The following is a 124344-nucleotide window of genomic DNA, read 5'->3' on the forward strand; positions in this document are numbered from 1 at the left end:
ATAATACGAATTAATACATGTATACTGGCGCTGTACAGGCTAGAGTTTTGACCTACAACTATTAAATTTCGAATATATATATCCGTGAGGATGAAAATGTATACCTCGGAGCAACCTTTTTGACATTTTAATTAGTTGGAAAATTAAGCTGAATTATGCAGTTTTCCCATTACTGAAAATATTACTGCACAAATTATATACTGATGAATTATATACTGAAATATTACTGATAAATTTCACACCGTCTAAAAAAATATAAAAAATATTCTTTTTAATGATGTTAATTTAATAATCGTTAGAAATTTTTACAGATTTTTTGACAGTTTTTTAAATCATTTTTTTTCTTGATTTCTAACATTAGATTACATTTTTACCCTGAATTTCAAACTGTCTTCAATGTTTCTTCAAATATTTAATTGCATGACTTTCTTCCCCTGATGAAAACTAAAAAAGGAGGACTATTTGAAGTCTGTGCAATTTACAAGACAAATAAAAAAGTGAAATTATAATATCTCGAAATTTAGAAGTTAGGTTAGCACAATTACGTTTTCAATAGCGATTTGATGTTACAGGACTGTCTACATTACAAGTACTAAGTACAATAAATAGAAATTAACTGAGGCATTTAAAATAACACGATGTCAGATAATTTAGCAGAATCATTGACATGAAATTATATTTAAACGATTTATCTGAAAATAAATATAACCAAAATTCCTGACATTTAGGGTAGACTGCTCGATTTTAAATATAATGCAACACCGCTTTTCTCAATTTATGCATTATTTCTATAAAATGGGCGGACATTTTATGAACAAAATGACATGAATTGGGAAAATAAAATAATCCACAATGAAAGTATTTACATCACTAAAATTGAAACATCTAAAAAAAGAATTATGTATGAAAAGTTCAGCAGAAGTTTTTGGCTAGAAACAAAAAACAACATATGTTCTAATCAAATCCACTGAGTTTAAATGGCATTCTATGCATGTGATGATTTGTTCGATTGTTTGACTTTAGTGTTCCGGAACATATGCATATGAATCATAAAACTATCAATCAATATTCATTAGACATGCGATTGCGTCACTGAGCATAAGTTTTGAAGAGTCTGTATCGTTTGGCGAAATTTGAACTGCTTTTAAGTAAACTTTGAATAATATCTACGTTAGAGAAAAATTCTTGTACAATGAATTTAGATAAAAATATTTAAAGAATATCTATGAATAACGATGAATTTAAATAAAAAATATATAAAGAATATTTATCAGAAAACGATGAATTTAGATAAAAATATTTAAAGAATATCTATGAATAACGATGAATTTAAATAAAAATATATAAAGAATATTTATCAGAAAACGATGAATTTAGATAAAAATATATAAAGAATATCTATAAGAAACAATGAATTTCGATTTTTAAAAATATAAAAAACATCTATGAGAAACGATGAATTTGGATAAAAATATACAAAGAATATTTATGAGGAACAATCAATTTAGATAAAAAAAATATATATATATATAAAGAATATCTATGAGTAACGATGAATTTTGGTAAAAATATATGAAGAATATCTATGAGAAACCATATTTCTTCTCAAATTAATAACCTCCACAGAATTAATGGTTTCTAAAAAGTCAGTTAAAAATTTTTAGTAATTTTGTCTTAATGGCTTCAATAGAGAAATATTTTTAAATTTCAAATTTTAATAGACAAATAATTTATATTATGCCGTTCTGTTTATTATGGAATGTATTTCACTAATTTTCTGTTTATGTCTTTATACATCCAGCTATATCATAGAAAAGAACTGCAGCATTAAAAAAAAATCTCTCGACAAGCTGGATGGCAAATGTAGATTCCTTTTACATCTAAGTTAATATCCGGCAACATAAATTGTTGATGTTAGAAACAGACAAAATTAAGGCTTGAAAATCCCATTTTAGTCCCTAACTTCTAAGATATTGTAGTTATCTAAAAATTTCATATATAGAAGTTGTTCGCCTTAATGAGACGCTAACTTATCTAGCTGAATTCATTTCTCTATCTTCAGTATTAAGAAAATTATAGAGAAATGAAAATTTCCATCCCCACCATTTCCACCCCCTTTGAACTAAATGGGCTAAACTTTGAACTAAAAATTTACGAACTTAACCGGGATTTTTACATTTCTAACAACATATTCCAAGCCAGTTAAAATTCAAATAAAATTACTCTATTGATCTGTTTGCAAGATAATATTGACAAAGCGTTACGAGTATATATATATATATATATATATATATATATATATATATATATATATATATATATATATATATATATATATATATATATATATATATATATATATATATTAAACTCTTAATTTAAACCAAATTAATTTCCAAAGCTTTCTCTTAATTTAGCCCATACTAATTTCATTCTCTTATTTCCTGATCCAATTCCACTTTCTGTTTAATTAATTCAACTGAAGCTTTGTAAAAATAATGCGCCATCAGTTCCACATACCAAATGAAAACGATCCCTCCGTCGCCCTTGTCAAAGGTCAAAACGTGCATTCAATCGAAACGTGGCCGGAAATCTCATGTTATATAAGACTAGTGATCATTTGTTTCGTCCCTTCCTTACTTCTGCATTTGAGCCGCGCTGTGGTGGACGTGCCTTGTCCGCCTCTGTGCTTGTAAATAATTATGCTTTCCCGGAAACGAAGGGTGGTTTTGGGTTCTAGGGACCATGATCGGTAAAGAAATGAAGACATTTTTCCGAAGTCTTATTATAAGGACCATTGTAATAGGTAGTTTTCCTATAGGAATCTCCTAAAAATAGGCGCACTTAAAGCATTTTTCGTTATTGCTTGATTTTTAAGTTGTTTTCATTTCAGGCACAGAAAAATTTAGCCTTTTATTAAAAGTATGCTTTATACTGAAACATTTACGTTGTATGTTTTTAATACCAGAACAAATATTCTGTTTATTTTGCATATGAACATTACTAATGGAGTCGAGTTCAATGATAACATAATTCCTTTAAAAACAGAACCCTCCGGGAAAATTATCTTCTAATTGCACGTTCTCTTTTGTGGTTTGTAACTTCATCCTCTGATGATTTCTGATTCTCGTTTGTCTGTAAACTGTTTAGATAAAAAAAAAAAGAACTGTATCTTTAACTTTCAGTAATAAAAGATAGAAGGCATTAAATGTTTGATGAAATAATAAAAAAACTTATTGAATTATATTGGGATAATGAGATATATTATAGAAAATTAGACGACATAATTGTATAGAAAAAAAATTACAATTAACTTAATATAGTTAAAAATTAATTGCTTAAATTTCAAAACGGATTAAAAAAGCATTTTTTTGCAACAAATATTTTTGGCAATTATCAACAAAAATACTAAAATATCGCTTATTTTTATTAATTAAATTTTTAAAAAAATCGTTTGTAAAAACGATTGCAATCGTTTTCAAAACGGATTATAAAACATTTGAAAACAATTTTATAATTGTTTTCAAAACGGATTAAAAAAGCATTTTTTTGCAACAAATATTTTTGGCAATTATCAACAAAAATACTAAAATATCGCTTATTTTTATTAATTAAATTTTTTTAAAAATCGTTTGTAAAAACGATTGCAATCGTTTTCAAAACGGATTATAAAACATTTACAATGGATTATAAAACATTTGAAAACGATTTTATAATTGTTTTCAAAACGGATTATAAAAGTATTTTTTTGCAATAAATATTTTTGGCAATTATCAGAAATAATGCCAAAATATCGCTTATATTTATTATTGAGATTTTTTTAAAAAATCGTTCTGAATTGCCTATTTCCTATCTTCAAAGTATTTTAGTATCAAATATAAAAGTTCTACGTCTGAAAACTGTAATTTACAAAGCGTCAAGACATATACACACGTTTTCCTTTATAGTTATCAAAAATATATCAGCAAGTTTTATACATAATATGGAAAAGCGACTATAATTCCGCTGATTTATTCGTATGCTGATAGGAAACAGAGATTTTTACTTTCTCGCAGACGAAGTACAAAGGAAGTGTATTATAATCATCAAGAAATTTGAACTCGAGATTTTGAAGGATCTTCACGCTTCAGGCTACTTCAATCAGTAAAACCTAACCAATCTATCTTAATGTGAACACGATAACTCAAACTCATTTTGAACTAGACGGCTAAAATTTGGTACATGGAATTACGGCCAAATCTGTAGTTTTCTATTAAATTTTGAATGAAATTCACCTACAGAAAGTCTGTCTATAGGTGTTTAAGTACAAGTGAACACTATAACTATAAAACTCAAAGAGGTAGGTAAATTAAATTTGATACACAGGTTTAGCATTAAAATATAGCTTCCTTTCTTTCAAATTTTGAACTACATTTGTCAAACGGTTGACTGTGACCGTCTCTAAAACGGTAAAAGGGCTTGACTGTCTGTAGCTCTGTCAAACGGTTGACTGTGACCGTCTCTAAAACGGTAAAAGGGCTTGACTGTCTGTAGCTCTGTAATTTAGCATACATGCAAATGTCATAACATAAACGGGGTGACTTAAATCAATGAAATTTGGTATGTTATCTTGTAATTTCAGCTGTAGTTTCGTGTCGAATTTTGGCCTCTATCTGCTGCCAAAAATTCGCCAAAATACATACAGTCTGACAGACAGACAGAACTTGAATGTTCATATTTTGATACAAATTTGGTTTTAAAGATCACATACCAAAATACACCCGTCTAGCTCAAAGTTTTTATGAATTATTGTGTTTTCATATAGGTAGACATCATTTCAAATATGTGTCTGGAAGATTTGAAAATGGAGACTCGTCAACATTAGAAGATTGAATTTTTTAATAATTACAATATTCTTTCTATGTATACTTCGTTCAGGAGGAAATAACCAATGGGAGTGGTCTCTCTAAAACTTTCTCGCATACTGTCTAATAAAGGTTTTTCCCAAAAAAATGCCTTGCATTACAATGGCGTACAACAAGTACGAAATATTAACCTTCGCACGAATTTAGCTTTTTTTTAATTGAATCTATCGTATGATCCTTGTCGAATGTTTCATTGTGTTTTTGAGTTATCGCGTTTCATGCTTCTGAAAATAAAGATCGACAGACGGTCAACCTGTTGTTGAATTTGGCTGAAACTTTGATACGTGTCTCCGCTATAAACATTAAGTCTTCGTACCGAATTTTATCCATCAAGCTCTCTTCATTTTGAAGTTATTCTCTTAACTTATATTCAAACAACCAAATAAACAAATTTCCTCTGAACGAAAATTGCTAGAAATTTTTAAAAAAATCTACAAATTTGATGTTAAAACCGTTTACCAAATTTCATCCGTCTACTCAATGAGTTTCTGAGTTATCGTTGTCACAGACAGACAGACATTTTTCGATCTGTTTTTCGATATCAAGGACGTTTAAAACGTAGAAATTTGTCAAAATCTCGAGTTCGAATGTTTTTTTTTTTTTTTTTTTTTTTTTTTTTTTTTTTTTTTTTTTACGATTGCAATACTTTCTCTATATTTCGTATACTGGAAGGCAAAAAATAGAATACCAAAAAGAAAGTTGAATTGTTTATAACATTCATAGTCCATCAAAAACTCCGGAAAATGTAATCTTTTAAACCTATCGATCAACCTTAATCACCGATTAAGCTAATTATAATTGCTTAAACTAAACGATTATAATCAAATCCAATAGCAAAATCAATTATTAATTATTGGTTTAATTATTGGAAAATTAACGTTTAATAATCAATTATTGTACAATTAAATGCAGAAGGTTAAAAGCTGCTAAAACAAGCCTTAAAATCATTGCTTTGGTGAAGGCATTCCTCGGAATAGATTATGTGAAGAATAATGCTTTGAATTAATGGAATTCCATATGAACGAATGTATTACTGGATTAGACAAGAAAATAAACATTTTTGATTTGAAATGTTGGTTTTACATACATGATTGTTAAATATACTTATTGACATTCATTATAATGTTCCAGGCAATTGTAACTGTTTATAATTGAACGTTGCTCCTAAATTTTAAAGTCCACTTAATGTTAGTGGCTCGTACTAAGAGTTACTAATGAAAAAAATCCCTTCCTCAAAACTGAACAATATTTTAAAACCTACTTTCAAAAAATGGCAATCAGACGTTTTCCCAAGAATTGTATTGATTGTATTTAGTTTCGAAAAAAATTGATAATGTTCATAATTCCCTCAATAAAGCATTCTTTAGCATCATATTGTGATATACATTAAAAATAATTGTATATCCTTTGTTATAATTGTATATCCTTTGTTATAATTGCATATCCTTTGTTATAATTGCATATCCTTTGTTATAATTGTATTAATTGTATATCCTTTGTTATAATTGTATATCCTTCGTTATAATTGTATATCCTTTGTTATAATTGCATTAATTGTATATCATTTGTTATAATTGTATATCCTTCGTTATAATTGTATATCCTTTGTTATAATTGCATATCCTTGTTATAATTGTATTAATTGTATATCCTTTGTTATAATTGTATATCCTTCGTTATAATTGTATATCCTTTGTTATAATTGTATATCCTTCGTTATAATTGTATATCCTTTGTTATAATTGTATATCCTTCGTTATAATTGTATATCCTTTGTTATAATTGTATATCCTTATCTGTAATTGTTATAGCCTTTTCATATTTTGTATTTCATCATTATCTTTCATCTTTGCGCTGAGATGAATCAAAAGCCAACAAGCGGTCAGAACTTTGACGGATCTGGTTGCAAATTTGAACGAATCTATTTACCAGATGATTATTCTGTGAATCAAATCTTATCTTTTTAACTTTATAGAAATTTACTAATCTTGTGCAAAACAAATTCTTCCCTCTAGATTAAAGCATTTTGAACTATCGCGTTCACTGAAAAACAGAAAAAGCGTCGACAGACTGACAGACATAATTTTAAAAAAAGCCATATATATATCGTACTCGCAGTGTTGTGAAACAAGTAGATTCTTCAGTTCGAATTTTTTATTATATGAGAACATTATGATGTTCTTGGTTAGTGGGTTTTGAAGCTCGAAATCGTGTAGGAAATCAATATTGAAGCTCAAAATCGCGTAGGCAATGAATAAAGTATAAATGGTCATTTTCATCATCATCTTTTAATGGCATATTTTTTTTTACCTGCTTTTATCAATATTGTATTAATATTATGTATGCTTCTTTGGAAGCAAATGCGTTTTTAAAAGAGTGATCTGCTTTTACCAGTATTGCATTATTATTATTATGTATGCTTCTTTGAAAGCAGATGCGTTTTGAAAAGGTTGACGTAGAACTATGACATCATAGCTGTTATTTCATTTCAAAATCGGTCGAGCTGCAAAACTTTGTTTGCGAGCTAGAAAAATTGAAAATGAAAGTTTAAAAAAATTATCATCATATATATATATATATATATATATATATATATATATATATATACAGAGAGAGAGAGAGAGAGAGAGGGATAGAGAAGTCTTGTGATTGCTTCAAACCAGTTTAAACTGGTTAATGACTTAAATTAATTAAGACAAATAATGACTTAAAAATAATTATGTTCTCACATCATAACTTGAAATTTGCGATCATAAATTCCATTAAAATTTTTTTTCTCCCCTCTATTAACGATACTTTCTCTATGTATACTTCGTACACTAGAAAGTAAAAGAAGGCGTAAATCAATGCAGGAGCCAAAAGAGTTTGCTTGGCGATCATCTTCTGTCGCCAAGCGGTTCTCTCTAGGAGCGGCCGGGCAATGGTGTTGCTGAGAAGGTTAGCAGGGTCCAGCCGCGATGACATCGGAAATTGTGAGGCGTATGACATGGGACGACGTGCCGCAGGTGGTCGCGATATGGAAGGACACGGGGCTCGCCGAGGGCACTCACACGGTGCACACCTTCTTCCGATTTGACCCAGAGGGATTCTATGTGGTGGCCACGGATACAGGTCAGTTTAAAACTCACTCTTTGTGGCAATTCCTGAACTACAGAATAAGCAATTTGTTAAATTAAAAAAGATTTTACAGTAGTTTTAATAATTTATAATGCAAAAAAAAAAAAAAATCGGAAAATTTTATGTTTTTTTATTAGTTAAACCCGAATATTTAAAAGAATTTGACAGAAAATTATTAATTGGATAGAAAAGTTGTTTATATCTTCGTATATTTTCTATATCAATTAGCCGTTTTTGGCTACCAGCTGTTTTGCCTGAAACATTGTTTATGTTATTTCCGATTAAATCTCTTATGCATAGTTTAATGTAGATGATTTATCTAAGCAAATATTTTTAAAAACAAATTGCGACAGACATCAAAGTTGGGTTATGTAAATAGCTTTATATATATTATTTTCATTGTGCATGAGGCAGGACTCAAAGCATCACACTGCTATTAAGAATGCAATTGTCAGAATAATCTTTCTAAGTCTCTCGTATTGAAACTTCACTTTCTTATTTCTTAATAGTCTCCTTGGGTGACTAGCTGCTGCACTGAAAATATTTGTTATATTTGATTTCAGATAAATCATTTAGATACAATTGCATGTCCATAATTCCTCCAAATTGTTAAATATTAAAACTGTGTTATTTTATATGTCTTACTCTGTTTATTGTGTACATGAACTGCTTGTTTTATGTGTATTTTATGTAATACAAATTATATTGCATGAGATATACTCGCTGTATTTTAATTACACTTTTTTTTATTTGTCTCTTAAACGACGCAGAGATGAAACAAAATTCTTCTTTTTTAACTTTCAACAACAGTACAAAAATCACACATTCACATAGTTGAAGAAGCAATGGAAATGGTTTGAACTTCAAGACAATAATGTAATCCCTTGTAAGAAATCAGGCAAGAAAAAAATTAATGTAATCCCTTGTAAGAAATCAGGCAAGAAAAAAATTAATGTAATCCATTGTAAGAAATCAGGCAAGAAAAAAATTAATGTAATCCATTGTAAGAAATCAGGCAAGAAAAAAATTAATGTAATCCCTTGTAAGAAATCAGGCAAGAAAAAAATTAATGTAATCCCTTGTAAGAAATCAGGCAAGAAAAAAATTAATGTAATCCATTGTAAGAAATCAGGCAAGAAAAAAATTAATGTAATCCCTTGTAAGAAATCAGGCAAGAAAAAAATTAATGTAATCCATTGTAAGAAATCAGGCAAGAAAAAAATTAATGTAATCCATTGTAAGAAATCAGGCAAGAAAAAAATTAATGTAATCCTTTGTAAGAAATCAGGCAAGAAAAAAATTAATGTAATCCATTGTAAGAAATCAGGCAAGAAAAAAATTAATGTAATCCCTTGTAAGAAATCAGGCAAGAAAAAAATTAATGTAATCCCTTGTAAGAAATCAGGCAAGAAAAAAATTAATGTAATCCATTGTAAGAAATCAGGCAAGAAAAAAATTAATGTAATCCCTTGTAAGAAATCAGGCAAGAAAAAAATTAATGTAATCCATTGTAAGAAATCAGTCAAGAAAAAAATTAATGTAATCCATTGTAAGAAATCAGGCAAGAAAAAAAATAATTTACCACAAAACTGCAAACATTTGCAAGACAATTTGATTAGTATCATTAAAAAGACAATTTTTAAAATTTTGAAACGTTTCAAAATTTATTTTCTTGCGATAATATTAAATAATAATGATTAAAATGAATCTGTTTGAATTTAAAGACAACAATGCAATTATTAGAAATTGAGAAAAAAATTTTAAGCAATCAAAATTAGTAAAAATTTGTCCAAGTATTAAAATGATATCTTTAAAAACTTTTAATTTTAATTATGTTAAATAAATTTTGTGCAATAATATCACTGGGAAATGCTAAAATATTACCTAATTTTTAATTAATTAAACTTCGGAAAAACAGTTCGGAGATGCACATTTTCATCCTCCAAAGTATATCTGTGCCAAATTTGGTATCTCTGCATCAAATGATCTATGTTATAGAGCTTTAACACAACGCACAAGTTATGCTTTATTATTAATTGGGATAGCGCTAAATTAATGTGAATGTATTCCTTACGAGTCTTAATTCTCATAAGGAAAACTCTCCTCTCATCTCCCTTATGACAATTTTTTTTAACGCAGTAAACATGAAAATTAAAAGCATTATACTGCTTGCTAAATTTCATATCTTTTGCATGCAATGATTGTCTAATATGATGCGAAAAACCTCTATGCATTTGCATCGTACGAAACAAATATGGGAAAGTCTATAACGAAGCGTCCTGATTGAAGAATGACATACTAGTTTGTGGTTCTACGCATAGTATGCTTACTGTATGTACTTCAACTTCGCTAACAATGTGTGATGCATTTTTAAGTTCTCGTATGCATAGTATAAAATATAGTAATCGTCAAAAAATTCATACTCACAAGGTTTTAATGAATTTCCACGTTTTAGACTTCCCTTAGATCGTAAAACAATTTTTAGAAAATGTTTGTCTGTCCGTATGACAAAGATAACTGGACAATGTATTGAGCAAGATGGATGAAATTTGGTATGCAGACTTAAAACCAAATTTTCATATTTCTATTAAATTTTAAGCAAACTCCTTTTATAGGAAGTCTGTCCGGTTGTTCGAATGTAAGTTAGCACAATAACTGTTAAACAGAGAGCTAGATAGGTAAACTGCGGTGCACAGATTTGACATGTTTAATATAGACGTCTGTGTTCAAAATCCAATCAGAGATTGAACGTCTGTCGGTCTGTGCTTTCAGAAATATATAAACGGAAATATGTATCAAATTTGATATGTAATTTTGTTACTACAAGTGTAGGTTTCTTTATTTTATTCGATTGGGGAAAACCTTTCTAGAACACACATTCGATTTTCGGATACCAATAATGGCATGCCATCGCATAAGGCCAAGGACGACATGATAGACTCAATAAAAATGCTAAAGTCATGTCAAAGGCTAACATTTAGCAACTGTTTTACGCTAATACTATGCAAAACACTCTTTGGGATAACGCTTTCATTAGAGAATATGCGAAAAAGTTTGGGGGTGATCACCGCTGTTGGGTTTTATTTTAATTTGAAGAACACCAATTGAAATAATTATGTCATATGTTGCTTTTCTGAAAATAAGGGAAATGTTTTAAATAATTTAGTGTTAATTATTTAATTATAAAATATTATAATAATTATTGTTTTAAAATATTATTAATTATAAAAAAGCAAATAAGGGAAATAGCGATTTAAATATTACGTTACATGTTATTTACAATATACATAACTGCAAATTTTGAGCAGAAAAAAAAATTGACTACATAAATCATTTTTCAAACTTTTATCTTTAAATAAAGAGTACATAATATTTCATTATCTAAAAAAAGTTTAAAAAATTAAAATATTTCCTAGGAATAATAAAAAAAATTATATTATTTATATTTCATAACTGAATTGCATTGCAAGGAATTTCGAACTAAAACCCAATTTTTAAATTATATTCAAAGTAAATATTATTTTATACTCTAAAGTAAGAGATATCAGAAATTTCCTGAAAATAGAACATTATGTACATTAAATATTTTACATTTATGTTATATAAAACGATTGCAAGATTCATATCGTATCTTAAATATTTCCCTCGACATATATCCCAATTTTATGCAGACATTTTTGTGCCAATTAGAAGTTGAATTTAGAGTTAATCATATTTTACTTTTTACTTTTCTGTTTATTTTGTAGAAGAAAAGAAATAAGAATTGCCGATACATGTATTTGCCGTTATATCGTTTCGACAAAAAAATTGAATACAAAAAGTCGAAAACTGAACTCAAACTTGCACAGAAAGCGCAGCTGGAAAAAAACTTGTATCAAGTATCGAGAGAAGAACTATTGCGCAGTTGTTGATGAGTCAGATTTGTTTTAATGCTAGCGGCATTAGGAGATCGACTGATTCATAGGGATTTACGGTTAGAAAGTAAAAATAGAGATAAGAAAAATGATCACTAAATAATTTCAGAACCAGTAATATTCAAAACTAATTCTCTCTTTATCAAAAATAATAAAAAAAGAGATTGAAAAGAATAAAATAAATCAGAACTATATGTCATGAATAAATTGCAAAAATGATTCGCCCCGAGGGTGATAAATCGCCAGAATCTTACGCTCCGAGCTCCGAGACAACGGACCAAACTCTTATTATTTTTTTTTTTTTTTTTTCCCCCTGGAAGGTCAGATTTCGATTAGCGTTTTCTTGCTTGGCAGAGAGATTAGCTATATGAAACTAAGCAATTTTTTATCACAAAGAATATCGAATGTTGTTGTTTGAAACAAAATCTTTGCTAAAATGCGTTAGTTACTTCCGGGATTCAGCAGAATCACTTCAGAGATATTGCATCTGGGGAAATGATACATATTTTACCTTTTACAATACTGTCAAATTAATATGAAGTATAGATGCAATTTCAGCACGCTCAGTGGCAGATGTCCGAATAGGCAACAGTCTATGACCGCCGTATTGAATTACATAATAAGTAGGTAAAATGAACCATGTTATTATTAACCTAGTTGTAAAAAAAATAAATTTGTAGGAAAAACAAATTTGTTAAACCCTTTCTAGTATGCTTCCCACCAAATTTATCAATCTTTGTATGAAATTATGTAGGTTGGCATCAGTTCTGACAAATTTTTTAAGAAAGACAGAAACTTAAATGCTTCAGTTGTTTATCTCACACAAAATGATGTGTCTTGATTTGTTACTTAATTATTAATTAACCAAATTAATTAATGAATCAAATTAAATTAATCTATTAAGCTAAATGAATTCCTTTTCTTATTCTGATTTCAAGCCTAAAAATTTTTAAACATAAAATGACTAAAAAAAAATGGCCCTTTAAAGTGTTAAGTCATTGCATCTCTGAGTTATCACATTTACATGTATATGAAAGCAAAGACCGACAGACGGTCAATCATCTGTTGGTTTTGGCTCAAAATTTGATAAATGTGTACTCTATAGGTGTTAAAGATGTGTACCGAATTTCATTCATTTAGCTCTGTTCGTTTTGTAGTAATTGTGTTAACTTATGTTCGAACAACCTAACAGACAAACTTTGGTTAATTATTAATTAACCAAATTAATTAATTAATCAAATTAAATTTATCTAATAAGCTAAATGAATCCTTTTTCTTATTCTAACTTCAAGCCTAAAAATATTTTAACATAATATGACTAGAAAAAAAATGGGCCTTTAAAGGGTTAAATTTCAAATGCCAAATTTCGTCCGTCTAGCTCTAAGCATTTTTATGATATTGTATTCGCAAGCAGGTAGATATAATGTAAAAAATGCGTTTTTGAGACTCAGGATGCTCTGAAGAATGGTCAATCTCTTGAGTTCGAATGTTTTGACGTTTACAAAAGCGTTCAACAAAATGTTAAGCGAAATGTATTCACAGCAAATCTGTCATCTGTTCGAAAATATATTAGCAGATTTACACATATTTTAAGAGATGCGTAGCAGAGAAGAAGAAAGTTTTAAAATTTTAAAACTTTGATTTATTTCCCTATGGAAGACATAATTTAAATACAAAGAATAAGTGGTAAGAATTACATCGCGACATAAGAGCAGAAGAGACCAGCATTTTTCCCTTCAGTGATTTTCACTATGAGATTTTGGTATGGATTTCTTTGATACGTATAGACTTAGGAAAGGCAAATTTAGGTATCTGAAAGAGTGTTGTAAGCATTAGGGAATTTTATTCCTTCGCTCAGAGAGTGAGAACCTGCTGATTTAAGCATATTTACAAAGCTTCTGTAGCATTAATTAAATAAAAAAGTGGGAATTGGATCAGGAAATAAGAGAACATTTTAGAATGAAGTTAATATGGGTTAAATGAAGATAAAAATTAGGAAATTAAGATTTAAATTAGATTAAGAGGTATCATTAAATGCATATATATATATATATATATATATATATTAATACACACACACACGTGTACTCATAAAATTTTCTAATGAGAAATTTAGAATTTGATCTTGTTGCAAAATTTTTACTTCCGAATCAGATATATAAGGAAGCACAAAACACTCATGTGTGGGACTCTGAATGTATCTGTGTATTTTGGGGGTTAAGTGTTTTTATGAAGGTTCACGATTTTTATGCGAGGAGGGATAATACGTTTATTACCCCCCCCCAGTTTCAAACGCACATTTTTTTTTATTATACCTGTATGTGGACATGATATTTCAAAAACACTTTGAACTAAATGTGTGAAATTTGGTATATGGACTTTAGATCATATTTGTAGATTTATACCACAGTTTGAACGAAATTCTTTTGTTGAAAGTTTGTCTGCCTGTATGTTTGAATACAGTTTTAATTTAGTTCACAGATTTACCACCCATATTGTAGATTTGTGGCAAAATGGAAGCCAAATCTCTTATAGGATTGACCGTCTGCTAGTCTGTACTTTAATATACATGAAAATGCGGTAGTAAAAAATGCTATGATTGACATTTGTATGCAATTTGATTTGTGATCGTGTGACTAAAATTGTAGTTCCAAGTCAATTTTCAGTTTCAATCAGTTGGGAAAAACGCGTCTAAAACACGAATTCCATTTTCGTATACTTGTACATCAATCGTATCCTAGCGATTCTTTCGTAACTATTGTTCGCCATTTCCATGCAATTAATACACAGGTACCAGTATTCTTTACAACATTAAGAAGCACACAACTCTCATATGTGTGACCCTGAAAATAAAAATATGAGTACTTATGGTGTTCACGACCTTGCCCACGGGCCATAAATTTATTAAAAGAGGAGAACAGGACATCTTTATTAGAGAATATGCGAGAAAGTTTCCAGGAGAACACTTCCACTGGTTAGGAAATATGCGAGAAAGTTTCGAAGAGACTATTTTTAATAAGCAATTAACTTGGACATAACTTCTTTTGCCATTTCGTCAAGAATTTTAAAATATTCACGCAATAGTTCCTTTAGAACAAAAATATACCGAATTCATTGCACCGACTTTCTCTAAAAGATTTAACTAATTTAAAAATAAATAATAGAATATTCTTCTTGGATAATTCGAATGCATATGTCAATAAACTTGTTCCATGTTAAAAGTTGTTTCTCAGAGTTTCATGTTTACAGTTGTTTAGAGCGAATTGTGTGAACTCTGTATATGTACATTGCGAGAAAACTTGCATGTTCTTTCCATGCATCCCTTGAGAAAAACATCAAAGTCTGTCTCGAGCAGCTCATTTCATATTAATTTGGTTCAGTCGCTCTTGAAAAGGTTCTATCTGCCAGTTGCAATTTAAATTAGTTTCAGAGTGCAATAGTAATTAACAAAGTACGTTTATTTTGGCATAAGCTCTGTAGGAGAATGCTTCGTTCTTAACAAGTAAAGGAGGTCGATTACAAAGAAGGAGAAAGAAATGAAATAAAAATTGTACTTGTCCCTTACGAAACAAGCCTAATTTCTTAATCTGTTCATTCGCAAAAGATTGCAAAATGTAAAAAAACAAACAGACAAACAATAAACCGTTTTAAGTGGAAAACGAAAATAAATTCCATCTGTCCTAATACCATATTCTTTGCCATTTCCTGTGATAACTGCATTAGAATTGGAAGCGAATGAAAATGCTAACTTTGCAACGCCTGGTCACATATACAAATATCAATCGAATCTTTGATTTCATTTGATAAATTGGAGGATCAATCATTAATTGTACTTTCCAATCCACAATTTTTAAGCAATTGCAATTACCGATACAACTAGTAAGAATAGTCTCCCAAAATTTTTCTCGCATAATCTAATAAATTTGTCATGCCAGAGAACGCCTTACATGGCATTGACGTAAAATAGTTGCAAAATATTAATCTTTGACGTGAATTTAGCATTTTTACGGAATCTATCGGATGATCCTTGGCGAGTTATTTGGCGACTAATTCCTGACATGTGGTCAATAGTATTCCGAAATCGAATTTGTACTTTAAACACGTATTTCTCAACCGACTGAAACAAAAATTTGACACAAAACTGCACTTGTAGTCACAAAATCCCGAACCAAATATGAGATGTTTGAGTCGTTGAGTTTCTGAATTATCGCGTTTCTGATAGTACAGACCGATAGACTGTCAACTCGTTTTTGGATTCGGCTCACAATTTGACAAGAGCCTACACTATAGATGTTGAATTTGTGTGCCGAATTTTATTTATCTGACTCTATTCGTTTTGTAATTATCGTGTTAACTTGTATTAGAAACAACTGGACAGACGGACTTCCTCTGAATAGATTTTACTCAAAATTTGATAGAATTCTGTAAATGTGGAATAAAGACCGTATACCAAACTTCAACTGTCTGGCTCTAAATGCTTTTGAGTTATCTTTGTCACAGACAGGCGGACATTTCCCAAAAATTGTGTTTTTCGAATTCAGGGTTCGAAAACATGGAAGATTTCGAAACACACACGAAATTTCGAAATTTCACGCGAAATTTCGAAAACATGGAGATTTGACAAAATCTCGAGTTCGAATTATTTCGACGATTACTGTACTTCCTCTGTACTACATATATGAGAAAATAAAAATCTGCTCGTTAATATGATGCAAACTCCTATCTCCAACGTATGAGGCACTGAAGTTTCATTTCCTTTATGCTGGATGCTCCATACATGAAGTCAATGGATATTTTCAATCTCACTAAAACATACCTCTAATCGATTCAAATCCAGAAACAATTCATTTATATATACATAATGAGGGAAAATTATTCTGACCATTTGATTCTTATGCGCAGATTACCGTAACTTCATGTTGTAGCCACTGGAGAGTCAGATAGCTATAAAAAGAGAACGCAGGACAAGTGAAGCATCAGTTGCACTGTGTTGCGTGCGAAGAAATGGGTGGAAAACAAGATTTACCAGATTTGAACGCAGGATGCTGTAAGCGCTCCAAGCGTCAAAATCAGTATCAGCAAAACTCCAACACTTATGAAGCGTTCGAGAGCAGCAATCATTTTGGTTTCAGAGCATCAATAGATATGCGCTTTGAAGCATGGGCAACTAAGAAGTTCACCCTTTCTAAGGCCGTGGGAAGTATGCTTCCCACCAAATTTATCAATCTTTGTATGAAATGATGTAGGTTGGCACCAGTTCTGACAATTTTTTTAGAAAGACAGAAACTTAGATGCTTCAGTTCTTTATCTCACACAAAATGATGTGACTTGGTTTGTCACTTAATTATTAATGAACCAAATTAATTAATTAATCAAATTAAATTTACTTAATAAGCTAAATGAATCCCTTTTCTTATTCTAATTTCAAGCCTACAAATATTTTAACATAATATGACTAGAAAAAAATGACCCTTTAAAGGGTTAAAATGAAGTTCGAATTCACTTGAGAAGAAAACAGGTATTTTAGTAGCCAGTTTGAGGCGAATGTCACGGTGTTCCTGAACTTAAGATTCTTAACCTCCGGACATAATCGGTGAATAGGCGTGACAATGAGATTATTTAGCAAGTAGATGGTGTGTTTTAAGAATACTGTTAAATCGAAATGAATACTATGTAAGTGTGTGTGTGTGTGTATGTTTATGTGTGTGTGGTACACTATAGGCTAGATCCTTGACTAAATTTCATACATATATACTTTGAAGGGTGGTGGTAGGTAACAAGAAGACATATCAAATTTTTCACCATATATTAACAAATATGTGGGCTGATAACCGGGCAACCCTTTGATGGATTTGATATAAGATTTTTTGAAAATCTAAGGATGAATCCATATTCTTAAATTTCATCTATCTAAATATTTCCGTTTTATTATTTATCTTGTTCACACAACCCCCGGGGGGAGGCACCTCGTAATGTGGATGAGATACTTCTGGCATGGTGGTTGGATCTCGCCACCCTGGAGGGTACACAAATAGGTGGGGGATCTGACTCCTCCCATCGATGACGGGACGTACTTCCTTCGGGGAGGGTTGTACCGTGGCCGATGATGGCCCTTAGAACTCAACCACAGTTCCCGCCAGTGTTGCTGTTGCGGCGGTCCGACCATTCAGTTTTATGGTTTAAATCCACGTGCCTTCGTAGAGTCAGATGGCTGACTTATCTTGTTCACACCGATATAAACGGACAAACAGACAGTCGAATCATGAATAGTATTTTATTCAAAATTTGGTAGAGATTTGGAAATTTACAAAAAGAACCACATACCAAATTTCATGCCTGTGTCTTATTGTATTTTTTATTGTATCCTTTCCCCAGATGAGTCCTGTCTTGTCGACAGGCAGACGCAATTCTGAAAATTTGATTGTCCAACTCAAGACTGTGAGAAACGAGGACAAAGTAAAGCCAGGACTTTTTCTTTGTTTAAGAGAAAGTAAAAAAAGAAAAAGAAAAGAAAGAAACGGAGCGAAAAGGGAACGGACTAGTATTTGTTCGGGCAAATAGGCTTGTCTGAGCTTTTGTTTTAAAGGTCATACAAGTGTTGCATAAAGGGACTAAATAAAAAAATTTGACATTTAAGGCAAATTGTATTTTTGTCATATACTATTTTATTAATAACTAGCCGCCTTTGGCGACCAGCCGGTTCGCCAATCTTAATGTTCGTTAAAATTTTAAAAATTAAATATTTTATGCAATTCCTACTTTAATAGCTTCTTCATCAAAATATTTTAAAACTTCAAATTTTGATAGTCATATAATTCACTCATAATATTATAAACGCCTTCAGTCATAACGTAATATGTATCTATCTAATTTTCTGTTAGTTCCCGTAGAACTTATACTTTAAATTAAAGTGGAAAGGATTAATCTGCAATTAATATAATAATATTTTTTACTGAAACAAAGTTTTTTTTTTTTTTTTTTTGGAATAGGATTACTGAAAACAGTCACTGAGCGTTTAAACTTTATGGGCACTAAAGAATATCTTTCTTGATTTATGTAATATTTCAAGAATTTGTCAACAAAATTTTCTCAGATTCCTCATGACCAGATCGATTCATTAACAATGTTTAATTTTAAATGCATCAAACACTAAGAAAATAAAACGAATCGTTTAAAATAATCGGTTGAAAACAGGTTAAAAAAAACTACTTAAAAAACAATGTACTTAAAACTATAAACATATACAAAAAATATATAACTAACATAAATACAATTTAATTACAAAAGCATGCAACTAATCTAAAAATAATTTAAATCATCCGTTGATAATGGTTGTCATGTCAACAATCAGAACACAATGCGCATGCATGAATTTTCAACGCCAGTTACGGTAACGCAAATGCGTGAGTTTTTCTACGCCAGTTGGGGTAACGCTATGCAGATGAGACATTTTTAATTTCCTTTATTCTGTTTTATTTTAATTCAAAAGTACTTCAGGATGAATCTGAAAGATCGATTCATTAACAATGTTTCATTTTAAATGCATCAAACATTAAGAAAATAAACAGAATCGTTTGAAATAATCAGCCGAAAATCTTAAGCCTAGCCTCATTACTGTTGGGGAAAAAAACTGAAACCTTACTCATTTGGCGGTGGAGAAAATGAAGACTTTTTTCGCGGGAAAGTTAGTTTTTAATTAATAATTAAAATTCTAATTAAAAATTAAAAAAGGGACCCCAGGTGCCCATTCCCGATCTCCAAGGTATACATGTACCAAATTTGGTAGCTGTAAGTCAAACGGTCTAGCCAGCAGAGCGCCAACACACACACACACACAAACACACACACACACAAACACACACACACACAAACACACACACACACATTGAGCTTTATATAAGCATAGATAATGTAATTACAAAGTGTATGTTAAAACTCATTAATTATAGCACATAAAGGAATAATGTAATCTATAGAAAAAATTTATCTTGCAATAAGTGAAGTCATATCACTGACTCTCCGACCCTCCCGAAGGCCCACGGATAAAGAAAACTGAATGACCGGACCGCCGTACAACCTTTCATGAAGGAAGTACGTCCCATCATCGATGGGAAGAGCCAGATCCCCTACCTTTTTGTGTACCATCCAGGGTGGCGAGATCCAGCCACCATACCGGAAGCATCTCATCCTCATTTCGAGATGCCCCCGGGGGTCCTGAATAAGTGAAAAAGACTAGTCAGCATTCGCATTAAAAAATGAATAAATAAAAGCGGATTGAAAACAGCTTTCTCTATGTTTAGTAGTTTCATTTACAATTTTAAAAAATCTAGCGAATCCACAGAAATTTCATATATTAATTTCAAAATAATGGGGAAAAACATTGAACAAAGAAAAGTAGAGAATAAATGAAAATTTTTATAACAAAATTGTAACGAAAATTTTAGCGTTTAGATTGTATTTTGCATTAATTTTTCAATATTAGTGAAATTTAATCATGTGATAGGGAATAAAAAATCATGGAATTAAAATAGGCATGATTATTTGATATATATTTAAGTTGGGATACAAAAATCAAAGATAAATTTTTACATTGTTTTTAGTAGAAAGCCAGCGTTAACGGTCTGCCTAATAAAGGTGTTCCACTTTCCCCGCCTAAAATTTTGAACATTGTATAAGGAAGTGAAAACCTTGCATGGCATTGGCGAGGAATAATTGCAAAATATAAATCGTTGGCGTGAATTGGCATTTTTTTTCGAATCTGGCTTGCAATCTTTGGCAATTATTAACTAACACTCGGTTAATAGACAAATATCCAGAAATCGAATATGTGTTTTGGATGCTCTTTCATCAACTAATTGACAGCTAAATTTGTGATAAAAGTACAATATATGTATTTTAAGTACAGATAGATAAATGGTTAATCTTTTAGCAAATTTAGTTTTAAATTTGTTGTTGTGACTTACGGCACTTTATAAGCCTGCTGACAGTTACCTGTCAGCAATTTAAGCCGAGTGAGCTGCTCTTGTTTTTTCAGTAGCGCCAAACAGGGCCAAGAGTACGACTTAGCTACTTCATGCGTTACAACCCTTTTTACGGGGCGAACTTCAATCATGCCTTTCATTCATAGATCGTAATTTAGACCTGAATCAGAGAACGATCCACTCTGAATCTCTACGCCCATTAGTATTACTCTCGACATGGAGACAGATTTATACGTGCGGCAGCCACTACACACACGGAGAGTCTTCGGCCGGCGGGATTGGAACTCATAACCTAAGGGATGCGAGTCTAGCCTGTGTTTTGAATTTAATATGAAGCTAGACTTTAGAAGATAAAACTGAGAACCAAAGTTCATTTACTTAAGTTGTTATATTTTTATATTATCCAGTTTACATATGTATAGAAGTCGATAGATCGACAGACAGTCAACACCTTACCAGAGTTTGCTCAAAATTTGATATGAATATACATTTTAAATGATAAACCTTAGTGCTAAATTTTGCCTATCTAACTCTTTCTGTTTTATTGTTTCCAATTTATATCAAATCGGACAGTTGGACGGACATATTTTCTTTGAATGGATTTTGTTCAAAATCCTCTGATGTTAAGTCCATAAACCAAATTTCACCCACCTAGCTCGAGGCGCTTTAGAGTTATCGTGTTGCATAGTCAAGCATAATTTTGAAAAATATATTTCTCGGAATCAACGAGTTTTGAAATGTGGAGATTTGTCAAAATAATGAGTTCAAATTTTTTGACAATTACAGTACTTTTGCTCTATGTATGAAAAAAGGAAAAAAAACATGTAATTTTTTAAAAATTGGTGACATAAAGAAAGTAAAGTGAAATAAGGAAAGTTTTAATAGAGAACTTCTATTCACTACCCCTTAATACTTCGGCATTTTTTTTTTAATCGGGGGGGGGGCTATTTTCATCAGTGGCGTTTCCTTAGGACTTGTAGGTAATTTAATTTGACATTTGATATCTTAGCAATTATAGCTTTAAAAAAACTCCAGAAATGATTTTCAAGTTTTATTTTTCCTTGAAATGAATTGTTTAAATATTTATGAATAAAGTATACAACAAATCGAAGTCTCTTATGATGTATAATTAATTTTTTTCATTTCTAATATCCTCCGTTTTTTGTTAAAAAAATAGTAATAATATTATGTAAGTTTTATTATTTTTAGATTTTATTTTTATTGTTTATAATAGGTCACGTGTCTTTTCATTATATATTGTATACCTGGAAAAATAATTTCTTTTCATTTTCCCCATTGCTAATTTCTAAACATATGCTGTGTATTTGTTATGTTTTTTTTTTGAGTGGGGATTCTTGCATTGTTTTTTGTAATAGTTCTTTTTTTCTTTAATTAACATTTTCCAGTGCTATTGAAAATCAAATTGTTCGAAAATAATGAAGAAATTCAAAAGAACACCTGCTACTGTAACTATGTGAAAAGAGTGCGAAAAGTAACAGCGGATCTCATGTTCAACATGTTAAACATGAGGACTAAGATGTTAAATTATATGTCTGAGAGATAGTGAATTATATGAGCAGTAATACTCACTGCCATTAAAAAAAAGACTTATTTAGACGGACGAAGACTATAAAAAGAATGAGTAACAATTTTTACAAGGTTATTACAGTAACATTTTTGAAATGCTAAAAGATCTCTCATAACCATAATCAAATGAAAAAAATAATTTAAAAAAATAAAAATTCTTGATTAGAACGTTTTTAAATAACGTTGAATTAGTCTATGAGCAAGATTATAAAAAAGGACTCTAAAACTATTAATAATAATAAAATGATTTTAGCTCTTCAGTTTTGATTTCTCGTTTACGAAATATATTATACAAAAGAAAAGTGAAACGGAAAGACGAGGGAAAAAAGACTTGATATGCAGTTTTATAATCAAAACTGAGTATTTCTGTCAAGTTTTGGATGAGTAAATACACATGAAGTTTGTGTGTCCGCATTTATGTAAAAATAGTAAGCGTTTGAAGATTAAAAATAAATTATCGATGCGTTTCTTGATTGCACAATAATTCATTTGATAGTGAAGATTGTATCCTGGGTGAAATGACTTGAAGACACATGTTGTCTCTTATGTGGTTTATTGGTAATATTAACAACAAAAGGCACATGATTACGCCATAGTGTAGTAGGCCTAGAGAACTACACATAAAATTTCTCGGGACAGAGAGAGCCGAGATAACACTCCCCCTAGTACAGGATTCCAGTTCGCTTCTGGTAAAATATATATATATATATATATATATATATATATATATATATATATATATATATATATATATATATATATATATATACTAAACAACAACAGGGAGACCACGTGATACATGATTGGCAGCTAGCTCCGCCCAGGAAAATCACGTGGTTAATTGGATTCTTAACAAAGATAGTTATAGACACGTAAACACGATTGCACAAAACGCAATGACAAGTGATATGATCTTTGATATGCAGTCCTTTACTTCAAAATCCTCTATCTCTGTTTAATTTTAGACCATATTTATGAATGGAACGAAATATTCTATGAAGTTAAAATTATAAGATAAAATCTGCTTCTACCACACCTACACATTTACATTCACGAACATTTTGGTTACATTTTTATTTATTGCATTCATTGTAACGTATTTCCACTTTGTCGTATGAGAAAATATGAAATACATTAATGTGCGCCCACGTGATCAGAACTGTGACTAAAATCGAAGAAACGTAAATCAGAGGAAAATACAGCAAAAATAAATAAATAAATTATTATCACTGGATGCGTAGTTGCTTACGATTTAAAATGGATAAAATTGATTTTATAAATAATAATTTCTGGAGTTAAATATAAAAACATCAAAATAAAGAAATTTCATAGTAAAAGGGTCTAAACGTCAGCGAAGAAAATACAGTGTATATATTTTTAACTTCTATTTGTATTAATTTCACTCAAAAACACTCCGTTGTATAACATACATATGGGTATAAACATCTTTAGAGATGACTTTGGCTCTAATTAAGCTTAGCTAGCATATCTATTCAAGTTCATCATCCAAGGACTCAAGATAAATGGGAAGTGGGGTGCCTTCTGTTGATCAGAGCGGCCCTGGACCAATTAGACGCAACGAGCACGTTTGATTTTTGTGAGAAAGGTGAGCGCAAGTAAAGTACATTGATTGTAATTGGGTATTGAACACATGACATATCTAGCCACGCCCGTAAGTCAGAATAAAGTAAAGTGCGGCACTTGGATCTTGGATCACTTAAACTCGGTGTACACAGCCGATTTGTGCGGGGCGAGCAATTAACAAAACGTCAAAAAAAAAAAACAATCAGCGACGTAAAGAAATCAGTCAGATATAGCGCATAGACTTTCGATTATGCTCCAATTTCTGGATAATATATCGAGATTATGTTCTCAATCCAACTGATATCAATGCATTTGAAGCACATTATAAATGTGTGTGTGTGGGTGGGTAAGGGATGAAGCATTATATATATATATATATATATATATATATATATATATATATATATATATATATATATATATATATATATATATATATATATATATCATTATTTTGTTTGTAGCAGAAGGCAGGTTTGAAGACACAGAGGAGACGTTGTATTTTTTTTATTCCCTCTTTAATATCCATCTCGGGAAAACAATTTATTTACAAGCAGACGCATCGCGGCACAAAAGCAGAAGTAAGAAAGAAGGCAAAAAGGGCCGACCAAATGATCACTAGTCTTATATAAGATAGGACTTCCGGCCAAGCGCCAATTCAATACACCTGGTGACCTTTGACACCTTTTCACCGAAAGGATCACTTTCATTTGATACGTAGTACTGATGGCGCATTATTTTAACAAAGGAATTAATTAAACCGAAAGTGGAATTGGATCAAGAAATAAGAGAATATTTTTAGAATGAAGTTACTATGGGCTAAATTAAGATAAAGTCTTGGAAATTAATTAAATTGAAATTAGAATTAAAATATCATTACACACACACACACATACAGGGTGGTAAAAAAAAAACTTCCCCTATATATGAAACCCTAGCGGCCTATCCGCTCAACCAATCGAACCAAAATTTCGGACATGGTTGTTTGAAGTTATGCACTGGAGATTGTGATGATTCTAAACAACGCAGAGCTCACGGTCACGGTTACAGTGAGAGAATTTTCGAATGGCAACACCCACTTTTTCCTTGCACAAATTGACCAGCGTATTGAAAAACCACAAATGACGTTGGAACGATTAACGTGTGACGAAAATTGCCTACGTAAAGCATTTGCAAAGAAGAGCATTATAAAGGACTGATGACAATACAGAGAGGAAAGAAAAAAAAGCTTTTATTGGAATGGAAAGTTATAATTACAGGTTTTCAACGTGTTCGCCTTCGCAGGCGACAACGCATTGCATTCGGGAGATTGTGGACAACAATGCCAAACGTAACATGAAAGGAGGAATCTGCATAACTTCACACGTGTTATGACATCTTGCAATTCTGACACATCTCGTGGGCCAGGCGTGTACACCTTAAATTTCAGATAACCCCAGAAGCAGAAATCCATAGAAGTGTGGTCGGGGGATCGCGGTGGCCACGAAACTGCAAAGTTATGAAAGATGACTCTATCACCAAAGTGTTGTTGCAGCACTGATCGAACACATTGGGTGAAGTGTGGAGGAGCCCCATCTTGCATCCATACAATGTCAATGTCACTAATGACATTTCGTTGCTACTGTTTAACCCTGTGAATTATGCAAGGTGCGTCAAAGCTCCTCCTCTCTGTGTTGTCATTAGTCCTTTATAATTATCTTCTTTGTAAATGATTTACGCCGCTAATTTTCGTCACACGCTAATCGTTCCAACACCATTTGTGGTTTTTCAATACGCTGATCAATTTGCGCAAGGAAAAAGTGGGTGTTGCCATTCGAAAATTTCGAAATTCTCTCACTGTAACCGTAACCGTGAGTTCTGCACTGTTTAGAATCATCACAATCTCCAGCGCATACCTTCAAACAACCATGTCTGAAATTTTAGTTCGATTGGTTGAGTGGATAGGCCGCTAGGTTTTCATATTATAGGGGAAGTTTTTTTTGACCACCCTGTATATGTATGTATATATATATATATATATATATATATATATATAGATAGATAGAAAGATAGAGTGAGAGAGAGAAAGAGAGAATGTATGTGCGTGCATGTGAGTGTGTATGTGTGTGTGTGCGCGCGAGCCCATGTGTCTGTGAGGGGTTTTTTTTTTTGTTTGTTTGTTTAAGCTATGAACGCAGAACATCGAAACGAGTAGATAAGCAGAACTTCGAAATTTCATAGTTGTTTAAGAACTTCGAAATTTTATAGTTGTTTAAGAACTTCGAAATTTCATAGTTGTTTAAGAACTTCGAAATTTTATAGTTGTTTAAGAACTTCGAAATTTTATAGTTGTTTTTGAAGGAATATGCAAATCTCAGAGTTTTAATTTCCTAAGTAAATTAAAAACCCTCACAACACCGAAGTTAAAGTTACAGTGAAAACGAAATTCTAGAGATATGTATGGAAATAATTATGTATATAAAAATCTAACACCCTGATTGATCTAGTTCACTAGTTGGCTAAGTGTAAGAACTATAATAATATATATAGTGTGGAAATAAAATGCTTTTATACATGCTGCATTGATAAAAAAAAAAAATGAAATTTCGTTGGAAAAGTTTATAAATTGAATAAATACGTGATAAAAAATATTAATAAAGTAATATTTGCGTGTATACCAGAAATAATATTTCCCAGAATTCTGCATGAAATGTAACAAATAATAGTTTGAAAGAACAACATGTGAATACGGTACGTGTGGCAACACATTCCAGGGATGTGATTCAATATTTCTTTCACAAATCTGGCAACATGTGGGTGAGCATTGTCTTGTTGGAAAAGAACTTTGTCGTGCTTTTTGTCTCATTCTTTTCATTTCTTCTTCAATGCTTCTTTGAATTGACCTGGCCGCGCTGGCCTAATAGTAATGTCTCAGCTTCGGAACGGGAGGGTTTCAGATTCGAGACCTCATTACACCGAGGAACCGTCGTTTTAGCGGGTCTAGTGCACGATATATAAGTCGGGACCCAAAGTTCTCCCACTTGTATGGTGCGAAAGTTAGGAGAGGGGGTACAAACTCAGGTGTCGTCCTTGTCATCTGACCGTGGCTCAAAATGACGAGGTCTGTCCCAAAATAGCCTTAGTGTTGCTTTAAAACGGAACGTTAATATAATTGAATTGAAAAAACTTTCAAATTGATCGTTTGTCATTTGTATCTTTCAACATTGATGGTTCCATCAAGAATGATTTCCAAATCTACATCTTTGCTTTTTTTTTAATAATTTGTTATATCCTTTGTCATTCGCATTGAAAACATCAGTTTAAAAATCGTCGAAACCATTCAATACAAGCTGCAATCATTGATACATGTGTACTATAAATATCCAATGGCAACTGATGTATTTCTGCTACAGTTTTAATGCTTCTTGTTCGTTTAACACAAAACTTGACAAATTTTCTAATATAAAAATTTTTAATCTATACTTATAATAAAGCTCAATGTGTGTGTGTGTGTGTGTTGGCGCTCTACAGGCCAGGTCATTTGACATACAGCTATCAAATTTGGTACATGTATACCTTAGAGGTCGGGAATGTGCACCTGGGGTCCCTTTTTTCGAAATTTTAATTAGAATTTTAATTATTAATTAAAAACTAACTTTCCCGCCAAAAAAATCTTCCATTTTCCCCACCGCCAACTTTTCCGCCAAAAAAATCTTCCATTTTCGCCACCGCCAAATGAGCAAGGCTTTCGTTTTTTTTTCTCCCAACAGTAATGAGGCTAGGGTTAGTATTTTTCGGCTGATTATTTCAAACGATTCTGTTTATTTTCTTAATGTTTGATGCATTTAAAACGAAACATTGTTAATGAATCGATCTTTCAGATTCATTCTGAAGTACTTTTGAATTAAAATAAAACAGAATAAAGGAAATTAAAAATTTCTAATCCGCATAGCGTTACCCCAACTGGCGTAGAAAAAAAACCCCACGTATTTGCGTTACGTAACTGGCGTTGAAAATTCACGCATGCGCTTTGTGTTCTGAATTCCGCATTGTGTTGACGAATTATTATAACGGATGCGGACTGGATTTAAATTTTTTTTAGGTTCGTTGCATGTTTTTGTAATTAAAATGTATTTATGTTAGTTATATATTTTTTGTATATGCTTATAGTTTTAAGTGCATCGTTTTTTAAGTAGTTTTTTAAAACCTGTTTTAAACCGTCTATTTTAAACGATTCGTTTCATTTTCTTAGTGTTTGATGCATTTAAAAGTAAACATTGTTAATAAATCGATCTGCTCATGATGAATCTAAGAAAATTTTGTTGACAAATTCTTGAGATAATACGTAAATAGAAAAAGATATTCTTTAGTGCCCATAAAGTTTAAACGCTCAGTGACTCTACTTTCATTAATCAGATTATAAAAAAATTCTTTGTTTCAGTAAAAAATATTATTATATTAATTGCAGATTAATTCTTTCCACTTTAATTTAAAGCATAAATTCTACGGGTGTTAACAGAAAATTAGAGAGATACATATTACGTTATGACTGAAGGCCTTTATAGTATTATGAGTGAATTACAGGTCTATCAAAATTTTAAGTTTTAAAATATTTTGATGAAGAAGCTATTAAAGTAGGAATTGCATAAAATATTTAAATATAAAAATTTTAACGAACATTAAGATTGGCGAACCGGCTGGTCGACAAATTCTTGAGATATTACATAAATTAAGAAAGATATTTTTTAGTTCCCATAAGGTTTAAATGCTCAGTGACTCTGTTTTCGTTAATCATGTTATTAAAAAAATTAACATTTATTGACGAACACAAACACACTGATTTTCATCGTTACTCTGATTAGATGTTATAAAATCTGAATAGATAAACATAAACGTGTAAACATCTGTGAGCCGGTTTCTATGGCAACACAGCTGGAAAGGGAAAAGAAGTTTCCGAAGAAAATTCACGCATGCGCATTGTTCTGATTGTTGTCATGACAACCACTTTCAACAGATGATTTAAATTATTTTTAGGTTAGTTACATGCTTTTGTAAGTAAATTGTATTTATGCTAGCTATATATTTTTTGTATATGCTTATAGTTTTAAGTACATCGTTTTTTAAGTAGTTTTTTTAAACCTGTTTTTGACCGATTATTTTAAACGATTCATTTTATTTTCTTAGTGTTTAATGCATTTAAAATGAAACATTGTTCATTAATCGATCTGTTCATGATGAATCTGAGAAAATTTTGTTGACAAATTCTTGAGATATTACATAAATTAAGAAAGATATTCTTTAGTGCCCATAAAGTTTAAACGCTCAGTGACTCTATTATCAGTAATCATATTATTAAAAAAAATGCTTTGTTTCAGTAAAAAATATTATATTAATTGCAGATGAATCATTTACACTTTAATTTAAAGCATAAATTCTACGAGGGGTAACAGAAAATGAGAGAGATACATATCACGTTATGACTGAAGGCCTTTATAATATTATGAGTGAATTATATGACTATCAAAATTTGAAGTTTTAAAATATTTTGCTGAAAAATCTATTAAAGTTGGAATTGCATAAAATATTTAATTATTAAAATTTTAACGAATATTAAGATTGGCGAACCGGCTGGTCGCCAAAGGCGGCTAGTATTAACTAAGTTAATCTCAAAAATTGTTGTCAAGCCTTGCAAATACAACTTACCTGATTAATTTTCAAGAGAGCAGCGCTATTAACACCATCTATTAAACAGCGAGTGTTGTCTCCCAAAAACTTTCTCGCATATTCTCTAACAAACTTGCCTAGCCAGATAACGCCTTGAATGGCAATGGCGTACAGTAGTTAAAAAATATTAACTTTTGGCATGAATTTAGTATTTTTGCTGAATCTATCGTGTCATCCTTGGCGAGTTATTTGGCGATTAATTCCTAGCATGCGGTGAACGGCATCCAAAAACCAAATTTAGTCTTTAGGCACGTTTTTCTGAATCGATTTAAACAGATTTGACACAAAACTGCACTTGTAGTCACAAAATCCCAGACCTAATTTGATACATTTAAGTCATAGTATTTTTGAAATATCGCGTTTACAAGTTTCTAAAAATACAGACCGACAGGCAGTCAACTCTTCGTTGTCTAGAATTTGATAGGTGTCTATATTACAGATGTTAAATCTGTGCACCGAATCTTATCTATCTAGCTCTTTTTCTTTTTTTAGTTAACGTTTACTTTTTTACGAACAGCCGTACAAACAGACTTCCATTGTAAAGATTTTACTCAAAATTTGACAGAAATCTGCAAATTTAGTGTTAAGACCGTATTCCAAATTTCAAACATATAGCTCAAAACGTTTTTAAGTAGTCTTTGTCGCAAGCAGACAGATGGGCATTTTCCAAAAATGTGTTTTTCGGAGTCAGGAAGTTCTAAAACGTGGAGATTCGTCAAAATCTGGAGTACGAATTTTTTGACTATTACTACGCTTTTTCTATATTTCGTATACGAGAGAGTAAAAATGTGTGAAGTCATACAATTATTAATCCAAAATTATCTATCGGTAAAAGAACCCTGGTTGTGCGTAATTAAAATTCGTTAGAATAAATGAAGACTGCTTCAGGGTATTTTAGGGCTAAATAAAGCACATGTATGTTTCTCTTGAAGGGAAAATATTAGAAACCTTTTTAACCTTAAAGAGCAATTCCTTTCTCGAGCACAAAACAGTCCACTAGCTGATGATTACACCCGATGTTAAAAGTCTTCTTTTCCCCTCATTGTTGTTCCTTAATGGATAAATCAACTATAGGATGTTTTAATCCAATAAGCCACTGAGGGGCACGTCATAAGGACGATCTTTATGCTCTTCATAAGAATTATCCTTATTGACATCATAAGGATAAACTTATAAATGTTGAGGGACGAGGCTCTTTTTAACTTAAAAGTATAAAGTCATTATACTTTTAAGTTAAAAAGTCATTATAAATTAGATGAAAATAATCGATGAGTTTCTGGAACAGTTATTTAATTATTTTTCTAAGTTCCACATTTCACAAGACAAAACAAACACGAATACGAAAATACACGCCACTCACTTAGAATACAATCTAATAATGATCCCCAAGAAGGATCATGGGAAATATACCTTGATGTTAATACAGTAACGCCATCTGTTGTATCAAAAGAGAAGTTAGAGTTATTTAACAGCTACATCAGAACATACTAAATACAAAATCTACCAGAAACCCGATTGAGACTTCTGCAGATTTTTGAGCTTTTCGAAAGAATTAAATGGACATCCTTCTTAAGGAGATTTAATGACAAACTGATTCTCTGGAAAACACTTAAGTAGTAGATTTCACAATCTTTCTATCTAAAAAAAACAATTGCCCGTTCTAATTTCTCTGTAGCTTTTGTATCGCGGAACTGTAAAAAGTATTACTCAATTTGTTTCGATTTGGAGGAAATCCAATTTTCTTTAAATGAGATTAAATTCCCCAATGTGGACATCCTATTTAATTGAATCTTAAGCCGTATCAGCAAAAGAACAAAAATAATACACTCTCTCAGTATCTTCAATTCATTCGTTTTTACTGCTTTTTTTTTTTTGCACTTTTCTTTGAAAATAAAATTCAAAAGTGGAAATGTTTTTGGTATTAGATAGCAAAGTATGAATGAAATATTTCTATAAAATTTGAAATATCAATACGAATGAATCTAGATAAGGATTTCCAAATAATTGTCTGAAGTTCCTCCATTTCTTTAAATTTCAAAGAAACTTTGGAACTTTTTATGAATAGTTAATTTATAATTTAATGCATAAATACATTTTTTTTACCTTTCCTTTAGATTAAAAAAGTAAATAAATAAATTATCGTACAAAGATGCTTTGGCTTTTTAGGGGTTTGTCATGTGCGAGGATAGAACCTGGGCCCTTGTGGTTCGCAGTCCAGTAACATAACCAGTATACGAAAGCTCGTGCAGCGTAGTTGTTAACTGGCTTATATGCTATTCACCACAGACTCTCCCTCCAATGAGTCGGAGGTGAGACGAACGATATGACTGTTGAGTGGTGATATATTTAGCTGTTGTCTAATGGGCCTGTACCCAGTTGAATAGCGCCAAGCGTGTGTGGGTGAGTGGTTGCTGCGTCAAGTGAGTCTGACGGCTTTGGTTGCGGGTAGATGGCGCCACAACAGCTGTACGAAGGTTGAAGGTTCATCGTCCCAGGTCACCAATTTATGGGTTGGGATGCGCGAGGATAGAACCTGGCACCTTGTGGTTCACAGTCAAGTAACATAACCAGGATGCAAAAGCATATGCTCGTGTAGCTTAGTTGTTAACTGGTTTATATGCTATTCACCACATCTTTTCTTCTGGATTTCTTCAATGCTGGGAACGGAAGACACTGAATTAATGCATTTTACAATATTTAAACTGGTTTTGAAATATGGCTAGAAGATAAAGGAAATAATAACATATTATTTCTCACAAATTTAATTTGGGGTTAGGAATTTCGAAACGTATATGTCTATCGAAATCTCAAGATCGGAATTTCTGACGACGATTACAATATTTTGTCTTTTTGCTTTTAATAAAATATAATGCTTTTAATAAATTTTTTTTTACTTTCTTATTTTCCTTGTCTTTTTGCTGTTAGGATGAAAATAGTCATCCAGAAAAAAAAAAAATGGATTTTTAATGCATTTTAGAAAAAGACTAAGATAACAATAAACGATTTTTTCTTTCGAATATTAGTTGTTTTTAAAGACAATTTTGGTTGCTCTAACGAGAAGACTTAATCCACTATTTATAATGGTCTTCTAAAAACAATTATTTATTTTCAAGCAATAGATCATTTCCGTTTTAATGAAGTAAGTGGAAGATTCATAACTAACAAGCAATCACTGTGGCAACGAGGAAAAAATTTACAAAGAACTCCGCTATCTTTGAAGCAAATTTTTCAACTTAGATTTTTGCGAAACACTGACATGACGTAGAATCAACTCCTTAAACAGAAAAGAAATTGACTATAAATTTTTATTTCTCAATTATTAAATTCCCAGGAAAAAAATTATTTTTCTAAAAAGATAAATTACATCACCGAAAGTGAAAAACTTGAAAACTTATTTTGTTATTTTCTAAGTAAAAGAAAGAAAAAAATGAAAAAAAGAAAAATTCAATTGTTTCTTGAAATGTTCGAAATGCGACTATTTCACTAAAAAACTTCATTTAGTATCAATTAAATTTTTAATTAGTTAAAAATTACTAGAATTTTTAACAATATTCTTTCATAATTTCGAAAAACATCCTTGTACAAAAATCATTTTTACAACATTTAAAAATCAAGAATTAGAATTTAAGTAATATATCAGTTTCATTTTCTTGTAATTTTTTTTCTGTGAATTTAAGGAATTTTTTCAGAATTATTTCAGATTGCTTTAATAAAGTAATTTTAAGATTTCATAGATTTTTATCTAATATAAAGGAACAATTTCCTTATAATGCTTTTTGATTTCTTGCATACGAAGTATGCAAAGACAAAGTATTATAATTATCAAAAATTCGAACTCGAGTTTTGACGAGTCTGCGGTTCAGACCTTCTTAAATCCTAAAATTTTATTTTTTGGATATGTCTGCCTGTTTATGTGAGCTTTCAATGCATTGATCTAGATAACTGAAATTTGGCATGTAGTGTTTATACCAAATTATTTCTATTTAGTTGCAGGAATATGAACATGATAACTATAAAACAAAGAAAGCTTGTTGAATAAAATTTCGTTTGCAGATTTAACATCTAAAATGTAGATAAATATCAAATTTGGAATCAAATCCTTCTAGGGATTGACTGTCCGTTGCAAGCTAATAGGCGTTTTCGTAACTATTGTTCGCCATTTTCATACTATTAATAATACGCACATTTATTAGAGATTACGCGAGAAAGTTTCAGAGAGATGGTACTAGAATAATCTTGTTTTGCAAATTATCAAAGTAAACATTTTAATAATTCTCGCGCGACTAAACAAAACTAAATGCTTATTTTTGTCAGTTATTACTAATTTTTTTTTATATTATTATTTCTTTTAGCTTTCTTTTCATTAATTTCTTTCAGTTTCTGTCCATTTATTTCCACCCATTACTAAAAACAAAGCGGAAAAAATCATGCAATTATATATTTGTTGAAATAATGAAAACGATTTGAGCTGCATTGCAAGAATAAAAATTACTGTTCAAAGTTATGACAAATTTTTTTTTAATTTTTAAAATTCATAACCACATCCACAAACTGCTTACTTCGACCCGCCGGAAGGCACACGGAAAAACCGGAATATCCGAACCACCACAACAGCAACACTGGTGGGGAACGTGGTTGCGTTTGCGTCCTAACGGCCATCACCGGCCGCGGTACAACCCTTCCCTAAGGAAGCACGTCCCGTCATCGAGGGAGGAGCCAGACCCCCACCTGTTAGTGTACCCATAGGGGTGGCGAGAACCAACCACCATGATGGAAGCTTCTTATCCTCAATTACGAGTTGCCCCCCCCCACCGTAAAACTTCAAAATTCATTAAAAAAATTAATTATCATGTGATTTTTTTTTCAAAATTCATTAAAAAATCGTTTGGTAACTAAATTTACAATATATTTCATAGACGGGCTTATTATTTAAAAACATTATCAAAACACAAGAAAGAAGTTTTATTTTAATTTCGCCTCACTTAATAATGCTTAATTAACAGTAAATCATTATCAGTTATTGGTTACAAGTAGCGAATATTCTTTAATATTCTGTTTCATATAAACGCATTCACTTTGATGTAAACATTGAATATTCATTATTCTAAAATGTTAAATCGTTCACACCAAATTATATCAGTGAAAACTTATAATATATCGATATTATATACCAATCGCTTTTGACGACCAGCTGGTTTGCCGAGAATATTGTTTGTGCTTAGTTTCCGTTAAATCTCTTACGCAAATTTTGAGTTCTATGATTCCCACATACAATATATGGTCATCGATACAATATATTTTGGCTTCAAATTGTTGCAGACATTAAATTGTCTTATTTCAATAATCTTGCACATATTCAGTTTATTGAGCTCATGAACCTCCTTTAATAGATTCAAGTCCCATGACATCATACTGACATATTGCGGTTTGAATATCCTTGTAATAATGAAATCTGTTGTTTGAAAATAACACACATTTTTTTTAAAAAATTTCCAAAATTCAAAGAAAAAGAACAATATGCCTAAGTTAATAAATTAATTATTTTGTTTGATTGTAAAATTATATAAAATCACTTTTATGTAATAGTATTTTTGGGGGGTAATAGCGAACAAACGCTAAAATCCCCCTTAATTTTTATTTAATTAAAATTTCAAAAAAATTAGTCCAAGGTTTACATTTCTACCCTCCAAAACATACCATGCCAAATTTGGTAGCCAGAGGTTAAACTATCTCTCTTGTAAAGCGATAATACACACCTTCATTATTATTGGAGATATAATGCTCTGAAGATTCAAATTAATAATATAAGGCATCGAGAAACGAGGACAGATGGACAAATTAGCATATTATGAGTTATTCTATAGAAAATACCTATGAGATCTATTCACACAAATTTAATGGGAAGTGATTTACTCAGATTAGAGGATGTGTTGTCGAAGAGCATTTGACAGATAGCATATGAAGAGCATATGAATTATATTGCTAAAGAACATGTGCCTTATGGGCGTCCCAGGTTCGAGTTCTGGTTCGGTCAGGATTGTTCTTCTGTGTTCTCTCTGTGAGGTGTGTGAATGTTCCCCCCTGTAAAAAGGGGTTGTGCAAGCGAATGTGGCGAATGAAGTAGCTAAGTCGTACTCTTAGCCCTAGTTGGTGCTTCTGAAAAAACGAGAGACGCTCACTCGGCTTAATTCGCTGACAGATAATTGTCAGCGGGCTTGTAAATTGCCATAAGTCACAACAACAATTATAAGGCACATGTTGTGCCTTAATTATAAGGCACAACATGTGCCTTATAATTAAGAACTTGATTTCTGTATATAATTAAAATAGTATTTCTCAGTAGAAATAGAAGCGGAATGGGAACCCCCCTGATCATTAGGGTTGATTTTTTCTCTCCGATTAAGGGACACTGCCAAATTGCAATGTAAGGTTACTAATTTAGTTTAATCAAAGAAGTGACGGGCCGCAGTGGCTTTGTGGTAAGGTTTCGGTCTCGGAACTGTAGGGTTTTGGGTTCGAGACTCGATTCAACTGAAGAACCGTCGCGTGAGTGGGTCTGATGCACGCTAAATCCGTCGGGAATGAATGTCCTAGTGTGGTGCGGAATTTTTAAGAGGGACGTGCCAGTTCAGGTGTTGTCTTCGTCTTTTAACTGCGGCTCAAAATTACTGGGTCCATTCCAAAATAGCCCTAGTGTTGCTTTAAAACGTGATACTAATATAACTAAACTATACAAAGAAGATTTTTAACTGTGTATTCGTGATACAATCAAGATTATAGTTATATTCAAATTTTTTAGTACTGTATAATTTTTGTTTTTGAGATGCCTTCTTAGTTAGTTCTAATCATTATGCCATGAATTATTTTTGAGCATTAACAACAAAGAGAATCAAAAACACCACATTCATTATTTGTACGAAAATCGTGTTTCATGTGCCCTGTCGTTTCCAGATCCATTTCAGTTTTTTACGCACTGGAATTTCATATCAGACCAATGCATTTAATATGAAGAGAGAAAGAATCTCCACCAATCAACTACCTGTCTGTTTTTTTCCATTCCTCATTCGATATCTAATATGAAGTCTCCTCTGTCCGATCGATCGCCTAACCTTGTCCTAATGGCTCGAGTTCCTCGGAACTTGTCTCGCGCACCTTCCCCCCCCCCTCCCCTTTCTCTCCTCAGAGACCCCCCCCCAAGATATTTGCTCGAATGAACACACATCAAATACGTGAGCGGGAGCCCAAAACGATGCCAAATTGATCCCCTCTTCGAAATGGGTGTCAACAGATGCTTGCAGATCGTCTGCTTTTATGAAATAGTTCTTTCTCTGCTGTTCCTTTTATTATTATTTTTTCTTTGGTAGTTTGGGATATATAATTATGCGCTGTCGCTTAGAGGTCTCATGTTTCACATTTGGATTTTTGTAAAAGACATAACATAAATACAAAGTTGACAGGTGTTAAGGGAAATTATCATTTGAAGAGGGAAATATACAATTTAATATCTTAGGTTAGTGTTTTTGAAATTATGGTACTTGAAAAATGGCATATTTTTCTCCTTAAACCTCCAAAAACAGGTATTTATTATTAGTGTTATTTTAACTTTTATTTATTTATTGCATGAGTAGTTTTTAAATAACAAATATTTCTTCAAATTGGAAAAAAAACAATAACATATTTTTAATTATGGGTGAATCTCAAAAGAATTGATTTCAATATTCCACGCACAAACCAGCGGGGATGACCCGAAACTTTCTTGGACACTTTCCAATAAAGGTCACCCCCCCCCTCCCCCATAAATTTGTAAACCTTGGGTAAGATCGTATATGGCCATGATGGCTATAAGAGTGTGTGCTTTATAATATAATAAAGAAACCAGTATCATGCATTTTAAATGCCTTATTTTCGACAGTTTAAAATCAGTTACTACTTTAGTAACAAGATCATATACTAAATTTCATTTATCTAAGCAGTTGCATTTTTCAGTTACTGCATTTATGTGCAAGAAAATGTACAGACAGACCGACAGCTATCCCTTTGTTTGATGATTTAATAAATATCTACCTAATGATGCTGGAACTGAATATCAAATTTCATATATCCAAGTCATTGCATTTTGGGGTTGCCGGGTTTACGTGCATATGAAAGTACAAACCAATAAACGTTTAAAGGAATTAGAGGTAGGCGTTTTATGTTAGCATCTTCAAGATAGACAGTTATAACACCATGATGCAGCCATAACATGCTACTATAAAATTTTAATTATTTAAAAAAGGAAGTGCAGTTGGAAACACACAAAAAAATTAATCAAAACATAATTTAAGAAATAAAAAAGTTTTTGATATTATCTAGCTTTATGTGCTAAAAATATTATATCATAAAAATAATTTTTACACCATCTTAAAAATTTTATTATGATATGGATCTCTTTTCTATGCAATTGTTCCTCTCATTTTAAATTGGAGAAACAATTTTTACTTTTTCGAATATCAAATACAGAAAAAAATCAGCTGGATTTAGTTTAGTTTAGTTATATCAACGTCCCGTTGTAAAGCAACACTAGGGCTATTTTGGGACGGACCTCGTAATTTTAAATCGCGGTCAGATGACGACGACGACACCTGAGCTGACACCCCCCTCTCCACGCTACACCACACCAGCGGGAGGACGTTTGGCATGACGTATTTAACGTGCAACTGACCTCCTTACACGACGGTTCTTCGGTGGAATCGAGTCAAGAACCTGAAACCCTACGCCTCACAAGCCGAGACCTTACCACCAGGCCACCGCGGCCTAAAAATTAATTGGAGTAATCTCCCCAAAACTTTCTCTCTAATAAACGTGTCATGCCAAGGAACGCCTTACATCACATTGGTGTGCAATAGTTCGAAATATTAACTTTCGGTGTGAATCAAGAATTTTTATTGAATCTATCATATCTTGGCGAATTTTTTGGCGATTAATCCCTAGCATGCATCAGTAATACCCAAATTTGTATTTTAGGCATGTTTTCTCCCACCGATTCAAAGGGCCCGCGATGACCAAGTGGTAAGGTCTCGGCTTGTCAGCCGTAGGGTTTCAGGTTCGAGACCCGATTTCACCGAATAACCGCCGTGTAAGGAGGTCTGTTGCACGTTAAGTCCGTCAGACCAAACGTCCTCCCGCTGGTGTGGTGTGGTGTGGTGTGGAGAGGTGCCAGCTCAGGTTTCGTCCTCTTCCTGGTTCAAAATTACGAGGTCCATCCCAAAATATACCTAGTGTTGCTTCACAACGGGACGTTAATATGCTAAACCAAACTAAACCCACCGATTCAAACAAAAATTTAAGACAAAACTGTTCTTGTAGTTAAAAAATCCCATATCCAGTTTGATATATTTAAGCCACTGCTTTTAGAATTACCGTATTTACATATTTCTGACAGAAAGACCGACAGACAGTCAACCCTTCTTTGAATTGAGTTCAAAATTTGATAGGTGTCTACACTATAGATGTTAAATCTGTGTACTGAATCTTATTTATCTAGCTCTTTTCGGTTTGTACTTATTGTGTTAATTTATATTCGAAAAGCCGAACAAACAAACTTTCTCTGAACAGAATTTACTCAAAATTTGATAGAAATTTGCAAATGTGGTGTAAAGACCGTTTACCAAATTCCAACCGTCTAGCTTAAAGCACTTTTGAGTTATCTTTGTCACAAACATATATTATTTTAACCCTTTAAAGGGCCGTTTTTTTATGTTAAAAAATAGTCATATTATGTTAAAATATTTTTAGGCTTGAAATTAGAATAAGAAAAGGGATTCATTTAGCTTATTAGATAAATTTAATTTGATTAATTACTTAGTTTGGTTAATTAATAATTAATTATCAAATCAAGACACGTCATTTTGTGTAAGATAAAGAACTGAAGCATCTACGTTTCTGTCTTTCTAAAAAAATTGTCAGAACTGATGCCAACCTACATAATTTCATACAAAGATTGATAAATTTGGTGGGAAGCATACTTCCCACAGCCCTAGAAAGGGTTAAATGTGTTTTTCCAACTCAGGAAGCGTTGGGAATTCGTAAAAAAATTTGATTTCGGAATTTTTGGAGAATACTTTCTCTGTATTACGCATACGAGAAAGCAAAAAATATTGTGTTCGCCAAAAAATTCGAAAGCGGGATTTTGGCCAATTACCAGATTTCAGACCTTCTTCAGTCCGAAAAATAAGGTTTCGGAATTATGTTTGCTTGTCTTTGAACGCAGTAATTCAAAAAATTTTTGAGCTAGATAGATGAAATATTATACATCTCTTTACACTGAATTTATAGATTCCTGTCAAATTTTGAACGAACACCAGAAGTCTATCTGTGGCCGGCATCCCCGTGATCTGGGCGTCCCGGGTTCGAGTCCCGTTTTGGGCATGGTTGTTCTTCCGTTGTTCTATCTGTGAGATGTGTGAATGTGCCCTCCTGTAAAAAGGGGTTGTGCAAGCGAATGAGGAATGTGTGAGTAGCAAAGTCGTACTCTTGGCCCTAGTTGGCGCTACTATAAAAACAAGAGGCCCTCCCCCTCCGGCTCAAATCACTGTCTTCGTATCAGCGGGCTTGTCCGTGGCAAGTGCCATAAGAAACAACAATAGTCTGTCTGTCCGGCTACAAACGAACAAGATAACGAAAGGAGCTAGTATCATAAAATTTAGATGTTTTAATATCTAAAGTGGAGATTATTCATAAATTTTGGATAAATCTATGAAAGGGTTGACCGTCTGTCTATCTGTACTTTTGCATGTATATAAACACGATAACTCAAATATACAAAGATTTGGATGAATGAAATTTGATATGCGATCTTATTTAACAATTGTACTTCTGTTCTTAGCATAAATTGTTTGTTTGATTCTTTTATTAAAGGGTATGCCAGAAATTCACAGGGTGACACCTCTCGCTATTTTAACGTTTAATTTGAAACACAACCTGTAACAATCTTTTAACTTTCTTGTACACGTAGTTTAGAGAAAGTATAGTAATCTTCGAAAAATTCGAACTCAAGATTTTGACATACATCCACGTTTTAAACCCTCCTGAGTTCGAAAAATACATTTTTGGGAAATATCCGCCCGTCTGTGTGACATTAATTATATTCGAACAGATGGACAAGCAGACTTCCTCCGAATGGATTTTGCTCAAAATTAGACAAAAGTCTATAAATTTGGTATAAACACCGCATATCAAATTTCATCCATCTAGATCGGACAGACAGACAGACGAGCATTTTCCAAAAGTGTGTTTTTCGAACTCAGGAGGGTCTAAAACATGAAGATTCGTCAAATTCTTGAGTTCGAATTTTTTGACGATTACTATACTTTATATTACGTATACGATAAAATAATAAAAATGATCTTAAGAGGATGTTTGGTGAATTTCTTTTAATGTTAAGAGCGATTTTGGCGAGATTGGCAAAATGATGGCGCCATACACTTAAGTTTTAGACCAAAAACAACACGAAATGTTTAATAAAAATCTTTTTTATATTGAATTTTGAAATTAGGGTTTTGAGATGCATTGAATCACCATTACTACTAACTACGCGACAAATTACATGACTTTAAACGCGACAGATTTATCTGGACGTCATAAAGACACATGCAAAAACTTCTTTTATAAGTTTAGAGAAGAATTGAACTTTTAGAATACCATTTTAAATCTTAAACTAGCTGACTTTGGCTATCAGTTTGTTCACCTAGATTATTAATTTTTTGTACTGTTAAATTATTAATAAAGAATGTATTTATTTTTAAAAAAATATTTCACCTCATAATTTGGTACGACTAAAACACATAAATTCAATTAATACAATTTACTGCAATTTACAAAATAAAAGCGAATATAAAAATTCTCCTATGGATTTAATGATTTGCAAAAGCACATGCTTCAGTGTTTTGATGTAGGGTTTGAATTCTATTAAAGCATTTAAACACATTGTTTCAGATAGTGTATCAAATTGAATTAAAACTAATATTGAAGTTCAATGAAAAATTGCACGAAAATGAAATTTATGTCATTATAAAGGCCTCATTTTGTATCTTAAGACAATATATAAAGTTTTTATATGAGATAATTATTTTGAAAAATATGAGTATCAATTTTCATGGGCAAGTCATAACGATTACGGCTAGACTTAAGATTAATAAATTGCTCCAAAATTGAAACATTTTGGAGCGAATTATCGCCAAATATAATCGTGACCATTTTTTATTGCAACTTTAAAAATACGTTTGTTAACGTTTCGGGTATATATCCAGGACTGCAGACTTTTAGAGAGTTTTTGAACGATTAGCACAGTTTTGACGTCCTTGTCAAAGCTTTAATCTTAAGCCTTACTACGATTACTTATCTGGCAATATTAAGCCAATTGCGCTTGATTGTACTTTTTGTTTGAAGCCCATTTCTTGATTCCTTTTATATCTTCTTTCCTCTGACTGAATGGCGAAGTATACACTATCTGAATTTTAATATTTTGAAGTTTCATTAATTAGCTAATTGAGGCTTTTTATTCAGTACAACTGTAAAAATGTTCAATAAACGAAGCAGTCTCAGATTTGTATGATACTTTTTTTATATTTGACTGTTGCCATTCGACAGTTAGTAATAAGCTCAATTTCTGTGCCACGCGCGTTAACGTTTGATATACATAGACTTTAGCTTTTAATACTAAAACCACTTTTGGGCTCAGTAATCCTAATTAACGATTGTGAACCAAAAATAGCCGCATTCTTTAGAATAGCTATAGCAGAAAAAATTAAGTGTGGAACATAAACACCGTCCAGTAATTTTGTAATCAGCTTAGTCCGTGCAAGTGAGTGCAAAAAAGAAAAGAAACATCAAAAACAGATCGTTTTCTCTGCGGGATATAATGCTCTTATGTACTTAAGCGAAAGGAAATATTTGCGGTGGAGAAATTCTTTTAGGAAAACCTGAGCGTGACTAGGGTAGACAGAGAATTTTGTTTTTCTGAGTAATTCCAAAAAGACCATATTGAAGTCATAAAAGGATTAAACAGTTTTTCACTGTCATAAAACTGTTAAAAATTAGATACAATAGCATTCAACTAATTCAGAGTTATCAGAATAACAATAAGAATATGAATTAAGAAAAATTAGCATAGCGAAAGAAAAATCAAATTTTTAAGCTAAAAATGGCGGTAAAAATTTATTTTCAGTATATAGAATTATATCCGTTCTAGAATTCGAATTAAAAAAATTAGCATGTCGAAAGAAAATGACAATTTTTAGTTAAAATTGGCGGTAAAAATTTATTTTCAGTATTTAGCAACTTTAACAAGAATTCTATCCATTGTAGAAATCGATTTATGAAAAATTAGTGTATCGAAAGAAAATGACAATTTTTAAAATAAAAATGACAATAAAAATTAATTTTCAATATTTAACAACTTTAACAAGAATTCCACCCATCCTGGAATTCGAATTAAGAAAAAATACCATATCAAAAGAAAATGATAATTTTAAAGTTAAAAATGGAGGTAAAAATTTATTTTCAGTATTTAGTATTATTTTCAGTATTTTAAAAAGATTTCTATCCATCCTAGAATTTAAATTAAGAAAAATTAGTATATCGAAAGAAAATGGCAATTTTTAAATTAAAAATGGCGGAAAAAAATTATTATCACTATTTAACAATTTTAATAAATCATTAAATAAACATTAAATAATAATTTTAAAAACTGAATTATATTAATAAATAAAATAAAAATAATTAGAATTTAAAAATTTATAAATGTAAAAAATTAATAAACGGTTTGAGGAAAGGATGTGATAAAATTTCGACAATAATTCACATTTTATGCGCTCAAACTGTTTTAAAAAAGAGAAAAAAATTCCAGTGTTTTTTTAATGATGCATTATGCAACAATAAAATAATCAGGAGAAAAAAAAATATTTTTCACTGATAATCTTTATTTAAAAAAAAGTGAGTGAATGTATCTAATTAACAATAACGATTTAGAAACTTCAAAAAAAAATTTTAATTTATAGTTGTGAATTGACCAAAATAAATTCAAATTAAAAAGATTTTAGCATTCAATAAACAGGTAATTCAAGAGACAAAAAAAATTTCAAATAATTAATTAGCTTAAAAAAATAAAATTACTATAATTAAAATTAAAAAATTTATAACGTTATAAACAATAATTTCAATAAATTAAATAAATAATTATTAAATAAAGAATAGAAATCATTTTGAATGCAACAACTGCAATACAAGAATATTACAAAATAAACAAATTTGATAATAATCTAATAATCCAATGTACTCAAAGTTTTTAATTAAAAAGAAAAATATTATTGAATATATTTCAAAGCAAAAAAAGACCTAGCATGAATAAGAGGCTTTAAAAATTATTCATTAAAAAGTGTGATAAAATTAAAGCAATATTCAACTGCAGAAAACAGTACTGAAGCAAATGTATACAATTTTTGGTTTTAATTTTGAATAAACAATAAAAACCGACTTGTAGATAATATTTAATATTGCGTTAATAGATAATTCAAAAAAACAGAAAAAATTGTTGAAAATTTCGAGCGAAAATCTTTGGAATTCGCCAAATTCCATTCCAGTCTATTAACAGAACGCAATGTACAAATAAAGGATCACCAATAAAAGAGATTCAAAATGAAACTTGTGCAGATATCGTTTGCTATTAAATTTGCTCAATGTTTAAATTTATCTATTGCACCTGGTTCTTTTTCCAATAAAATTCTTTTTATACGTTAATTTTTCATATTTGTAAAAAAAAAAAAAAAAAAAAAAAACATTTTGTAAAAGTATTTGTAAGAACACACACACACACATTTTTTTTTATATATATTTGTAAAAAAAAAATCATTTTGTAAAGTATTTTTGCATTCACTATATTATATACAGTGACTCAAACAATTGAGAGTACACCTTTCTTTTACTTGATAAATCCAATTTTCAATATAAATAACACATTACCGAGAAGTACAAACATGTTTTAATTATTACACATAAAAAAATGGTTTAATTTAAGGTAAAAATAAAGAATAATAAACGAAAAATTCCTAAATTGGAAAGTTTCAGAAACATTTTAAATTAACAGATTTTTGCCTCAAAAAATTGAGAATACACCAATGAAATTTTTGTAATACCTCACATAGAAAGAAAAGTGCCAATATTTAGTTGCATGTCTTTTAACTTTTATTATGGCCTCTAAACGTAGTGGTACCGATTCAACTAATTTCTTGTTATATCTGAAGATATTTTACCTCATTCTTCTTGCAATACTTGTTTTAAATGGGTTTTGTTTCTAATTTGAACTTTTGAACAACTATTTCATGTGTGGTACAAAGATTTTCAATGACACTGATGTCAGGGGACTGTGGGGTTTTGTGTAATTGCTGTTTACAATGAAAAAGACACCACATTTTGACGTTACGTGCAATGTGTTTGGGGTCATCCTGCTGGAAAATGGAATTTCCATCTAAACCCAAATTTTTAGCATTTTTCTTCAGATTGCTTAGTAAACCATATGGTTCATCAAACTTGCAGCAGAAATTTCTCAAATCATAGGAAGAAGTGTAAGTGCTGAAACTGTGCACTGTGTGATTAGACAATCTGGTCGAGTTGTTAAAAAGAAACCGTTCATCAGCTCGCAGAATCAGAAAAAGTATTTGGAATTTGCAAAAACTCATCAATTGAAGACCTATAACTTTTGGAAGAAAGTTATGTTTAGAGATGAAAGTAAATTCAATATTTTTGGCAGTGAAAGCTATCGCACCACATACAGAAAGCTCAATACTGCTTTGGATCCAAAAAATGACTCCTTCATGGTTTGAGGTTGTATGGCTTCATCCGGGATTGGAAATTTATTTTTTATAAATGGCATTATAAGCCACAAGGTTTACTTGGATATACTTCGCAGCAATCTAAAGGGAGATGTTAAAAATGTGGTTTAGATGGAAATTTCATTTTTCAGCAGGACAACGACCCCAAACACATTGCACGTAACGACAAAATGTGGTGTCTTTTTCATTATAAACAGCAATTACACACACCACCATAGTCCCCCGACATCAGTGTCATTGAAAATCTGTGTGCCACACATGAAATAGCTGTCCAAAAACTCAAATTAGAAACAAAACCCATTTAAAACAAGTGTCGCAAGAACAATGAGGTAAAATATCTTCAGATATAACAAAAAAATTGGTAGAATCGGTACCACTGGTTTTAGAAGCCATAATAAAAGTTAAAAGACATGCAACTAAATATTGGCACTTTCTCTCTATGTGAGGTATCACAAAAATTTCTTTGGTGTATTCTCACTTTTTTGAGGCAAAAATCTGCAAATGTTAATTTAAAATGCTTCTGAAACTTTCCAATTTAGAAGTGTTTCGTTTATTATTCTTTATTTTTACTTTAAATTAAACTATGTGTCATGCGTAAAAATGAAAACATGTTTGCACTTTTTTGGTAAATTATTATTTATATTGAAAGTTGGATTTATCATGTAAAATTAAGGTGTATTCTCAATTGTTTGAGCCACTGTACTTGACTTATAAAATTTTGGACAGTTTTGTGTTTTAAATGACATTATAATATTTTAATATTTTCAGAACTTAATAATAAATTAATCGATTAATTTTAATCGAATTTTAACTACACGTGAATGGTACCAATTAGAAGTGAATTTGAAATAAAACCATTTATAGGACAGCGTTTTGTTGATAATAATAAAGTTGATATAAAATTTAAAAAGAAAATTTGAGTACGAAATTTTATTATTGTGTTAAAAGCACCGATTTGTTTATCTCAGGCTCCAATGGACCATGAAATAACAAAAATTTAGAACAAAATGAATATATGACCGAAACTTTATTACTTTTCTACTTAATCGTGGCGAATATTTGGTCACGATTGCTTCGTTACATGCTAATTGCTCTTGTTAGGGTTCTCTTTTACTTTATTTCTTGTATATCAGTTTAAATTTAACTAAATAAATGAAAAAATGCCAGTTATAAGTGTGTCAGAAATAGGGATTTGATTATAATACAGTTTCACTTATCTGAGCCTTTATTAATAAAGGTCCCTATTAGCGGAGCTGATGCCAAAAAATTGAATTATGTTTTTCATTTTTTAAATTTAAATTGATGAATTATTCAAAAAAGCGTGAAATTTGAGTTTGGAGATGATTTTTATGATTTAAAGGCTTATAAAATTTCGTCATCGGAAGGTGCTATTTTATAACTCAAAAATTTAATTAGAAAAAATATAAACTCAAGTCGAGTCATCATTTTTATAGCTACGTGAGAAAATTCCATGCATTCTTGTGTGGAAAAGAATTGCGTTGTGATGTTTCGCGTTGCTGAAAGAAGGAAAAATATTCTTTTCAGGACCATTTTAAAAACCCATTGTGAAAATACAAAGGAAACAGAGAAAAGTAGTAACATTTGCAAATCTTCTTATAAGGTGCTTAACCTTACTGCAATAAAACCCATATCTCCTCCTAAACAACTGAACCAAATTCAACCAAAGTTTGCACTTTTATTACTTAGACAGGAGAAAAAAAAATATTTCTGACTTTTCAAAGTACAAATATTTACCTAAAATTCAATTAATTAAAAATCAGCCAAATTTTGCAGCTTTCTGCAGTAAATTCAGAGCTGCTTGTTCCATAAGAAATATTTTTATATCATCTTAAAATTAAAAATTATATTCATTCAGTGATACTAATTTCATTTCCGTTTAATTTTTTCTTCTATTTTTATTATTTTTTTTAAATTTCATAAATAACTGAAGAGATGCATTAATTTTTTTTTCGATTTTCGAAAGAAAATTATAACCTCGAAACCTTTATTTTTTAATAACTTGTTTTATTCTATTTAAATATTTTTGGCAGCGTTTCTTAGTTTTAAAATAATTAATGCAAGGATCATTTACTAGAACACATCAGCAGAAATCAAGAATTAAATTAAAAGAGCAGGCGAATTAAGAAAATTTAAGAGCAGACGATTAATTAAATAAAATTTTAAGAGCAAGCGATTAAAAATTTATATCGAACTGTCTAATTGGTTTATTTTCATGTTTTTATTTGTAAAAAATTAAATTTTTAATTAATTGTGACCAAAAGTTCACACATTTTTTTTACTTTAGTATTTATGAACAAAATCTGAAATATTGATATAGGAGATATTGATAATGCTTTTACTGGCTTATGCTTCATGATAATATAGTTTTACCAGCGATCTTTTGAACTTATGTAAAAGATATATTTATTATCTGAGGTGAAAATAACTATCAACGATTTTTAAAAATCGTCTGATTCAATTAATATTCTCATTTTAGTTTTTAAAAAACGTTTCAGATGCTAAAAAGGTTTTATGTATCATAATATTTTGCGTTGTGCTAATTATGTTGTTGGGTATAAGTATTAGTTACCAGCAAATTAATAAAAGTGTTCATTAAAATTTTAATACCTGATATTACTTGCCGATATTTATATATATATATATAATTGCAAATATTATTATTGAGAACTTTGTTGAAAGAGAAGAAATCATGATTTAAAATTCAGATGCTATCAACCAAATTTTCGACTATCCTAAACGATTAAACCCCAACCAGCTCTCATAATCGAAATTCTGTTATGTATTATGGTCTATTTAAAAAGAGTTTATCATTTTTTAAAACATTTTAAAGCTTATGACACTATAAATTTTCATGTTAGTTTTTAATTTGTTAAATGGCAAGCCAACAAACGAAATTATTTTCGACAAAAGAAAAAGTAAAGTTATGAAGTACCGCCGTTACAATTATTCCAGTGGAAATGGAATGGAATGTACATGCATTATTCAAATATCAATTCAGATGTTGCATTCTATTCTTCTACAGCATCAGTCCTTGTCAATTGCGGATGTTATATCTTAGCAGCAATTATAATTGACGTCATAGGAAGTAAATAAAATATTAAAAAAAAGCTCGTTGAATATGTTACGTCAATCAGACCTTCCCAGTAAAATCATGCACCGGATTTTTATATACAAGCTGTAAATGAACTCTTTATCACCATCTATTTAAAGAGAAATTTTTAATTTGAAAAATAAAATTTAAATCGTAAATATCCAAACTGATTAGACAAATTTGTCGAATATTTTACATCATTCATTAATAGTCAAATTATTATTTATTTATTTATTTTGCATCTCGTTCCATCCAAGTATAAATAAACGAAGCGAAATAAATTTTATTCAGTTTAATGAAATTTGGAATTTTTAAAGGTCAATGAATCTGGTCATCCTTCCTCTCCCCACCCCCCAAAAAAAATCCTAAAAAAGATTCGAACCTCTAGTTCAAAACATCATAGTTCTATAATATTTCAGACTTAATTCATCTATTTTAATATAACTTTTTTAATTTACTTTTAATTATAGAAACAACTAGTCGCTGCATCTGCAGCAGAGACTAAAGACTACACACACACACACACACACTTTTTAAAGCAAAATCGTGACCGAAGGTAGAGAAGACACCTCTGAATTTTAAACTTCGCTTTTATTCCATCCCAGGAGGCATAATTTATGTACAAGCAGAAGCGACGAGTACATCAACACAGAACGACACAAGAGTGAAAAGAGGAAAAGCTAATGAAAGATTTATCCCTGTGATTATATACTGTGAGATTTTGATAGGGATTTCTTTACACGTGTCGATTTTAGTAAGGGAAGTATAGGGATCCGTTAAAGAGAATTCCCTTCGGTTGACAATTTTTTATCCCTTTACTCGAAGTATGGGAACTTGTCGACTTCAGCAATTTTAGAACTTGTGTTGAATTAATTAAATAAAAAAGGTGGAATTGTATCAGGAAATAAGATAGCATTTTAGAATGAAGTTAATATGGGCTAAATTAAGCTAAAAATTAGGAAATTAATTAAGTTTAAATTAGATTTTAAAATATCATTACATATACATATAGTGATGTCTCTTAATCTAATTTAAATCATTATTAATTTCCTAATTCTTATCTCCAATTAGAGAATATTTATTCATTATAAAATTTTTTCTTATTTCCTGATCCAAATACCACTTTTTCATTTAATTATTTTTAGCACACGCTCTAAAAATTACTGATTTGGTAATTCTCATGTTAAAAGTTAGGAATAAAATTCCCTGGTGCCTAAAATATTACTTCCAAAGATACTATTAGTCTATAATCAAGTTTAAGTGAATAGGATTTCTCAAAAATATAATAAAATAGATAAGAGAATTTTGGCATCATTTTTATAATCAGAATATAATTCTGTGTAAAACTAATGTAGATTTGTATCAATGGAAAGATGCCCAAAATTCAAGTTTGATTTTCATTACTTTACTACAAAATTAAATTCGATGAACGCCATGTTCAATACCAGAGAGGTGAAATGAAGAAATTTTTAAAAATACTTTTCTTATTCATATCATTTATAGTTTATAATAGAATAATATTTACTATTAAAATTTCCCCTTTTTTTTGAGCTTTCTCTCATTTTGATGAGAAAGACCAATTATTTTTTCCAATAGCAATTTGCAAAGCAATGTTTTTACGAAAGAAACAAGTACATTTTCTTTCATGCTATGAATCCTTAACTTCCTTAGGTAATATTATTAGGAACCTATTATATAGCTTTTCTGTCATATCAGTCTTATAGTTAGAAAAAGATATGCAGGAGCTTTTCATGGCTTGAGGAATGCTGTATGGAAGCAGGATCAATGCCTCCAGAGCTTTGTTATGAATGAATTTCGTGACAAAAATGAAAATCCTGGAAAATTCAAGAATTTCGACAGTATCACATTGGGGATTCAAAATTTAGGCATTCTTCTGTAGAATTCCTTGCCACATCGGAAAATCTATATAAACGTAGGGTCGAATTGATTCAGTTGATTCTGCCTTTGGATTGTTGATCTCTGGCCTAGCTTACGAATTGCATTATGGGCGCTATTGTAGTTTTATGTATGTTTGCGTTGTAAATTTATATTGTAAGTTTGATGTCCTTTTTGTACTTTGTTTCTACTTTTGTTACGTGCTTTCTTGTGGAATAAAGTGACTTTCCCTTTATCCACAAACCTTTCTCACCGTACATCCAATGGATCATTTCCGTAACAGTATTTATGTGGACGTATTTAATATATATATAAAAAAAACATTGAATTCGAAATGTCCTAACTATTAACAAAGAATTAATTATAAAAAGTAGCGAGTGTAACAGTTATTATTTGCCAAAATGTAATTGTAGTGATTAAAATTATTTGAAATTGTATTATTTTAAAATATAATGACCTGGAAATCAAAATGTGTGTGTATATATACATGATATTTTCAGAAAATCCCAAAGGAATTCAGCATCAAAGGCATTGATAAACTTAATTCGCTCTTGATGGTAAACAAGGCCGTTTTTTTTTTTTTTAATTTCATTTAAAGTCAATTTCAGAATCACTGCTAACCCCATGGCTTAACTAGGAGAGGAAAATAATTGTTTATTCTTTGGTTTTCTTTTCTCTTTAAATTTTTTCTTCTTTTGACTATGGAACTCTAGTTCAATGATTCTTTTTTGTACAAAATCCTAAACATTCTTTCGGGCGAATTGGTAGATCTTAGTTTAGCTAATCAGTAAACAAAATTTGCTTTTTTGTTTTTGTTTGTTTGTTTTCAAAAAGATATAGATAAACACTGATTCTGAAAAATGAGTCATTTTTAAGTTGACTATTTCAAAATTAAGACGCTGAAAGGTGATTCTAACCTATAGTTCGAGAGATTGTATTATGCTTTATTCATTTAAAAGTTCTATGCATTTATTTTATTTTTATTTTTAATACTTACTCTTTATTACATAACTAACCTTACTCCTGGCGACCAGCTGCTTCGCCAGGAGTAAGGCTCTCTAAAGTTTTTAAACAAATATTTATGTACTTTGTTCTCTTAATAAGTTCTCCAGCAAAATACATTTAAGCTTAAAATTTAGATACCCAAGTAAGTCATATTATTATAGAAACCTTACAGTAATTTGTTCACTGTACTATACACTCAAGAGCCAAAACATTATGACCACCCCTATATTTTGCAATGAATCCGCCTGGATGACGTGGAAGTCACGTGATCAGGTGGAAGTGGTATTTAACTGCTGCTGGAGAGTCTGAAGAAATTTTCATTGATTTCATTGATTAATTATTTTTGATTTTATTTCATTTTATTGAAGATTATGTGTTCGGATGGATAACACGCCGATCTCAGAGCGCCTTCTTATCCGAGTAAACTGCCCCGCTTGCGGGAAACTAATCGCAATCAACTTTAGTTTTGGATACTGCTATGCTTGCAAGACACCATTTCCAAAGAAATTACTAGAAGAAGTCGGATTTGATTTCTCTAAACTCCAAGAAACCCCAACACCTGAAATAAACATGGACACCCAAGACAACTGGGCAAATAGATCCACACCAACTACTCAGATCTCCAAATCCCTTGCACCCACCTCAACCAGCCACATCCCGACTGAAAATCCCATTTCTCCTCAAACTCCAAACCCTGATGTCTCAATGATTTCTCTATCATCCCAGGTACAAAAAATACCCCAAAACGACTTCCAGATTGTCCCGCCCAAAAAAGCAGCCAAAAAGCCCCGCACCGAAGATAACTTCAAATTAACCACGGAAAACTCCTACTCCCATCTACAGGAAGAAAGCGACAGGCCACCTAAATCAATAGCAACGATCAGCTTAGTCATCAAAGAAAATTACAACCTAATCCTTCAAGAGATTATGCGAAGATATCCCGAAACTGAAAACCACTTCCAAAGAGGGCATATCCAAATCAAACCTAAATCAGAAGAAACCAGACAAGAAATAATCACCCTACTTCAAAACAAAAAACAAGACTTCATCATCAACGAAGCTCCCGAAGAAAGACCCATCAAAGTCGTAATTAGAGGCCTCCCGATCCACACCACAATAGATGACATTAAAAAAGAACTCGAAGCAAACAATTATCAAATCCCAAGAATTAATCAAATGAAAAATTTCAGAGCAAAAACCCTCCTCCCACTATTTCTCGTTGAAGTCAGGAAGACCGGAAACTACAAAAACATCTTCAATCTAAATCACCTCTGCTTCCTGTCCGTGAAAATAGAGCCATACAGGTCAAAAAATACCGCTACCATTTGCTTTAACTGCTCCGGTTTCCACCACTCTGCCAGAAACTGCCGAATTCAACCCAGATGTATTAAATGCAACGGTAACCATCCCACCCGAGATTGCCAAATTAAAGAAAGAATAGAAAACCCTGTTTGTATCAACTGCAACGCAACCGGCCACCTAGCAGCCTGGAAAGGATGTCCGGCAATACCAAGAGCCCAAACCCAAACTGCAAACTACCCCAGAAGATCTTATGCCGAAATCATCAATAAAAGCAATAGCCATAACATCAATCCTACCCTCCCAAGTAGACAAGAAGTCACCTCCCAAAGACCAAATTACAGAAGACCACAGCCTCCCCAACCCACTTTAATTGAAGAAGTAAACGACATTAAAGAGCTGAAAAACCACCTCAACGACCTAAAAGAAATCAAAGAACTCCTGATCGAATTCCCCAACATTCTTAATGCCATTAAACTCAGCAAAAAAGCCAAAAGTAAACAAGAAAAACTTCTCATTTTCATAGACGCTCTCATCGCCGAAGAACCAACTCCTTGAAAACCACGCCCACCGCCGAGTCCAAGACGCCTGATTCGCCAATCCACCCCACCCCATCAATAGTACTTAAGACGATGTTCCTTGCCACCAGCCTCATTCAAGACCCTTTCCCACTCCTGTGCAAACCATCCATCGTTCTGCTGAAAGTTTTAGTCGATCGGAGATGGCGCCCTACGGGCGCCGGCGCTCCAAATTTTTCCTTGTGTCCTTGTGTCTGAAGAATCATTCTTTCACTTACTTCTGTGTGTGATGGGAAAGGCTGCGGATCTAAGCGACTTTGATAGAGGGCAGATTGTAATGACACGAAGGCTCGGAACAAATATTTCCGAAACTGCACGACTCGAGGGTTGTGCGCGATATACAGTTGTTAGTACTTATGCAAAGTGGATGAATTACGGTGAAAGCAGCAGTAGGCGACATGGTGTTGTACGTCCACACGCTATCAAAGAAAAAGGTCGTTGGAGACTGTCTCGCATGGTGCAGCAAAACCGGAGCCAGACAGTGGCTCAGCTGACAGCCCAATACAATGCAGGGCCAAGTAGAATAGTATCGGAGCACACTGTTCAGCTTACACTGTTGGATATGGGGCTACGCAGCAAACGCCCCACTCCTGTGCCTTTGCTGACCAAGCGGCATCGCCAACTGCGCCTGCGCTGGGCCCGGGAACATCGTGACTGGTCCATGAATCAGTGGGAGAGAGTTGCCTGGTCAGATGAATCACGGTTTGTCATGCATCACGCCGATGGCCGTGTCAGGATACGCCGTCTTCCAGGCGAACAGTTGCTCCCTCAATGTACAGTAGGTCATACACAGACCGGTGGTGGCGGTATTATGCTTTGGGGGACGTTCTCTTGGGCGTCTCTGGGACCCGTTGTTGTGGTAGAGCTTACCATGAATGCTACAGGGTATCTGAACATCATTGCGAACCAATTGCACCCTTACATGGCCTCTGTTTTTCCAGCTGGAAATGGAATGTTCCAACAGGACAACGCCCCGTGTCACAAGGCTAAAATTGTGTTGGAGTGGTTCCAGGAACATGATGCTGAATTCCAGTTAATGTCCTGGCCGCCTAACTGACCGGATCTCAATCCGATAGAACACCTTTGGGATGACATGGGACGCCAGTTCAGAGTTCAAAGACCACCAATTCGCAATATCTCGGATTTGCGTGATCGTTGCTTAAACATTTGGTACAATCTGTCTCCCATCTACCAAGGACTTGTGGCATCCATGCCAAGGCGGGTTGAAGCTGTGTTGCGCGCCAAAGGTGGGCCAACTCGTTATTGACAGGTGGTCATAATGTTTTGGCTCTTGAGTGTATATCTCACTAATTTGCAATCAGCTGTCGGGGAATCATGTGGGAAATATCACATTTCATATTTATTCCATGACACTGGACTTTCATTCAAACATGTGCTGAACATTACACCTTGCTCGGTATAATTTTCAATAAGAATTAATTTAATCATTCAGTTTGAGTTTTTGTCAACGTGATGGCAACGCAATGTTATACTTTGAACGTGCACTTGTAGATTAAAGTTTACTTCCATTTTGTGCGAAATAAATTTCTGAAAAGTGTAATTATAATATTTTTAAAAATCATTTAAAAAAAAGAAGCATCATTTTTATGTTAAAACATTGGTATCATTTAAAAAATTCATTTCTTGATCATTAAGATGATGATGATTTTTAGATCATTAAAATGACATCATTTAAGATGATATTAAGATAACAAGCTTTTTTTTTTTTTTATGAATGCATGTATGCGGTACATTTTCTCTACAATCTAACGTGTTTTACTATGGCGATCTGAATCGCTATTGTCCTTGATATGTGATCTCACCCATTTCAACTGGACGGCCAAATCGTTACTCATTTTTCAGTGAAAAATCATCAGAACGAAATTTGGCGAACCAGTTTTGATCCTGCCTTTCTGTCAAGGCTTCATTTCCACACGCGGCTCATAACCTCTTGTGTACTTGCGATGTGTTCTTGCCTTTTCGGAAATACATTACACTTCCGATCCAGCCTAATGAGACGGAAGGGATGGCCGGATAACAAAAAAGCTCCGGATAAGCCGGAATTCTAAGAGCTCATTTCTTTGCCCACTAATACCAGAAGACAAAATTTTTATACCAAAATTCACTATTATAACACGTATTATCTTACTTCTTATTAAGTAGTCAACTCTCCGCTTATCTCTAACCAAGTAGAATGAGAACGCAGCCGGTGAATCATAGAAGCAGTTGCCAGGTTTGCTGTTACGCCAGAGTCTAGTCGCTGTATAGAACGTAATTTCTCTTCCTAGTCACTGCAATTTTTTTTTTGGTTATCACTAATTTTGAAATCTTTACTTGGTACACTTAAAAAACACATTTAGCAAACCCAAGAACAATTTACGAATACTATACGTACTGTGCAGTTATAATCAGGAACAGTGGCAACAATGGAGGTCCGTTAAACACTAACGAAACAATGAACAATGAGAAGAACGCTGCTCTTTTCCTGTCACAACTCGTATTTTGCATAGCAGAAGCCCGCTTCCAATGCCTTGGCAATGTGCCCTGCCTTCCTCATTTAATTACGACAAAAGAAAAATTAGTCGGATAGTACGGAAGCCGGATAATCGCAAACCGAAGTGTACTGTGATACACTAAAATATGTCTGAAATGCTCGTCTTGTTCTTCTATTTTTAAATTGAGATAAAAACGAAATTAAATACTTAATCGATGCATTATTTTTTTTTTACTATATTAACCCTTTAAAGGGCCATTTTTTTCTAGTCATATTATGTTAAAATATTTTTAGGCTTGAAATTAGAATAAGAAAAGGGATTCATTTAGCTTATTAAATAAATTTAATTTAATTCATTAAATAATTTGGTTAATTAATAATTAAGTAACAAATCAAGACATGTCATTTTGTGTGAGATGAAGAACAGAAGCATCTAGGTTTCTGTCTTTCTAAAAAAATTTGTCAGAACTTATGCCAACCTATAAAATTTCCTACAGAGATAATTTCCTACAAGATTGATAAATTTGGTGGGAAGCATACTTCCCACGGCTCTAGAAAGGGTTAAAGGAAGAAGTCCAAACAAAAAAAAAAAACAATACAAATTAGGTGCTTTGAACATATTGGCAAAACAAAAGAATATGCTAAGACCATCTATTGACAAAATCCGCAATCACTTAATTGCCAACCCAATAAAACGTTTTTAATCAAAGATTAAAATATTTCAAACAATATTTATTACCCCGATAATCCCAACAACAACAATTCTTGAAATATAAATGGAAAGAGTAGCTGTGTATTGGCTGTAAAAAATTATTGCTCAGAAAGAATTTTTTTAAAATTTTATTTTTATCTGAAGCTTGACAATTGTTTTTTCAAAATTTTCAACAACATATCTCAGCATTCAAATGGTATTCGTATCATTGATATCATGATATCCTTCAAATGATATTCATGTCATGTTCATTGCTTTATCAAATATTTAATCGCATAGTTTCTTTCTTTTTTCGAAAACTAAAAAGAATATCCGTTTATTATCATTGTAGTTTATATCTCCATTTACAACAATGGTGAAAGTGAAAGTAGTAATCTTTGTGTGAGTTGGCGCTCGATAAACCAGATTGTTTGAATCTAAAACTATCAATTTGCTGTAAATATACTTTGGTTGATAAAAATATATAATCCTAAGTTTTTTTAAACTTTTTATTAGAATTATAATTAATTAAAAATTAAATCAGATTTGACGTTTTTCTGAGATAATTTCCAAAAATGACGTAATAATTTTTAAGCACAAAAAAAACTTACTACATTTTAAAATTAAAAATATATGTGAATTTTTCAAAGATAAAAATTTATTTTTCATGTAATTTTTTTCTGAATGTCGATAATTTTTTTAAAAAAATTATTTCTTGAATCATTGTTTAACAATCTATTTCATTGTTATTACACTGAGATTCAAATCATTTCCGTTGTTTCGTCAAATATTTCACAACACAAGTTTCTTCCACAGTTAAAAGAAAAGGAAGAAAGATTCTTTATAATATTTATTTAGTTTACATGAAAAATAAAAATGTAAAATTGCAGTACCTCGAAAATTAAATAATAGATCAATGGACAGTTCCATTTTGAATAGCACGGATTTCACAACGAAAATTCAATTAAATAAAAAACGGAACAAATATACGATTATTAAAATGAATGATTGAAGATAATTATTTAAAGGAATTCTGGACATCAAAGTTATATTTAAGAGATTTCATTAATACTAAACATATTCAAAATTTCTGTAAAGCCAAATAGTTGTCAAAGTCCGTGAGTAAATATATTATATAATGCATTAAAAAGTAGTAAATAATATTGTTACAAATCTGTAATTTTGCTACCCGTCACGAATAGTGTCATCCTGGGAAAAACCGTTAAAACCTTTGTAAGATCTGTCCTGTGCGTCAATGACCTGAGAGCTTGGCGGCCATTTGGCGACTAAATGGATCATACTGGAAAGTTCTAGAAGTTTCACGATCCATCCGGTAAGAACCGAGATACACCCAGATATGCTCTGACTGGTCTGGAAGATTCTAGCCCCGCCTCCCGAAACTATAAAAGACGGGCACTCTGAAGCTGCAGTGAAGTTGTGCGTATCGTCAGAAGTGGTGTGTGAGAGTAGTCGGAGTCACCGACACGTACAGAAACTGGAGGATTAGACATCAAGCAAGCTGCTGAACTATAGCGATTAAATGCTTTACGTTATTTAGAAGAAAAATATTTTGTAACAATATATATTAACAAACATTGTTAATTATCATATATTAATAACTACTTATCGCTTAAAAATATTGGTAAGGATTAATGTAACAATCGGTTCTGTTTCAAAGTGACCGATTTCGATATATCGGGTTTTATTTTCATAAATTTGCCATATTCAATTTTTGGAATCATTTTTAGCTAAAAAAAAACATACAAAAGAACACAAAGTACTAAATAAAAACTTTTTACATTAAAATTAAAATTCAGGCTTCAAAGACATTGAGTTTCTATGTACCAAATTTCATGGCTGTAACTGTGATAGATTTATCTTGATACTGTATATACATATATATACGCAAACACTTTCTTTTATGAATGTAGATAAATATATAATTACAATTGTATTGAATGAATATCAATATATTATTTTCACCGCAGAAATTATTTTTTTTCTTTATCCAATTAATTAAAACTAAGCAGTCAATGATAAACAACAAATATTTTATAAATTTTTATTTCTAATCAATACATAAACAAAAAAATATATTTACAGCACTCGTTAATTTAATTAATTATTAAATCATTCTCAGTTTCTGAATTTTGAATTCACAAATATCTTTCAAAATCGTTTAAATTATAAAAAAATTAAAGGATCATTTTATACAATAAAATGAAAATAATTTCAGTTCATAAATATGAATGTTAATAACAAAGTGTTCTAATGTTAATTAGTTGCCAACATATTTTAATAAGAAACTGAAAGTCCTATTAGAAAAAAAAATGTAAAATAGTAAAACATTAAAATATCGATTTTTTTTCATTTAAAGAGTTAAGTTAAAGTTAAAAAAAAAAAAAAAAAAAAAATTGCACAAAACTACAAAATAAATTAAAATCAGAGTTACCAAATTTGTTATCATTGTAATAGTATCGCAAAGTTTTCATTCGGTTCCAAAATGGTACAACAGCAGCATTCTGTAGATGCCACGATTTAAATTGCAATTAAATGCATAAAAAAATTATGATCATAATTTACTTCATGTGTATTAATTTGTACATATGTATTTTTACATTCAAGTAATACTCTGCAACTAAATCTAATAATTGAGTGACCATCAATTATTAGATGTTTATCTCAATATGACTTTTATACGATAAAAAGTTAATTGAACATTCGTTCCTCTATTCTAAAGTTTCGTAGCATTATATTGTTTTAGGCTTGATTCGTTCGTCTTTTATTTATTTTTAAACTTCCATTATATAAATATATATGCATGTATGTAATGATATCTCTTAATCTAATTTAAGTCCTCATTAATTTCTTAATTTTTAACTTAATTTATCTCATATTAATTTCATTCTAAAATGTTCTCTTATTCCCTGATCCAATTTCCTTTTTCTTTATTTAATCATTCTAACACGCGTTTTTAATAAAACTGCTGATATATACATATTCTCCCCCTCCGAGTGAAAGGATAAAAGTCCCTAATGCTTACAACATTCTTTTACAGATACATAAGATTCTTTTTCCTAAATCGTCACGTGTAAAAGAAATCCCTGTCAAAATCTTGTAGTAAAATCACTGAAAGAGAAAATGTCTGTCTATTTTGCTCTTGTTTCGTGATGCAGACTGACGCATTGCTTATTGCATGAAAATTATGCCTCCCGTGGTGAAATAAATCAAAGTTAAAAATTTTAAAAGTTTCTTCTTCTATAATAAAAGTTCTTTCTTCTTTAATAAAGTTCTATAAAAGTTCTTTCTCATATAAATATATACCAATAATGACATGTTCACAAAAAATGCATTAAATGTCAACTTGACATGCTCTCTTGACTCCTCGCTCTTTCTGTTATCTCTACCTACCCTTAATCATAGCAATAAAAAGTATTGTGCCGGCGTCCTGGCATAGGGGTAGCGCGTCTTCCCCGTGACCTGGGCGCCCTGGGTCCCGGTTCGGGCATGGTTGTTCTTTCTGTTCTATCTGTGAGATGTGTGAATATGCCCCCCTGCAAAAAGGGGTTGTGCAAGCGAATGTGATGCGTGAGTAGCTAAGACCGACTCTTGGCCCTAGTTGGCGCTATTAAAAACAAGAGACGCTCCCTTGGCTTAAAATCACTGACTTCGTCAGCGATCTTGTCCATGGCAAGTGCCATTATAAACAACAACAACAAAATAAAAAGTATTGTAGTAAAATATACTTAAAAATATTTTTAAAAAAATATTAAAATCAGAAATGCAAATAAAACTACATGCAAATAAAATTAATACGACCGTAAAGCTTATTTTTTTTTAATTTTAAAGAGATATAAAACTGATTGTCTTGCAATAATATGAACCGAAGTGGATAAAGAAAAACTTTGATTAATTTTTATTTAAAATTTTAATTAGTATTTTGAAAAAAAAAATTTAAGACAATTTACAAATAATATGCCAACTTATAGACATTATCAAGTTAACGTAATTGACAAACACAAATAGTATTATAGAAATAATTCCTAAAAACTTATTCGCGCTGATTCATAATAATAAAAAACAATCCTCATTTTCACTAAGAATATTCCAGATATTTATATGAATATTGTTATTATTTTATAGTAATACTGGAAATCATTTCGAGCAAAATACAAAGACTTGGCAAAAAAAAAAATATGGGAAACAAAAAATATTTAAAGAAAATAAAACAAGAAAAATTCATGAATACAGAAAAAAAAATTAATTTTTAAAAATACCTAAAAAATATTTGAAATTCATTTCTGGCAAAACGTTTAAAATTAATATCGAGAACTCAATTTTATAAATGACATCTCAGTTCAATTATTCAATGGCAATCATATTTTATACATTTCCACAATTAGGTTTGGACATAGGTTCACAATCAGGCTATTCCCTTATGTTTTTAGGAAAGGGGTAACTATTTCACACCTACTTTTTGAACTTCAGAAACATCGTCTCTGCAGCTAAGCGAGGATTCTTTTCCATCATCACTTTCCATTCATCAGAATTGATAATGTGTGCATCATGTTTTAGGATGAACTTTTGAACAACTGATTTCAAGTCTTTGTCCTGATACAAGTCAGCTAAAACCAAGACGTCGCATGCATTGGTCAGACTGAGATTTGTCTTCAAGAAAGTGGTACACTCAGCCTTTAGTGCTAGAATTTGGTACTTGTCTGACGCAGTGTACAGAGCGCAAGCAGTCTCCCACTGGAGGTCTTCCACGGAGTCGGTGTACATGTACAAGAGCATACGGCGTACAGTGTCCGGTTTTAAATCCTCGATGTCGATTCGATCCCTCGCCCTTTCCTTCATATCACTTTTGTGCATGGCTCTGAAGACCGGAGACCTGGCGCATAAAATAAACCAATGGGCGGAGAAAGTTTCAGTTTCAACACAAAGTTTTACATCACATTGGATATTTTCTCTTAACATGCTATTGATATCATCTTTTAAACTTGGAATTTTTGTATCGGACACTTCTGGAGACATTGGAGGATTTGCAGTTATCTTTTTGACATCAGGGATAACACCTTTTTGAGGTAATAAATCGTCTTTAACTGGGACCGAATTAGATATTTCAACCCCGATTCCGCAGCTGATACTTTCGACTCCTTGCGATACAATATCAGAAGCATATGTACAATCACAAAGTAGCGTCAAAACGTCATTTGGTATGTATTTCTGAAAATCAGACATTAAAAAATATTTTGTGAGAGATAAAGTTACTGTGCGATTTTCTCTGAATTTTTCATGAAAAATTCTGTATTGACCGCAATCTACAGCATTTCCTTTAACATCTAAAAGTGAAGCTTTAAATGTTAAAAATATTGGAATTTGTGTTTCAGAAGGAAAAGAGATAGTTATCCTCACATTCCTCAAATGAATGGACGGAATTAAATGCATTATTGGCATGTTATTCGATATCGAACTTATCACATAAGTTCTATTATCTGTATTTTTACATCCACTGAAATTTTCCATTTTCCATAAGAAGTGTCTATGCTCGAACGCAAAACAAGTACTGGCGATGCACTGTCCATCCACCTGAGCATTCCATATTCTACAGCGAACCGTCAATGTTTCTTCAGGTTGAAATGTTGACCGATTTTTATAGTGTACAATTTTACTAGACAGAAATGGTGATTCTTTCTTAGATTTGTCTTTAATGAAGCGTTGTCTTTCAATGTCCGATGACTCAAGAATCGAGCCATCTTCTGCTAGAAATGCTATGTCATAGTCTATTTCTATATTCTCTTGCCCATGAATGTACGACTGTCTACTCAAGTAAAAATAAATCATGCTTCTGTGTATCTTAAACATAGCGCATCCTGTGTATCCTGTACGCATGATCAAACTCCATTTCGAGCCTTCCGTTGTATCGACAATAAAAGTAGGACTTACAGTGCTCTCTTGTTGAAGATATGCAATGTTTTTCAGTTTCCAAATGAAGCTAAAGCATTTTCCTCTATCCATGTCGCTTCGAGAAAAAAAGACTGTAGGAATAAGTCACTGCTGGCAAAATAGCTTTATACGTATCAGACCGAGGAATGCTATTAATAAGAATTGATCGAATTCAAAACAAGATACGTGCATCCGTTTTGAAAGTAAAAGCTAATCGGTTCTTACCTGTTGCTGAAAGAGCAGCTCGAAATAATCGTCTGTTGCTTTTCTTTTTTCGCTCTTATCTGCCCCCCCCCTTCCCTTTCTCACGGTGTTTTTTTTTATCGCCGAGCTTCATGATATCGCACCGTTTAAAAGACGACTTCGAGACCATTTTAATCATTTAGTTGTAATCAAATCGCTACCAGCAAGCGAACGTTAGATATTTTTTCACAAAAAAACTTATCAGCCGTCGGGTGATGTTGCCATCTATCTATATGAAAATTTATGCAGGTGTCTATTTGGGTATAGCTAATTCTAAATCAATTCGGAAAAGGCTATAAATGACATAAATAATTAAATTTTATGTCGTTTGAGTTTGAGTTGATTTGAAAAAGCTGAGAATTCTAAATTCTTATGCAATTCTTTGTTATGTTTTATAAAATATTCTAAGGCATACTAACTTAAGATACTTAACTTACTTTGATTTTTACTTGTCCTAAACTATCAGCTGTCAAATGGGATTTTTTTTTCAACTGGGTTGCCAACATTTTACTGCACGGATAGTGGCAAATTCAAATCTTACTTTTATTTTGGGACACCCTTTATATATATATGTTAGCAGTTAACTCAAAAAAGTTAGAATGAAATTATATGAAATTTGGTAAATGGCCCCGATATTAAACTTTTAAGTCTATGTCAAATTGCGAACCCAATCGGTTGAAGAAAAGAGATGCAAAATGCAGAATCGAATTCCTTCACGATATGACAAAACAGCAGTCTCCCTTTAAAGGAGCCCAAATCTTCGACAAACAATAATATTGGCATTATTCTATTATAAACTTAATAAGCATCACTATAAATGATATGGTTAAAATTTGGCGAATTATGGGTCTTTGGTGATTATGCCATAGAATTTAGCGGATTTCGCTTGAGTTTGCACTAAGCGGTAAATATTGTAGGAATATATGAGAAAATCGACGAGAGAATGTGTTCGCTGGGTTTTTTATAAATATTTTTTGTTGAAAACTCGGCAAAATCTGATTACCTTTCAGAACCTTCACTCTTTGCGCTTTATTTGTTTTTTTTTTGTGTGTGTTTTTGTGTTGTTGTTTTTTGATTTTTTTTTGTTGTTGTTGTTGTTGTATGTTTGTTTAGTTTGGCTTGATTTGTTTTAGTTTAATAGCATTCATATCCCATTTCGAAATAATACAAGGATTATTGGAGAGAATCGTAGGTTTGAACCATGATCAGATGACGAGAACGACACCTGAAGTGACACTGTCGTCGCCAAATCGGATGGGCATTTGGCTTCAAAAATGTACCAGATATACTTACACCGTATGCATCCATAAAGACATTCCAAACAGGAATGGTTCATTGGTGGCTAATTGGAAACTTTCGGCCCCAAAACCAAGACTTACCACCAGGAAGGCCACTAGGGTCCGCTTTATTTGTCTCATACTTTACCCTAAACTAGACTACAGACTTCTTAATAGTATCTTTTTTATTTCAGGGGAAGTTCTTGGAACCTGTGCTGCAGTGATCCTCCATTCCAAACTAGCCTTCGTCGGTCTCTATGCGGTCAAGAAATCCCACAGGGGAAAGGGTCTTGGAGTCCGAATATGGAAAAAAGCCATGGAACATATAGGAGAAAGGAACGCTGGTCTGAATTCAGTACCTGAACACCTCAGGACGTACAGGGACCTTGCTGGTTTCAGCAACGTAGCACCTTGGTGTACTCTAATATGCGAGGGAGTTCCGGATTTTGGAATTCGAAATACCGAACCGGAAGGCATTCAGGTACGTTGATGTTCAGTATTATCAGAATGAACTCATAAAATTTCATTTGTTGCTTATAAAGTTATAAAACATTAATATTTTTTTTCAATAAATTTAATATCACATAAAGAAGTCCAAGTTTCAGCTATTTCTTAAAACACTACCATTTTTACTTTTCTCGAATACGAAATATAGAGAGAGTTTTTAATCGTCAAATAACTGGAACGCGAGATTTTGGCAGATCTGCACTTTCTAGACCTCCCTAAATTCGGAAAACATTTTTGGGAGATGTTTATCTGTGACAAAGATAACTCAAAAACACTTTCAGCTAGAAACATGAAATTTAGTATATGGTCTTTACATCTAATTTGCAAGTTTCTATCAAATTTTGAATAAAATCTATTCAGAAAAAGTCTATCCGTCCTGCTGTTCGAATATAAATTAACACGAATTTAATATATTTAAGAGATAAATTATATAAATTAACACGAATTTAATAGAAATTAAGAGATTTCAGTACTTAAAATTTGGTACACAGATTTAACATCTGTAATGTAGGCGCCTATCAAATTTTGAGCCAGATTCAACAAGAGATTGGCCGTCTGTCGGTCGGTCCTTTCAGAAACATAAAACGCGATAATGCAAAAACGATATGACTTAAATATATCAAATTTGGTATGGGAATTTGTGACTACAAGAGTAGTTTTTTTTTTGTCGAATTTTTATTTCAATTGCTGAAGAAAAATGCGTCTGAAACACAAATTCGATCAGGATTAATACTATTTACCCATGTCAGGGATTAATCGACTATGGACTCGCCAACGATCATGCGCTAGATTCAGCAAAAATGATAAAATCCCGCCAAGGTTTAATATTTCGTAATTATTGTGCGCCAACGACATGCAAGGCGTCCTCTGGCACAACACTTTGATTAGAGAGTGTAGGAGAAAACTATCACTCCCGCTGATTAGCTATTGTTTTTTATTATTATTATTAAAGGAATTCATTATTTATCGTATGGTATTTTTGCAACACCTCTTTTCTTTTTCGTATACGTAGTATAAACTACAGTAATCGACAAAAAATTCAAAATCGGGATTTTTGACGAATCTATACGTTTTGGACCTCTCCCCAGTTCAAAAATTTTTGGTAAATGTCTGTGTGTGACAGAGATAAATCAAAAATGTTTTGAGCTAGATAGTTGGAATTTGATATACGGTCTTCACACCAAATTTGCAGATATCTGTCAAATTTTGAATAAAATCTGTTCAGAGGAAATCCGTCTGTCCGGCTGTTTGAATACAAGTTAACATGATAATTACAAAACGTTGAGAGCTAGATATATAAAATCGGTACTGAAACGCCTATCAAATTTTGAGCCAAATCCAACAATGGGGTTAACTGTCTGTCGGTCTGTACTTTCAGAAATATAAAAAAGCAATAATTCAAAAACAAAATGGCCTTAAATATAATTTGGTATGTGATTTTAAGACTACAAGTGCAGTTTTGTGTTCAATTTTATATTCAAGTCAGTTGAGAAAAATGTGTTTAAAATATAAATCCGATTTTTGGATATTATTGACGCTTGCCAGGAATTAATAGCCAAATAACTCGCCACGAATGACACGATAGATTCAGTGCAAATGTTAAATTCACTCCAAAAATTAATATTTTGTAACTTTTGTACGCCAATTCCATGTAAGGCATTCTCTGGCAGGACAAGTTTATTAGAGAGAACGCGAAAAAGATTGGGAGACACGCCCCCTGCTTTTAGTGAATATGAGGTGTTGGAGTTAGATGCGGCCCAATCCAACCATATGAGAATTATCGATACTAACTATACCGGGCGTTTCAAAAATGACCGGCATATTTCAAAAATCAATAAAAACTAAACGGGCAGCAATAAAAATGCACCGTTTGTTACAATATGCTTGGGAGAACAGTAAATTTTCAGGCAGACAAACTTACTAAATTAGTTACAATTTTCAACAACAGATGGCGCTGCAGTCTGAAAAAATCTAAACTACGATATTTTCCAGATATCCACTATGCGCAGCAATAACATGGCGTAATCTCAGAATGAAATGAGCAGAAACCCGTGTAAACGTCTCAGGAGGGTGGTTTCACATGCAGAACAGACGTATTGCTTCAGTTGTTAAATTGTTTCTGAATTGTGGCGGTTCACCAGATCTTTCAAGTGTCCCCACAGAAAGAAGTCGCAGGGGTTCATGTCTCGCGATTTCAAAATTTTTCAAACAGATCCATTATTGTATAACTTTTCGGCTCTTTAGTTACATTAAACTTTCGTTGAAAACTTCGTCTTGTTGCAATAACACTGTGTTCTACGCGGTGGAATTCCAACACCAGAAAAATCCTTTGTTCTAAGGAATAAACCATTTTTTCACAACAAACTTGCAATCTGTGAACAGCACACGCTTAAAGCAGAAAGATGACTTACAGAATGGCGAACTCAGACTGCGTTTTCTTCTATATCTTTCAAATCGCCTGCAGCACCATCTGTTGTTGTAAATTGTAACTAATTTCGCAAGGTTTTTCTGCTTGAAAATTTACTGTTGTCCCAAGCATATTGCAACAAACGGTATATTTCTATCGCTGCCCATTTAGTTTTTATTGATTTTTGAAATATACCGGTCATTTTTGAAATACCCGGTAGCATATTTTGTATTTGCATTTACGATTATTGACTTTTCTTTTTTCAGATAGTTCAGATTCGAGCTTCAGTACTTCCTGCTGTTATCAACTACGACGCAACCATACAAGGCTACGACAGATCCAAAATCGTTACTTTGAGCACAGCAGAGGAAGATAGCTATGCTTTAGCTGCCGTGCGCAATGGAACCAGGAGAGTCTGCGGTTACGGCTGCATCAAAAATAATGTCCAGGATTCGCTGCTGGTCGGGCCACTGTACGCCGATCGAATCGACATCGCTGAAGAACTTTTGCGTCATCTCTTCACCGAATTCCCTGGAGATTCCAACGGCAAAATCACAATTGGCGTCATAAACTGCAATTCCGAAGCCATGAAGCTAGTGACGAAGTTGAATCTGGACATTGGCGAGGAAGTGCCTCGTTGCTACACGAAAGAGCAGGTTCACGCCAACTTTGAGAAAGTTTTTGGCCAACACGCTCTCAATTTTTGCCCGTTTTGAAATCGAATATATATGTATGACGTAATTGGTTTTAGTTTGGTGTGCATAATTATTACCAAACTGACTCTATATCTGTTTTTATTTCATGTGCATTTACTGTTAAATACGAAAGCTGACTCTATATATGTTTTTTATTTCATATGCAATTATTGTTAAATACGAAAACTGACTCTATGTCTGCTTTTATTTCATATGGAATTATTGTTAAATACGAAAGCTAACTCTATCTGTTTTCATTTCATATGCATTTATTATTGAATACGAAAGCTGACTCTATGTCTATTTTTATTTCATATGCATTTATTGTTAAATACGAAGGCTGAGTCTATGTCTGCTTTTATTTCATATGCATTTATTGTTAAATACGAAGACTGGCTCTGTATCTGTTTTCATTTCATATGCATTTATAGTTAAATAAGAAGGCTGAGTCTATATCTGTTTTCATTTCAAATGCATTTATTATTGAATACGAAAGCTGACTCTATATATGTTTTTTTATTTCATATGCATTTATTGTTAAATACGAAGGCTGACTCTATGTCTGCTTTTATTTCATATGGAATTATTGTTAAATACGAAAGCTAACTCTATCTGTTTTCATTTCATATGCATTTATTATTGAATACGAAAGCTGACTCTATGTCTATTTTTATTTCATATGCATTTATTGTTAAATACGAAGGCTGAGTCTATGTCTGCTTTTATTTCATATGCATTTATTGTTAAATACGAAGACTGGCTCTGTATCTGTTTTCATTTCATATGCATTTATAGTTAAATAAGAAGGCTGAGTCTATATCTGTTTTTTATTTCATATGCAATTATTGTTAAGTGAGAAAGCTGTTCGAAGTCAAAAGAGTGTTAAATATTGTTTATATGCTTTGTTATTCAGGACGTAGATAATATTTACTGGACATGCTTTTAATTAGATAGCCTAAACAAGAAACTTCGACAGATAATCTCTTCCGCGCAATAGCTTTTAACCACTTGCCAAATAAGGATGGAATCTTGCCCCGGGTCAAAGAAGGAACAAATTTTAATAGAGCTATGTGCAGCAAGCCCATCCATTGCCAGTTGATACATCCCATTTTGGCTCGTTCTTCTTTTTATACCCCCAAATGACAGAAAACTAAAACATTAAGCAATTCGATTTTCCATTAACATACTTACATCAAGACAGAAGGTCGGGTTATCACCTCTGAGCAAAATAAGATCAAATATTAGAAAGCATTATGAAGAAAACTCATCGATTGCCATGCGACTTACTCCCTTTAGGCACAACTTCATATTGTACCGTTGGCTGACAGGAAACAAAAACACTAAACCATTTAATTTTCTATTTACTTATTTATATTGAGACAGAAGGTCGGGTTCTCAACTACATAAAATACAAGAGAGTAAATATTCCCAAAGCCTTATGCAGAAAAATCCTTGCAAGTTACAATTTATCTTAAGGTAGATATCTTTTATTATTCCATTGTTTGACAAAAAGCCCAAGTACTAAGCACTTTGACATCTTATATGCAATTTTGAGATTGCTGAATTAAATTCAGTCTTCACATGTAGAAAGAAGTGGTGTAGCAAGGGTAAATGGCGTTGGGGGCATCATATTTTTCTCCGTTACGTCACCATATTTGACATCATAGGCTACTGCTTCGACGTGTCTTCTAGGGTATGCGACGGAGCAATTATATCTCCCCTCCCCAGTCCCACATGGAAACTTGACCCTTCAGCACACGCACCCATATTTTGAATATTAACACAAATACAACAATATAAGTTAACATAACTACAAAACGAAGAGAGCTAGATAGATAAAATTAGGCACACTCATTTAATATCTATAGTGTTGACACCTATCAAATTTTGAGTCAAATCCAGTGAGGGGTTGACCGTCTGTCGATCTGTACCTTCAGAAACATATAAACGCGATAACTCAAAAAATTAAATATATAAAATATGATTTGGGATTTTATGATTACAATTGCAGCTTTTTAACAATTTTTTATTTCAATCGATTGGTAAAAAACGCATCTAAAATACAGATTCGATTTTCGGATGTTATTAACGCATCCTAAGGCTTAACCGCCAAATAACTCGCCATGAATGACACGATAGGTTAATTGAAAATGCTAAATTCACGCCAAAGGTTAATATTTCCAAACTGTTCTAACGCCAATGCCAAATAACTCGCCATGAATGACAGGATAGGTTAATTTAAAATGCTAAATTCACGCCAAAGGTTAATATTTCCATACTATTCTACGCAAATGCCAAATAACTCGCCATGAATGGCACGATAGGTTAATTTAACATGCTAAATTCACGCCAAAGGTTAATATTTCCAAACTGTTCTACGCCAATGCTAAATAACTCTCCATGAATGACACGATAGGTTAATTGAAAATGCTAAATTCACGCCAAAGATTAATATTTTTAAACTATTCTACGCCATTGTCAAATAACTCGCCATGAATGACACGATATATTAATTTAAAACGCTAAATTCACGCCAAAGGTTAATATTTCCAAACTATTCTATGCCAATGCTAAATAACTCTCCATGAATGACACGATAGGTTAATTTAAAATGCTAAATTCACGCCAAAGGTTAATATTTCCAAACTATTCTACGCCAATGCCATGCAAGATGTTCTCGAGTATAACACTTTTATGCAAATATGCGAGAAAGGTTTGAAGAGAATCGAGCGTTTTTGCTGTTGTAGAAATCATAAAATATGGGTAAAAACGTCAAATATAATATTAGACGAAACTTTGAACGTTTCGCATCTGAGACTAATGCATTTGACATATAATTTCCCTGCTGTCGTACTAAAGGGAAAATAAATCATTCCCTTTTCTTTCTCTTATACGTAGTATAGAGAAAGTATTGTAATCGTCAAGAAATTCGAACTCGAGATCTCTACTTTACTGACCTCTCCGAGTTCGAAAAACACATTTTTGGAAAATGTCCGTAAGAAAGACAACTGCCTGTGACAAAGATAACTCAAAAACGCTTTGAGCTAGACAGTTGAAATTTGGTATACGGTCTTTACATCAAATTTGTAAACCTCTATCAAATTTTGTGTAAAATCTGTTCAGAGCAAGTACGGCTGTTCGAATATAAGGTAAGACAATCATTATAAAACTAAGAGAGCCAAATCTATAAAATTCGGAACACAGATTTAACATGTATAGTGTAGAAATTTGTCAAATTTTGATCCAAATCCAATTGCGGATTGATTGCCTGTCGGTCTGTTCTTTCAGAAACATGTAAACGCGATAATCCAAAAACGCAAGGATTTAAATATATCAAATAAAGTATGGGATTTTGTGATTACAAGTACAGTTTTGTGTCAAATCTCTGCTCCAATCGATTGAGAAAAATGTGCCTAAGCACAAATTCGATTTCGAACACTGTTAACGGTATGTCAGGGATGAATCGCCAAAAATCTCGCCAAGGATGATACGATAGATTCCGTAAAAATGCCAAAACTTAATATTTCATAATTATTGAACACCATCCAAGGCGTTCTCTGGCATGACAAATTTATTAGAGAATATGCGAGAAAGTTTTCGGAAGACCACTCCCGCTGCTCTCAATACTTAACAGAATTGCATAAAACGATGATATGAATACAGAGTGAACTTTTGATATAAGTACGGAACGATCCTTTGATATGAGTACAGATGGGTCCTTCAATACGAATGCAGAGTGATTCTTTGATATGAATCAATATGATTTCACTGCCAAGAGGATGAACTTAATAACTTTTCTATGAGCAAAAATTTCTTCAAAGTTATAAAGCATGTCTAGTGTTAATTTGTATGTCTTGAAATTCTTTTGTGTTAGAATTCTGTAAGAAATTTTAATAATAATTAAAGTAACAGTTTTAGGTGTTGAATTTTTCTGTCCTGATTCAAAACTCTGTCTTTCTTTTCTTTTTCTTTTTTTTTATCTCACCATTTTTTTTTCCCTCATTTCAGATTCGAGGAATTTAATGAATCTCATGATTTGTACCATAAATAACATTAATTCAAATTCCACATAGATGTAAGCTGGGTAATCTTATGAATTTCGAATTATACTATTACGCCCAAAAAGTTCTAGAATTCATTTTATTACAGAAGAAGGAACACATATAGAATCTGTCTATTTCATGTTTCTTTGAAGGTAACTACTTATACAACCGAACATTGTTGCCATAGTTCATACAAAAATGTAAATACGAATTATAAACTTTCTTTTGTCTCTTTCTCTAGTGCTTTCGTTGATGCACTTCTTCGGAACTTGAGAATTGTTGAACTTAAAGGAAATTCTTCATCAGAGTAAAATTTCAAATGAAGTGATATGAGGAAAAAGATATACTCACTGAAAAACAGGAATGTGAAATTTTGATATGTATTAAAATTTAAAAAAAAAAAAAACTGCGAATCGCACCTTAGTAACAAATAGTTAAAGTAACACCAGTAAACAAATAGTTAAAGTTACAAAATAGTTAACAAGAGGGAGTACTAGTACCCATGATTTCATCTTTCTTGTCAAGGGAAATTTTGAATGCTTACAATTATAGGCTATGTGCATGCGCTGTATGTACCTGAATTGCATGAAAACCGTTTTCACTGGTTGGTTAATACTCTACTCTTGCTCTACGGAGGGTAGCATTTCACTGGTTGGTTATATAATATTCAAATCTTGCTTTACGGGAGATAGCATAAATTATTTCCATTTTGAAAATATTTAGAAAGCATTCTGGAAATTTTTGAAAAAATTCTAGCATGATAAAGGACTCTTCGAGATCATAATCTACAAGTCAAAGTTATTCACGTAACCTTAATAAGAATTTGTGCATCAACAAATAAGCAAAACGACCAGTAAAGTGAAGGACATAGAACAGTTAGACGATTGGGGAGATATTGTTGGACAGTCATCTATACTTATAATAAAGCTCAGTGTGTGTGTGTGTGTGTGTTGGCGCTCTACAGGCCAGACCGTTCTACTTACAGCTACCAAATTTGAGAAATGTATGCTTTGGAGGCTGGGATCAATTTTACAGCATAAAATCATATTGAAGTTATTTTACATCATATTAAAGTTCAAAAATTTAGATAAATTTTGAATGATACTAATGTTTTAACGAACAAATTAAATTTCAATTTTAATAAATAATTTAATCATATTTCTCAACAATTTATTTCGTGCAAAATAAAAATAAAATTTAAGCTGCACTTGCACGTTAATGAGAAGAAAAAAATCAACTTTTATCTAGCCGTTGCCATCATATTGACAAAAGCTCAAATTAAAAAATAAGTTAACTTATCTTTCCAAATTAAATATATGAAAATGTAATTTTCAGCGCGTGTCTGTATGAAACTAAATTTTGGAAAACTAAATGCAAGGAAGCGTTTTCTATGATATTTCACAATACCTATATTACTAATTCAATTAAACAGGTTTATTTAAGGCAAATATGGTTTAATATGCACAAGATATCTATTCTAATTGGAGTCAAACAGCTAATTTGTAAACCTTTAGTAACAGACATACATCTATTAACAAATGGTCTAAATGAAATAAATAATTATATTTTGAGTCAATAAATGCTGATGAATTACGAATTATAAATTTTTACATACAGTGGCTCCCAAAATTGAGTATACACTATACTCTTTCTTCTTTAATTTTATTCTTTTTGATCTTAGCATTTCTATTTATGGTTAATATTTATAAGAATGACAAAATATACATTAACAAAAGAATTAGGCTAAGAAGCAAAATGGAGGAATCAATAATATTTTTATTACAGTCATTTTTATGTCAAAGTTGAAAATTCCAAAGTCACAAAATTGAGTATACACTTTATAAAATATGCGACTTGACTAAAATTATTTATTTCCAAATGAATAAGTAACATAGTTATGTTACTCTAATACAGCAATCATTGATTTACAAGCGAAAACAAACGTTTTGGTTATCATAATGAGTTTCCAGAAATGAAACAAATGTTGAAATTCGGAAACTTGTTATTCGATTGTCTGAAGATGGTAAATCTATACGAGAAATTGCAAGGGAAATTCAACGCAGTACGGATACATTCACAAAATTATCCAGAAGTATAAAATGTATGGACAAATTGCTAATAAACCTGGAAGAAGCAGAAAAGAAATCCTCAGTGCCACGACCAAGATAAGAGTTATTCGAGAGATAGCAAACAATCCTAAGATGAGTACTACAAAAATTGCTACATCTACTTCAAGAACAATTGGAAAGTGTGTTTCTGCAGAAACAATTCAAAGAGTAATTCGAAAAGCAAATTATAATGGTCGCTTAGCCATAACAAAACCAGTCATTTCCACAGTAAATCGAGAGAAAAGAATTTCATTTACTAAAAGTCATATTTCAAAGCCTCCTGACTTCTGGAATCAAGTAATTTTCAGTGACGAAAGTAAGTTCAATGTTTTTGGTAGTGATGGTCGATGTTACGTTTGGAGAAAGCCCAATTCTGAACTTCTTCCTAAAAACACCAATCCTTCTGTCAAGCATGGAGGTGGTTCACTTCTTCTATGGGGCTGTATGTCTGCAATAGGAGTGGGAAATTAAGTTTTCATTCATGGAATCATCGACAAAATTAAATATTTGGATGTGTTGAAGAACAATTTAAAACAAAGTGCCCAGAATTTCGGTTTAGGGTCAAGTTTTCTGTTTCAACAAAATAATGACCCGAAACATACATCTAAAATAGTTAAGTTATAGTTGTTGTATAATTGTAAAATGCAATTACACACCCCTCCTCAATCTCTAGATCTCAATGTGATTGAAAATTCGTGGGCACAGTTAGGAAAATCAGTTCAAAAACACGATATTAGGGGCAAGGAACACTTAAAAAGAGTATTACAAGAAGAATGGGTGAAAATATCCGGCGAAACAACTCAAACTCTTGTCAACTCAATGCCACACCGTTTACAAGATGTTCTAAATGCAAAAGGATATGCAAAAAATTATTAATTTATCTTTTTCTCTTTTTGTTGACAGATTTTGCTAGATGTATACTCAATTTTGCGACTTTGGAATTTGCAACTTAGGCATAAAAATTACTGTAATAAAAATATTATTTATTCCTCCGTTTTGATTTTCAGCCTAATACTTTCGTTAATGTATATTTTATCGTTCTTATAAATATTAGCCATAAATAGGAATGTTAAGATCAAAAAGAATAAAATTAAAGAAGAAAGAGTATAGTGTATACTCAATTTGGGGAGCCACTGTATATCCTGTGCCCTGTGAGTCATATTTAACAAAACATTCTTAAGATACTAATATTTTAAATAAAAAGAGTTGTACTCCAATCAACTAAATCAATCACTAAAGCAGACCAATTTATGAAAATTTCAACAATCACTATTCTTAAAAAAAAAAAAAAAAAAAAAAAAAAAGAATGATTATAGATCATTTCATCGACCGGCTCAAAGAAGCCAATCATTTCCCAGTTTCTCAAGAGAGATTTGAACGTAGAAAATAGAAATGTTTATTTATTTAAAAGTTGAAGAGCCAAGAATATTTTATTCCTTGGGACAAAGGACTGTTTAAAATTTAAACTTAATAATTTTTAAAATATATTTATAAACCGAAAAAAAAAAAGTATAATTATAGACAACGTTTATATCCTTTTAAAAATAAAAATAAAAAAGTGAATTTTTCATTGAATCCGTAAAATTTTTGTTGAATTATTCTTTGAGATATAAATTATCAAAATTATTCTGAAGTGCACATAAGGCTTCAATGCCGAACGATTATGCTTTCAGTTCTCTCTCTCTTTTTTTTTTTTTAAGATATGCTTGGATTATCTAAAATACGTCTTTATATTAATTGTAATTTCATTATTTCGAATTTAAAATTGAATTTTACTGGCATTATAGAAAATTAGAGAGAGACGCATACTAGAACGGCTTAAGGCCTACATAATAGTACATATGACTATCAAAATTTAAGCTTAAAAATATTTTGCTGAAAAACCTATTATAAGAAAAAATTACATAAAATATTAATTGAACATTTTAGTGAGCATTAATACTGGCAAACCGGCTGGTTGCCATAGGCGGATAGTTGGAAATAAAAACAAATTACAGATTGAAAACGATAACATGTATTCATTTCATGTTCTTGTTTTCGATACTTTTCCCCAATTTTGAATACAAAATGTGGAAATGATCATTTTATTCTTTTATGAATCCGATGAGTGAAAAGAGAAATTATGCAGATTACCAGGAAACTGAGAATAAATACAAGGACTACATTACAAAAATAACAAGATTAGTACAAAAAAATATATAAGCTTATTACAAGAAACGAGATTATCTAAAAATGATACAGAATATGAGAGGCTGAAGCTTCAAAATATCTTTTTAGAGTGGAATTACTAGTAAAGAAACAGAAAAGTCCTTTCTCCCTTTTTCAAATCATTTGAAGATAAGGAATACAATCCCTTTTATTCAGATTGAAAGAGGTTATCAATTCTTATAAAACATTATTAGTTATAAATTGAAACATCATGTACTATAATTAGACAGAGAAACAAATCTATTTATGGAATGATCGGAGAATACACAGATCAAGTATATAAGTTGATTGAAATCTTAATGATTTGGATTTGATTTGATTTTTCTTGATTCTATTGGCACAAAAGCCATGATGTTGGCTATGCTGCGCGAAACTGTGATTTTCAGGATTAAAATATAAAATTTCAGATATAAAAACAATGTGAAAATTTTTGAGAAAGATGAAAAAAAAAAAAAAAAAACTTAAATATGTGGATAAAAACCAATTGATTTCAAAAATGCAAAAATTTGAACATGTGGTGCCTTACCATGTAAGAAGGATAATGGAGTGTTCGTATTTTGAAAGAAGTGCAAACGTTGAGCATTGAAATCTGGACATTCTGACAATATATGTTGGACAGACATTTGACAGTCACACTGGGAACATAGAGGTGGTTGTTCACCTAGTAACAAATGGAGATGGGTGAATCTCGTATGACCAATACGTAAACGGGTTAATACTGTGTCTGCTTTCCGATTAGGTAATGAAGACCACGGTTGTACATGAGGTTTAATAGCATGTAGTTTATTGTTAGTTTCAAGGTCCCACTGAGCTTGCCATTTGGAATAAAGAAGCCTTTTAGTGTGCTTATTTAAGTCGCTTACAGGAATAGATTTGACCGCTGGAATACTTGCCAATTTAGCAGCCTTGTCTGCCTCTTCATTACCCAGAATTCCTATATGAGATGGTACCCAACAGAATAAAATAATAAAATCTCGAGAAGTCAGTTTGTTAAAAATATCTAGAATTTTGATAACCAAAGGGTGATTATGACGATGAAGATGAAATGATTTTAGGGATTGTAACACACTTAAAGAGTCGGTATAAATAATAAACTTTTTTCCCGGTTTCTCAGAGATTTCTTCTAATGCATATAAAACCGCAGTTATTTCTACCATAAAAATTGAACAAAAGGAATGAAGTGTAAAAGAAATGACTGTATCTGGCCATGCTTTGGAAGGGTAGTATTTAAGTCACCATATTAAAAAAAAAACTTCTATTGGTACATCATCTGTTTAGTTAAATTTTGAAGCTACACTGGTGCTATTTAGGTAATGCAATTTTCAGGTCAGAGCAGCAGCTAAGTCAGCATTCAATTCTCCACCTTCCACTATATTCTAATGTAAGATTTTCCTAATTGTGATAGATTTAACAGGCACCACACAATCTACAACACAGATTTTCAATTTAATATGACTTCAAAATCATGATCTTCATACTCTATTAACAAGATTTTACCACTAGACCATTCTGTGTAGCACATAAAAAAATCAAACTAAAAAAATTGTAAAAAAAATGTAACAAAAATTTATTTTTCACATGACTTTGTAGGCACAATATGATTATCACATGATTGATTTCGAAAACATAAATAACAGATTCATAAATTACACTCAATAATTTCTGCAGTTGATATTCTATATTTAAAACTGTGCTGGTCTCTAATAAGTACAAAAGGTTTCAAATTAGCATCCAAACATCTTTTTAACATTGTGAGATATCCAATAGAAGTACAATGTCCAATTGCACACCCCTGTCCAAGAAAACTAGAAAAGCCACCTTCTGAAACATAACCAATCATCTTACGACTAGAATTCGAGATCAAACTTTTGATTTCAGGCCTATCTAATTCCTTAGGGGATTTCTTGCCTTTTTCCTTATTAGGATGATTAGGTTCTGTAGGCCCACAAAATGCTGGATCCTTTTTTAACTCCTTCATATCTTGTTCACTAAGAAGATATATTCCAGCATGGATTGAAGGCCTGCCTTTATTTAAACATCTTAATTTAACTAAAATTAGAGACTTACAAAATTGAATTTTGGGATTCAGAGACAACACAAAAGTTCTGAATGTTTCCAATAATTCATTTTGTTGTATATCTGAAAATCCAGTTCTTGGCATTCGTAAAAGCCGTCTGCATAAATTATTTAAGCGTCTGATTGCTGGATTTCGATATACGTAAAATTCTGGATGATTAAGAGCAGCAACTTCGTTAATTTCTAAAACACCTAAATTCGCAACACTAGGAAACAGACTGGCAATGTCATCGCTTTTCAACTCATTTATCCATTCACTAATGAGTGTTTTCCAACACATGAAAAATGGTGTAGTAATACCTAAAGTAGAGAAATTGGGTCGTTTGCTCTTTGGCCTTTTATAATGTTCTTTCAGATTTTTCATCCGCAATTTTTCTTCATATGCAGCACCAGCTGCTGTATCAGGAAAACTACATGGAAAGTTTGGAAGGCCATTTTCCATATTGACAAAATGCAAGTCTCGAAGACCAGCAGGTCTTCCACCTTTTTTTACAAATGACCTGAAGAACTCAGCACTCCATCCTCGAGGAGCAATTAGGTCCCATCCATATTCAAATCCTGCAAGAAATATACATATATAATAGACAAAAGAAAACATATTCAAATATTAATCTTATAATTTTAAATGAGCAATTCCTGTGTGTGTGTGTATATATATATATATATATATATATATATATATATATATATATATATATAAGCTTATTTTGGTTGAAGCAGAATGCAAGTTCGAAAATATTGAAGAGACATTTTACATTTTTAAATTAATTTTAATATCCATTCCAGGAAACCATAATTTTTTACAAGCAGAGACGTGGACAAGGCACGTCAGCCACAGCGCGAAACAAATGATCACTAGTCTTATATAAAATGGGATTTCCGGCCACGAGCGATTGAATACACTTGTTGTACTTTGACACCTTTGATAAGGGCGCAGTAACTTTTACACAGCTTCATACGTGGAATGGGACCAGGAAACAAGAGAATACTTTAGAATGACCCCGACATGGGCCGAATTAGACAAAAATTTTAGGAAATTAATTTGGATTAAATTAGATATTAAAATATCATTATATATACACACACACACACACACACACACACACACACAAGGGGTGTTCAAATGAAAAGGTACGAAACGACACTGTGGGTATAAATAAAGACTTTATTCAAAGTACACACCATAGGACGGAACACAACGATCCCATTGATTAACGAGCCGAAGGATTCCTTATCCTTCACAGTGTCCTTGAATTCGCCGTCCGAGTTGAAGCGCTTCCTTTTCAGATATTTTTCAGAATCATTAACTCCGATGTATACTGTGAGACACTCCGAAGATTACACAGGTCCATCAAAAAAAAAAAAAAAAAAAAAGACCGGGTCTACTCACGGAGAGTGTGATTCTACTCTAGGATAACGCGCGTCCACACACGTCTCCAGGGTCATACACGCGGAACTGGCCAAGTTCAAGTGGGAGCAGCTCGACCATCCACCCTACAGCCCGGACATGTTGTTCTGCGATTTTCATGTGTTTGATCCCCTAAAAAAACATCTGAAAGAGAAGCGCTTCAACTCGAAAGTGAACTCAAGCACGCTCTGAAGGACTGGATCTCGTCACGGCTACAGGAATTCTGGGAACAAGGAATCCTTCATCTCTTGAAAAAACGCGATTTTACACACACACACACAAAAAAAAATTGTAATAAGTGTTAGAACCTTTTTCTATCTTCTCTCATACCGACAATGTCTACAGCGCCATCTCGTAAATTTTTATAGTACTTCCATTGTTGCTGTAGGGGGACAACCAACATATACCTCGAATTTTGTAAGATGGCAACATATGATATTATCAGAATAGAACATGTTTTGCTCACATCCAATAGCAACAATGCATTTATTTTTTTAATGAATTCAAATAACATATTAAACTAAGTGCATTCATGGTTTTTTATTTAAATGGCTAGTTCATATGTAGATAAGATTGAAAAATATTCATATGTAATAAGTATGTGATTCGTATCTAAACATTTCCTCTGAAAACGCATAATTCTACAAAACATAAATAAATAAATAAGAAAATAAAATAAATAAATAAAAACCTGTTGAGGAAAGTTTGGTCTCCAGGTGCTGTAATTTTTATTGATATAATTTAAACGTTCTTTCCTCCAATTCATAATTTTGCAGAAATTTTAATATAGTAATCATTTTCCAAATAATAATAAAAAAGAAACAGTAACAGAAAAGCTGCATAAAAGTCACAATCTAAAGAAAGCAAATCAACATCTCTTTTTAAATAAGAACTTAATGGAACAAATGTTTGTGACTTAATGGTAATGACAATAAACTAGTGAAGATTCTCAGGTCAGAAGAATAATAATCCTCAAAAAAAATTATTCTGAATACTCATTAATATTACATTTAATGAAATTGGAAGGATGGAAATTTAAATAATAAAAGTAATATTTTGTGAGAAGATTTATCATAAACAAACTAATAAACATGTGTAAAGTTCTATAAACATACTACAAACAGCAAAAGTTTAATATTGTGGCTTAAAAACTAGTTTTGATTTTGTCAGCTGTTAAACAATAAAGAGCAATTAATTATTATTCCCTGAAAAATAAAAATAGGTTATTAAATATAATAATAATAAAATGTTTTAAAATATGTGCTGGAAAGCAGACTCTCAGTTTATTTTATTATTTATTTTATATTTTATTAATTTTAATTTATTTATTCTGTAAAATGCCAAAAAAGGGGGGAAATCAATTATATTATATCAACAATTAAAATGAGTGATGATAAATGAAAATGGATCACTTTCGGACTAATATATGAGTAAGTATTGTGGTGACTTTGGCTTGGCAACCAAATGCTGTTTGAGAAATAGGAGTTCTCGATAAAAAAATACGTGCAGAAGGTTTGATCTCTTAATTTTCCAGAATATAAAAGGCAAATGATTGCTCTGGAGTTTCAGAATCAACCAAGCTATTGAATGCAGTGAGTATTATGATATCTAAGATTCATGTTATTATATAATTATAATTGTGTTCTAATGTGATTGCATTTTTAGTTATCTAAGCATACTTCATCAGACATTCGAATTTGCAATTTTTTAATTATTATTTGTAAAAAATGCCTTTAAATTAAATTATTTCAATCCAAAGAATCTACATCACAATTTGTGTCACCTGTTCCTAATTGATACATGATGCAACAATGTATACAGATATATATTCTAAAACTAATTTTAGAAAAATCTTAAACTTATGAAAATTTATTATTATATTCAATAGCATTAAAATACTCACCATTTATACCGTTTTGATGAATGATAAGAATAGGGATTCTATTCTCTTTTTTCCCTAGATCTGAAAAAAAAAATTGTTAGAAAGGAAGAAAATATATAGCATATTTAAAAATATTACTTCAGAGATTTTAAACTACTGAAGAAAAAAATTCATTAGATCTACATATAGTGTTCAATTCAGGAATACCAAAAATTTCAATTTCACAATACATTTCCATTTTTTAAATAAAATAAAAAGTTTGAAATTTAAAACATGAATATAAATAGAATGGTAGAGAAGAGAATTTAATATCTATTTAATGATGCAAAATTAATTTTTTTTCTGGTTAATGCAAAAAGGGGAAAAAATATTATATTCTGAAATACACAATAAAAATATCTGAAAATCTTTTCTGAAATCTGCAAAATCCAAAAGTTTTAAAAATTACAAAAAAAAAAAAAAAAAAAAAAAAAAAAGTTTACATTTCGGTAGAATTAATGTCTGAAAATTTTTTTAAAAGCCTAAATCATTCAGTTTTAAAGATTTAATTTTTTTTTTAAAGAAATATTTATTTACTTGGGGTTAAGGGATATAACAGGGAACCAGGAAGAAAAAATAAAATTTTGAAGCAAACTGAAAAGGGCATTTAAACCAAAACAATGAAAAAAGTGAAATAATGTTATAAAATTATCATATTTAGGAGAAAAAATCATTAAAATAAAAAAAGCATATGCTATTATTCAAACAAAAAAGTTCAGTTTTATAGATTTAATTAAAGAAAAAAAATATTTATTTTCTTGAGGCAAGGGGATTTAACAGATAACAAGAAAGTCAAAGAGATAAAATTTTGAAGCAACCTGAAAATGGAATTTAAACTTTATAAAACAAAGGAAAAAGTGAAATAATGTTATAAAATTATCATATTTAGGAGAAAAAATCATTAAAATAAAAAAAGCATATGCTATTATTCAAACAAAAAAGTTCAGTTTTATAGATTTAATTAAAGAAAAAAAATATTTATTTTCTTGAGGCAAGGGGATTTAACAGATAACAAGAAAGTCAAAGAGATAAAATTTTGAAGCAACCTGAAAATGGAATTTAAACTTTATAAAACAAAGGAAAAAGTGAAATAATGTTATAAAATTATCATATTTAGGAGAAAAAAAAATTATTAAAATATAAAAAAAAGCATATGCTATTATTCAAACAAAAGTTTTATTTGCTGTATTTACAGATATATACCTTGCTCACCCACACGGAACACTAATAATAAATATATCATCATACACAAAACAACTCTTGACAACAAATCCTAACTATAGATAATTTCTATAAAGCAATTAACAGCAATAAATGCCAGATGATTGTAAAAAGCAAGCATTTTTATTCTAATGATAAATATTTCAACAGAGGTAGGCATTTATCAATTTTCCTCTCATTAAATCAACAAAAACCTAATCAACTTAAATCTAATTTTTCTTGACCAAAATAATCATGTTCACACAAACACACACACACGAAAAAAAAAATGCTGATTCAAAATTGCTAAAAACTGAACAACTGATTAAATGCAATCTTGATTCAAGTTCTCTATTAACAAATTGGTGAAATGAAGGAATTCTACAAAGGGATAAAGCTTTATAAAATTAATAAAGTATTTTTTATTGTAGGAAGATAATATTAAGGTGCCCAGAGTTTCTTTTCCATTAACTTTAAGTGGCTATGATTATATAAACATGCAGGCTTATTTATTAGTTGTCTATGGCATCAGTTTTAGTTGTCCCAGATCTATTTTAAAGTTATGTTTTATTGGTGGAGTACTATCTTTTAAAACTTTTTTTAAACCCATATGGGCAATGAAAGCATTTGCACCATATTATACTTCATTACTCTGAAAAAGACAAAGGTAGTTAGTTCAATGATTATTATGACTTCTGCAATTGATTGAAGAAATTTAGACCTGACATATTTTACTTGTAAAAAACGAAGATTGCAGCACCTGTTTTACATTAACAGATACCAACCTTATTGAGACCATGTTTGCTAAAAATCCAAGAAATAATATGCTTGAAATAGCAGGTGCTACTAACATTCCCAGAACAATAATATACAAAATCACTTCATCAGGATAGGAATATTATCCTATGTGAAGTTAGAGTGCCATACATATTGTAACAGAAATTCCTCCACAAATGCTGTTAATCCCACCGCTATCAACCATTATGGATAAACACAATTTCGCTAAAATCCGAAGACATTTATTTATACAGAGGCACAAATACTGAGTGGTAATCGTTAGCTAAAGTACAAAATAACCACAGTACAAAAAGCGGCCAGACAGAACTGAGCGGAGAACATAGCTTCTTTCTAGGGTCTCTACAAATGCCTGAAATTCTCCATTTTCTCCTTATTTTTGCTCTATCCAACTGCCGACTCACTAGTATATGACTGGCTACTCTATACACGACTCGATGCTGCTTCTAATAAACTCCAGGATTTGGCACTCATCACTCAGGATCCAGCTCAATTCACCAATCGCATGAGCATCATTCGATGCCTGCGCTTCACTGACTGACCCAACTAATTCGCTGTTGGCTCGCTATATGACTGTATACCACTCGACGACTGTCTTCGGCTTGGACTGCCAGCCTTTCATAGTTTCCGCAGTAGGGCAGAGAAGGTTCTAAAACAATCAAGCATATCTCAGCACCTAAGGGTCCCATCACTGAAATTCTTAAAGATTCTAGTACCATTCATTTTGTCGCTAAGCCTAGTGGTTACTAATCTGGCATCCGATCAGCATCCAACAAAGCTGATAGTAAATCGGTCTTTTCTACGATAGAACTAACTGTGCTGGGAAGCAACATTACAGATTCGTAACAATACTGACGAAGATACATCATTTTCCTTCTACATCTTATGCCTTGTTACGAGAGCTAAAAAGGGGCACAAATTATAATCAATCGGGAGAATTCTCTCTTTGGAGAGTTATCTCTAGCAAGTTCTCTCAGAGTTTTTTGTGCTGTTTGCAGTTGTCTAATAATGATTTGCTGCTTGTGTGTGTGTGCTGTTGATTTTTTTACAAATGCCTTCTTTATAATTGTTTTATGTAAAATAAAGCACCATTATCAGTGATCTAGCTAATTGGACTTTTTCACTATACACTCATTGGACGGATTCTTCATAACAATACTGGGCATTTTCACTTTAAAATAACGAAAATTTCCTTTCTCTTTTATAAAAAAGAATGAATTAACAAATACATAGTAAAACAAATAGAATCATAAACTCCTTCGATAAAAAGAATGTATTAAGAATATTATAGCACATTTCCTCTAACTAGGATAATGCAAAAGAAAACAAATTTAATTGAAAATAGTAAAAAAAAATACAAACCAGTTGCAATGATGCAATTAGATCTTGCATCGTTAATCTCTTTATCAGATAGCTTTGAAGCAGTTACTTCATTACGAATGTTTTCATCCCACAAGGCTGAATCTGCCATTTCTGAGGTGAAAGACTGTCCAAGGTCTTTAAAGAGCTCAAATCTCTCTACAAATATTATTTGTACATATTTTTAAAAAAACTAGTTCTTTAAATTAAAAAATAAATTTAAATTATTACAAATATTAATTGACAAAAAATGCACAGAAACCAAAAAATTTAAACAATCCAGAAAAAAGCTCATGTAGATAAGATTCAACACAGTAAACGAACATCTTGTAACAATAAAAACTAATTAATCATTAGCAAAGAAATATCACATAGTCAGTATGTCTAATAACTATTATATCAGTTAAAAGCAGTAAAACGGCAATTTACAATTAAATAATAATTTATTATTTTAAAAGATTTAATTTTTATTTATCACAGCATTTAAGCCTTTAATTCAGTATAGTGTATTACTGAATAATAAACAAATAGGTTACTTTTAAATGTTGTACCCATTTGCTACTCCCCAAACTTAAATAGGGCAAACTAATTTCTTTAAATATAATTATATAATATTAAGTGATTAATATGACAGAATTTCACTTTTGTTATTGCTTAAAAAACAACGATAGTGAATTTCTGATCATAATGCATACCCTCCAACATTGATTGTAATGCTTTTGCAACTTCAATGTGTGTTTTTTTATTCATGCTGGAACAAGATTCCATGTTTGTTTGTTTTTTTCTAAATATGATACAAATGTGTTCATCACCAGCTATGAGCGAAGATTCGTGAAGAGAATATTTTTGTCATTTTTTTTTTCTTTTTGTAATTTTCTGTAATTTTTCACTATATATCCATAACTCTGTAGATTTCACCGAAATTCTGTAGTACTATGGAAATTCTGTCGCTATTAAAGGGTATGCATAATGTATAGATGCAAATAAAAATAATTATTAGAATGTGCTATTTACTTATTTTTCATTAGATTCTGATTTACTTATTTTTCATTAGATTCTGATGTACTTATTTTTTTATTAGGTTCAATCAGAGAACACTCTTTAAAATGGTTATTATATGTATTAAGGAATTCATTTATGGAAGTATTCATTTTAGTGCTAAAATGGATTATCATATTAAGAATATTCCACTTTCCTATGACCAATTACCAAAGCTTAATATTTTATGTCATTCTTTGTGCTATGAAGCTTAGGATATTCAGAGACTTAAAAGTTAGCAGTGATGTATATGATCAAAAGCAAGAACATAATCCTACTAAAGATAATTACTGCATGCCAGCTGGAATTCAATGTAAATATACAGACTAGATGTAAGCTATGCATTTAATAATAACAAGCTGTTGTAAGATATGTGCCTTTCTGTATTCACTTAAGGACCACAGACTGAGAAAAATGAAAATTGCATTAGAACTCAGTCATTAGCACTAATTTTCTATCTCTGGTTCGATTGCACCGACACAGTTCAATACACTTAATGAACAAACAGGGTTAATTCAGTATATTTCAATAATTCTAATAATAAATTATAATTATAACTAAGGTCAAAGTTACAGTCACAATCTGCATTGCATTAAAGTTGATCATCTCAAATAAGCAGCATATTTTAAAATATTTTTTAGTTGCAATAGACATTTATGCCATCAAAAATAATTAGACTTTCATTACAAAAAAAAAAAAAAAAAAAATGCCCAAAACATACAAAAAAATTATAGACTTAATTTTTGCATGTTCTTTATCTGTTAGGAAATTTAAATTGATACTCACATAATAGTTTTTAACAGGCATTTTTGTGAACAAACATTATATACAGTACACTCCCAAGTATACAGTTCACAACTATCCGGCTTAGTTTTCTTTCATCATAATTAAATGAAGAAGGCAAGGCATCTGTTAAGTCATCTATTAAGGACTTTTTTAAAACCTAAAAACTAAATTTTGGCTCTTATCCCAGGGTTATCTTTTTATGTCTCTATAATCATTTATCGGTGAAAAATAAAATCAGTTTGAGCCAGTTTTCTTAAGAATTAGGCCTACGATTTAAATTAATGGTATGTTTATGTTTCCTGCATTTAAATTGGGCATTACAAAATTAATGTTAAAATGTGAGCAGTTTATATCCTTTAACTTTCTTTTTCTCTAATAAATTCTTGAAATGTGCAAAGCAGTATATAAACTACCAGTACAGAACCTTCTATTTTAAATAGACACATGATTCACCAGACTGTGGCTACATTCACCTTGAGATAAATGGAGGGCTTAGTACTCAATAAGAAGTGAGAAAATATGCATTATAACAGTGAGTTTTAGATAAAAACTTTGTCTTCTGGTATTGGTGGGCTAAGAAATGAATTCATAGAACTCCAACCTATCCGACTTTTTTGTTATCCGACCTGCCCTTCCACCACATTAAGCTGGATACTCGGGAGTATACTGCATTATTCTTTAAATTTATATATAAATATTTTATTTCTTATTTTAGGAACCTTATTTTTTAATGAATTATCAATAATATATTATGGGATAAGACTAGTATTTACCTTCTTCTAGTTCATTATCATCTTTTTTCCAAGATGGGGCTGTACGTGGATCTCTCACAGTAAGCCCAACAATGCTTTTTGGAATAACATAAGGCCCAGATTGAGAGTCACTCAAACATTCTAACAATTCCTCTTTTTCAATATGCAGTTCTTTCCTGCTTTTACTATCATAATACACTTCCCACCACAGGGGTTTAGAATTATTAACTTGGCCATCATCAAGCTTCAATCGCTTTGGGTTTTTACCATTTTCAGAAATTTCATTTTTTAGCAAATTATCATTAGAAATGTTAGTAATATCTGCTGATTTCAAGACTCGAAACAGCACATTCTGGGCCATTGGTCCAATCAAGCGATGACGCACAAGAGTATTTTTAAGGAGCATCATTTTCATAGCTGGGCCACTAAATATCTTTTCTTTACAAAAGTGTTGTTTAGACTTCATAAAATTTAATTTGCATGCAAAAGAAAATGATTCACTTATATCAGGCCTTTCTTCATTTTTCAAATCAAAAGTTTTTACAAAAACATCAATAAGTTCATCATGACATGATGGATGACACCAAATCCACAGCTTGCGTCTTGCATGAAGTGAATCATTTAATACTGACATTGGCTTCCAAAGAAAAGATACAGGGCCTATAGCTTTGAAAGGACAACATTCAGGATGGTGCAGCATGGTATGCCCTTCTCTAGTTCCATCAAGATACATTTTAGAGAAAAAGATATTTCCTGTAAATGAAAAAACTTACATCACACAGTTATCTTTCATTAACCAATATAAATTCAAAAATTAATTTAAAAAATTAACATTTGCTATCGAAACACATTCAGTTAAACTGTCCCTATTTACCAAAATTGATTAGTAAGGATAAAGATTAATGCGCATTTCCCATTAAGCATAGCAAAATCATGAGAACCATAAAAAAATCCTCAACAAAAGCTTGCCACCTTAAATGACTGCAAGAAATGGTTACAAATAGCTTTCAGGGTTGCACTAATAGTTGTCAAGATAACCACATGCGACAAAAAAAAATCGATCCAAGGATTTCACTTTGTCGAAAGGACAAAGTTAGAAAGACTGACTTTACAAGTTTCCGTTTTTAAATAAAATTTTATTAATTTATAATATATAGTTGTATAAAACATTTTGTTAGTAGCAAAATGTATATACATCAATATAACAAATTCTTAAATAACAAATAAACAAATTCTTCTTGCACACTTTGTATATGTAAAACCAAATATTATTCTCATTTGCTACATCATTAAATTGCATCTCATTTGCTACATCATCAATTCCAGTATGCCAAGATTATTATTTAGGATACGCTTATTACTCTCAAACAGCATACATTTGCAATATTTGTTTCTTGTAATATATGCAAGATGGTCATTGATGAGCTATCTCATAGGTTGCAAAGAAACTCAATTTGCCATTTACAAATATTCACATAAATCACTATATCAATTAATCATAATGTTTATATTATAATCATATATAATCAATATCATATTATTATATCATTATATTAAAATAGTTATATTATGATCTATTATATCAATTTCTTGATGATTCATATGGAAAGACATAAAAGATTTTTATTCTCTAATTATTATTTATATCTTTTAAAATAGTTTCCCTGATAGTGATTGAAGAATTTTGCAGATTATACATTAAAATAATTTTTATTATTTTTGGTTAATATATGCCATTACTATGATAAACAATAAAAAGTAAGGAAGCTATTTTTTATTATAATTATCAATCAAATTATTGACGTTAAATATATATCACTTAACAATCTGAATCTGAAATAATAATCCATTACCTGAGGCAATTTTACTTATCAAGATTTTATAAATATACAAATTTTGAGGAAATAACTAAAAATTCAACATAAAAGATAAAAAAAATTAATAAAAAATTTAAAGTCTTAAATATATATACATAAAAAAATAACGTGTAAGTTATTAAAGTTCTGTAATCATTTTTTTATAACATGCACACATTTTTAGTCATTCTTTTAGATCATCTACTTTTGAAAAATATATATATGAAAATAATTTTTTTTAATGATTTAAAATTATTCCCTCTACCCTTAGCCCCAAGTTTAATTTAAACAATTCATACTCTGATAGAGTTCGTTCAATCTTTAAGCAACTGCTTTTTCATAAATGATATATATATATCATTTTTATCTCAATCTTTATGACAGAAATAATAATAATTTTTCTTCAGCAACTCAGCAAGTATTTTTAAATCACAGCTGATGTTAAAACTGGTCAAATACCACATAAAAAGAATGAAAGATATTGAATCATGCATTGTTTGAGTCTTTTTAAATATAAGTAAATTTAATTAATATCCAGAATAGATCATCATGAGTCTCAAATAGAATTTATTCTCCTTTTTTTTTTCCATGAAATATAAATTACCTCATGAAAAAAAAATGTACAGTTTTCTATATATCAGTAATTTTCCTAGCTGAGCAAATATTTTTATCTTTGAAGTCATATGCAAGAAATGTCAAAGCTATACAGAATTTGAATACAAGATAGTATTGCTGTTATCAAAGAGGACATAGGAATCGTTCTCACTGAAAGGAATATTTTAAGAATTCCTCAAGAACTATCAAACAGAATAAGAATTTCTTTAAAAATATATTGCTTATATTAATTATACCAATACAATATAACAAATTGCTTAATATTGTATAAAAAACATAATTTATAGTCTGAATCTAGAAGCATAAAAAAAGTTCAAAACAAATTTTCTATCTTTTAATAAATTTATTTATATATGAAGAAGAAAAAGCAAGACATTATATTACCTGAGGAACAGTCAACTAATTTTTGAAGACCATTAGAAAATGCTGTTTCTGCTCCTTCTAATTCTATACAACAATAATATGACAGATCCTAAAAAATAATTAATGTAAACGTTATATAAATCTAATAATAAAATGAAATATATTAGATAAATTATAGACTTTCAAAACATAGTATCAATGTCTTACATACAATACATTGTCAAGTGTCACAAGATGCAATGTCAAAACATAGTATCAATGTCTAAATTAGATTTCATAAAGAAAATCCAAAATCAATGCAATGAATAGAGTTGATTTTTTTCTTTACAGATTAATATTCAATTCAAATGTAAAGCAATAAAAAAAAGCAATAATTAGACTTTTAATTGAGGATAAATAACTTCTCTCCTTTTCATTCAATATTACTTTCAAATTCTAAGTCATTATCATAATGCTTTCTAACTTAAAATTTTATATAAAAGAGGCAGAGAAATGTTCAGCGACACTTTCTTAATCTTAACTTTAGTTAGTAATCTACACATTAGTAATCTTTCCACTTCAAAATAGTTTATTTCCAATTTATAATACTTTTAATACAGCCTCTAGTGTTTCACTGTTTAGAAAGAAAAAAAAAAGCATATTTTAATTTCTAAAAAAAAAAAAAAAAGAGTAAAAAGTAAAACAGTTTCAAACATAATTTTAAAAAATACATCTTATACAAAATTCCTTTATTTTAATGCATTAAAATGCAGAATTCTTATAATTCAAAATCTTTTATCAACAATTTTGATAATAAATTTTTGACCAGCAATCCAATTCTTTTTTTTTTCAATTAAAATACTATATTATGACATATTTTAATGAAATTAATTATGCTTATTACAAAAGATTGTTATTTCAATTTATTAAATAAGGACTTATAGCATCTTTATAATAAAATGATACTTAAATCTTTAGAAGTAACATCAGATATTGTTCAGTATCTGAAAATTCACATATGTTCATAAAAGTGTTTAGCATTTTATAACTTTCCCTTACTTGATAATTAATTAGCAGCCCAAAAAAAATTATTTAAAAAATTTGTTGACATTTAATTAGTTAGTTTGATGGCCATTTCTACAATGAATGTTATCATCTTTTAGATATTTTTATACCTTTTCTTTCTGAAAGGAGCATTTATGACTTAAAAAAAATTATTTGCTCACACTTTCTCACTTTGTTTAATGTTTATCCTATCTACTGTAATTCATTTTAACAAAAGTTTTAGATGAAAGATTTTTGACTGATTAGAAAAGTTGATAAATATGAGTTTTAAATGTCGTCGTTCTCCCGTTCTTTGATATATTCAAAGCAGAAAGTTTTGAAGTCCATTAAGTTAAACAAAACAAAAAAAGGAGAACGAGTTATGTCTGTATTTTTTAGAGAGATGTTTGTGCTCTGAGTAATAGAGTGAGATGTTCAATAATGGTCTGTGAATGATATATTATGCGTTATCTGTTATTGAGCATATTGATATATAGTATATTGATATGAGTCCTAATCATCAGTAATCCTTATTTGACTATGTACTATATATATGTGTTTGTGTTATGTCCCATTAACTTGCCATTCTTGTCGTAATAAACTTTTCAGGACTAACCAAATGTATTTATTGTCTCCAACCACAATACAATAGAATGAAAAAAAGATCACAAGTGATTTTAATATAAATAATATGTGATTAACAAAAAAGAAACACCTAAGTTTTTAACTGGTATTTTGCTGGTGGAAAAATGGTTTATTCATTTTTTCCCCCCTGAAAAACAATTATTTTTAATATATGTAAGAAGTGTATTTCAAATCAAGACTAATTCATAGCAATTGAGATGCAAGATTCCAATGATGCCAAAGCTAATAGCAACAACAAGCACTGAGTTAAATACTAGATATACTATAATTCAATCAATATTCATATTCCCATTCAATAAATAAACAAATAAAAGTTACTTTCCTCCTTAATGCATTTTATTTAATTTTAGGGGAGACTTTCATGAATGAAGCAATACATTTTGTTAAACTGTGTTGCTGTTGTCTTAATATTTAAATTTCTTATCTTTTTTTTTATTCATAAAAACTTAAATTATTTTTTATTATTTTTTAACATTTTTTTTTCATTTTATACATTTATTTATAATTTCAATTATGTTAAATGATGCTCCAATAATTAACATATTATTTAGCATCTACTATACAAAAACTAATTTTAATTTTTTTTTACTGCCAATTGGTTCCATTAAGGTCAGGATTATGGCAGAAAAGGAATAGAAGTGGAGGGAATAGGAAAATATTTTCAGGCTATTTTAAATTGCTCAAAGAATATTTTTCTTAATGAATAATGAATATTTTTAATGAATGAACTGAAAATACGAAAGTATATCAATAACAGCCTAATATATTTCAAAATATTCTTAAGTTTGGTCAGAGTAATTTTTAACACTAATATTCATTATTTTATGGAATAAAACAATAACAAAAAATTCTTTAATTTTTGGAAAATCATTCAATTTTACAATTTTCATCACATAAAACAGAAGTATATAATGCTATTATGATTCAGACAATCATAGCTTTTTTTGGACTATTATACTGAGTCATCACTGACTATAGAAAATATTTGTAATACCTGTAACATAGCATGATTAGCAACCGAATCATGAGACGATCCAATTTTCTTATCATTGGGATGAATTGGAATATGATATCCCCACAAAATATCCATTTTAAATCTTTTAGCAAACCAAATGTGATTTTCAAGCCAAGTACTGTCAGGCTTGCTTCTACTGGCATATTCCTCCTGTAAATCTTTTGGTTTCTTCTTGTGAACTTTTTTCTTGGGTTTTGCTTTTGTTTCTAGGTTCTAGAGAGAAATATATATATTTTTCAGCATTTCCTTTTACACAAATAAAAGAGAATCCACAAGTCTTATTTTTAACCTTTTTTTTTAAAGTAAAATATATCAAAAGGTACTCTTATTTAAGGATATTAACTAGCATGAATTTGCTTGTTGTAGATCATTTTTTAGAACTTTACAAAATTAAAGCAATTCAGAGACATATGCATTTAGTGTGCTTTTTCATTTACATTCTTTTGAGTTTTTTTATTGTAAACAAAATTCATGTGAAAATACAATGATTAAATAGCAGTTTTAAAACAAAACAAAAAAATAATTTCCTCTCCCCTGTGAATATTGTTTACAATTAAAAAAAAGGAAGAAATAATATTAAGTAAGATACAATCATCCACATTTTCTCCTCCCATTTTTCTTTTGTTTTAAGAGCTAATATATAAGAAATGAATAAAATATAAAACACTTTTTTAGTATTTCAGTAGCACATATGAAATGCAGAGATTATGAGAATGTTGTAAATGGTTTTATAAAAAAATATTTTGAAATATATTAATGCAAGGAAATGAAAATGATTTGAAATAAATGATTTATTACAAGTATACTTATTTATGATTCAAAATAGAATTTTTAGAAAGTTTAAATGCAACTGGCATTGTAACTGCATTTACAATGCCATATATCTTCAACAATAACAGTATTTGAAGGTCAAATACTATTGGAGTGCCAGCCAACCAGCACCAATTTACATTAACCTTCATCAAATAATCAACTTACTTGATTTGGTGTTCTTAATTTTCTAGGCACTCTTTTAGGATTTTGACTAGCACCTCGTCTGCGCATATGATTCGGCAATTTTTGGAAAAAACTCTTCTTTCTCTTGTTTTCTGAAGCAGTTATTTCTTGCATTAAAGTAGCAATTTCTGTAGCTCGAGCTTCAGCAAATCTCAATGCATTTGCAGCTGCAAAAATCCATTTCCAATTAAAAAATATGATTATTAGATAAATATTTTTAGACAGCTTTTTTCTGTAGTTATTGATATGCTAATGATAAAATGTATACTTACAGTGATCCATTTTTGTCTTGAAAACAATAAATCAATGAAACCTAAAATACAAATTATTTTTTATTCACATAAAAAATTAAAACAGAAATAGCAATGAATAATTGCATTATAGTAAGCAGATACAAAAAAAGAAAAGCAATCATGTATTTTTTAGAATATTCATAATGATTTAAAATGCAAAGTAAAAAGCAAAGAGAAGAAACATAGAACAAAGCACTCAAGACCGTAAAAATGTAAGAATTAAAATTACCATTTAAAAAAAAAAGTTCAGTTTGTTTAACAATGGGAATAATTTTTTGGCCCTTTAAAATATTTGACAAAATGCAGACATAACATCCATTTAAAAATTTGAGAGTGAAATAAAATTCTGGATTGATATTTGAAATGTTTTAAAACCTCTAAAAAAAGATATTATCTTTTAACTGAATAAGAACAACTTGAATTCAAGAGAATTTTCAAGATTAGTAAAAGAATTCTTCACAAAATATGATTTTATAGAAATAAATTATATCATAAAATTGTGAAATATTTCTGGGAAAAAAATCAAAAAGTTGAAAATTATTTATTTATTTATTTAAAATATGGATGCTACAGAGATGACTCTATTTACAGAATGAATGAGACAAAAGCTTGCAAAGAACACAAACAACAATGCAAATTAAAATATATAAAAAAAATAACAGCAAAGTATCAGAATAACAAAGTTTAAAACAATATATAAATAAAATGCAAAAATCTATCAAGACTCAAAAAGCAAAACACGCATAAGCACAATACCAATACAGAAGCATGAACAAACATAAACATCTCAAGTAAAAAAAATAATAATGAGTAGTGAAGCATTAAAAAATAATATAGTTAAGTCAATAAAAAAAGAAGTAAGACCATGTAGATAAAATTTGAAAATAAGTTGCTTTAAAAACACCAGGAGTCATATGATGAATGTTTAGCAATATATGATGCACGAGGATAGAATAAGGGACCTTGTGGTTCGCAGTCCAGTAATGTAACCAGGATACAAAAGCAAATGCTCATGTAGCGTAGTTGTTAACTGGCTTATATGCTATTCACCACAGTATAAAACCTTCAGGGTAATTTCACTCGTAAATTCTCCAGTTTTACATCTGAGATTCTAAGGAAGTTATGGAATCAATATGTTGGGAAAAATAAAGTTTAGTGTCAAAAAAGATATCCAAGTTTCTAATTAAATACGAGTGTGATATATAAGATGATTAATTTTATAAATATGATTTTTAAAAATGAGCTTTTCTCATATAACTAATAATAAATGTATAATACAATACCACATTTGTTGATGTAATGTGTTGTTGGTGCACAATTTGAAGAGAGAATCAATATCTCTCTGTAGAAGGATAGCAACATTAGAATATATTGAACAAAGCAACTTTGAGTATTTCAAAACACTAGTAACATCATTAATCAAAAAAAAAAAGGTCAAAGTTCGAAACCAGAATATCTGAGGACTTATGTGACACAATATTATTAAAATTAACACAGTGTTCTGTTGCATATAAGACTGAATCCAACTCATAAGGTTGACATGAAAATCAAGACTATAAGTTATTTAAAGGTATTCTAAAATCAATAGTGTCAAAAGCTTTCAAAAAGTCAGTGTAAATGACATCAAGTTATGAATCAACTTCAAATAAAGAAGTAATCTTTTTTGACAAGCAATATAAATTAGTGCCAGTTGAATGTTTAGGAAAAAAACTATGTTGAGATGAAGATATAACTTTTGGGGGAAATCTTTTATGAAGTAGGCTTTCAAAAAATTTTGACACAGAATTTAAAACAGCAATTGGATAATGTTTTTTTTTACAATTCTATGAATCATTTTTTAAAAAAATCAAGAATAATTTTTGCTTGCTTCCAGACAGGATGAAATACATTAGATTTCAATGACAAATTAAACAAAATAAGTAAGAGATCAATCAAAAACTTCACAAATCCCTTAATAATAAAGGATGGAATGTCATTAACATCAGCAGTTAAAGAAAATTTTAATTCCCTGATAGCCCAAACCACATCCTTCTTAGTAAAACTATCGATTTTAATAAAATCACCAGCACAGTTGTTTTTGAATGTATCTTTTACAGCACAATTCTATGCTAGACTTAAAACAGAATTGAAATAATCAGCAAAAGCATTAGCAATACAGCCATCATTTTCAAGACGCACATCATTGCATAACCTATTACATTAAGTGATATTTTTATTTTTTTAAAGACAAAACATTTTTTGCATTGGAAATTAAATTATTTTCTGAGAATCGCAGATATATATTATATAATTCTTAGGTATTATATTTAACAACAGAAAGTAGAAATTTAAATTTATTAATTGAATAAAGATTACAACCTTTTAAAATTAACCTATGGACCAAAAAGATAGCTTAAACAGTTGCAAAAGATAAAAGCTATATCATTAACATCACTAAAAAATTTTGTAAAAAATTTCAGTCAATCTCATGAATTGTGTGCCTTAATGATAAAGAATCAGCTTTTTTTAAATCATATTTCAAAACATGACCAGCATGCTTATTGGCACATGTAGATACAAACTGAATAAAAACAGAAAGTGCAAGATGATAATTGTCCTCCATAAACAGTGACTTGTCACTGTTTCGAATTGTAATAACAGATGATTCAGTATTAGATAAAATCAGGATATATGTCATTGCAATTTAGAATAGTATTACAATGTTTCATATTAAAAGGAGGCATAAAATCTGCCAATTCTTTAAGATAAGCAGTTTCTTGTAAAAGTCTCGTGACGACACGAATGGTGCGACCAGCTGTTTAGAGCCAATAATTCATGAAATTGTCAACTTTTATCAAGAATCTTAAAAATGTACTAATTTGCTCATAACTTTGTGCACTTGCTCCAAATCATTTGGAAACTTTTTCTATCCTACTTTTTATCCAAATAATCACTTTAATTATTCAAAAATTGATTTCATACACCTAGCATTAATTTATCAATATAATATTTTAATTCCATTTTTCGATTATTGCCATCGGAATTAATACTTTGAAAAGTAGGATTAATGTCTAAAATCCAATATATTCGTTAACTTGTAACTTACCTTTCAATTAAAATTGGATTCTACGTGATTTAATATGATTGTCATCTGAAAGCAGCTTTAAATTTTCTAATTAAAACATTCTATACTAATGATTTTCATAATTCTCTTCCCAGTAAGTCCACATCTTGGCAAGAGCACATGGAATACACGCAGGAATAATGTTTTCAAACCGGCCTCCACGATTGATCCGTTACAACAAGCTTAATGTATGTAACGGGGACTAATTTCTTTAACAGTATTCAGGAAGGGGAAATTTTAAAAATTAGCAATTATTTTACTGAATTGGCTCATAAATTTCACTGATCTATTGAGTATTATGTATAATTATTTACTCTAGAAAGAGTCTGATTTGAAATAAAAAGGAAATTTCCAGAACTTTCATTATGAATACAATATTAAATATACGTTCCGGCAACACTTCAGTCGGCAGAAGTTGTGCAATAATTCATAATTGTGCTGTTGTATATGGTTTCGATATTGGGTAAACATAACTTCTGGAGGAAATCGTGCAGAGAAGAAATCGATTGATAGAGATATCGTTCCATCCTTGGAAGCTGGAGCATTTCCTGCTCTAATAAAATATCTCTTAATTTTTGCGCACAATTGATCTATGCATGTGCTTTTTGAAATATCATAGTCCTATTCCAATAGGGCATGCTCTCCTTTTTGTATGTTATTGAAACCTGTGTAATTCGAGGGGGAACTCACCGATGCTCAACAAGAGATATGGATGTAAAAAATATCGTCGGAAAGGCTGCAACTGTATGCACGATCGCAGTCTTTCTTGCTGGCATGTAGGTATCTAACTTATTTTAAACTTATCAACACTGCAGGAGGAAAATTTCTTGATAGATTTTTAAAAGATTTGCATTGAAATTCATACATCGTGCCAGCACTTCACTTTTGTAAAAAATACTAGTGCAAGATATTATTTAATTTTTTTTTTTTTTTTTTTCATTTCAAGAACTTTTTGCAGAAGAAAAGAGTTTTTAATAATTTTTTATTAATGCTTTGAGCTATTTGTTAATATTTATTTTACTGAATCCATAATTCATGACATGAAATTTATGAATGTCTTTTTATAATAATATTTCATTAAACTTGTTGAAATTTCCACATGCAGTGTACAAAATAAGATTTTGAGGTGATATAAAATAAGAGGGAATTATATTAAATATGATTTTAAATATTAAAAAAGATTAATATCTGTATTTTATTACAAAAATAAAATTTTTAACTTTGCTATATAATGTATTTTTAATCATACAAATATTTAGATTTTTTTAAATTTAATTCTGATTGTAATTTTTTTTTTATTTGCAGTGAAATTTGTCGTAAGATTTATGCTAAGAAATCAACTTGTGATATTTCTGCTCTACCCTTTTTATGTGGTTTAATGAGGTAATTTTTTTTTCTTGTTATCAAATTTATGTCCAGTACATGAAATAAAGCTCTAGGTTGGATATATTATTTCATTTTATCATTTTCAATAACATTAATTTCTTTTGAATGTTACTCATTGTAAAATATTTGAAATATATATATATATATTTTCTATTGTTTTCTTATGTTGATGATAATTTTTTCTTGGTTAATTTAATTAGATACATAAATTAAGTTCTATAAATAGGGTTGGTTATAAAAAAAATATAATTGTTATGCAAGTTTTTTTTTAAATATAAAATTTACCTACTTAATATTATGTGTAATTTTTATTAATTTTGTAACTGAAAATTCTTCTGATATATTAAATGTATAACTTTTGTATGTTTTCTGCTATTTTCTCTATTTTAATTTTAAAATACTTTTATAATTTAAAGCATCACATTTTAATGAGCACCAAATATTTACAAAATATATTTAAGAATATGCCTTTTCTAGAAATTCAAAGCCTATGTATAATTCAAAATAAACATTTAAAAGGAAATCATGCGACTTTCAAACATGTTAAGAGGGTGAAGTATTACTAAACAAGTAAAATGGATGGGTAATTTTCCAATCAAGTCCTTATAAAATAAATTATCAGATGCTAAGAATGATTGTTTAAACTCTGATATCTTTATCCACAGCTTGCATATTTGTTGTTTAAGATTTATTTTAATTGTATGGAACGAGAAATCTTTATATAGCAAATTTGAAACAACAGATGATTACATTTGATGAAAATTCTGACAACTTCATGGCTTCTTGGCATTTCTCTATAAAATTCTTTATTTGATGCTTCAAGCAGCAACAATAAACACTTCTAAAAAAATAAAATTACTAATTTTCTTTTTAAAAAAATATTTTTTTTTTCCTTCTTGAACTTAACAAATACAAATTTTAAATATAAAAAAAAGATGCTGTATTTAGCAATATATTGCTTATACCCTACTAATGAAAATATACTTATGTGTTTGGTGAGATTACCAAATTTCCTCCATTGTTTAACCTTCAAAAAAGTTCTAAATATTATCATCTTATATATAACAATTTAAAATTTATATTTTTTTAATTAAAATTGCATGGATTTTTTTCTTAAGATTAATTTATGTATTCTTAAAAGATGAACTTACTCAACAAATATTTCAAAATTGTTGCACACAAAATATTTTGCAAAATTTTAAGATATGTAAATCAAAATTTAGTGTATTAATTTTGATTTTTCTCTCATCAAATCATTAAAGAAATTATGAAAAAAAGTTGCTACCAGTTAGCTGATGTTGAAATAGATTGTTATAAGTGTATGTGAAATCTGTCCAAGAAATAAATAAAATACCTAATGTTTACTGCAGCAAATGATAACAGAAATAAACAATGTAAAGGAAGTTCTACTATAAATACTTTCAAATAGAATATCATGATTCTCTTTTTAATAAAGCTAAATATTTTGTACTAGTTATTAATATTCTGTGTAATAAATATATTAAATATTTTTTTTAATGTTTTTTACCCAACTTTATCAATAATCATAAAAAGCTTAAACACATAAATGTAGTTGGTCATAAAGTTTCGCTTTTTTTTTAAAAAATTTTTTTATATAATTGTTATATATATATATAGAGAGAAGGGAATAATCTTTGTAAGTATTAATGTGAAATAGTTTTAATTTAATGAAATTTATTTACTTTTGGAAATATAAGAGTTATTGCAAATAAACTATACAAATGATAACAATAATTATTTTTTATATGTACTAATTATAATCATTAAAAAGGTTACAGTTACAAATTTGTTTGAAGTACATCAAAAATTGCTTTCTAGTTTCTCTTTTAGCCTTAATGGAAATAAAATAAGTTTTATCAAAGAGAATGTTAAGATTTAATTTATATCATTATCATTTGTAAAACAATAATATTTACTGTACCAAAAATTATATTAGAGAACTAGAATATATCTTCTGAATATGTTTTGAATTTATTATACTTGAATGTCTTTAAATACAATATGCTAAATTGTATTATTTGGAAAATATGAATGTAAATGCTTCTAATGCGGTGTGATATTTGTATATGAATCATGCCAATAATTAATTCCTAAAAGAATTTACCTTAAAGCACATTAATATACTCTTTCATTATTAATGTACATCAATGGCATGCAATTTATTTTAAAATTTGTTAGGTTCTTCAGTATCAACTTACGACCATTATCAAGTTGCTGACTGAGGTATTGATAATCAAAATTCAACATTATTTTGACATGAATTTTGAATTTTTTTGCCTTTACTTTCAACTTAACACTGTATTTTACTTGTTGTAGTTCCCCCCCCCCCTATTTATATATTATTTTATATATTTGGTTATGGTAATATATACATGATATCCTCCAAAAGTGGAATAAGTTTATTTTCTTATCTGTTGCTATTATGTATATACTTCCTGTTGTCAAATTTCATCACATAAGGTATCCATTTGCATGCAAAGATTTTGGCTTCTCTAGAGGAGAATAATGAAAAGTTAGGAAAAAATTTTATAGGGCGCTCATAGTGAAAAAGTGTCAAATAATAATTTTTCATTTTTATTTTATTTATTTATTTTGGTTCCATTACATATACAAACTTTTGCATATACAAACTTTCATGGTTCTATATGTAAATTTTATTGAGATGCTACAAGGCAAATTTTGCTAAATTTGACTAATTTTCCATACCTCTGACCAATATTTGAGAAAATCATTTCAGTTTTCAGGGATAATATAAATATTATTACAATTAAATAAGAATAAATAGCAAACATTTCCAACATACCTTGATACTGAAATATGTCTTTCTTTCAGAAAATACATGAGCACAAAAAAAATTCTTACCAGACATTTCTGTAGGTCTCTGAGATATCTGTTAGGATGTAGAATTAAATGATGCTTATTATTCTTGTATAAACAACTACTCATCCGCCATTAAAAACAGTTTATTTCAACTTGAAATAATCAAAATGTAGAGCAGTAAAAATAAGTCTCTCCATTCTTTCTTCTTCTGCTCATAAGAATTAACACACTGCTTGTATACAGTTGTTTAAAACGTGGCTAAACTTGATTGGTCATGCTGTCTTAAACAATTCTTATCGGCCCTGATATCATGGCAATAAAATTTACATAAAAAAAAATCAATAATACAAGTAAACAGTACATCTAAATGGATGTCATTAAAAACTTATAAAAGACAACAATATCTTAAGTATTCAATTTCTTAAGTATTCAATTTCTTAAGTATTCAATTTCTCAAGTTTTCTTTTCCTTATAAATTTAATGTTGTAATTGTGGAACAATCAACAGTTATGCATCATTACTAAATTTCTTTGAAGCCATGATGATTGTATGATGTACTATTAGAGAAATATTAACATATGGTAATATTTCTGAATAAATTTGCATTTCTGAAATTAATATGTTTGTCTAAATTTGGGATTGATTCTCTAAATTTGAAAATAAGTATAAGTCTGCACGCTTTGTAATTAGAAGTGTAAAACTTTGTATGTGCATACACAAATGCAAGAAAAATATTTTGCCACTTGAACTTCAATCCCATGGGATACATAAACATTTATTATTATATATTAGCCTCCACAGAAACTAGAGTGCTTTCATACATTTGCCAACCTTATTTTATGAATCTTTGTAATTTGAAGTATATGTCTTTATCTAATATTTAGGGAAATAAAAGCTTATTCTACTTTTTAGGACACTCTCTCTCTCCCTCTCTCTCTCTCCCTCTCTCTCTCTCTCTAATTTAAATCCTAATTAATTTCCTAATTTTTATCTTAGTCCATGTTATATTATTCTAAAACTTTCTCTTATTTTCTGATCCTAATATCATTTTTTTAATTAATTATTGCCTATATGCACTTGATTGACATTCCACTTTGCTTCTTGCTTGTACATACATTATGCCTCCCAGGATGGATAAAGCGAAGTTAAAAAATTCAAAAGTATCTTTACTCTCTTCGGCTTTATCACGACTTTGCTCAAGAATATGAGTTTACATTATATAAATATAATATTTCTTAATTTAATTTAAATCCTAATTAATTTCTAATTTTTATCTTAAATTAGCTCATATTACTTTATTTTATAATTGTCTGTTATTTCCTATCCTGCTTTTTATTTAATTATTTCTTACACACATTATGAAAAGTTGATGGCCATCCCATTTCTCACAATCTAAGCAAAGAGATGAAATTCAAAAATACTTATTTTTCCCTTTCCTAAATTGACGCTTATCAAAGAAATCCTCATCAGAATCTCTCAGTAAAAGGTATAAGAGAAAATTTTCTAATACTTTCCTCTTGTGCTGTGATGTAAACAGACACATTCTGTTACTTCTCTTTGTGTACAAATCATCCCTTTCTGTGGAAAGATAAATTGAAGTTAATGTCATGCATCTGCAAAATTATGTTACATATATATAGATAGGTTGAGATAAAAAAAGAAGGAAAAAAAAACATTTTTCATTCAAATTAATAAAACCCAAAGGAGCTATGTTCTACAGATCTTTGAGCTAATTTAACTTGGAAGCAACAATAAGCAGATGTTACGTGCACAGATATATAAAAAAAAAAATTAAATCAGTGTTTGTTTATTTAAATCAATACATATTTGATTATATAATAACAGATTAATTTCAGGATATGTATAAAAATAAATCTTGAGTAATACTCTATATAACAGTTAGTCCAGTTTGTCATATTTAATGTTACATTTAAATTGTCAATATCGTTTAATTCCAGGAAGGAGAATCTTGCATAATACGTAAAACCATCATAATAAAGAAAGAATATTGTAGAAAAAAATACTTTTCCCTCTATAATCTTTTTGCTACAAATGTCGACCCTAAATATGAAATCCTGAAGTAATATAAGATATTATGTATTATTGTTTTAAATGCAGCACCTGATTTGAGGCTTTCAAATATCACTCTTATCTAAGTACTGTAAAGCAATATAATCTGCTTTTCTTAAAATTTCTCTCCCTTTATATATTTTACACTCATAGTTAATTTATAAAAGTATAAAGGGAAAATTTTAATATTTATATGAATTTTATTTGGCGAGAGTAAATAAATAGGCATACCCAGGTGTTCCAATCATTACTCTTGGAAATGGTGGATGTGGTACTTTGCTATAAGTTAGATTGCAACATAGTCTTTATCTCGGATATACTGGTTACTCAACAGCATAAAGTCGTTTAACTGCCCAGTTGTTTTAATAAAACATGCATCTTTCTTCTCAGTTCCATCAGAATTGGAAAATTATGGGCCAGTAGCATCATTAGTTTTAGGAAACATCATTATTATGCTTCAAAATGGTCTGTTTTCATGAGATGTGAGAAATATTTAACAGTCCAGATTTAATGTCTGCTGATAACAAAAAATAAATAAATAATTTTTTTACTTATGCCATATAGGGATGTTGGTCTTTTAGCATTGCTTGGAGTATCAGTATAGGCAATGGTGGCCTCTCGTATTGTATTGCATTACTATAGATTCTTAGTAAAAAAAAAGTTGCAGGACAGAGACATTTAGTAATTTACTTTGTAAACAGATTCTAAACAAGAAAAAGAAGAGAGAGCAAGTTGAAGTCTCAGAGAGCAAGTTCAAACTTCCAAAAATGGTTTTTCAAAACCAAAAATTTGACAGTGCATTTCTGAAAACAGATTACTCTTGTATAAATTTGCTTCAAAATTTATTGTATTCTCACAGAATAGAATTTTAAAATCTGTGAATGATGTTGAATGCTTAATAATGTAGATAATGATTATGGACATTTCTTTATTTTTCATAAAACCAGATATTTAAATCAATTTAATTTCCAAACATTCTTTTTTCCCTGTTAGCATTGAGCAGATCAATAATGAGTTATGTCTTTGTCTTATAAATGACATCTTTCTTAAGTTGGACTTTCTTTTTTTTTTTTTTTTTCTTTTCTTAAAAGTAGGTTCAAGATAAAACTCCATAGATGAAGTTCTTTGCGATCCATCCAAGTTTGACTTATTGAAAATTCATCTTATAATCAGGATATTTTAGTAAAATGAAGTGATCCAATTAGGTTGGTGATTGAAAAGAAAATCAGGTATAAACAAGGAGAATATATATTTAACTAGCAGACCCGGCCACTCGTTGCTGTGGCTAAGGTTTTTGTTATATTACATAGTAGTAAACTTTTCAAGGGAAACGGTAGGAGAACACCAGTCATGGGGACCACCATGCTTTTTTCTACAGATGCCATTTGTAAAAAAAAAACATGGGGACCTCCATGATTGATTTTCTACTACCGTTGATATTGAGCAAAAATCAATACAAAAAAAAAATTAAATTTCTTTATTTTTTGTTTTCAAGTTTGTAACAAATGAGTACATTACAAAGTTGTTAGTAAAAAACACGTAACACTTAAACTTATAAATGAGGTAGGTAGGGCAGATAGTTTTAAATCTTTTATTAATGTTTATTAATAAAAGATTTAAAACTATCTTAATGTTTATTATTTTGAATTATAAATACTTTTAATTTCAATTTAATTTAGCACTAATCGGTGCACAATATTTTTGGTTAACCTGTCTTTAGCTAACTCAAATAGATTTGACGGTTTTCCTACAGGTGAACATGCAACATATAGTTGCCCATGAGAAAAACATGGATTTTCCAAATCTAAACCACAAATGGACATTGTTTGGCCTTGAGACTTATTTATAGACATGGCAAAAGCTAAACGAATGGGAAACTGTAACTTTTGAAGGGTATCGTAGATTCTGATGGTATCATCGGAACACGTGGCAACAGGACCACTTCTCTTTTAAACTTTCCAGTTAAAATGGTAGCTTCAAGTATATTTCCGGTGATCTTTTTGATGACTAAACGCGTACCGTTGCATAATCGAGATGGATTAAAATTACGCAGGAGAATAATACGTGAACCAATCTTTAATCGAAGGTTATGTGGTTAATTTCGTCAACATCAACATTTTTGGCTGCCAAAATAGCCCGATAACTGAGCCAGTTATGATTCAAGTAATTACTCTGTATATCCGGAAAAATACTCTGAATCAAATCATTTTTCCTTGAAGAACAGTGCAGAAATTGTCTGGCAGTTTAATGCATTGCGTATTTGGTTGCAGTTCTATTTTACCGTTCCCAATATCTAGTAATTGTTCAGAAAATATTTGTGCTGATGGATCATTTTGCAATTGTACGCGCATGTTTATGGCCAATCGAAGTGTTTCAACACTTCGCCATAAGAATGATTGTTTTAAACATGCATTTTAATTAAAGATTGTTGAACAATGAAGCACTAATAATTAAAAAGCAAGAAGAATTGCACTGTATTACTTTTACTATAATATGAATTCAATTTATACTTCAGCCTAAATAACACGTGGTCGGCTATGCTAATACCAAAAATTGAAAAAGTAAGAACAATTGAATTTCATTGTATTGCGTTTACTACGAAATAAATTTAACTTATACTTTAGCCTCAGCAACACGTGGTGGTTATGCCATTAAATTGTAGCTTATGTGAAACGTTGGTACTTTTAACACAGCGCCATCTGTTAGAATACTTACTCAATCCAGTCAACAGATACCGCCATCTGTTAGAATCGCTTGGAGCTAACAGATAATTGTGACTGTCAAATAATGAACAAATAATTTGTTCCTTCTTAAAACCTTCCTTCTTAGTATAAACCCTTTATGATGTATAATAAATCCTCTAACTTCAGTGATACCGATTCTGGCTTCCTCAGAATAAAGGAAAGATTTAAAAAAAAAAAGTTCTATATTCCACACATGAAGTTGCCATGAGATTTATTCCGTCATTGATACATTTGTCTGTTGCAATAATTCAGAATTCATTTACAAAATGAAATCAGTTTCAGAAACATTTATTAAATAATGATAAGCATTGTAGCTGAAGTGAATCATAGCTGAATTGATGATAGCTGACATAACTTGATACGTACATGCAGATTATTAGTAAAGAAATGAAAAACTGACACGATTATTGTAACCATTTTTTATTATCATATCTTCAATAATTTATATAAAAAAGATTAAATTTCATTTAGCATACAAATGAGTTAATATTTTTTTATTATCCAATTAGAGGAACTTATTATTGGCTCATTCACTTACCTTTTTTACGATATGCTTAACAAAAGAAATAAAATCATTTAATTGAAAATTCAATGAAGGTAACAAATGTTATTGCCGTACAACATTTTTCTTTGTAAACAGTCAAATAAAGAATCGGAATTTATTCAAAACGAAAAGTAATAATTATCCGTGTGCACCTCCAAGTATTTTTCCAAACTTCTTTATAATTAAAAAAAAGCAGAATTTTACTATGTTATATTAATCAGTGATCCGTTAAAACGTTTGTAATTAATCATTTTCAAATAAAATATCTTATTTCTGAGAATTGCCACCGTACACAGTAATACAAAATTCAAACATAAGATCGTGATAATTTATCCGTTGCAACGTATCAAATTTATTGTATGCATTAAAAAATAATTGTGGAAAATGATATCTTATTCCTGAGAAACGTTTTCGGATAGGATCATAAATAATTCGAACATTCGGATTCGAAACGTAACGCAAATGCGTGAGTTTTTCTACGCCAGTTGGGGTAACGCTATGCAGATTAGAAATTTTTAATTTCCTTTATTCTGTTTTATTTTAATTCAAAAGTACTTCAGAATGAATCTGAAAGATCGATTAATTAACAATGCTTAGTTTTAAATGCATCAAACATTAAAAAAATAAAGGGAATCGTTTTAAATAATCAGCCGAAAAATCTTAAGCCTAGCCTCATGACTGTTGGGAAAAAAAATGAAGCCGTACTCATTTGGCGGTGGGGAAAATGAAACGATTTTTTTGGCGGGAAAGTTAGTTTTTAATTAATAATTAAAATTCTAATTAAAAATTCAAAAAAAGGGCTATCCTATCTTTTAAGTTAGATCAAACTGCACACGGTGTGCAAATTTGATTAAAATCGGTTAAGTAGTTTAGGAGTCTATCGCAGACAAACAACGTGACACGTAATTTATATATATTAAAATAAGATTGGCGGTGGGGAAAATGAAACGATTTTTTTGGCGGGAAAGTTAGTTTTTAATTAATAATTAAAATTCTAATTAAAAATTCAAAAAAAGGGCTATCCTATCTTTTAAGTTAGATCAAACTGCACACGGTGTGCAAATTTGATTAAAATCGGTTAAGTAGTTTAGGAGTCTATCGCAGACAAACAACGTGACACGTAATTTATATATATTAAAATAAGATTGGCGGTGGGGAAAATGAAACGATTTTTTTGGCGGGAAAGTTAGTTTTTAATTAATAACTAAAATTCTAATTAAAAATTCAAAAAAGGGCTATCCTATCTTTTAAGTTAGATCAAACTGCACACGGTGTGCAAATTTGATTAAAATCGGTTAAGTAGTTTAGGAGTCCATCGCGGACAAACAACGTGACACGTAATTTATATATATTTAGATTGAAATAGATCTCTGCTTATTCATTTCATGAGTAACAGATTGATGTCTTCAGCATCCTTGGAGCATTTGAAGATGAATAAATCTATCAATACATTCTTTGTTGAAAAAAATTTTAGATTGTTTGGAAATGATAAAATCTATTTTGGTAGAAAAATGAATTCAACTTTGATATAAAAAAAAATTCTGGAACAAAATGTACAACAGTGCAAATGCTAGATTGACCAACTGCATAAGATCAGAAAAATGCAGTAGCTCTGAAATAGGTTTTCATAGTCTGGCTTGTATCAATATGCATTTATGCGAAAATAAAAGAATGTTATGTTCATCCGGAACTAGAATTCTTACTTATTGACTGCTTTCAAGTATTTACTGTATATCTGCTTGATACTAATATTTTCTGAAAGATTTTAAGGGAATAGTGTACAATATAAAAAAACATCATGTATTAGCTTTAAATTCTGGCTGGACTATTTTATCTTTGTTTTAAATTATATATTAAATACTATAATACTTTTTTTATCAATTACTGCAATATATTATAGGAATCTATCCAGCTTTTTCTTTTACCACTATTTTTTGTCACTATGCATTTTTATCCAACTCTGTTTGTTCCACCTGCAGTCAGCAAACTCTTTACTTCTACCTAATTCCAAATCCTAGATAGAATTAAATAGAGCATTCTTATCTTCTGACAAAATCTTTGATAATATCTTTATGGTTGAATTTCTATCATGTTTTTTTTTAAGTCATCAAAGTCACAGACAGTATAAGTTATCATTGAATCAAAATGCTGTATATCAAGGGAATTCAGAAATTTTCTTCTGTGAGAAACATTTTTATATATAAATGTATGTGTTATTAAAATAATTGAAGAAAAAATGGTAAAATGTGTTTATGCCTTTATAGGATCATTTAAATATTTAATTATTAAACAGAATCTGTAAGAATGTTATTGCTGATACTTATGAATTGATGAATATAAATTGAATGAGAATGGTAAAGAAAAAGCAAATATTAGTACAAATTACATTAAATATTAAATCAAATATTAGTACATTAATCAAATATTTGTTTCTATTTGTGGGGAATGAACTTTTCTTTATGCCTTTCTTTCTTTTTAAAGTATCTTTTTTTCTTCCTTTAAGAAAATTTCAATCTTTCAAAATTAGGTAAATAAAAAATTAAAAAAAAACTTATTAAAACTGAGCTTGAAACTGAATGAAAAGATTAAAAGAAAAAGAGTATTGCAATGCTCATTTATTTTATTAATCTGTAGCATGACTTTTTGTTAAAATCCTTTTATTGATATTTGGAGACTTTTATTGTTTACAACTATTGAAACATGTTATTCCTTACAGTTCTTCACAACATTGTCTTAACATTAATAATAATTGTCAGTTCTAAATTATTTGATAATTAAACATTTCTGTGCTGTGTAATTAAAATTGATGACTAACCATTAAAAATCCTAATACCATTTTATATTTTATTGTCCTAATCAAGACTTATTATTAAACTTGTTTTTATAGCTGTTCCTTGTGGTTGAGGTATGGTTTACTGATCAGTGATTCAGCTCTAATTATTGTGAATGTAACTGGTGCCATTCTGCAAATACTGTATTTGATGTGGTATGCTAAATTTACTCTCCACAGGGTAAGTATTGAAATATTGAATGGATAGTTTACTTTGTATGTCATCTTATATGAGTATAAGTTTATACATATATGATTAAAATACATATATGATTTAAATTTAAGAAACGGTCTTGTTATTAATTTATTTTTATGTCCTTTATATGTATAGATGCATACTTTCAATAGATTAAATGAAGTTAAGTTTAAGAATAAAAAGAGAATTAATAATATATTTATTTTAATCTCACTCTTTGCAGTATTTCAAATAAATAGAAGATCTAATTTCTAATGTTACATGCAATTGTAAGCTGGAAAGAAATCAAGCCTGTTTCAAATACAATCTGAAAATTTATGCTTTTCAGAAATTTGTGCCAAATTATTTTAAAATGGACTTTCACTTTATTATCTATATAATAGCTTGTTATTTTATAAATCTATTAAAATGTTAATAGAATTATAAAAGAATTGAATACAGTGTATTTTTAATTGTTCATGTGATTTTATTTTATAGCATAAAAAAATAGAAAGTAATTACTTTTTTTTTCCTTTAAAATTATTGTTATGCAATGAAAAATTTTTTTAGATAAATATAGTTTAATATCAATATAAGAAAAGTTAACATATTAGCAACATAAATTTGTAAATGAAAAGCTCATTAAAATTTTTATAGTATTTATTATCAAATATTTAAAAAGTAAAAATTGTTGGAAGAATTAGGTTAAAATCAATTTACTTTGGTATCATTTAAAGCTTTTACTTTTTACAATAAAAGTTAAGCTTTTCTAATGCAAGACTAGAATTAAGATTCATTTTTTTTAAAGAACTTTTCCTTAAATTAATCTATCAACATATGGTGAAATGAAATTTTTTACTGTATTTTGTTCAAAATATGCTAATAAACTTATTGAGTTTTAACAATCTCTTTCTTAATAATAACAAATTAAAGACCATTTGTTGAAAATTATATTCTATTCCTATTTGCTGCTTTGAATTTTAACTCTGTCATATTTACCAAGTTAAAAGCATGAAATTATTAAGAATTGGTGCAAAACAAGGTTCTTAATGCATAGATCTGGATCCCAATTAAAAGTGTTGAAACAGCATAAATTTTTATCAGGGTGTCTTCCATTAAATTCTTCAATACTTATAAATAAAATTGTTGAAGAAAATCAGCTTGACTTTAAAGAAAATTCAACTAAGATGTGCAGGAAACAATTTATATAATTTTTTCTTGTAATTATCGTGAATTAATTTTTCATTTTCTTATTTCCTAAATTTGAAGTCAGGATAATTCTTCCTATACTAAAGAAGTTTCACAATGAGTGAAAAAAAGTTTTGAAAGTCCTGGTATGCAAAATATTCTAGTTTTATCCAGTATTTTGTTTGGCACAATGTTTGAGTACCAGTATCTTAATTTCAAAAGCAGATTAGATATTTAGTAATGAATCAAAATTTCCCTCTTCTATCAACAAATCATTTAAAACATTATTAAATGCAATTATTTATCTCTTTTGTATAATAAAGAATATTATTCTTCAGATGATGTTTATATACTTCTATATTTTTTTCCAGGGAACTTTTTATAAGCAGTTGGTTGTTACCATATTTATTATTGGATTTTTATACACCTATACAACCTTTTACTCAGACCATGAAACTGCACGGAATGTAGCTGGTTTAGCTGCTTGTAGTGCTGGTGTTATCTTTATGGGTTCACCATTAGCTGCTCTGGTAAGAAAACTGTAAAGTATTTTAAAACTTAAAGTACTCTGTATAGATTATTTTCCAAGGAATATTTTTTCTATAATTAAATTATCTTAAAGATCATAAAAATTGTTATTTTATATGATTTTCTTTTGAATATACTTGCAATGTTTAAATCTTATATATTCTTTGTCATTTTTTTTTTCATCCCAAACTACATAACAGGCCTTTTTATGATTTTTTTTAGCATTAAAATTGCTATGTACTTAAAATCTTTGAAACATTTATCCTTAAATACTTTGATTCCTGTTTATTGATGTGTTTTTTTTTTGTTTGTTTTTTTCTGGCTCATACGATATGCTATTAGCATACAATTATCTGTTCTCTTGATTCTTTGTAAGCTTGTTTTCTGTGAATGATAAATTAAACTGTTTATTTTTAAAAAGTCTATTTCTCGTGTGTGTGTATGCGTTTTTTTAAATTTATATAAAAGGCTCTAAATAGATCAAAATGCTAAGAACACTAATTATAGAAACCAAACAAAATAGACATTTATATGTCATTATTAAATTTGTATAAATAAATATGAGATTTTTTTTATTATTTATTTTTTGTGGAGGTCACCAGGAAAAATTAACCATATTCCTATTAGAGTAGATATTAAATCATTTATTGATTGATAAACATTTCAAATAACAAAAATTTACTTTAAATAACTTGTAGATTTTCTTTCATTTAAGTTTAGTTGTAGCTATCAAACTAATTTAAAATTCTAATTTTGATGGTTTATTTTTCACTCACAAAGCTAAAAGGCTAAAAAGATGTTTATGTGCCAATTTCATTTAATGTTTGTGAAATCTTTATTTCAGGCTCATGTTTTGAAAACAAAAAATGTTGAGACTCTTCCATTTGCCATGATTCTTTCAACATTTATTATGGCTACTCTGTGGCTGTGTTATGGAGTTTTAAACAATGATCTGTTTGTACAGGTAATACTTTAGAAAATTGTTTGTAAGTTTGACTTGCCACCATTGGGAATCAATTTGATGAAGGAATAATTGTTGTGTAACTCTAATGAATAACTTCATCTTCATTGTTTTCATAATAAAAGTTTTTAAAATTTATGTGATAGTAACAAAATTTGTACTCTTTTAGATGCCTCAGATCTATTCTATACATTGTGCTCATACATTTTCATAATAAAGTGGTGACATGAAAGACATGCATGCCATCTAGCATTCATTTGCACATTATTTTGAATTGTAGTCACTGCACTCTTTTTTTTTTCCTCCTTTCTATAAAATATTTAATCAATTTTTAAGCAAAGTTTGTGTAATGTATTTCATGTTCACCATTTGAAGTGAATTTAATTAAAAATTGGTTATCTTATATAAAAATAATTTTAATGTAAATGTTTAAGCCCTTAATTATGGTTAAAAATATTCATATTTATAACACCAAATGAAAAAAAAATCTAGAAGTATATAAAATTAGTAGTAAATATCTGTACTTTTATTAGTGATTCTATACCTAATAATAAATGAAAAAAAAAATTTGAAATAATTGATATTTGCAGAAATGCAAAGCAGACCTGCTAAATCACTTATTGACACCATCGAAAGTTTAGGAGCTAAATGGCCAAAATTCTTAGAGAGGTTTTGTGTATGGATTTAAGAAAATATTGTCTGCATTTTAAAGGAAAAGCACAAAAAGAGCTTTCAGTAAAACAATATATTTTGTCACAACAAATTATATCGATGCAAAACTGTCGCTCTTAAAAATGGATAAATTAAAAAGAAATTCATTGTTCCTTCTTCTGATTAAAATCTTAACTTCAAGATATTTTTTTATTATAAAAAACATGTCTTGTAATGAGACCTGCTCAAAATATATAAAAATTAAACAGCATCTTTGTGTTGTAATTTTTGAAATTGAAAAAGTTGTACAAAAGTGAAATAATTTCAATTTTATTACAACAATATAAGTTTTAAACAATATTGGTGATGTAACAAGCATTTGAGCTATATAAATATAATTTTTAAAAAAAAAAAAAAAAAGTTCTCAACGATCCACATTTTTCTAAATACATCTGTGTTAAATTTGATTGCTCTATGCCCAATTGTTGGTTCAATGGAATAGCAACAGTTTTAGATATGAACACATTTATTTATTAGGAAAAAATTGTGAATTTTGTTTATTACTTACTTGTTGTTAAATTTATTAAAATATAATTCTACTCTAAATTCTTTTTACACTTATATAAAAATCATAGAATTGTTTGAAAATTTTAAAATATATTTTAGGTTTTTTTAAAAGGCAGTTTTAAAAATGCAGGTATTTTGCACAAAAAATTATATCTATTAGGAAGTAATATAAATTAAATATGATAAAAACTATTTTGAAAAACCTTGTCATTTGTGCCTTTTTAAAGTGAATTTCTTTGACATTTTGTTTCAAATCTTGTTTCACCCTAAGAATTAACTATGCACAATCGTTTTTGGTTAAAAAATGATGAAATATATATATTTAATTTTCCTGTATATTGAAATTTTTTATATATTAATTTTTTCTCATTAATTTTCAATTTGCAAAAGTTTTGAATGTATTTATTTTGCTGTTTTATAGTAATTTTTTTTAATTGTATATTTTAATATCTATGAATTTAATTTTTTTTTAGGTGCCAAATTTTCTTGGCGCACTGCTTGCTTTATCGCAGTTGCTTCTGTTTGCCATGTATTCAAACAAAAAACCATATTATGAACTTGGACCTATGACGTAAGGAACTGATTTTGGTGATGGGATATAGGATAAAATATAAATGAGTCATTATATTTATTCCAGAAGAAATTGACTCTTAAAAAGGAATTACTTAATACTATGTATTGATATTTCTATTCCTATTTGTGTGTTTGAGCACTTGATGATCTGTTTATATTGTATGTGTGATATACTTCTGGGACCTAAACAACATTTTAATTGTAAAAAGAAAAAAAAATGTAATAACTATTAATTTTTTGAAATTTCCAGTGACTAGACCAGTATATTTTAATATTTAATGTAAATGTGCAATTAATTACCAGTTTATCATCTAGAATGCAATGAAAATTATAAAAAGATTTTTTTTTTTTTGTTAGTGAAACAAACAGGATACATGTTTTCTTATTATTAATCTTTCATGCTTGTTCATCTGTATACAAATTAATATCAAATGTTATTAATCTTTGTCTTGATGTGGGCATGCAGCATCTTATACAGAAAACAATGATTTATGCGACTTTTTCTGCTTTGTTATAACTTTTTTCAACTAATTCAGGACTGGATTATTAAGTAGGCAACTGCCTAGAAGCCCCTAATATTAATGGCCTTGAAATTTCAATATATTTTCTAGTGATATTTTTGAGTTCATTAATTTTATACTTTCTTTTATTTAGAAGAACCATGCTTGCAAACTGATTTGAACTTAAGTAATTATTATTAACTTGATTAAATGCAGAAACATTATTCTAATATTGCTAAATATTTTTTTTATATTTAAAAAAAATTCTAATCTATAATTAGATAATATTTTGATTATGTTTTAAAATTTTTACTGTTCTGACAAAAATTGTTTTGATTTAAATCTTGAATTTTTTTTATATATGAAAAATACGGAACTCTCTAAAGAGACTCATAAATAAATGTTTTGACAGTTTATCAGAATTTACTACATAAAACTGCTTATATAAATAATTAAGGTCAATAAAAAAATATCTCTTATAGGAAGTTAGGGATTAGGAAAGGGGGCTTCATAATCTGGCCGTGAATTAACTCTTTTACCATTTCTGCAATTTCCTAAATTCTTTCATTACTTTATTATCTTTTATGAATGTGGAATGTACAACTAATTTATCATTTACTTTTGATTTCAAAGTATTCATTATTTCTACTAATATTGATAAATTATTAATGCTTCATGAAAAATATAAATGCTAATTAATGACTTGAAATTTTATTGCAGTAATAATTTTTTGTTTCATCTTTCTATCATTTAAGATTTCTGTATTCTTGCCTTCTCTGTATGATTCTTTTTCAAATTGTTATAAAAATTTATCTGTCTATTTTCATTTTATCAGAAGTTTTTCAAGAAATCATCTCAAACTAACTATAAAATAAATGTCCCTTTCCTAATTTATATAATATAAATACCCTTTTTCTGTCAGATTGTAACATTTATGAGCATGAAAATGAATTTTTAATCACAAACAAAAACTGTCAAAACAAAAATTATTCATAAAATACCTTTAAAAACATACATAAAGTATGCAAACTGAAACTTCAGTACAGAAAGGAAATCGGGTCTAAGTTTTAATGTGGTTATTTCTCTTAAATCCCTCTGTGGTTTATCTGCCAAGAGGTTAGAGTTTTCTAATGTGGGTTTTGTTTAATATTAAATGTGCTAGCTAATCATGTTTGAAAAAAAAAGTTTCATAGGAGAAAATTTTTGTGTGCGTTTTTATTGCATTTTTATACACCATATCTCAGTTACTGTTAGTTGTTTATTCATGTACTCTTTTTGTACCATTTAGATGTGTTAAGTTTGATATAAGAAAAAATAGGGTTGTTAAATATTGGAGGTTTGCATGCCCTCCATCCTCTCATCCCACCCCCAATAATATTGAGCATTTACAAATGGATGAACTGATTTTACTTTTTGAACTCTGAAACACTTATCAGCATGCAAGTGAAATATAGTTGCTGAGAATTTCTATAAGATTTAGATGTAAAATATCCTATATAGCAATCTAGTCATATATACCCACCAAAGCATATGTAATCAGTATTTGTCTTTTAAATTTTATAAAGTAATTTTAAGTGACGTTCAAAGCATTCATGTGTAATTTTTGGAGTTTCTGTAATTCCTTTAATTTTTTATATCTTTTGATTTGTCTTTATAAAAAGTTGTATATATATATAGTTGTAACTCTTAATGGAGAAACACAGTACAATTACTATAAAAATTATAAGTTTTTAAACATATGATAAATTTTCTCTTGGAAGAAAATATTGTTACCATATTTATATACTATGCAATGAGTTTTGTAAAATGTAAATATAGTTCCCATCTATGAAAACTATTACTCAATTTGTTTTCATAGAACTGAAAGGATATTGTGTAATGTAATGATCATTCGGTATAATGAAGAAATTTCTGCACAACTTTTAACAAAGCACAAATGGAATGACAAATGAACCAAATGGTTTACTTAACTCTATTCTTATTTATTTCATTGTTTGTTTGTTTTTCATACCTTTTATTTGAACTTTTTACCTTTCTTTTAGGCATGAATAATTTTAAAAATTAAATATATCATTGGTTTTATTATTATTTTAACAATTTTATTTAAACAGAAAAAAAAACTCGTTTTTGTTATTATTTACTGGTGTACTTCTTTTCGTATCCATGTAAAAAGCCTCAACTTTCAATTGCACTTATCAAATGTTGACATTTTTTTTTTCTGAAATCATTAAATTAGCTACAATAATAAATGCTCATAAATTTCAGTAATTATTATAATTTCTAAAAAATTTTCGTATAAAAAGTATTGATTCACTTTCATTGTTAAATATTAATAGTTTCCTAGTTATATTTAGTTAATAAAATATTCCATAGACTTTTATATTTTTGTTCCCAACTATATCTGTAATCAAAATTATCTGATTACACTTCATACTAATGCATAATAAGTTAACTATGAAAGAAATTGCAATTCATAGTCATTATAGTATTTATTTTAAGATTTGAAATTTAGTGTTTTCAACTTATTAAATTAAATTGTTATTATTTCTTATTTATTTGGTAAAAAATGCCTCTTTTTAATAAATTAAACAAACTGCAAAATGAGTTAAAAGTGCTTTTGATAATAATTGAACTATCAGTCAATTTATATATATATTTTTTTCATTTTGTTTTTTAAGGTCAAAGGTTATTATTTGAATTGCAAACAGGAAAGGAGAGAAATATTCATTATTTCAATGCAGATTTCAAGTGCAGTCAAAATCGAATCTAAAGTCAAGGCGAAGGATGTGTAAAGTAAATTGCAATTAGAATGAGCTTTTATCTAAGTCACATTCCATTTTATACTGCAGGCTCTTTTTAAGAGTTGTCAAATAACAAGGCATATTTTGCATTTGTTTTGTTCTTAAAGTAACTGATTTTGTTTTAAAATATTTTTACTGTAATGAAAATGTTTAACCTCATAAATTGTGTCCGGAAACAAAGTACAACTGAAATATTTTCTACAATTGTTATAATCATCTCTGTATTAAGCATTGTTTTTAATTTTGGTAATCTATCTTAGTACACCGGTAAATTTTATATCATCTTGTTTTATTGTTCTGTTTACAAATGTTTTCTTAGCATCTTTATACACGTTTTTTTCCTGCAGTTTTTTTATTTGTATTTGTGTAATTTATTTAGTTTTTTTAATTAAAGTTTTATTTAGATAATTTACAAATATATCAAAACTTTATTTTCACCCTTTAGTTTCTGACTTTGTATAAACAAGAAAAATAAAATCTTATAAAATGTGATATTTTATTGTCTCAATTCACTTTTTCTTATACATTATCTTCATTTCATCAGTACATGCTTATTTTTTTTTTTTTTATTACTCGACTTTCATAACAATGGATAAAAATATACTTGTATCATTTGTTTATATGTGCTTAAGTTTTATACAACTTTAAAAAAAATCATTGAGAATGAATAAATATTCTAATAGATGGTTTAATATTTTATCCCATATGTAATTTTCATCTAGAACCCAATAGATTCCACACTTGTGTGTTTTTTTATTACAAAAAGTTTTTTTTTATCATACTTTTAGAAAATTTTAAGGGAGAGCAACCACATTATATATCTAAACAGGCTAGTTGAAACGGAAAATTCAGTAAAATTTGGATTGGAAAGTGGAAAACACATGTATACAGGCAAATGTATAATTTGCTTTGATGGGATGTATTTCTTCTGAAAAGGAAATTATTGAATCCCTATTAATAATAAAGGTGTGTGTACATGTAAGCATACATACTTTATGGACGACAGCATTTGAATTGCAGCTACAAAATATGGCAGGTATATAGCTTAGAAAAATAAATTTGCACTTTGAAGCGATTTTTTAAAAATTTTAATGCAAAATTAAGTGAATTTTTGGCATTGATAAAAGTGAACTTCACACATTGTTTTAAAACTTTTACAAAAATGTCTTTTTAAATAATACAAATGTAATAGTTGTGCAAATTTTTCCTGAAATGTAACATTTTTTATAAATAATTTTTTTCCTGATTTTTACCAATGATTACATTACTGCTTTGAAATTCAAATCATTTTCATTGTTTTAACAAATATTTAATTAGATGATTTTTTTATCCATTGTTGAAAGCTAAAGGAAGGCATTATATTTAAATCTGTGTATATTACAAGACGGATAAAAAAGAATGAAACTATGGTACTTCAAATGTTAAAAAATTGATGAACATTTACACTTTTTTAATAGGGCTATTATGTCATGGGACCAGTCTCCATTGGAAAGGTTCATGTACGCAATAACCAGAATATATGAAAGTTAGTTAAAATTAAACAATTTTAATATCTGACAATTTGAAGGAATTGTGCATTTGAAATTATATCTAAATGATTGAAATTAAACTAAATATAACCAATATCCCCAACGAATCTGCGAGTCTCCAAGTATCAAGTACTGATGACTAATATCAAATTAGATTTGTAATAAATTATCTGCAATGCTGAATACGTTTTGCATGTTATAATACTTATTATTATATGTAATAAATTTCATCTGAATAACTTTTTAGAAAATTATCCAGTCAACTTTTTTTTTTCAAAAAGTAACTTCTAAAATATAAAAGAGAAATGAATTGTCACTGATATCAAATTAAATTTGTAATAAATTATCTGCATTGCTTAATACTTTTTGCATGTTATAATAATTATTATTACATGTAATAACTTTCATCTAAATAACTTTTTAGAAAATTATGTAGTCAACTTTTTTTTTTTCAAAAAGTAACTTCTAAAAAATAAGAGAAATGAATTGTCACTAATATCAAATTAGATTTTTAATAAATTATCTGCATTGCTTAATACTTTTTACATGTAATAATTTTCATCTGAATAACTTTTTAGAAAATTATCCAGTCAACTTTTTTTTTTTTTTTCAAAAAGTAACTTCTAAAAAATAAAAGAGAAATTAATTGTCACTTATAATGAAGATGAACATATGTTTGTGTATAGGCGAGGCATTGTACAGAATCTATACAGTTTGACATAAAATACCAGATTTCTCGCATATATACTTTGGAAGGTGAGAAAGGCACCTCTGTTTTTTTTTATTTTTGTTTTGATTTTTTATTTTAATTGAAAATTTGGTAACATTTTGGAGTTTTTTGTTGTTTTTTTCTGGATGACTTTTAAAGATATTGCAGTACAAAAAAATTATTTTTTCATCATCTTAAAATTCAAAAACATTATCTTTTCAGTGAGATCATTTTTTTATATATATAATTTATTTTCTATATTTAATCAGTTTTTAAAAAATATTATAGCATATTTCATAACAAGAATGCAAAAATATTTAAGAAATTTGAATGATTCTTAAATGTACCACACTTAAATTGTGGAATAGCAATGAATGAAAGGTGCAAAATAGTAAAATTCAATTTCTATGCTTAGTACAAATCATTACTGGCAAAGCAGATTTCAGGAAAGCAAACAATATATTTATTTAATTATGAGGAAAATCTGTAAAAGATTTAAATTTATATTTAAATATGTAAAAGGAGTGCCAAATTTTACATTGTTATAGGTTAGAAATAGCAAAGTGTATCCATTTTTTACGAATTTTAGGAAAAATGTCATTAAAAGAAACAGAAAGGCATAAAGACTTCTAAAATAGTATACATTGTATATTTATCAAAATTTAAAACTTAAAAATCTTTTGCTAAAACAGCTCTTACTTATCTGAATAACTTACAGAACAGAATAAGACTTACAGAAAATATGTGATTAAAAATTTTAACGACCATTAATCTTTGTCAAACAGTTAGTCATCAAAAGTGGATAGTGATAACTAAAATTGGGGCACTTGATTACCACGGCGAACGCGATACTCCGCCAAATCACGTGAGAAAAACAGCCAAACTAAATGCCAGTAATTCTAGCTTGGCGTTAAAAATCAAGATGTACCATAAAATTTAATTTTTAAAAATCCAGGATGTATTAAGATTTCAAATAACTATAAAATAATTATTGTTGATCAGGTTTCCAGAAGAATCTATTTATGGAAAGTAAATTAATCTTATATGAATTGAATTCTGGAATATTTTGTCTAGTGTTGTTTTTCATTGTCAACAATGTACATTAAAATTCTCTTGAACAAAGAGTATATTTGATTTAAAACGATGAAAAGAAAAAAAAATTATTAAACACAAATAAGAAGAAATGTTTTGCGATCATTATTGCCATTTTAGAAAACAAATCTGTCATAAGTAGAGATAATCGATTATTCTATACATTAGAGATTATTCACATTAAACATTCAGTAATGAATTGAGCTAACATTTTGAACCAGTTTGTACTGAGAACTACAATACATTGTTTACCAACGGATTTTAAAAGCCTCCGTTCTTGTGCGCATGCGTTAAAATGAGTTTAATTCGCCATAATAGGGATGGCAGGAAAGATGAAAGGAGATATTTGTATTCAATAATAAAGAAAACTTGGATTACTTGTGAACTGAATTAAAATAAAATAACACGGTCAGAAACGACACAATACTCACATTCACGTAAAACAAATTGAACGAAAAAGTATTTATTAGGGCGGAAATCAAGGTCAAAGAATTCCGGAAATGCGCTCATCCTTCCACGTCTCACCCCTTAAGAATAGAATCGTCGATAAGTAGTCTTCTCAAAATATTGAAATTAACAGTATTGTGTATCTATTAGCATATTTATTATAAACCGCATAGTTTTGTGTTAAGGTGACAAATATTAAAATTTCTAGGTTTTTATTTTTATTATTGTTATTTTCATTAACTTGAATACTTATATTCTGTTTAGTGTAAACTTCTAATCATTAATTACATTATAAAACAAATATGTAAGCACCGAAACTTTTGTACTGAATCTGGTAAAATGAAGAAAAGTTGCCAATAGGAAGAAAAAAAGGGGCGAACAAATTTGCTGAAGGAAAATATCCACGATAAATTACTTTTTCGCCCTGTCTCCACCCTTGATGTCATCTCACGGGTATCATGACATCGTTCCTTATATATCCAGCAGGATACACAAAGGATTAAACTGGTGCAGTGAATTAGATATTAAACCAGATTTTCGGAACTTAAATCCAGGATGTTCCAAAATACAGCTATGTAATCCATGGTGATAGCCGTATCATGAAAGAAAGACTGTTGTATGTATTGCCAGAAGTATTAAATAATCAAAATAGGTAGTTGTCTAGTATCTCCAAATTCTTGCCAATAAAAAGAAAAGCGGCTAGCAAATTTGCTGAAAGAAAACGTCCTGCATAAATTACTTTTTTTGCCCTGTCTCCACCCTTGATGTCATCTCACGGGTGTCATGACATCGTTCCTTATATATCCAGCAGGATACACAAAGGATTAAACTGGTGCAGTGAATTAGATATTACACCAGATTTTCGGAACTTAAATCCAGGATGTTCCAAAATACAGCTATGTAATCCATGGTGATAGCCGTATCATGAAAGAAAGACTGTTGTATGTATTGCCAGAAGTATTAAATAATCAAAATAGGTAGTTGTCTAGTATCTCCAAATTCTTGCCAATAAAAAGAAAAGAGGCTAGCAAATTTGCTGAAAGAAAACGTCCTGCATAAATTACTTTTTTTGCCCTGTCTCCACCCTTGATGTCATCTCACGGGTGTCATGACATCGTTCCTTATATATCCAGCGGGATACACAAAGGATTAAACTGGTGCAGTGAATTAGATATTAAACCAGATTTTCGGAACTTAAATCCAGGATGTTCCAAAATACAGCTATGTAATCCTTAGTGATAGCCGTATCATGAAAAAAAGACTGTTGTATGTATTGCCAGAAGTATTAAATAATCAAAATAGGTAGTTGTCTAGTATCTCCAAATTCTTGCCAATAAAAAGAAAAGCGGCTAGCAAATTTGCTGAAAGAAAACGTCCTGCACAAATTACTTTTTTTGCCCTGTCTCCACCCTTGATGTCATCTCACGCGTGTCATGCCATCGTTCCTTATATATCCAGCAGTATACACAAAGGAGTAAACTGGTGCAGTGAATTAGATATTAAAGCAGATTTTCGGAACTTAAATCCAGGATGTTCCAAAATACAGCTATGTAATCCTTAGTGATAGCCGTATCATGAAAAAAAGACTGTTGTATGTATTGCCAGAAGTATTAAATAATCAAAATAGGTAGTTGTCTAGTATCTCCAAATTCTTGCCAATAAAAAGAAAAGCGGCTAGCAAATTTGCTGAAAGAAAACGTCCTGCACAAATTACTTTTTTTGCCCTGTCTCCACCCTTGATGTCATCTCACGGGTATCATGACATCGTTCCTTATATATCCAGCAGGATACACAAAGGATTAAACTGGTGCAGTGAATTAGATATTAAACCAGATTTTCGGAACTTAAATCCAGGATGTTCCAAAATACAGCTATGTAATCCTTAGTGATAGCCGTATCATGAAAAAAAGACTGTTGTATGTATTGCCAGAAGTATTAAATAATCAAAATAGGTAGTTGTCTAGTATCTCCAAATTCTTGCCAATAAAAAGAAAAGCGGCTAGCAAATTTGCTGAAAGAAAACGTCCTGCCCAAATTACTTTTTTGCCTTGTCTCCACACTTGATGTCATCTCACATGAATCATGACATCGTTCCTCTTTTATCCTATTGGATACATAAGGGATTCCTAAATTAAACAGGTGCAGTGGATCAGACATTAAACCAGATTTTTGGAACTTAAATCCAGGATGCTCTAAAATACAGCTATGCAATATCTTTGATACAAGCTGTAGCATGAGAGGAAGATTATTTAACTTCACGAGATTACTCCACCCCGCCCTCTAATTGAAGGCATTCAGATTAAACTTGAATGATCGGACCGCCGCGACAGCATTGGCGAGAATTAAGGTTTAGTCCCAAAGGTCATCACCGGCTACGGTACAACCCTTCCCATAGGAAGCACGTCCCGTCATCGGAAAGAGGTAGTCGACCCTCACTATTTCTTTACCCGATCGGGTAGTGAGAACCAGCCTCCATGCCGGAAGCTTCTCATCCTCTTGTGAGGTGCCCCCCGGTAGGAGAGAAAGATTGTTGTAAGTTTGACAGAATTATTAAATAAACAAAATAGGTAGCTGTCTAGGATTTTCAAATTCATGAGATTTTCGCGTGTGGCATTTACTTAAATTTATGTTTTCATTTAATTTATGAATGTCATGTACTTAGAAAATTTTCAAATTTAGATCAGATATAATTTAAATTTCAGTGCATAGTTTAGAATTTCAAAATCGCTTGTAAATTATTGTCCTTTTTTGTTGTTGCTTTTTGCTGATTTATGAATCAGTCACTCAAATAAACTAACA

The 124344-nt window shown here is 30.1% G+C and overlaps 3 protein-coding genes across 3 annotated transcripts; 2 read left to right on the top strand and 1 right to left on the bottom strand.

The window, feature by feature from the left end:
• Positions 1 to 7814: 7814 nt before the first annotated feature.
• LOC129988283 (uncharacterized) lies at positions 7815 to 71732 on the top strand. Its single transcript, XM_056096471.1, has 3 exons — positions 7815 to 8015; positions 64392 to 64678; positions 67378 to 71732. The coding sequence occupies exons 1-3, from the start codon at positions 7862 to 7864 to the stop codon at positions 67825 to 67827; spliced, it is 891 nt and encodes a 296-aa protein (XP_055952446.1). The 5' UTR covers positions 7815 to 7861; the 3' UTR covers positions 67828 to 71732.
• A 5888-nt stretch (positions 71733 to 77620) lies between these two features.
• Positions 77621 to 97550, bottom strand: LOC129989435 (ribonucleases P/MRP protein subunit POP1-like). Its single transcript, XM_056097978.1, has 9 exons — positions 97392 to 97550; positions 94286 to 94326; positions 93996 to 94180; positions 92997 to 93230; positions 90356 to 90443; positions 87522 to 88253; positions 84928 to 85083; positions 81553 to 81612; positions 77621 to 78799 (listed from the first exon to the last, which is right to left on the bottom strand). The coding sequence occupies exons 2-9, from the start codon at positions 94293 to 94295 to the stop codon at positions 77805 to 77807; spliced, it is 2460 nt and encodes an 819-aa protein (XP_055953953.1). The 5' UTR covers positions 94296 to 94326; positions 97392 to 97550; the 3' UTR covers positions 77621 to 77804.
• A 279-nt stretch (positions 97551 to 97829) lies between these two features.
• Positions 97830 to 118260, top strand: LOC129989136 (sugar transporter SWEET1-like). Its single transcript, XM_056097467.1, has 7 exons — positions 97830 to 98185; positions 98715 to 98792; positions 109882 to 110005; positions 111559 to 111717; positions 112560 to 112679; positions 114368 to 114465; positions 117646 to 118260. Exons 1-7 carry the CDS (start codon positions 98046 to 98048, stop codon positions 117662 to 117664), a joined length of 738 nt encoding a protein of 245 aa, XP_055953442.1. The 5' UTR covers positions 97830 to 98045; the 3' UTR covers positions 117665 to 118260.
• The last annotated feature ends 6084 nt before the right edge of the window (positions 118261 to 124344 follow it).

The sequence above is a fragment of the Argiope bruennichi genome, chromosome 10, assembly GCF_947563725.1.
Source record: "Argiope bruennichi chromosome 10, qqArgBrue1.1, whole genome shotgun sequence".
NCBI classification, from domain to species: domain Eukaryota; kingdom Metazoa; phylum Arthropoda; class Arachnida; order Araneae; family Araneidae; genus Argiope; species Argiope bruennichi.

What these genes read in the sequence shown, in the direction of transcription:
- LOC129988283 (XM_056096471.1), top strand. Translation starts at nt 7,862, where the DNA reads ATGACATCGGAAATTGTGAGGCGTATGACATGGGACGACGTGCCGCAG. An exon ending in TGTGGTGGCCACGGATACAG is followed by an intron (nt 8,016 to 64,391) that starts GTCAGTTTAAAA and finishes TTTTTATTTCAG; the next exon opens with GGGAAGTTCTTGGAACCTGT. An exon ending in CCGAACCGGAAGGCATTCAG is followed by an intron (nt 64,679 to 67,377) that starts GTACGTTGATGT and finishes TTCTTTTTTCAG; the next exon opens with ATAGTTCAGATTCGAGCTTC.
- LOC129989435 (XM_056097978.1), bottom strand. An exon ending in AATTAAGAACACCAAATCAA is followed by an intron (nt 93,231 to 93,995) that starts GTAAGTTGATTA and finishes ATTTCTCTCTAG; the next exon opens with AACCTAGAAACAAAAGCAAA. An exon ending in TGATAATGAACTAGAAGAAG is followed by an intron (nt 85,084 to 87,521) that starts GTAAATACTAGT and finishes TAATATTTGTAG; the next exon opens with AGAGATTTGAGCTCTTTAAA.
- LOC129989136 (XM_056097467.1), top strand. Translation starts at nt 98,046, where the DNA reads ATGCTCTCCTTTTTGTATGTTATTGAAACCTGTGTAATTCGAGGGGGA. An exon ending in GCAGTCTTTCTTGCTGGCAT is followed by an intron (nt 98,186 to 98,714) that starts GTAGGTATCTAA and finishes TTTTATTTGCAG; the next exon opens with TGAAATTTGTCGTAAGATTT. An exon ending in CTAAATTTACTCTCCACAGG is followed by an intron (nt 110,006 to 111,558) that starts GTAAGTATTGAA and finishes ATTTTTTTCCAG; the next exon opens with GGAACTTTTTATAAGCAGTT.